Genomic DNA, 144,179 nt, shown 5'->3' on the forward strand with positions numbered 1-144,179 from the left:
TAAAAAAAAATTATAGCAAGTAAACACAATGAAGCTCTTGTTCCAAGTCGTCCCAAGCTATTACCTTGGCGGAGGCATATCATCAGCACCTGAAAATGGTTTTCCACATAGGGTGCGCTAGAGGCCAGTAGAAATACTCTAACACAGTTTATGATCTTAACAAAGATATACGGTGAATGTATATGCAATGCTCGTGCTGAAAAAAATTTATATCTCTTTCCAAAACTATGTAATGCCAAGTTTACAACACAATTCATGAAATCATTTCCTTTACAATAGAAAACAGGGCAATGAATACAACACTATGAATCCCTAGGACGTGTCTGCAAGTAGGCTACAAGCACTACAAAATTGTCATTTTTACTAGTATTAATCGGAAGGCTCGACACCTAACCGCGTAGCTTCTGGACTTTCACCAAGGACATTCAAGCCAACATAATACCACACTACACTCTTACCCTGATTCATCAAGCTATTCACCCATTTTTTCTCAGCACAACAACATTTTCAATTGTGTTAAATATGCAACAATGCTCAATGCAATGGATGAGAAAATAGTTTCAATTCTCCTAATTCTCGTGTAATTTCTACAACAATCATAGCTATCCTCCACCGATAACTCAAAACAGATATCTCTAAACAGATAAATAATTTCCATAAAGATAAACTTTTCAAAAATTTCAAGATGGGAGTGATAATACGTATCCAACTCCATCATCCTCATTAACATCAATCTAGTTCCACATTTCTAGCATCAATTCCATTTATCATTACAAAATCAACATTTGAAATCTTTAGGGCAAAACCCACTTTTCTTTATAAATCAATCCCAAGAATAAAAACACATCATTTTATCACAACCCATCCTCATTTACAATCCCATAACCATTTCTAAGAATCTATTTGAAAACCCCTCTTTTGATTCTTAACCCAAAACCCTAGATTTGTCTAAAAATTCCCAAATCACAATATCATTTTAGAAATAGCAAACAACTAAGTTAAAAATTATAAGAATGTGTGGAGAATCCCTACCTTAAAGCTAGAAGGCAAGAGAAAGAGTGATGGAACCTCAACAACACCGAAACCCAACTTTGTTCCAATCAAAAGAAAGCTCTCGGAGTGCTCTACCTTTTTGTCAAAGGGACTAGGGTGGATAAACCAATGAATCTAGGTGTATTTGTAGAGAGAAAGTGAGTTTGAGAGAGAGAAACTTTAGATCTAGGTTTTGTAGAATGTTTAGAGAGAGAAATGTTTTTATTTTTTGCGATGTCTAGAAATCATTGCAAAACTACAATCAATTAATAAAATATATAATTATTTTAGAAAAATATTTTTTATGTGACACTAATAAACCATCGCTAATGTAATCATCATTTCCTCCGTGGTTATTTCTTATGGTTTAAACTGTCGCATATACATATTTACCTCAATTCTTTAGCAACGGTTTAAGTTGTCTCAAATACATTAATGATTTAACTCTCTTTTTTTGATGGTGTAAATCGTTGCTAAAATTAGTGCTGAACACTACCATCTCTAAAATTTACTTTTGGTGACATTATCATAAACCATTGAATTGCCATTACTAAAAGTAAGAAATGGTTTGTAACCATTGCAAATACCTTTTGCCTTCCCTCTTTCTTGTCGCTACTCTATTGCAAAGTCTTTTGTGACGGTAAGTGTACCTTTTGCGACGGTTTGATTCTGCCACAAAAATTCTGATAACCTAGATGTTTTTGGAGAAATAAAAGAGAAAAAGAGATAGACATGAAGTTGAGAGAGAGAGAGAGAGAGAGAAAGAGAGAATAGTGTCACGCCCCGACAATTTATGTGACACAAGGAGCAGCGTGGGCGATATGCTGAAGGCGCTGGAAGGTTCCGGAATGTGGGAGACCAACCTAGAGTATGCTGGAAGACTCTAGAACGTGGTAGAAGGGTCCGGAGTGGCCTGGAAGATTCCGGAATGTGGAAGAACCTTGGAGTGTCCAGCAGAGTCTGGATGGGTCTGGAACATCCTAGATTGTCCTGGAGAAGCCTACCATGTACTACACTAGTGTGGAGAGTTCTAGATTGTAGTAGATAGGGTAGTTGTCCTAGATAGTTCTATGGAATGTTCTAGATGAGAGTTTGTAGCCCTTGGATCAAAGTGATCCTAGCCATCCATTGAGGAGGGGTATGGCTATATAAGGGTGAGGGATCTCATTTGTTAGGTACCTAGAGACCTGGAGATCCAAGAGAGCTCTAAGAGTGAAGCACTTGTGAGTGTGAGTGTGAGAGCCTTGTAAGCTTTGTGCACGACTATACTTGTAAAGTTAACTTGTATAGTGAAGGCATTCTTCCAACTAAACTGTGTGTGTTAGTGTGGTTGAGTGGCATTCTTCCACCTAAACTGCGTGTGTTAGTGTGGTTGAGTGGGTAAGGCTGACTTAGGTGCAACCAAGAGGGTTGAAAGGCATCTAAGGCCGTACGGTAGGCTTGCGAAGTCTAAGTCCGTGACAATAGGAAGGAGAGAGAATAGCGAGTTTTAAATTATTTTTTTTTCAAATTTTCTAACTTTTATTTATTAGTCGTTTAGAACCTAAATATATGATTTTTTGGATAGGTCAGGTCCTAATAGGTGGACTTATTGTCTAATAAATCTTGTGAAAATTAATGACATTTTTCATCAAGCACTAATAAAAAAATTCACTAATTGTTAATTTTTACCGACAATTTAAAATTTTTGTCACAAAAAATGTCACTAATTATAAGCTTTAGCGACAATTTAAATAAATCGCAACAAAAAATGTCACTAATTTTCAACTTTCAGTGACAGTTTGAAAATTGTCACAAAAAAATATCACTAATTGTAAGTTTTAGCGACAATTTATAAAAATCATGACCAAAAAAAAATCACTAATTGTCAATTTTTAGTGACATGCAAAAAATCATCAAACAAAATTATTCATAGCAACAATTTTAGGACTTTTTTTCAATAAGACTTGATGGGAATTAAGTCTAACTATTAGAACGTATTGCTTGTTTATCCTATTTTTTTTCAAAAAAAGTTATAAAAAAGATCACAAAAGATAAAAATAAAATAAATAAAATAAAATAATTAACAAAAAATTAATCGAAAAACAAAATGCAAACACCACCTAAAAAATAGGAGAATTTGGTTGACATTGTGCTTAAATGACATATCACCATTATGGTACTATGCCAATACATTTTGCTATTATAACATACCAAATTATAAATTTGACAATGCTAAAATAGCTAGCATCGTTAGAGATACTCTAAAAAAGACATTTTAGACATTTCACTGTTATTATTCTTTCTTCCAACCCAATTCACAGTAGACATCATTAAGTTAACTAACTTTAACCAAATCTATGTTTCAACACACCTTCTGTAATGCCCCCAACATATAACAATAAAATGATCTCACAGTATTCATTAAATAACAACACAGTTCTAAATATAATATCCTTCCATTCATATGATTTCTGTTGTACAAAAGATGGCACATGCAGTTATACATTCATAAGCCCTAACCCTAAATCTATAGCATGTGTCATAAGCAAAAGATATGAAATAAGAGTTAAACAGATAAATGAATCCCTTAATGGCTACAACTTTCCAAATCGATGCTTGGTTACAACAAAAGTGAGTTTGAAACTCAATACAAATAAAGCCATTGGCTTGTACCAAAATAATTGCAACAATAACAAATGAAACTCTTAACTCCAAGCTACGGCCTTGGCAGAAGCATATCATCAGTACCTGAAAATGGTTTTCCACATAGGGTGAGCTAAAGCCCAATAAATAAACTCTATCACAATGTATGAATCTTAACAAAGCTATAAGTTGAATGCATATGCAATGCTCGCGCCAAAACATTTTATATCTCTTTCCAAAAAAATCATACAATGCCAGGTTTATATCACAATTCATGAAATCATTTCCTTTACAATAGAAAATAGGGCAGTTGATACAACATTGGGAATCTCTAGGATGTGTCTGCAAGTAGGTTACAAGCACTACCAATTGCCATTTTTACCAATATTAATCGGAATAGGTTTCTAGACCTTCACCAACGACACACAGGCCAACATGATACCACAACCACACTCCTATCCAGATTCACCAAAGTATTCACCCATTTTTCTCAAAACAATAAACATTTACAATGTGTTAAATATGTTATAATGCTCGATGCAAATGGATGAGAAATTAGTTTCAATTCACCTAATTCTCATACAATTTCTACAACAATCATATCTATCATTCCCCGATAGCTCAAAACAGATATCTCTAAACAGATAGATAATTTCCAATAAAGATATATTTTTCCAAAATCTCAAGATGGGAGTGATAACGTATATCTAACTCCATCATCATCATCATCATCATTCCAATTCCATAAAACCCACATCATTTCCATTTCATCTTTACAAAATCAAATATTCATATTTTAGGGCAAAATCGCATTTTCTTTATAAATCAATTCCAATGATAGAAATACATCATTTTACCACAACTTAACCACAAATTACAATTCCACAACCATTTTCAAGAACCCATTCAAAAACCCCTCTTTTGATTTCAAACCTAATCCTAGATTTGTTCAAAAATCCCCAATATCAAAATTTTTTCAAAAAACAAATAATCAAGTTAAAAATCATACTAAAATGTGGAGAAGTCCCTACCTCAAAGGTAGAAGATGAGACAGAGAGTGGTGAAACCTTGACAAAGCCAAAAACTGACTCTATTCTGACTAAAATAAAGCTCTAGGTGAGCTCTACCGTTTTATCAAACGGACTAAGGTGTAGAGATCAATGAATGATAGTGTATTTGAAGGTAGGAGATGAGTTCTATAGAGAAAGGGTCTAGATTTATAGTTTTGAAATGTTTTAGAGGGAGAGAGATATGAAAAAGTGACTGAAAAAGTGACTTTTACGGACTGATATACAGGCAGACTGCTCGAGTGACCAGAAACAAAAAAGAGATCGCCCAAGCGAACAAAGTACCACTCGAGCGAAAAACACCACCCTCCTAGTACTTTTGTAGCCCTGTAAAACTATCGAGAGTTCCAAAAGACTGCTTAAGCGCAAGAAGGACCGCTTAAGCAAAAACTGCTCAAACGAAAGAAACACCACTTAAGCGAAGAATGCCATACTCCTACTACTTTTGCAAACCCGTAAAAGTATTAGATGTTCTTAAAGTTCGCTCGAGCACAAGAAAGTTCACTCAAGTGAACAAGCCAAAATCTGGGTAGCAACAGTTTTGAAAAACTAACTCTAAACCTATTTCAAACACAACCAAGACACTCCAATAACCAATCTCAACAAGGAATAAGAAAGAAGAAGACATGAACAACCATCAAGACTAGAAATCCCAGATCCAAAACAATGAACGGGTTGGGTTTAAAACCAAAATCATTACAACTTCTCCCTTTAAGAAATTTCGTCCTCGAAATTTTAAAATCAACACAATAACCACCATATTTAAATCAACCAAAGCAATGATCCAACCATCCTCATAGCCATGACCCATCCATCGGTCATTCATTCTCATAACAACAATAAACAAGGTTTTCAACATTGAATATACAATTCACTTTTTCCAAAACATATGCAATGTTTTACATTTAATCTACATAATAAGATTTTCAATACAAGTTTTCACCCATTAACAAAAAGGTCCAGATACTTTTCATAGACTTCCGCCTCACGTTCCCAAGTCGCCTCCTCAACCCCATGGTGTCGCCACAACACTTTCACTAATGGAATTGTCTTGCCTCGCAAGACTTGGTCCCGTGTATCTAGGACACTAATCGGTCTCTCCTCGTATGAGGCATTCTCATCTACCTCTAACTTGGTCTAATCCAACACATGTGATGGATTCGGCTCATACTTCTGAAGCATATAGATATGAAACACGTCATGAACCCTAAAGAGCTGTGGCGGCAAAGCCAAACGATAAGTTACCTCCTCAATGTGCTTTAAGATCTCAAAAGGTCCAATAAATCTAGGAGACAACTTCACACTCTTCCCAAATCTCATCAAATCCCGTCTAGGTGATATTTTCAAGAAGACGTGATCTCTTACTTCAAATCATAACGGTCTTCTCCTACGGTTGACATAGCTCTTTTGACAACTCTGAGCTGAAACCAACCTCTTACGGATGCGACCTTCTCCATCGTTTCCCGGACTAACTCAAGATCTAATATAAGTGAGTCACCCATCTCGGCCCAACACACGGGAGATCTACACAGTCATCCATACAAGGCCTCAAAATGTGCCATGCCAATACTCGCTTGAAAGCTATTGTTGTAGGCAAACTCCACTAAAGGTAAGCACCTCTCCTACGGCCCTTTAAAGTCAAGAACACAACCCTAAAGCATATCCTCTGATATCTGAATGGTACTCTCTGACTGCCTGTCAGCCTAAGGATGATAAGTGATGCTAAAATTCAACCTAGTGCCCAAGGCATTCTGTAGACTCGGTCACAACCAAGTCGTGAAACGCGAATCTCTATCTGAAACAATAGTCACAGGGACCCCATAAAGTTGAACTATGTCCCTAACATATAGGTCGGCAAGATAATTTACCAAGTCACTTGTGCTCATAGGTACAAAGTGTACTGACTTAGTTAACCGGTCGACTATCACCCACATGGTATCATTACCCCGTTGAGTCCTTGGACACTGCCACGGCCATAGGCAAGGGTTGTGACAAACCCGCTAGCCTCTAATGCTCGGCCTTCACTTGTTGACAAATAAGGCACCTTGATACGAACAAGGCTACGTCTCTCTTCATTTCCCTCTACTAAAATTGGCAGCTAAGGTCGTGATACATCTTTGTGATTCCCGGATGTACTACAAGGTGTGAATGATGGAACTCTTGGAGTACCTCATCCCTACAAGATTCTGATACAAAAAGACAGTCAAGGTATTTAACACTCAAGTCAGAATACATGTTCAAGCCATTCTCTACCTTCCCTCTAGATATCTTCTCTCGGATGGATGCTACATCATGATCACCTCACTGTGCTTCCATAACTTGGCTCACAAGTGTAGGTTGTACAACTATAGTAAACAAAGCTGCCAATTCAACGGACTCACCAAGATACAAGTCAAACTCATCAATAGCACCCAACATCTCCCATTCTTGAATGGTAATACTAGCTACACTACTAATGGACTTCCAACTCAAGGCATCGGCCACTATATTGGCCCATCCCCAGATGATAACGCAACTCAAAGACATAATCCTCCATGAACTACTTTGCCTTAAATTCAAGTCCTTCTTTGAAAGCAGATACTTCAAACTCCTATGATCGAAGAATACCTCGAACCTCTCACCATACAAGTAAGGTCTCCAAATCTTCAAGGCAAAGATCACTGCTACTATCTCTAAGTCATGAGTAGGATAGTTTCTCTTGTGTGTTTTCAACTGCCGTGAGCCATATGCTACTACCTTTTCCTCTTGCATCAAGACACAACCCAAACCCTCCTGAAACACATCAGAATACACTGAATAGCCCAAACCCCTATCCAAAATAATCAACACTAGAGCAGCGGTAAGTCTAACCTTAAGTTCTTGAAATGATTTCTCACAAGTCTCGCTCCACACAAATTTGATTGACTTCCTCGTCAGTCTAGTCAATGGCGAGGCTAATCTAGAGAAATCCTTCACAAAACGATGGTAATACCCAGCTAACCTCTAGAAACTCTGGATCTCAAAGGCATTCTTAGATTGTTCCCAATCTTGCACTACCTTAATCTTGAAAGAATCTACAGTCACCCATTCCCTGGATACCACATGGCCTAAGAATTTGACTTCTTTCAACCAAAACTCACACTTCCTGAACTTATCATACAATTTGTGGGCTCTAAGTAACTCAAGAGCAAGTTGCAAGTGTTCTTCGTGTTCCTCCTCAGAGGGTGAGTAGATCAAAATTTCATCAACGAAAACAACCAGAAAATGGTCTACGAACTCATGAAAGGTTAGATTCATCAAATCCATAAACAAAGTCGGTGAGTTGGTTAACCCAAATGGCATCACTAGGAACTCATAATGTCCATACCGCATACGGAATACCATTTTCTAGATATCCTCTTCCTTCACTCTCAACTGGTGATTATCCAATCTCAAGTCTATCTTAAAAAAGCAACAAAATCCTTCAACTGGTCAAACAAGTCATCAATACGAAGCAATGGGTACTTGTTCTTAACAGTTACCCGGGTCAACTTTCGGTAATCAATACAAAGTCGCAATGTGCCATCTTTCTTCTTAGCAAAGAGAGTTGGTCGTCCCCAAGGCAAAAAGTACTAGGATGGATAAAGTCTTTATCTAACAATTTTTGGAGTTGAATCTTTAACTCACTTAACTCGGCAGGTTCAAATCTACATGATGCCATGGAAATCGATGTCGTGTCAGGCTCTAAATCAATAGAGAACTCAATCTCATAGTGAGGTGGTAAACTAGTGAGATCCTCAGGAAAAACATCTGGGTATTCACAAACTACTCTCGACCACATCACTCTCAACACCCAAGAATGTGGCGAAAAGGAGACCAAGGTCGCCCCGACCAAGTGGATCACACACTGGCAACAAGGCTGTATCAACTTGGCTCCATCAAACTCGGCTCCCCAGGAAATAAAAACAATCACTACTCGAGGTGCACACCGTAACCCTCTAACGGTAACAATCTATAATGGCCCAATATGATGACAACCATTCCATGCCCAAAATAATGTCAAAACTCGACATGTCAATCAACACAAGTCGGCGATCGGCAACCTCTATCTCACAACCTCAACACCCCTAGTCTAACATAACCTCACCACCAACTGGTGACTCTACCTTAAGTGGAGACGGTAACTGAGCCACTTCTAACCCCAATGCTAATGCGAATGTAGATGAAATAAAAGAATGTGATGCACCAGTATCAATCAATACATTGACAATAGAATTACACAACAAGAAGTTACCTCTTACTACCGAAGGTGCTGGCAACAAATCTGGCGTAGTAACAGCATACACCCGCCCCGTAGGTGTTTGCTCCACCTGCTTACCCCTCGGAGCATAAGTCTAATACACGGATTGAGTCGAAGAGGCTCCCTGATCGGCCCTCAAGGCCTGTGCTGACGATGTAGAATGATGGCTCTATGTCTGCCTCAAACCAAACACACCAGGTGTGCCACCTGCCTGAGGAAAAAACCCCCTCAAGTGATCTGACCACCCACACTAATAACAGGTAGGCGGCTGCCCTCTGCCCTAACTCTAGCTTTGAGAACAAGCTGAAGACGGTGCAGATTGTTGCCCTCATCCTCTTTACGGGAAAACTACAGACTTGTAGCCCAGCTGACCGCACTTGAAACAAGTGATCCCTCCCTGGCCACCTCTCCCAGACCTAGAACTCGATACCGGGAAATTGGACCTAGATTGTGCTCTCTAGGATTGCTGTGGCGTGGAGCCCCTCTACCTCTTACTATCCCGAGTCTCCACTTAAACCTCCTAACTCCTCTACCTGGAGCCCCTCATCCTCTTCTCCTCAATTTGAATCAAGGTCTCTAAGTGAGTTGTCACCTCTACAAGACGACCATAATTCTTAATCATGGATGCGGTCATCTTTAAAAGGAGTTCGACCCTCAACCTCTTCTCAAACTCCAAACAACAGCATTCCTCTGTCGCCATGAGTTCCAGTGCAAGCCTCGACAAACTGGTAAAAGCAGCATCAAACTCGGCCACCGATGTGTTAAGCTACTTGAGCTTCAAAAACTGCTCCCTCAACTTCTCCCTAACAATGGAAGGTAAAAACTTGTCCTGGAAGGCATGGACAAAAGCCTCCGAAGTCACTCCAATGCGGCCATGTACATACTTCCACCACTGACCCACATCTCCCCTCAGCTGGAAGGATGCCAAGGTCACTCTTAGCCCATTGTCCTCGATGCCAAGCATCTTGAACGTCTGCACCATCTGTTCTAGCCATTCATCCACCTTTAGTGGTTCATTTAGATCTCCCAAAAACTCATCAAGATTCAACCGGGAGAATTCCCTCTTCAAAAGCGATGGCCTTGCTTCCACAACCTAGGCCTGGACTTGATTCTCAGCTATGAGAATGTCCATGGATTCCCGCAAAGCTCCAACCATCTCACGGCTAAAGCACCCATGGCCGGCTGACCATTTGGTTCGGCTATATTGGTTTGACCAACCCCTTTTTCCTGTGCCGAAATATCATCTGGTAATGGCACTTCCTGCTGTCTAGGCCTGCCATGCCTACCACCACCAAGTTCACGTCTTAACATCCTAATGAAAGTAACAGAAGATATTAGCACATTTACAAATGTGGCGAAGCTAACTCACTCGTGTCCTAATGCGATAGACAACAATTAATTCACTCCACATAAGCACGTAGGCACATAAACATATACGAATTTCCTTTCTATATAATGATTGTCCAGCAATGTTGCCAAAGTTCCAGTTAGAAATAGCAGTCATCAAGTGCTCTTCTAATGGGACTTCTAGAAACTCGTAGACCCAATTAATAACTTAGAAATTAAATCTCATACCAATCTAGTCACATAAGCATGTTATCATATAGCATACTAGGTTTATTTCTAATATCATCTAGCAAGAGAACCCATTGTGGTAACAACTACTTCCCACAATCCCAAAATATTCAAACCCAGTAGCTCTAATATCAAGTTGTAACGCCCCCAAAATATAACAATAAAATTATCTCACAGTATTCATTAAATAACAACATAGTTCTGAATATAATATCCTTCTATTCATATGATTTCTGTTGTACAAAAGATGGCACATGTTGTTATACATTCATAAGCCCAAACCCTGAATCTATAGCATGTGTCATAAGCAAAAGATATGAAATAAGAGTTAAACAGATAAATGAATGCCTTAATGGCTACAACTTTGCAAGTCGATACTTGGTTACAACAAAAGTGAGTTTGAAACTCAATACAAATAAAGCCCTTAACTTGTACAAAAATAATTACAACAATAACAAAAGAAGCTCTTGGCTTCAAGTCCTTTTAAGCTATGATCTTGACAAAGGTATATCATCAGTACCTAAAAATGGTTTTCCATATAAGGTGAGGCAAAACCCAGTAGAGAAACTCTATCATAGTGTATGAATCTTAACAAAGATATAAGATGAATGCATATGCAATGCTCGTGCCAAAACATTTTATATCTCTTTCCAAAAAAAAAAAAATATGCAATGCTAGGTTTATATCACAATTCATAAAAACATTAATTTTACAATAGAAAATAGGGCAGTTGATACAACACTGGGAATCTCTAGGATGTGTCTGCAAGTAGGCTACAAGCATAATCAAATGCTTGGTTCCTATTTACATGGTATGATGAATATATATATATAAACATGGCAAGAGCAAAACTTGGGAAAATTTATAGAGAGAATTCATGTGATTATGTAAATGCTCTTGTGAGGGGGGAAAAAAATAAGTACACCACGTTGCATAGTTATGGATTATCATGTGTATGGCAGTTGTAAAATCCTCATCAAATACTGCAATATTGTTTTATGTTATGCAAAATTCATCAGGAGGTGAAATCTTCACTGATATAGAAGTCTTAAACAGCCGTGATAGAACTTCTAGAACATTCAAACTACTTGTTAGGAAAATCACTATATATTATAAATAGGCAACACACTTATAGGATGAGGTACGCAATTTCTCTCTATGAATTTGTCCATTAAATATTTTGATAATATTGGAGGACTGACTTGCGCTTCACAAAGTCCCCAGCTACAGTTGGGGATGTTTTGTCTTGCATATGGCGATCGCATGGTGGTGCTAATCATCTTCTTCCTTGGATTTTTTTATCATCAAGTACGATATTTTTTTATATCCGTCCAGCTTTTATGCTTAGTTCTTTTTCGATGAATTTTTTTGTCTATTTTGTTTTGTTTGTTTCAAAATCTATATATCTTTTTTCTTATTTTTTTTTATTTTTCCAGCAATGCTACTCAAGAATATGAAGTTGAAATCCAAAATTGATGCTTCAAAAGTGTTTCGGTCCACCCTTTATAAACTACTTGTAATGTAGTTTCTATTATATTTATATCTTTTCTTGGTTCATTGTATTTTAAATTTTGGAATGAGACAGCCCCAAGAGCTTGGCTTGGTGGCAAGGCCTTGGTCTTGGGGATGTGCTCCCTCCAAGGTTCGAAGATCAAAACTTCTTAGATGCTAACAATTCCTTGTGGCCATTGAATTGGGGGAAAACCTTTGAATTAATTGTGGTGCACTTGTAGAACACTCTTTGTTGAGGGCCTGAGGATTAGTTGAGCTTTGATCTGGACACCCTGATGCCAATATATATATATATATATATATATATATTTGAAATGAGTCTATAAGTGTGAATATTTGGCTAGTAAGACTCTAGGCAAACTTGTTTGTGTCTAGCTTTTGGGGTGGAATTTTGGTGTTTGTATTTGTATTCGTGCGCATGTCGTGAAAGAGTTTTCACAGCATGTATCGCAAGCCATAAAAATCTAATTTTGTTGTAGTTCGCATTCTTCTTCGATAATGTATTTCTTCAATGCTTTGAAGTATGTTTTCTTGTTCACTAAAGGCCAATGAGAAGTGCATCACTGATTTAGGAATTCAATAATAGTATTCCCCAAATACTTCTATTATTCTACCTTTTGTTTTTAAGTTTTTCTTTCACCTATGAATATTTTTTTTTTGTTTGATTTATTTGTTTGTTTGCTTGGCGTTAAATGTTACATATGAATAAGCCATAATGATCAAGTGGATACTGTTGAGTATCCATACCAATGCTTTGGAAGTCAAGAATAGATGCTGCAAATTTGGGTTAGAGATCCTGTGGAGATTTTTAGCCAGGCTATCCTCTTGTAGGATGGCTATGTTGGTGACTTGTCATTAACTCTGGTGGTTGGTTATTGGTAGGCAACTGTTAATTTTTGACTCTCCCATTTGTGTATAAATAGGATGAACTATGAGTTGAGTTTAGACAGAGAGAGTGAAGGGAATAAGAGTTGTAAGAAGTATATGTGAGCTGTGAGTTGAGTTGAGTGAGTGAGAGACTCCTCGTCCTCTATTTAGTATTTGTTTTGTTCATAGTGAAACTTTCTCTCTTTCTCCCATGGACACATGCATTGGGCCGAACCGTGTAAATACTTGTGTTTCATTTGTGTGTGATTGTGTGTTGATTGATTTTTGGGTGTGTGTAATTCCAATAAGTGGTATCAGAGCCAAGATGAGTGATTTTTAGAAAAACAGAGTGTTTTTCTTCAAAATTGAAATTTCTAAGTTGCTCGAAATCACGTTTTGAGCACACCAAGAGGACCATCTCGACGTGAGTTGTCATGACCCGAACCCGCCCCTATGGGTTAAGGACATAACCGGTCTACTAAACAAGACAGATCTCATCAGAGTAAAGGGGCCAAACGGAAACAAATTTAAAACTTTGTCCATAGAGTTGTGCTTATATGCACATCATAACATTTCACATAAGTATTCGCTAATAACTCACATCAAAAGGGAGGCTAACATAATAACTTTACATAACAAGATCATTCAAGTCTTAGTCAGCCTAGCCAAAACTTATATACAAAGGTAGTCCAACATTTCACCAACACAACGAGATTACAACAAGAGATCAAAAGAGGTGAAAGTAAGTCTCATGCGTAAGACATTTAGGGCTGACTCTCCAAAATTTGACCTTTCTCACAGACTTCACCGGGGCTGGGTTTGGACATCTCTTTGCTCACCTACATACACATGAATGAGTGTGAGCGAAAGCCTAGTGAATAATATCAAATAAAGAAGGTACGCAAATGAGATTCACATATATCAAACGGCCTTGGGCCCATGTAGAATTCTATTTAGTGCATTATTTTGGTACATTACGTGATTCAAGCCCGAACATATCAAACGGCCTCTGGCCTACTTCGTTCCTTAGCGTATAGCCTCGAGCCCAATTCATTCATGTATATCAAACGACCTTTGGTCCAATCATTCATGTCAGACGGCCTTCGGCCCATTCATTCATGTCAGACGGCCTTCGGCCCATTCATTCATGTCCAACGGCCTTTGGCTCATTCATTCATCAAACGGCCTTCGGCCCATTCATTCATCTCCAACGGCCTTTGGCCCATTCATTCATATCCAACGACCTTTAGCCCATTCATTCATCAAACGGCCTTCGGCCCATTCATTCATTCATATCAAACGGCCTTCAGCCCAATCAACTGTATCCAATGGCCTTTGGCCCAACCATATGGCATAGCAAACATTTGTCCACAATTCAAATTAACAAGCTTATAGAACTTGTATGGAAATAAGTAATTGGACAAATAACATACTTCAAAATATCTTTATTAAAATATTACTCACAGTGATCGGCTGGATGATTTGCCCCCGTGCTTGACCCTACACATTTCATAAACATAACGGGTCACAACGATTTAATTCGTTCTTAATTCATACATCCTTCTTAGGCTTCTTTCTTATCCTTTTACCTCATTTATGATGTTCAATGCATGCCTAAAAGTGCTTAGAAATGAAAAAGAAGGAAAAATGAAACACAGAACACCTTTACAAATTTTCTAAAACAGGGGTCCCCGCTCGAGTGGACATCAATGTCTGCAAAAATTCTGGGAGCTCGCATTTCATGCTCGAGTGGCGCTTTCCCCGCTCAAGCAGACATGCCAAATTCTGGGTTTTCCAGAATTGTTCTTCAAGTTCAAACTCCATGTTCAAAGGCTCAAAACTCACATTTTTTATACAAAACATGGAGAGGCACTACATAATATAAAAATACAACCAATGTGAGGCTAATTATTCAAAATCATGATCTAATACTCAAATAGATCAACATTTCTCTTGCATGGTCCAAACTTATGCACTCAAGCTTCATACCAATGTCATAACTCCATCAATCATGCATGCATGTCAATTTTTGACTTCATTTCTATTTCATATGGTGCAAATGGTGTTCAAAATCATGAAGCTACACAAAATTACTCATGCATGTAAAGTTTAGTGCTCAATTCTTCATATTCAATATGCTTCATGCTTGAACATACAAAATTATAACAATCATGCACATGCATGTTCATACAAGCTCCAAATTCAACAAATTCAATTCAAGTTATGTTCTTGACCACAATTAAACCTTGAATTTACAAAATTACAAACTCAAACTTATGAATCCACTCACCTAGGAGCTTCAAACACCCAAATTCTAGCTAATTCTTTGAGTTTAACCTCCAATTCTCAAGCTTTTAGTTCAATCTTCAATTTGAGCTCCCTCTCTCTCTCTAAGTTCAGTTCTCTCTCTCTCTCTCTCTCTAGAGAGCAAAATCTTATTTGAGCTCAAAAACAAATGAATGAGAGTGTAAATTGGCCCTTTATATAAGCTCCTTTAATCACATTTGATTATAGCTAATTAATAGCACTTAATTAATCGTTCTGAATCTAATTATTTTGATTCAAATAAATTTGCAATTAAATTTCACCGTAGACTCTAAAAATTATGCCAATCATAATGGCGTAGTCAATTTTGGCTTCTGTGGCCGATAAGGCCTTCAATTAAATTCTAGAGCAGTTAAATCAAACAGATTTTCCTACGATGAACAAATAGAAATTCAAAACCACATATATTCATATAAATGGCACTCAAAATCATATCAAACACATAATCACAATCACAATTAAGATAAATTAGCATAATATGGACCAGGGTTATCACATGAGTAGTCCAGGCCCAGAAAAATCAATCCAAGAAGATTACCCATGCGCCCTTACACACGTCGCCGGAGACTCACCAGAAAGTTCAGTCTGACGAGGAAGTAGAGGTTGAAGAAGGTTACCTATCACCAAAACTGAAGTCTTTAAATATTTATTTGAAAAATTATACAATACAAGTCTTGCGTTGGTAGTGTGGTTAAGGTTCTGGTATTTCTCTTGGAAGTTAAAGTTCGAAACTGTTTGGCAACAATGTTTTTAAAAAGATTTCTCACTGCCATGTATCATTACCACATCATTTGTCTAGTCATCCCCACGTGTTACCACATCAGCAATTCTTCCATGCCATCAAAATGTTTTGGTAATTGCAAGTTTGTCCCTCAAATTTTGGTAATTTGTAATTCAATCCCTAAGTTTTTTAGATATTATGATTTGGCCCCTGTATTTTTGAAATTTTCATTTTCCCCATATTTTTTGGTGAAATTATATTTTTTGTCTCTGAAGTTTGTAGAAATTGTTGTTTGGCCTCTATTCTATTTGGCTTTTTTAGTGAGGCCCTTGGAAAATTTAAGAAGGAAAGTCTTTGGCTAATTAGACTGTTCTGGACTCAACCATGTAAACCATTTGCCTAGATTCAAATCTGAAAGTTGACTAAATCCTTTTGGTGCATTTTACAAGTTTGGTGTCAGTGATAGAGATGAAAGAATCTACATCAATAGCTGGATCCATGATAAAGTTGAATGCTTACAAAGGTGGTCTTGAGAGACAAACTCAAAGTATGCAGGGACATTGCTGGGATGGACTTCCAGTAAGGATCATACTCCCCATTGGTGTGGAGGGAGAGAATTGTTGAGTATCCACATCATGGCTTTGGAAGTCAAGAATGGTAGGTTCCAAATTTGGGCGAGAGATCTTGTAGAGATTTTTAGCCAGGCTATCCTCTTGTTAGGTGGTTGTGTTGATGACTTGCCATTAATTTTGGTGGTTGGTTGTTGGTAGGCAAGTGTTAATTTTTGGCTCTCCTGTTTGTGTATAAATAGAAAGAGCTATGAACTAAGTTTAATGAGTTGTGAGAAGTGTATGCAAGTTGTGAGTTGAGTTAAGAGAGTGAAAGACTCCTCCTCCGCTGTTTAGTATTTGTTTTGTTAATAGTGAAGCTTTCTCTCTTTATCCCGTGGACTTAGGCATTGGGCCCAAACCACGCAAATGTTTGTATCTCATTTGTGTGTGATTGTGTGTTGACTGATTTCTGGGTGTGTATAATCCCACAGATATCTCTAGCATTTCACCTTTCTGCAAGTAAGCCTCGCAATTTTTCTGCTTCCTATGTACAGAGTTACTGAACTAATTGTAGTTACAAAAAATATTCCAAAATGTTGCATTCTAATTTGATATGCCATGAATGCTATTAAGGCTAGGAAACTAAATATACCCAAGTGAAAGAAAGAAAAGAAAAAACTTGTGCCTTGTAAAAATAGAGTTAAAACAAAACTTTGCTTGTTTTTAGATGAAAATGATTTTTATTATAGATTAGCTTAATTCTTTCATACCTTAGTGATGAAACTGGGCACCAGCATTGCAATGGACAATATTTTGATTATTGATCTTGTGTTGACACAAGTGCAAGCCCCTTCTCTTTGTGATCATGGAGACTTTCAGTTAAGCTCCTTCTCCTTTTCAGGTGAGTTCTCTCTCTATCTGTGTTCCTCCTCTTCAAAATTCTAAGATTTAGGTCCAATATTCGGGTTTTGGAAACCAAGATGGTAAATATATCTGCCAAGTGCCAACTTTCAGTATCATGTAACATGATTGTAGTAAAGATTTTAAAGGGAAACTCTTACCAGCAAATGCCAAGTGAAGATTAATGATAATCCCACTTGAATGATATACTGTAAAATGTCATCATACAGAGATTATTATCCATCAAAATTGTCCTGGTTTGGGAATTAAATGAAACTGAACTCTTAAACTCTTTAAACAGGCTTCCCAAAAACTTCTTTATGATCTCATGTCTCTATTTGCTCATGGGATTGTGAAAGAGTTGGATTTTCAAGTTTTCACACTTAACAATTAAACAGTTCCTTGTATTTTTAGATATTAGAAATTGGGCGCCCATGTGGCATGACCCTTTGAACCTTTTGAACATGAACCTTTTGAACCTTATCCATGTAAGTTTGAATTTGAATTCAAAACTTATTTGGATAATCATTCAGGATATCTATATCTATCATATCAATAGATATAGATAGATGGATAGATAGGTATTGGTTATTATATTTGATTATATACATCTGATATGATGGGAATAATATATCGATATCAGATACGTTATGTGGTTTTTACCCATAACTTTTTTTCCCAGACTCTCTCTCTAACTCTCTCCCATATGAGAACGATCCAGCTTCTGCACTGTGACTTGTGTAGGTGATACTCATTTTGTAGTATCACTCCACTGCTGGGTTGGTTGTTCACATCCTACAAACACGTGATTTACCTACGAGATTCTTCGCTTCAGGCTCTACTAAAAGGTATGACTATGAAATTTTTCATCCGCTGCGTTTTATATTTTGATTTACATTCGTATCAGAGCCAATATGGGTATTTTCGTGCTTATTTTTATGCATTAAAATATGTGTATATTTTAATATAAATATATATACATGATATATGCATAAATATTAATATATGAGGAAGATGTCCACTCTCATTAGATGAATAGCGTAAAATACCTATTAAATGTCATTTTTAATGCCATAAATGTATTTATTTTGGAAAATGGAGTCTGGCAGTACCGAAATTGGACCAGAAAACACCTTGGAAGGCGGCGAGTGGGCCGCACGCGCCATCTGATGCCGTCAGCGGCTTCCATGCGCCTCCACGCGCTGAAACGCACTCTCACGCGCTGCCTAGCGCGCATTGTCCGCGTTTTCACGCGCGCGCCGAGCGCTGAGCCACGTGCTAAGCCACTCGCTGAGCCGCGTGCTGCGTTGTGCGCTGAGCCGTCTGCTGAGCCGCGCCGTTTTTTCTCCGCCGGCTTGGCTGCTGATGTTAAGGGTCTGTTTGTTTTTTTTTAAATTCAGAATTAGGTTGAGTGGTCATAAGTAATTCGTTATAGCTTTGTTTTAAGTGTGGTTAGTACTGTTAGACTCAGAATTAAATTTTCTATCTTCTGTAAAATTTTCAAAATTTTATGAAAATAAAAATATTTTTCCTAAAATAATAGTTCATTAGTTCTGCTTTAAATTGCATCTGGTGTTGCATGATTAAGTTTCTAGGGCTGAATTTTTTATTGTAGACTACTGTTGTAGTTTACTATTTACTGGTATGGTTATTTCCTTTTACCAGATTCTGGAATATTTATTTCTAATTTTATGTGTCTTTATTAGTTATTTAAAATTTCAGAAAATACCAGAAAATTCCATAAAATTTCAGAAGTGATATACTTTCTGTTATGGCATAATTTGAATATCAAATGCAGCATATTGTTGTTTTTTGCCTATAATTTCTAATATGTTGTAATTAGAATAGCATGATTAATTGTTTTTTATTTTTATTCTATTATTAAATGTAACATAGCATGTATTGATTGTGAATCTACATAATGATGCTATTGTATAGAATTAGAAAATTTTATCATATTTTTTAGACATGCCATAATCAGTGGAAGGTTGTTCGGTTGAGAGAAATCTTTGTAGATTTACTCCCGAAAACTAATATTTTGCGTGTATTGATTGTGAATCTACATTATGATGCTATTGTATGGAATTGGAATATTTTATCATGTTTTTTAGACATGCCATAATCAGTGGGAGGTTGTTCGGTTGAGAGAAATCTTTGTAGATTTACTCCCGAAAACTAATATTTTGCGCATGAATTAAATTAAATTTTGGATAATTGTCACCTGTGGCGCAAGAGATGATTACGAGCATAGCGGATTTTCGATCTTGCGACTTGTGTAATATTGTCACTATTTAATTTAGATTTTTGTGGCAAAATTATATCATGCGAATCAAATTAATCCCAATGCGAATTTCTCTCTAAATTGATTTAGCTTATGGAAGTTAATTTGGTTGACCTAGACTTAGCAAAGATGTTCAAATGTGAACAATGTAATCCTATTCTTTAGATGAGTAAAAGTCTTGGAGACTTTAGGTCAGACCTTAATTGAGCCAAAGTAAGGAAACATGACTCAAAATCGTCTTGGTTTTGTTGCCTTGTTTGGCACAATAAAAACTAATGTGTGCGCTATGGTTAGCGGCACGCTACGTAGTTTTGGTTGGCGAGTTTTGGAGTCATGAAATTAGTAAGCCCTCAATAGATCTCTATATGATCTTGACTATTGAGCTGCACGGATTGACTTTGTAATTTGACTTGTAATGATATTGCATCATTGGATGAAGTAACATTCAAGAGTCACGTCATCCAAGAAATGCGAGCTTTAATGAGTTAGTCATTAAGTGTAAGACGAGTAGCCAGTATGAGCAGTGTTTTTCTCTTTACCCAACTATTGGGAGTGGATGGAGAAAAATTTCGCACACTATAATAGTGTGTATTAAAGTATCACTTGAAGTTAAAAGATTAGCGCTTAGTAGCAGCAAAATCTACTAGCATTGCCAACTTGTCTAAGTCTGGACACTTACTGTTTCCACACTTGAGTGTGAGACATGTTGAGGTGCTTCTTTGTAGGATTCCTTAGCTATGCTAACATTTTTTTTAATAACGTTTACCACTAAGCACAAACGTTGCAGCATAGTAATGAAAAGGTCAAGGCCGACAAGGTTGTTATGACTCTAAGAATTTGACGCATCGCTTGTGAGAGCATTGTGTTGAATAAGACTCTTTAGCCTAATTCGCGCTTAAGTTACTTCAGAAGCTGGCATAAATTGATAGCTTATTCTCTCCTTCTTGTAGATAGTAGAATTAATTACAAGTAACTATGAAGCGAGAAATAGAAATGGCAAAAGGAGTATCGTCATCTTTCAACTAGATGTAGTAAAGTGTATGGAGAATAAAATTAACTTGAAGGTGCAGGAGATTAGCACTTATTAGTTAAATTTGTGACTTAGGCGCACTTGATATCTCCATGACATCCTTTATGATCTAGTGAATATGAATTAGTCGTGAGTCATTACCTAGTTGGGCCTAAATCTTTAAAACTTGTCTTCGAGAACTCACACATTGAGATGATTGGAATTAGTTTATGACATTGGTCATGAACCGGTGTCTTATTATACTTAATCACATTAATGAGATGATGACACGATGGTTTGAGTAAGCTTTCTCGGGCCCACTCGCTTATGACATCATGCTATCATGTGAATATATAACTTTGTTCGCAATGGGTGCGCACAAGTAAGTAGGAAAGCCATAGAAGGTCATTTGTTTTGCCGCATTTAGTCCACTATGATATTTGTGACTAGATATGTGTAAGGGTATGATAGCTAAGCCTCAATCTTGACACATTTATAGATTACGATACACATCTGAGTCAAGACTATTTGATCTCCCATAAGTCAAAAGTTTTGAGATGATTTTTGAGATTGCACATATGAGGTCGAGATCAATTAGATAAGAGCTTTTGTGCTTTTAGCTTTGACCAAGGTAGCGAGTATCTATTTGAGTTTTTTTTTTTTTTTTAGAAAGCTCTGTGAAGAGAAATTGTTGCTTAGAAAGTTGATTATTCCTAGTACTCAACAACACAATGGTGTAGTAGAGATAAGGAATTAAATATTGTTAATGTTAGGTGGATAATGGCGCAAAATGTTTCCCAATTGAGAATTGCACTAGTTTGTTGTCTATATCGCTAACTAAGTGCCCTCCATATCAGATTTTACACTCCACTTGAGTAACGGGTTAGCGGAGAGCCATCTATGGGCGATCTGTAACTGTTAAGTAGCTTATCTTTATTTTACTTATTCACCCAAAAAAAATCTTTATTTTACTTCTCATAAGGTTGCGAAGTTAAGACCTAGGGTTCTATAGCGCATTATTGTATGTTGTCTTATAAACACATAGGGTCATGTGGCGCATTATTGTATGCGGTCATGTAAACCCTTCGGGTCATGTGCATATAGGTAAGCAGCTTTGTGGAAGTGTAACTAAGTCACGTAAAGTTTTCTTAGTAAATGTGACGTGAATAGAGTTTTGGAACTCTATAAGATAGAGAATTCTAAGCATAGCGCTTTTATGTAACCTAGTTGAGAATGGAAAGAAATTTCCAATATCCTAGGGACAGTGGGAGTGATGTGCCTACTAATGGATTACTCCATTAGAGAAGAATACTCTACATTCTTAGTTGCGTGGTAGCGAATGTGAAAATTTTTCACGTCATCACTGGGTGATTGAGAAGGAAACATTCATGATTGCTTCACAAGATGATAAAGAGCCTAGGATAATGCCAAAGGCTCTAGTCCCCTGTTTTTAGAAAGTGGATCAATGTTGCGCAGTTTAAGACAAAGTCTTTGAGGATTAACCATTTCTATAATTTGGTTGACTTTCCATTATGACGCGAAATTGTTCTAAAGTTATGCGTAATTTAGATAGTCATTGTTGAGGCATAAGGCTCGCTAAATACTGAAAAGTCGCACCATTGAGGAAAGTGTAGACCATGAGAAGACTTCCTCCTAAGGAGTGAGGTTATTTTGACTTAGGCTATGATTGACATAAGTTCGGAATATTGATTTGTGGACATTGTGACCCAACTTTCTCATTAGAGAATTGGATAAGTAGATCCGTCGGGATTTACCTTCTGCTTTTATGGTGAAAAGTTAGAAGCGCAAAAAGGTTGCTAGTTCCAATAAATCTTTTACAGCCTAAAACAGTTATCCAAATAGTGGTTCTTAGATTTCATCAAACCATGATAGGCCAACGATGATCGATGAAGACCACTGAGGCATGATCAATGGTCCAAAAGAAGTTTTTCCTTACTTAGTCATTATGAGCCAGGAATTTATAAGGTTGTCGCCACCTAGGGTGGGCAATCCTCTATTTTAGATATGATGGACATGGGTGATGTAATTTATATGCTCGGATGTACGATCCTTAGGGATTGTTTTGGGAGAATTCCTGTTTTGTCTTCGATGACTTACATAAGGAATATCCTAGAACAATTCTAGATAGGTAAGTCAATTGCAAACCCATTGACTTACCTATCGGTAAAAGCCAGAGCCTTAGCTATTGAGTGAATCCTCAGATTGTCTTTAGGAGAAACAGATGACCTATATTCATTGATCTTTTCTTTGTTGTGGGAGCCTAAAGTACGCTATGTGGGCATATTCGGCATGATAAGTGTTATCTTTGGTAAATGGTCAACTGAGTTGTTTAGACATTGACCTTTCTCATTAGACTGTGGATAGAATGCTTTACTAGTAGTATATTAATTTGCTCCTTGTAAGATTCAATGCGCTAGTTGGGCGTATCTGCGCTAGTTGGGCGCATCAAGAATGAACTCAAATTGGTCGCCAAAATATCTTTAGAGAGGTTATTGCGCAAGAGGTGGTGATCTTGAATCACTTCATGTGAGGCGCACATGGACGATTCCGTTGTATATGCTTATCACAAGAGGTGCTGATAAGGCTTATGTTTGGAATCTAAAATTGCGCAAGCTGTGGTTATGTTTTTTTGATCGATCATTTATTTGTTGTGAGATGATGGGATGTTGACACTATTATGGTTTGTGTCATAATGGTTAGCAGATGATGATGTCAGCTGGCAAGACTGGCTCACTCACACGAGCAATCGCCCTTGGCGCTTGGGAGCGAGCAAGGATGAGACTAGTGGTTTATTTTTATTTGGAGCCAAGAGAGGCTTAAATTATCCACTATGCATGTCGCCTTGGTTACAACCAAGATGAGGTCATGTTAAGGACTAAACATGGATGTTAGTACCCACTTTCCATGTTGTGCCTATTATGATTAGCCAGATATGAGATCTCATTTGGCGGTTGGAAGGCGAGCAAATAGAGAATTTGGGTTAGGCGCTAGAAAGCGACTAGACTAATATCTGTACGGTGTATCGAGTATGACGTCACTCTTTTGGAAGAGTTACTCCACCGTAGCATGTATTCATACTATATGTGCTTGGCGACCGAGTAATGAGGTAAGAGAATGGATCCCTGTTTCCTCACCGTGTGAGTCTTACGTGTCATTATTGATATGACTTTCATTTATGTACCATTTTGTGACTTTTGACTATGTCATAAGGTAAGGGGTTAATAATCTGCTACTTTAGTATGTTGCCTGCGGTCATGTATGATTCGGCCTTAAGGGACATCACTGGAAAAGCGGTCAATCCTAAACTAAATGACATGATGGCAAAGGGAAGATCATCTAATATTACACCACTGTTGTATGTTCACTGTCGGCAACTCACATCGCTCCGTATGAGAGACGGATTGAGTGTGAATATATTGCAAGAATTGAGAGGGTCAAACATGCTCTTTTTGAGGGATTAGAGATGTTTTTTGGACCGGTGTAATTAGATGGGTCTGGGGTATATGAGACACTATTTCTGTTCTTTTTGGGTTGATGTCTCTATGCTGGCTCGTTTTGAGTTTCTAGTATAGAGCTCCCACATGCAGGTGTTCTCAGCAGTCGCACGGTGCATTGGCTAGTATGAGATTGTTCATTTTTTGGGAGATTGAGATAGAGATGTGGCAGTGTCATGCCAACTCATGTGCGAGTGGGAGATGTTAGAAATTGGGCGCCCATGTGGCATGACCCTTTGAACCTTTTGAACCTGAACCTTTTGAACCTTATCCATGTAAGTTTGAATTTGAATTTAAAACTTATTTGGATAACCATTCAGGATATCTATATCTATCATATCAATAGATATGGATAGATGGATAGATAGATATTGGTTATTATATTTGATTATATATATCTCCTATGATGGGAATAATATATCGATATCAGATACGTTATGTGGTTTTTACCCATAACCGTTTTCCCAGACTCTCTCTCTAACTCTCTCCTATATGAGAATGATTCAGCTTCTGCACTATGACTTGTGTGGGTGATACTCATTTTGTAGTATCACTCCACTGCTGGGTTGGTTGTTCACATCCTGGACGTACGTGATTTATCCATAAGATTCTTCGCTTCAAGCTCTACTAAAAAGTATGACTATAAAATTTTTCATCCGCTGCGTTTTATACTTTGATTTACATTTAGAATATGATAACCCAGCTTCACTTTTGGATTCACACAAACCGGAGGCTTTGCTTTATTGTACAGTTAAATAGTATTAATATAATAATATAATAGTGTGGGTACATATATATTATCATGCTATTGTTTTTTTGCTCTCTGTTTACTTCCACCGTCACAGGTGTATTGCAATGCTTATTTGGTTTTCGATCGAATTTCATAACGGAATAATGGCTATGAGAAAGCTCTTTTTTATTTTTTTTACCATCCATTGCTGCAATTTTTATGGTAGAGGCTTCTCTAGAGGATTGTTGTTACTGCATCATTCTCAAATATCAATGCCAGACTGCCTTTCTCTTTGCTGATGAGAGAGATGCTCTTAGCATGTTTCTGCTAGACCGACATTCTGTTATTTTTTAGATTAAATGCTCTTTTCTCCTTGGCTTTGTAAACACTTATTTTAATATTTTTATTTTGTATCTCACGTATTTTAATTACATGTTTATGATTTCTTCTTCTTCTTTTTTTTTTCTTTTTTTTTTCCTTCTCTTTTTTCTTTTATAGATATGTGATGGAGATGGATTCATGGAGCAGGATATTTTGATATACTCATTGAGTGTAATCAAATACTTGTATTTTGACATTTATATTTTGTATGAATAATTGGGTTAGACTGTTTTGAATATTTTTGGACATTTAGATATGTTTTGTTGAATGGATTAGAAACATGTTTTCGTTCAATGAATTTGCCTTGGATTAGTTGATGGATTTTTATTTGTTAATTAAATTTGAAGGTTGAATGAATGTGGTTTGAATTTTGCATAGGTGAATGATAAGTTTTCGCAACAAATGTTATTCTGTCGCTAAAAGTGATCATTTACAACAATTAGTGTGTCGCTAAAGTTCTGGAACAAAAGTTGACTTTTGGCAACAAATATGTGTCTCTGTTTGTATAACTTTTGGGGACAAATTTTAGAATTTGTTGCCAAAACTTTCCGTGACAATCCTTTGGCCACAACCTTGGCGACAACTGTGTGATTGTTGCGAAAAACTTGTAGTGACAATTTTATACGTTGCAAAAGGTGATTTTTCTTGTAGTGTCTTTTTTAGTCTCAATTAATGAACCCAGATGGACTTACCTCCTTAAGCACCCAGTCATAGCCCAAGCATTAGATGAAATTAGAGCCTCTGTTTTACCAAAGATGATAACGGTTTAGCTAAATCACCAAATTCCATTTACATTTTAAAATTTTCATTTGGTCAACCTTTGCTATATACATATATCAATTGAGGAGTGGGGCCATAGCTCAAGCTTTTCTTTTTACAGCCAACAATGTCATGTGGGTGAACTGCGATGGTGGTGGTGGTAAACTAAAATTGATGGGTTTAACTTTAGTATTTAGAGATTTTGCATGTTTAGGAGGATTTGTATGTACAAGTAATAAAGGAGCAAACTTCGCGGAAGAAGTGTTTAGGGTAAATGGGGTTCTAGTGTTGAGTATCAGTGGTTGGGTGGTGCGGTTCGGTTCGGTGGTGGCGAGGTCACTACAAGAAAATGCATGTTTGGCGACTAAAATTGGCGACCAAACCAATTTTAGTAGCCAAAAACACCACATTCATCGACTAAATATTAGCTTCAGTCGGCATTGATTGAAACCTTTTAGCTACTAAAGTATTTTAGTCGCCATATAGTATCATTGGCGACCAAATTTCCCTTTAGTCGCTGTTTGTTACCAGTTAGGCTACCAATATTTCATTTTGTTGCCGTATGGTTTAATTTGGCGACTAAACAGTTTTGTCGCCTAAAAAAGGGCATTTTTGTGATTAGTTTTTGACGACCAAATCTGGGTTAGTTGTTGTATATTCAGTATTGCTGACGAATTTTTGAATTTAGTAGCCAAAAAGGCATCTTTAGGCGACCAATTTTTTGTCGCCAAACATGCATTTTGGCGACAAATTGTCGTTTAGTCGCGAAATGTTCGAATTTTTTTTTAGAGGGAAAATAAGTAATTTTCGCGCCCAATACATATATATTACACACAGAGTCTTTTTTTCTCTTTTGTCTCACTCTCACACACCGACATCAACATACCAAACCCGTCCCTACCAAACCCGTTGCTCACCAACGGCGATCATCACCATCGCAGGCCACCGGCGCTCGCCACCAACACCACTGTAAATCGGTGATCATCACCATCGGAGGTATGTTTCTGTCGTCTCTCTCCCTCTCTGTCGATTTGGTTCTATCTGGTTGTCAATGTCTCTCCCATCCCCTTCTCTCACGATTAATTTTAGGGTTTGACATGTTTTTGTCCTTTCATTTTCCATTTATTTCGTACACAAATTTTTAGGGCTTTTCCTGACTTCGTGAATGGGTGTGGTTGACATTACGGATTGTCCATTTGGATTTTGGATTTGGATTCTTTTTGTATCGTTTAAATGTGCCTCTGTTTTGGAGAAATGTTCCAAATCGGTTCGAAAATGTTCGAAATGAGAGCAGCCCCCGAAACACTGTGGGGGGATGGCACGGGTAGCTTCCTCGTGTCAAATAGAACTTGTGGGGACAGACGGGACGTAATTAGCACGTGTACGTTGGGAGTTGGCGTGAAAAATGCATAAAGCTTATACAAATATATTAAAACTTAGCAATATATATATGTTCTATAACGATCTCTATATATGTACAGTTATGAATAAAATATATGTATGTTTACACATTAGAGTAAACTTGAGTTGGGGTTGACTTGGAAATTTGTTTGCACTTTAAATACAAGTTAACGTGTACAGAAACTATATTGAAATTCCTAAATTCAAACTATATTTACATACAATTTCAATTACAATTGACATCCGTGCAATTTGTGTTTTGTAGATGGCTATAACTTTTTGTTTACAATGGAACTAATGGGTGTAATTTTTGTTGTGTAGATGGCTTTTGGCATTGACATGTGGATCTTCTAATTTTTTCTCGGAAGATACACTTATGCAAAGTTGGGAAGTTTTTTGTCGTCCTATACTTTTTGCTGTGGACTGTGAATGCATCGAACATATAATTTTTGATGAGGTACAAAATATTTTTGGAGCTTGTATTAATTGCTCCGGTGGTATAGCATGAATGAACCGTGAAATTTGGATGCATCGTACATATAATTTATGGTGGGGTACATAATATTTTTGGAGCTTGTATTACCTTTTGTCGTGGGACTTATTACCATAGTAATTTGTACCTTGTCAAATGGTCATTACAATGCATAGTATAGTAAAAATGTTGTGTATAGAGGACATAATTTTGGTAACGTATTTGGAATGTATGATGTTATTATTTGTAATTGGAATATATATAGTTCGTTCATACATAAGTTTACATTATTATTTGTAGTTGGAATATATATAGCAGGTGTTCATTTTTGTTTTATGGTTCTACGTGAACCATGTAGATGATACATACAGGTTGTATACGAATTACAGGTTGCGGTAGATATATACAGGTTCGGACGAAATTTAGTAAAATTAAACAAACAAAACAAAAAAATAAAATGACGCTTTTGGTCACGAATCAATTTGTAGTTAAAAAGAAAAATCTTTTGACGACTAAATTTTTAGTAGTCAAAACGAATAAAAAAATAGTTATGGCGACTAATAATTTAGTAGCCAAAAAAACTGGAAAATAGTTATGGCGACTAAATGTGTAGTGGCTAAAGCTCAAAAGACTTTTGGTGACTAAAGATTTAGTCGCCAAAACATAATAAAATAATCATGGCCGACTAAACATTAGTAGCTGCAGTTGCACTGTTAGCAACTAATAATGTCGCCGCCGTAGATATTGTATTTTTTAGCGACAAAAACCTTAGTAGCTAAATAGTTGAGTTAAAATATTTAATGAACGGTTTGGGCGACTAACGTGTTAGTCGGCAATGTCACTTATCTGCGACTCCGACTGTTTTCGTCGCCAATGCCTGTTATTTTTGCCTACTAACATGTTAGTCGGTATTTTGTACTATTTATGGCGACTAAATGGATTTTAGTCGCTAATTTCTTCGGCGACTATGTGTGGCCGACAAATCCAACGACCAAATTATTCAGTCGGAAAATACTTTCGGCGACTAAAATATGTACTTTTGGCGACGAATTTTTTAGTCAGCAAAAGTGTATTTTCTTGTAGTGGGTACGGTGGTATTATATGGCAGAGAGCTTTTAGCAGTGGGGTTTGTGAATTCCATTCTAGTATGGGAGGAGAGGATGATAGGAAAGACGCCATTGTCAGCTTAGAGGGAGGGAGGGCGAGTGATTCAGTGTACTCAACTTCATGTATAGTTTGTGATGAATGGTCTTGATTTGTTTGAAGAAAAAGATGGGAGTTTTTGTCCATAAAAGTGAATCACATGTAGCACAGGGCTTTTTTTTGGTCGAAAATTACAATGTTGGTTAATTATTGGACTTATTTGACACATTCTAAGAAATTAGAGGATTAATGTGTTGCAACTGAAAATAGAGGGACCAAATCGGAGCACCAAGAAAACTACAAAGACCATTGGTGTAATTTGCCTATATTGTTTTTATGAAAATTTAAATAATGTTTAGAGGTATATGTAGGCAATGGCATATGATTATTATTTTAATGGAATTGACTATAGCCTTAATCTTACGCAAAGTAAAGATAGGCATCAGATTCAATCTCTATGAATTAACTATGTATAGCATTCATGCCATGCCATGCTAACAATAAAAATAAGGAAAAAAGCAAAACCATTAACTTGTTGGGCATCAGATTCATTCTCAAAGAATTGACTCAGCATGCAAAGCAAACCCTTTTAACATTCCAATGTTAAAAGGCAACAAGATGAGGGAAACCTTGGCTTGGCAACCATAGACAATTATGGAGACTCATCAAACCTATCTCGTCTTGGGTCTCCTACTTGTTCTTGGTAGCGCAGTGATGACAAGAAGTTCAAGAGATGAAATAGAGTGTAATTCCAGGACTCCCCTCGATCGTAGCAGTTTCGAAGAAGGTTTTATCTTTGGAGCAGCAACATCTGCTTATCAGGTACATGCTTAATGGGATATCATTTGTTATGTATTTTATTAGCTATTACGTAACGGAATTATATTGGCCCTTACTGTATTACTGGTATCAATTTTCCGATACCATTTTTTAAAATCATGTATACTCCAAATGTATGCCGTAATTGTTACAAATATGTAAAAATGTAGTGCTATACAGGTTGTATAGATCAGATCTAATATGAACTAAATTTATTTGTTGCTCGATTTATACATGAACTTAGAGTTTGTTGGAAGAATTCTTACTCGAATATATCAAAATATTATGATATTCTTTTGATGAAAGTTAGTGTACGGTGGGCCTATGGCAGAGGCTTAGATCTATGACCAGGTTGGGTTAGTTGATCGGATTTCAGGTCTTCCGTGAGTGACCTGCACACAAATCCTTAAGGGGGGTGTTTGGGAAGTTTGGTCTGTGGTTTTTTTTTTTTTAATTTTTTTCACTAAAAGACAAATTGGTTACAAAAAAATCAATCCAAACAAAATATCACATCAAACACTATAATCATTTTACTTTTTCTCTCACAAACATCATATTCGACCACAAAAAAACTCAACTATCTTCCTAAACACAAAAAAAAAATTTCTCCAATAATATCCTACAATTAAAAAACCCTACAAAAAAAATCCACTTCCCAAGCACCGACACCCACGAGAACTCACTTGTGAGCGTCCTTTTTAATGGCCTTTTAACGAACAAGTTTGTTCCTTAAAAGATTGAACTCTAATGGAAGAATGTAAGAGATGAGAATGAGATAGATATCAAGAATGTGTTGTGGTTATATATATATATATATATATATATGTATATCCTCACACCTGTGAAGGTGGAGAGTGCTCCTAAACCATCTCACTTTTGTCACCGGTCGCCATATGGCATGCCTCTCATGTAATAATAGACTAACTAGTAGTTAAACCGTGTGATGCAGGGCTAGACATATTTATTTTAAAATAATTTTTTAATAAAATTTAGTTAAATTATTTATATTTTTTAATATATAAAATATTTAGCATAATCATTAAATTAGAGAAAAAAAAATAAGTAATAATTTAAAATTTAAATAATGATTCTAATTATTTATTTTAATAATTTTAGTTGTATCGTTCCATAAAAGAGTTACATAAATCAACACATATCACTACAAGAATTCACACTTTTGCCGGCTAAAAATTTGGTCGGCAAAAGTCCATTTTTAGTCGGCAAAAGTTATCCGCGACTAATTTTTTTGGTCGCCACTTTGGTCGCCAATTGAGGGTCGCGGAAAGTAATTAGCGACTAAAAAAATTTTTAGTCGCGAAAAAGTTATATTTGCCGACTAAATTTTAGTCGCTAAATATATAATTACTGCGACTAATCCATTTAGTAGCTAAAACACTTTAGTCACGAAAAGTCATATTTTCCCTACCAAACATGTTAGTCGCCAATTCGCACATTCAACGACCAAATAGTTTGGTCGGCAATTGTCGCCCATTTCCACGACCAACTAATTTGGTCGCCAATTGTCACATTCCGCGACCAAAAAATTTGGTCGGCAACACATTCCACGACCAAAAAGATTGGTCGGCAATATTAATATTCACGAAATTACACTTTTGCCGACTAAATATTTTGTCGGCAAAAGTCTATTTTTAGTCGGCAAAACTCATTCGCAACTAATTTTTTTGGTCGCCACTTTGGTCGCCAATTGAGGGTCGACAAAGGTAATTGGCGACCAAAACTTTTGTTAGTCAGGAAAAAGTTAGATTTGCCGACTAAATTTTTGGTCGCTAAATATATCATTACCGCAACTAATTCATTTAGTCGCTAAAACACTTTGGTCGCGAAAAGTAATATTTTCCCCACCAAATATGTTTGTCGCCAAAAGCAAAAAATCAGCAACCAACTATTTTCGTCGCCAAAAGGTAAGGAATTGCCGACCAATTATTTTAGTCGCAAAAGTGTAGAATTTGGCAACCAATTATTTAGTTGCCAAAACTTTTCTCAACCAAATATTTTGTCGCCAAAAGACATTAAACAATCAACGACTAATTAGTTAGTCGCCAAATCTCTTCCTTTTTTTTTTTTTTTTTTTTTGAACAATCAATTTTTGTTTATAAACATTCAATCCAATATTGAACAAAATTCATTCAACCCAACCTAAATATAACATTAAAATTCATCACATTTTCTTGCTCAATCCCAAACTTTACAATCATTCCATTCAAAACATTAATTGAGACAAGTTTTAAACATCCATCCATTGAAAACCAATAAGTAATTGAACAAAAATTAAAAGGAAAATCAATGAAGGAATCCAAAAAAAATTCTAAACCAGGAAGGAATATATATGGTTTTGAAGCATCAGCCTTGTGCTTGATCGTTTTTGGAAGTCACCTACAAATAAAATAAGAAAAGTTAGAATTCATAAAAAACATTTAACCATATGGCAAAAAATTGGAAAACAAAAAATTGAGATTCTGAGGTGGCTCAGCCTGATTTGCTTTCTTTAAAAGATGCTATAGTTTACTAGAGTATATAGGCAACACTCAGAAGTACAATGGTTACAGTATTTTCATTTGTACTTCAGTTGAGACTTCGCTTTTCAGGTACAAGACAGCTTTCAAAACTTAGCTATTATAATGTAACAAAAGTAGAAAATGAACCAGGCATTTCACAGCAGGATCAGGTCTTCTGAAACTTTAGCAAGTAAGCATAAAAAAATAAAAAATCAAGTGAAATTTGTTGAAATTACACATTACCAACGAAAATGGATCTATTAAATTACAATTTTTACAAAATTACCAGTACTTGCGAGCTAGATCAATCTGAGTATGGAGATGATTGAGGTTTGTTCAAACATTTAATAACCATGAATTTTAGACTCAAGCGTGACCCATGAATACTACCAAGCTTTGCTCTAAGCAAACCAAGCTCGAGAAGTTGGACTCCTTTTTTATCTTAGCATACCATTTGAAAACATCACACCAACCCCGCAAAACAACAGATAATGTGTACATACCTTCAGAGATGATAAAGCGGCAAGAGTGGAAATCTCAAGTTCATGGTTTTTGACAGTCTCTGCAACTACATCGGTTCGGCAGAGTGCAAAAGCAGCTCGCCTGAAAAAAGAATAACATTTTGCCACTATTATTACGATATTCTAAAAAAGATTTCAGAACAATATTCTTAACCAGCTAGAAATTTTAAATATTGAGTTCTATTTGGGATCCTAATTCCTACCCATTCTCCCTGAATCACATGACGCAGTATTTGAATTTCAGAAAACCTGAACTAACTCTGCTATTTATATTTTAAACAAAATGAAGATACAGAACATATACAGCACTGACATAGCATCTATTATCAGAAATACAAAAGAGAATTATTAATATAAAACAAAGATACAACAAGAGAACAAGAAGTCCTCTACAATGAGACAAAACACCTAGAAAAGGCAAAGGCAAAATAAGCCCTTAAATCACAAATCGCCATTTAATTCTTGTTACGCCATCCCTCTTTAGAAAAAAGCAAAGACCAAAAACAAGAACAACAATAATTCTGCATTCCACTTTGCATGATTAATCATTTATTGTCTATCGAACACGTAATTAGAAATGAAACAAATATTAAAATCTCTATTTAAATAAACATGAATAAATAAAACAAGTTTGCACCATCATAACCAAAAGTTGATAAACAGATACAGTACAAATCAACACTATTTAGTTTATCCAATTAGTTCTTCACATAGAACAACCCAAACTGATGAATACTTGTATGTATTATGCATACCAGCTGCTGCCAATGCATAAAAATCGAGAAAGATTTTCTAGGAGAAAATTTAAAACCGTCCAAAAAGTATAAATCTCTTGCATGAAAGATTCATTTCCATAATTACAACATTAAATGCTTGTCATAACAATCCATGGAAAACAACTGTTGTATACAACTAGAAGCAGTATAATAATCATACCCAACGCAATATGCATAACCATAGGCATTTCATAAAATAATGATTGAAATATTTTGAATGAGGAATGAAAAAAAATAAAAATTAAAAAAAAAAACTTAGATGCTTTAACAAAATAACTTATAAAAAAATGGTTTTAAAAAAAATTAAAAGAAGAAAAAAAATCAAAAAAAAAAGGTAACAAAACAGTATCATTCAAAGCTCTACCTTTCATGCCTTTACTTTGCAGGCATCAATGACTTGAGTGATTTAACCGCAGACTCAACCATATCCATCTCATACTCTATCCTACCATTGGTCCAACACTGCAAACAGTAGAACAAAAGTCAAGCAGGAGCATTAATTGATGTTACTATTTAGTATTCAAAAAGCTTATTACCACCACTAATGATACACAATAAAAATAACAACAACAGACCCATCATCCAGCCAGTCTTTCGTTTATAGGCCCAAACAAAGAAAGAAAGTGCAAATTAACATGTCAGCTAACAATCAACATGATTTTTCCAAATCGTTAGGACCACCACTCAATCAAATGTGTAATGTAGAGTATATTTAGCAAATGAGTGAAAATGAACATTAACTAAGCACTTGTCCCCTTTTCACAATCAAAAAGTTAATTTATCAATAACTCATTCAACCGACCCACATAATATTTTGTAGTGCAAGAAGATCGAGCTAAAGATGCACCTTTAGGTTCTATCAAACGAAAAAGTAAATAAATTTCCAGTATTTTTATGGTTACTGGTATCTATAGACATAATTTGTGTATTGCCACTCTCGATGTCTTCCCAATTCAAAATGAAATCCCTTGTGCTTTGCATACTTGGAAAACAAAAAATGAAAATAGCTCAAGATAGATACAGTGTAAACACAGACCACAAATGAATGCTCAGTGTGTGGATCCCATGCTACAGTTTCAACATCTGCTGAAACTAACCACTTAAATCCTGTATGAGAAGGTATCCTTCCATCCTTCTGCAATCACATAAACATAAATTTAATCAAAATAATGTTGAGGCAAGGCAACTTAGCAAAGTGAATGCACAAGCGCGCACAAAAAAAAAGTAAAAAAAAGAAGCAAAATGCAGGAAAACAATAATTTTGAAGTTTATAATTAATAAACAGACCCGATAAAACATTTCCATTACCATGACTACTGTATGATCAAAGGATCCACTAAGTAGAACTTGTGGCACATGATGATTCCATGCGACGGCTTGAACCTGAAAACCAACTATAGCAAGGTCATAAAAATTATAAACAAATGAAGTTTTGCCACAGTAAAACAGATGACTTGAATCCTGAAAAAAAGAACTGTTAGCCTATAATTTGTGGATATAGATACAAGTGCCGAAATAGATACAAGGTGTTAGACTGTGAACACCTTCGAATTCCAAAACATATTTGTCTACATTCTCAATAGAAAGAATAAGGTAAAGCATTAAAAACTTAATCTTATTAAGAATGAAGGATGACATAACTTTTCTTTCAGTCACTCTTCAATTACAGATACAAGAGTTTTCCAAAACTAAGCACTACAATGCATTGAAATGCATAGTGGGGTTTAACATAATAACCAAAACAATTAAACTAATCTAAAAACAACAAAAACCAAAACAGAATTTAACTGCAGACTTGAGACTTAAGGTGGTTGCACGACTGTATTCTGAAAACAAGCAATTTAAATCAATAGATAACAGTCCAGATAGCTAACCTAACGCCACCCATTTGTTTAGAAATCCACCCTGCAACATTTAACTTTGCACCCATCCTTGCGGCTACAATATCATCACCACTGCCTCTTAATCGCTCCTGAAAATAAAACAACTCATGGAATAGATTAATTAATAATTAATAAAGTTCACTTTTGATGACAATTTGTTCAAAGACTACAAGACATATACCTCCGTTCTAGCCTTGCTTTGGGAAACAAACTGCTTAAACCACTTCTGGTCTTTAAATTGAACATCTTGAAGAATGCGGTTGACCTACAACCAACCAAAGGGATAACACAAATTTTTATCAAAAACATTAAAATGATTAGGCAATCAAAGTGATAGGCTAAATATAAGACACAAGTTGATACATTTATCACAATAAGGAAAAAAAATTCAGCATTTATATTTTCAACTGTACCTGGTTATTTTTCCCTTCAAGTTCCCAGCCTATACAAAGCTAATGAGGGAACCGACATTACCCTCAGATTCAATGTGCTCCACTTAAATAAATTTTCTTTTACTCCAGCTCTTGGAACATCCTACTTAATTAAAAGCTGCCCATGAATGAGAATTTTCTAACAGATCATATGATGAAAACCATTGGCCTAAGGTATAGTGACTCGAAACCTAACTATTTTTCTCTTCTCTCTCTTTTCTGTTATTTTCTTATTGGGTAATTTACAATTAAATTTTTGTTTTCTTACTCTACTCCATCTTCCCCTTTTGTCAATCTATATATAATAATCAACACTCCCATATTTTTATAAAATTTAATTTGAAATCCTTCCATTTGAAATGCATTAATCCAAGCAGAACCTTGGTTTCTCGTAGCATGCTACAATCACTCCACATAATGATTTGTGCCACATATACCGGGTTAGGGGGGACTTCAAACAATGTAAGCACAATATTTATCTTTCTCTTTTCTTTATAGATGACAAGTGCAGAAATAACTCCTTGTGCAACTATAAGATCTTTCTTGTAAACTTGGGAAACAAAGTCCAAATTCCTATAATGAAGGATATAGTATCTTCCATTGCATTTCACATCAAACAAATCAATTGAATGAACAAATTCAATTGAAAGTATCTTCCAAATATGAACAAAAATGCCTAATGAATGAACAAATTCTCCTAACCCCATTGCATTTCACATCAAACAAATCAATTGAAAGTATCTTCCAAATATCTTCCAGTACTAAGTGAAAATCAATTGAAAGTATCTTCCAAATATAGCGCACAAAGCTTGATTATTCATAAATTGAAACCCTATGGCCAGTCGGCTCTTCAATTTGACTGATTAGAAGAGGATTTAAGTGTTTTGGATCTGAGATCATTTGCATTGAGTTAGAGAGCCATGAATGAGAGTGCAAGGCTGTTCAAAAAAATAAAAATAAAAGAATAAAAGAATGAGAGCGCAGGGAAGATGGGTTTGTCTTTGGCCATAGTGGAGATGAACCGAATGGCCATAGGGTTTAAGATCTGTTCGGATTATAAAACTACATCATTGTTGTTCCAAGGATACACAGTCACATAGAGATATAGAGGAACCAATTCAACCCAGTCGATAGAGGGACCGACTGGAGTGAGAGAGTGGAAAGAAGAGTCAAAAGAATCGTACCATCTCGCCGCCGAACCAGTCTCGCCGAACTAGTCTCGCCGCTGCTGAACCAGTCTCGCCGCTGACTGAAACCCTTCCCCTTCAACCCCAGTCTCTCTTCAAACCCTCTATCTTCTCTCTCTCAGAATAAGGTTTGCACACTGTTTTGAAACAGTGTTGTGAAATTAAGGGCTCTACAAATCTGAAAGGAAATGAAAAAAAAAAAGGGGGGGGAAAGAAAAGGCAGATGGAAAAAAGGGGGGAAATAAGTTTGGCGGGCCGTCCGGTGAGTAAGTGAAACCGGGGGGGGGGGAAATTAGTTTTATTTTTATTTGAATGAATTTTTTTTTATTTGACAGAAATAGAGGTAATATTTTAATAAAAAATATTTTTCGTTAAAATAAAGTTAATTTTTTATGTTCGATGAATAATTTTTTTTGTGGCCCATTTTTTTTTTTTTGCTACTAAAAATCAAGAGATAATTTTTGTGGTAGAGGAGAGGGAGCGGCAGTAGTGGTGAAAATGGTGGATAAGAGGTGAGGTGGTGGTGGCGGTGGTAGTGGTGGTGGCGGCGAAGGAGATTAGTGGTGAATTTGTGGTAATGGTAGAGGAGATGGAGTGGCGGTGGTGAAGGAAAGGTAATAGTAGTGGTGGTAGTAATAGTGGTGGTGGTGGTGGTAGCAGTGATGGTGGTGGTAGTGGTAGCGATGGTGGTAGTAATGATAGTCGTAGAGTTGGAGTGGCAACAGTGGTAATAATGGTGGTAGTGGAATGACATTTGCAGTAGTGGTGAAGGTGGTAGAGGAGATGGGTGGTAAGAAAGAGATGAGTGAGAGACAGATAGAGAAGAGAGATAGAGAAAGAGATAGAGTGATGAGTGAGAGAGAAAGAAAGAGAGAAAAAATGGTCGCTAAAAGTGCATTTTCTTGTAGTGGAGAGCTCGGTAAATAGAGAAGAGGGGAGGGAGAGAGTGAGCAAGATGAACACAATGGGGGAGAGAGAAAGACAGACACGGAGAGAGAAAGAAAGAGAGAAGAGTGATGAGTGAGAGAGAGAAAGATATATAGAGAGAGAGAGATAGAGAGACAGACAGACAGAAAAAGAGAGAAAAATAAGAGATGAACGAGAGATAGACAGAGAGAGAGAGTAAGAGAGCAAGAGAGCAAAAACAGATGATCGAGAGAAAGACAGAAAAAGAGAGAGACAGAGAGAGAAGAAAGATAAGCGAGAGAGACAGAAACAGAGATAGAGAAAAGATAGATGAGCGAGAGAGATAGAGAAAGAAGAGAGATAAAGAGAGATAAAGAGAGATAAAGCGAAGAGAGATGAGCAAGAGACAAATAGAGAAAGAGACAAAGACAGATAGACAAACAGACAGACAGAGAAGAGTGATGAGTGAAAGAGAGAAAGAGAAGAGAGAGAGAAAGAGAGAGACAAAGAGAGAAAGAGATAGAGAGTGAGAGACAGAGAGAGAAAAGAGATGAACGAGAGAGACAGATAGAGAGATAGAGAGATAGAGAGATAGAGAGAGAAGAGATATGAGAGATAGAGAGATGAGAGATGAGCGAGAGAGATAGATAGAAAGAGAGGGATATTTATACCTCAAATTGTTTTTAGGGAGAGTTGAGCATGCTCTAGAAAATTATTTTAGTTGCCAAAACTATCTATACCGCGACTAAAATATTTTTTAGTCGCTGAAATTAAATTTTTGCCGACCAAAATTTTGGTCGTGCAAAGATAAAAAGTGAATTTTTATTTTTCATTAATTTAGTCGCCAAAACTATCTATACCGCGACTAACATATTTTTTAGTTGCTGAAATTAAATTTTTGCCGACCAAACTTTTGTGGTAGAGGAGAGAGAGCGGCAGTAGTGGTGAAGGTGGTGGATAAAAGGTGATGGTGGTGGCAAAGGAGATTAGTGGTGAAGTTGTGGTAGTGGTAGAAGAGATGGAGTGGCGCCGGTAGAAGAGAGGTAATAGTAGTAGTAGTGGTCGTACTAGTGGTGGTAGTGTTAGTGGAGTGATAACGACGGTGATAGTAATAGTAGTCGTAGAGGTGGAGTGGCAACAATGGTAATAATACTGGTAGTGGAATGACATTTGCAGTAGTAGTGAATATGGTAGAGGAGATGGGTGGTGAGAGAGAGATGAGTAAGAGACAAATAGAGAAGAGAGATAGAGAGAGAGACAGAGTGATGAGCGAGAGAGACTAAAAGTGCATTTTCTTGTAGTGAAGAGCTCGGTAAATAGAGAAGAGGGGAGGAAGAGAGTGAGCAAGGTGAACACAATGGGGGAGAGAGACAGACAAGCGGACAGACACACAGAGAGAAAGAGAGATAAAAGAGTGAGAGACAGCTAGACAGACATAGAGAGAGAAAGAGAGAGAGAAGAGTGATAAGTGAGAAAGAGACAAAAAGGGAAAGAGATAGAGAGAGAGAGAGAGGGACATAGAGAGAAAGAGATAGACACAGAGATAGAGAGAAACAAAAGATGAGTGAGAGATAGACAAAGACAGAAAGAAAGAGAGTGAAAAGAGATGATCGAGAGAAAAACATAGAAAAAGAGAGAGATAGAGAGAGAAGAAAGATGAGCGAGAGAGACAGAGAGAGAGATAGAGAGAAGAGAGATGAGTGGGAAAGATAGGGATAGAGAAAGAAAAAAGATGAAAGAGATAGAGAGAAGAGAGATGAGCGAGAGACAGAGATAAAGACAGACAGACAGACAGACAGAGAACAGTGATGAATGAGAGAGAGAAAAAGAGAGAGAGAGAGAGAGAGAGACAAAGAGAGAAAGAGATAGAGAGTGAGAGACAGAAAAAGAGACAAAGAGAGAGGAGAGATGAACAAGAGAGACAGGGAGAGAGATAGAGAGAAGAGAGATGAACGAGAGAGACATAGAGAGAAGAGAGATGAACGAGAGAGATAGAGAGAAAAGAGGTGAGCGAGAGAGACAGAGAGAAAAGAGATGAAAGAAGAGATAGATAAGTGAGAGACACACAGAGAGAGAGAGACAGACAGACAGAGAAGAGTGATGAGTAAGAGAGAGAAAGACAAAAGAGAGTGGAAAATGAAAAAATTGGTGAAAAGAGACAGACAGAGAGAGAGAGAGAGAGAGAGAAAAAAAAAAGAGCGAAAAGAGATAAACGAGAGAGAGACATGAAGAGATGAGCGAGAGAGGGAGAGAGATAAAGAGAAGAGAGAGAGAAGAGAGACAGAGAGAGAAGAGAGATAAGAGAGATAGAAAGAAGAGAGATGAGCGAGAGACACAGAGAGAGAGAGAGAGACAGACAGACAGACAGAGAAGAGTTATGAGTGAGAGAGAGAAAGAGAAAGAGAAGAGAGACAGAGAAAAAAAACAGAGACACGGAGAGAAAGAGAGTGAGAGACAGACAGACAGACAGATAGAGAAGAGTGATGAGTGAGAGAGAGAGAGAGAGAGAGAAAGAGAAGAGAGACAAAGACAGAGACACATAGAGAAAGAAAGAGACAGAAAGAGAGAGAAAGAGTGATGGGTGAAAGATAAAAAATAAATTTTTATTTTACATTCAGCGACTAAATTATTTTAGTTGCCAAAACTTATATACAGCGATCAAAATATTTTTTAATCGCTGAAATTAAATTTTTGCCGACCAAAATTTTGGTCGCCAAAGACAAAAAATAATTTTTTCTTTTTCATTCAGCTCCTAAATTATTTTAGTCGCCAAAACTATGTATACCGCGACCAAAATATTTTTTAGTCACTAAAATTAAAATTTTGCCGACCAAACTTTTGGTCGCTAAAGATAAAAAATAACTTTTTATTTTTCATTCAGCGACTAAATTATTTTAGTCGCCAAAACTACCTATACCACGACTAACATATTTTTTAGTCGCTAAAATTAAAATTTTGCCGACCAAACTTTTGGTCGCCAAAGATAAAAAATAACTTTTTATTTTTCATTCAGCGACTAAATTATTTTAGTTGCCAAAACTTATATACAGCGATCAAAATATTTTTTAATCGCTGAAATTAAATTTTTGCCGACCAAAATTTTGGTCGCCAAAGACAAAAAATAATTTTTTCTTTTTCATTCAGCTCCTAAATTATTTTAGTCGCCAAAACTATGTATACCGCGACCAAAATATTTTTTAGTCACTAAAATTAAAATTTTGCCGACCAAACTTTTGGTCGCTAAAGATAAAAAATAACTTTTTATTTTTCATTCAGCGACTAAATTATTTTAGTCGCCAAAACTACCTATACCACGACTAACATATTTTTTAGTCGCTAAAATTAAAATTTTGCCGACCAAACTTTTGGTCGCCAAAGATAAAAAATAACTTTTTATTTTTCATTCAGCGACTAAATTATTTTAGTCGCCAAAACTACCTATACCGCGACTAACATATTTTTTAGTCGCTGAAATTAAAATTTTGTCGACCAAACTTTTGGTCGCCAAAGATAAAAAATAAATTTTTATTTTTCATTCAGCGACTAAAATAATTTAGTCGCCAAAACTATATAACCGCGACTAACATATTTTTTAGTCACTGAAATTAAAATTTTGCCGACCAAACTTTTGGTCGCCAAAGATAAAAAATAAATTTTCATTTTTCATTCAGTGACTAAATTATTTTAGTCGCCAAAACTATTTATACCGCGACTAACATATTTTTTAGTCACTGAAATTAAAATTTTGCCGACCAAACTTTTGATCGCCAAAGATAAGAAATAAATTTTTATTTTTCATTCAGCGACTTAATTATTTTAGTCGCCAAAACTATGTATACCACAACTAACATATTTTTTAGTCGCTGAAATTAAAATTTTGCCGACCAAACTTTTGGTTTCCAAAGATCAAAAATAATTTTTTCTTTTTTCTTTCAGCTACTAAATTATTTTAGTCGCCAAAACTATATATACAGCGACCAAAATATTTTTTAGTCGCTGAAATTAAATTTTTGCCGACCAAACTTTTGGTCGCCAAAGATAAAAAATAAATTTTTATTTTTCATTCAGCGACTAAATTATTTTAGTCGCCAAAACTATCTATACCGCGACTAACGTATTTTTTAGTTGCTGAAATTAAATTTTTGCCGACCAAACTTTTGGTCACCCAAGATAAAAAATAAATTTTTTTTTTCATTCAGCGACTAAATTATTTTAGTCGCCAAAATTATCTATACGGCGACTAACATATTTTTTTAGTCGCCAATTGTGGAAAATTTAGCGACTAAATTTTTTTAGTCCCCAATTGTGAGATTTTTTGCGACTAAATTTTTTTTTAGTCGCCAAAAATTAATATACCCTGACTAAAAAAATTTAGTAGCTAAATATTGTACTTTTACCGACTAACATAATTTTTGGTCGCCAATTCCACAACTTTTGGCAACCAAAATATTTTTAGTCGGCAAAAGTGGTCGCCAAAACTGTATTTTCTTGTAGTGTATACTAATTTTAAATAAATTATTTATGTGTATTTTAATAATTTTAGCGCTATTGTGTTATAAAAATGTAACTTACATTAATATATATAATAAATTTCATAAAAATAAATATTTTTAATATTTAATTTTTAAAAGAAAAGTGAAAAAAAGTAGAATAAAATTAATTGGTAAAATATTTTTAGTATGTGTAATTCTATTAAATTTTGTTTATGGGTAATTTAGATTAAGTAGAAATCTTTTAAATATTAAATTTTAGAAAGAATTTTGATAAGGGTATATTGATATGAAATTTCAATAAAAAATAAAAAGGAAAAAAAAAGGAGATGTGCTATATAGGAAAGAGAGAGAAAAAGTTAAAGGTACACAGTATTTTTTTATTTATTTTGATAATCTTAGTCTTATCGTTTTGTAAAAGTCTTATTTAAATCAATACATATAATAATTTTAAGTAAATTATTTATATATATTTTAATAATTTTAACTCTATCGTTTAGGTGTGAGAATTTACGACACGACAAAATAACATAATTTGAACCGTACACGAAATTAGCAGGTTGGGACTAACCATTTCCTGATATGAACACAACTGGATAACACGAATATTAAACAGGTCACATTAGTGTTAAATCTATACAACACGAAATTGATACGGATAACCTGTATAATGAAAAATTAGTTACACATTTTACTATTATTTCCACTAAACAGTATCATTACATTTTTTAATCTCTTAAGTAATTACATAAAATTTATTAAAAAGTATGTAACATATGATTTTAAGTTTAATATAAATTTTTTTTTTCTTTTAATTGAGATTAATGTATTTTTTGTCTTTTATTTGAGTTAATCTAGTAATATATATATATATATATATATAATGATAAAATATAATTTTTATAAATTAAGAAAATAGAAGTAAGTTGAAATCAAACATTTTTTTATAAATAATTTCATTTAATAAAGATTAGTTCCATTGAATTTAACTTGTGAAGAAATTTTCAAATCTTTTTCATACCTTTGATATTTTTAGTTAATAGTAAAAATTTTTAACATGACACGTTAATGCGACACAAACCGGACACGGATTGAAAACGACACGACACTTTAACACAAAATAATAAATGGGTCAGGTTAGTATTGAGATAATTCTGACACGAACCTGAGATGATATAATACGAACACAACCCAGACCCAACACAACACGACGTCCACCCTTCATATTATAAAATTTTAAATTAAATAAATATATATAATGATTTTAAATTATATTAAATTATAACACAAAAAAACAAACATTCATTTGGTTATTCATTTGGTAATTCTAACATTTCATGCTATAAAAATGTAACTTAAATAAATAAATATATATATATATATATAATAAATTTATATGAAATTAAATTATAACTTGATAATAGAAATAATTGTTATAAAATTAAAAGTGATTCTAATTATTTAACAAATTCAATATAATTAATATTATAAATAAGATAGACATAAAAATAAGAAATAATTTTAATATTTTATTTAAAAAGTGAGAAAAGTATAATAAAATTAATTGGTATTTTTAGTAAGTATAATTCTATTAGGTTTTGTTTATGAGTAATTTAGATTAAGTATAAATTTTTTAACTATAAAATTTAAAAAAAAAATAGTAAAAGGATATATTGATGTGACATTTTAATAAAAAAAAAGGAAAAAAATAGAGATGCGCCACACAAGAGAGAGAGGGAGAAATTGAGAGTAAATACTACTTGTAATAATATATATATATATATATATATACATATTGTACATTTGCAAGTTCACATCCCTTTGTTTCGACGATAGATTCAAGTAGCTAGGGAGACATGCATGCGACATAACACGTCTTCTAAAACCATCTCTAATGGTTACTCAAACGTTTCATCAAATTTGAATTTGATAAAAAAAAAAATTGAGTTCTTTTCCTACTCCAACGATTGCATCAAATAGGTATCAAATTAAGAATTTCACTTTTTTTATCAAACTAAGGACAAATGTGCATTTCATCAAATCACTGTTCATTGATGTTGCCGGATGTCTCCCTGAATGTCTCCCCAAATATCCTCTCGGATAACCACCTCAAGGAAAAAATTTGTGAAAATATTGCAGTGGCCGGTCGAGGTCTAGTGCCTAATCGTCTGCCTGGTCGACCACCTCAAGCCAAAAAGGGAAGAAAAAAAAATTACACTGGTCAGTCAATCGGTCAGATATCCGCCCGATCAGTCGATCGGTGTTCTGATGAAACTCCAAAATCCTCTGTTGGAGCACTTGATATCAAAGGAAGCAATTATTCAAATTTATATTCAAATTTGATGAAAAAATTAATATACCGTGATATGTTCTAAGTGGCTGCGTTGTACTTGGTACGAAGAGTGGCAGTGGTTAGCCGCATGTCCTTTCTCCCTAGTTTATTCCAAGGAACCTTAGTTATGGTTGTCTTCGTTTTCTAACTTGGTTATTTGGTTTTTCTCTGCTTGTCAAGGATGGCGTACTCGGGCTGGCATATGTGAATTAGGCCCTAACTAAGGTGGTTCAATGGATTTGGGTTAGTCCGTATTTACCTATAGATGATTCTATTTACACCTAAAAAATAATTTAAAATGCCTAATTAAAATTTTTAATTTTTAATTCTTATAAATTTATTAATAAGGATAACACATATTAAATCATAAAATAAAATTTCTATTTACACTCTAATCACTTATATGTATTCTTCATATTCAAATTTCTTTATCTTCTTCCTTAAGTTTCAATTATTTTCTCTTATTCTTCTTCACTGAAAAATTCCAATCCACCCACCAAACTCACTATTATTATCAACATCATTGTTTTTTTATTATGTTGTTACTTACAAATAGAAAAAAACGTTTGAACAAAATTAAACAATTGATGAGAATAATAATCGAAACTATTTTTGAAGCAATCTATCAAAGAAGAGGTAAGTTCTTACATAAATATCAAAATACAATTCTTAATTTCTATGAATATTTAGCCTGTTTTACGTCAATATTGTTCGGATCTAAAAGTTCAAACAAAACAATCTTGTTCACCATTGGATAGCCGAACAAGCTGACTATGTTCGACTTTGTAAGTCCAAACTGTTGGACAATCTTCACTGTATTTAAAAAGATTAAATTCTGTTGTGTACAAAACAACAACAAGAATAAAAGAAATAGAGAAAATGAGAGAATTTGTTTGATTACAAAAATCAAACTCGAAATAAAAATAAATAAATAAAACCACAGATTTTATTTTGTTACAAAAACAAAAATAAAATCTGATTAAATAAACATAATAAAAAACAGAATAAAATTAAACAACTTACTTGGTTAATTTATTTGAATAACTTTTCTGATCAAGTCCAGTGTTTAACACTGTGTCCTTAAGACAGATTCGTCCTCTCCACGGTGCTTTCAGAATTTGGACGTCTATCTCCCAAGATGAAATGATCTTACCACAAACAATAGCAGCACTACAAATTATTTGCCTTACGAACACACTAAGTGTTTACACTCTTTCTTTCGGAAATAAAATGCAGCAAGATGAAGAATATAATTTGCAGAGGATGGAGTACGAAAAATTTGAGTAAAATCCAAATGGGAGGCTAGTCTATTTATAGATGTAAAGGTGGCTTTTGGTTTTGAATTGAACAGGTATGAAACCTGTTAGATTCAAATTTAAACAGATTTGAATCTGTTTATTCAAACAGATAGAAACGGGAAGGGCTCTGTTTGGATGAGCAATAAATCCAAAACAGTTTAATTCTGTTTGAAAACGGGAAGGGCTCTGTTTGGATGAGTAATAAATCCAAAACAGTTTAATTTGAATTCTGGATTTTATTTTAATAAAAAATAAAATTAAATTCAAATGTTTTTAGCCCAAAAAGATTAGAAGCCCAACCCAACCACGCACCCAAGCCCAGCCCGCCCGACCGGACAGCCGGCGGCGCGCACGTGTGGTGATTTTTTGGTCCAATGGGTCTAGCCCATTTTGCCCATAACCTCTCCCTCTAAAACACTTGGGTACCCCTTGGGGCACACCCCAAGTATCTCACCCTAAGCCTTATAAACTCTTTCAAAACTTCCCACCACATCAATGTGGGACAAGCCAATTTACAACTTTAAGGAATTTCCACCATAACTCCATTTCCATGGAGCACACTTTGGCTTCAATTTCCCATTCACTCGGTGATGGTTTTGAGCAACTAAATATACCACGTGAATCACAACGCGGCATAGAACGCGTTACCACTTTGACCCGAGTAAATCGATGCTCGGAGCCCACCTAAAAAATAGACCAAACTTGAGGAAAAATTCTGATTTTACCCAGAATTTTTCCACCATTTCCAACACAAACTAAACCATCGACGTTCGTTTTGTCTTTCTCCTTCTTCTTCAACGTGGACCCAATATGCTTCTTCTTCAATAATTAACAATGAAAAGATTGAGAAGATGATGACATGTCTGAGATGTGGTTGAGAATGGCTAAGAAGAATATGTTGTGGCTAAGAATGACTTCGAAGAGACGAGGGAAAAAAATTTTGAATTAATTTTTATATTAAAGTTATTATTTGAGTGTACCATAAAATTAAAATATTATATTATTCAAGGATAATTTGTAAAAAAAAAAAATATAGAATTTATTAAAAATAAATTGTATATTTAAATAACTTAATAAGAAGTACTGAAAAATTAAGCTTACTAATTGATTTTTTGAATATGAATAGAATCCCCCATTTACCACAATATTCTTCATTTATATGTATAAAATAAAATACACATTATATCAACCTCATACAACATTCTAGATGAAAGTTTTTTATTTTTTATTTCTTTGTCAAGATTTGTTTGTATAAATTGTTGAATTGTTAATCATCAATTCATCTCAAAACTTTAAGTTGTTATAAAAAATTAACTTTATTATTTATATTCCAAATAAAACTTCCTCACACGTGATTGGGTTTACCTCCATAAATGAGTCAATCACAGAAATATTTTAATTATCGAATAAGTAATGATGTTTGAAAACATGGTATATTTCATCTGCACGTTTGGATATGACCTTTGTGTATTTAGTTATGACTTATTATATTATTAATTATGACACATTATAATGTTAGTTATGATATTATTTTAATTATAATTCAAGAATTATTTGGTTATACCTCAAGTAATGTGTGGTTATAACTCAATTTTTTTTTTTTAATTTTTTTTTTTAGATATAACTCACATAGTATTGAGTTATATCATTTATGATAATCACACTCACAAATAACATAACTTCCATATACTACACACCTTTTTTAGAGTGTGTTACGTAACATTTTCCTTTAAAATATAACCTTTTTGTTTGTTCTAAAATCGTATCAAATTATCAACCATCAACTGATGGTTAATTTATTAAACTGATGGTTAATTTATTAATTATATATTCTTAACCTATGTCAAATGAATACAATATAGTACAATACAATGTATAAATGAAAAAAAAAAAAAAAAAAAAAAAAAAAAAAAAAAATTGATGGCCCTAGATAACCCATAACTCATGCCACGTACTAATCACAATATATCATACCTTCTAACATTTCTATCATTCGATACAAAATCATAACCCTATCACCAGAGGTGACTCAATGAAAGGGGTGATCGGATTCTATCCACCTACCCTACGAAGCACCTTGAATGGTTTTTTTTTTTTAATAATAAAAAAATATTTGATAACTAATTGATCCCATTATAAAAATTATAAAAAAATAAAATAAAATAAAAGACCTTGTCTATTAGAAACTAAAACTCATTAGTAACCTAATCATTTTCTATTACGTTTTCCTTCCCAACATTCAAACCAAATGAGAGGTGAGTGGTTAAATGCTTGTTTAATCACATATATTGTCACGCCCCAAACTCGTCCCTAAAAGTTTGGGTATGATTTACTCAGAAACGGACACTTAACCTGCCATATATAATATATAGGGCCTGAACGGAAGTATTAAATATTAGAAAATAACATAAAGTAAAAATAATTACATCCATTGAGCGACCACCATCATGCCAGGATCACAAACAGTGCATTCGATAATAAATATTTACGTACACATATACAAACCCCGCCCCGTATTCGGGCGGATAACAAAAACATTAGAAACCTCAACAAATTAAAGGCAATCAGAGTACAAGCCAAAACTTAACAAAACTCTACTAAGATGGGCAGGCTTCATTCGAATGCCTGGACATACAGAGGTTGACAAAAGAAAGTCGAGCATCGAGGGTTAAGGCTAACCTCTAGATTTATTACCTACAGAATCAGACAAAATACAGAGTGAGACAATCTCAGTGAATAATAGTACTTTAATAAACCGATGATTAACTTGAATTATAATCCAGATTAATGTGTATCTAAAGTAAAAGGACATGTAGTTAAACTAATGCTGTAATTATTTCCAGAACGGCCTTAGGCCTAGTTTTTATAATCAGAATGGCTTTGAGCCCTTGAACAGAGTGGCATTGAGCCCTTAAATAAAATGGCAATCAACCCTTTTTATGTATCTATGAACTCAAGAGGTGACTCGCACGGATTCTAGAGGTGACTCGCATGGCATCACTTAGTTCCGTGCAGCACTTTATTTCATACTAACAGATCATACAGAATGGCCATAGGCCCAGATGTCACAGATTGGCCATAGGCCTCACAACTTCCACAGAACGGCCATAGGCCTCATAACTTTCACAGAGTGGCCATAGGCCCCATAACTTTCACAGAACGGCCATAGGCCTCACAGATTTTAACAGATTGACTTTAAGCCAGTTCATATATGTATGGACTCAAGAGGTGGCTCGTACGGATTCTAGAGGTGACTCGCATCGCAGCACTTAGTTTCGTACAACACTTTGTTCCATACCAGAAATCATTAAGTCTTAAAGACCGGATAATCCATATCACGTCATAGCACACACGGAACGGATAAATAGAACAGACTAGTTTCAGAGCTATACGTATCCTTTCAATCATTCACATGAGTTAATATAGTTAGTTTGCGTTTAACAGAGTGTAGACAATAATTGTTAGCAATAAGTAAAGCGTATTTTACCGATCGGCCTTAGGCCAAAGTGATTCCAGAACCGTATCAATGTACACCGATTTTCCAGGCATTTATAGCTATTAACATAATTAACTTGCGAAGAACAGAACGTTAATAATAATAACTATTAACGATAGGTAATTGTGCAAATACAGTACCATTACTCAATAGTGCACAAAGACTTTCCCATGGTTTAAACCTAGATTGACATAATTGTCTTGCATATAACAGAATAATAATAACAGCTATTAACCGAAAGCACATGCATCATTACAGTACACTTAATAGGGACAAAACAGTTCACATTCTAACGTGGGTTATATAACGATGTCAGACCTTTGTATTCATATCATACATCCTGGATGACCTCCGGACCATGTAACACGACAGAATATCCTTAGAAGCACACAGTTAACATCGTTCAAGGATGAACATAAATTCCATTCGTTTGTTAAGAAATGGCGTAGTTTACTTACGGATAACAGAGGGTTAACGTTAGCTATTAACAGTAATCAAACGTACTATACAGTACTATTACTCACAGTGCCGTGGTCGAGCGTTAGTCCTTCTCGGAGTGTGCCCTGCACACATACATAACTCACCCATTAGTTCCTTTTTCTTTGTTGAATAATTTCTTGACTCACTTTGCTTCAAATGCATTTTACAAATATCAGAAGGCAGAAATTATAGATTTCAAAAATATCGGAGGGTCAAGCACATAAAACGGAGCGGTTCAATTTTTCCGGCATGGGCCGCACGTGCGGCTGTAAGCCCCGCACATGCGGCGGTTAGTCCAGCACGTGCGGCTGGAAGGTCCCGCACGTGCCTTTTTAGCAGAATGCAAAGTCGAATTTTCCCCTGTTTTCCGCACGTGCAGCTGTGAGCCCCGCACATGCGGCGATTCAGCTTCAATTTCCAGTCTGAAATTCAGATAAAATCCCATCTTTGGTGAGTATTTACAAGGTTCCAAATAGACTTATAAATTGCTAAACATGGTTCGAAAATCATATATTTGGAAGGTACAAACATATAACAATCTAGATATGAACTAGATCCTTAATTCTTAACCCATAAACATCACTCAAGAATTCAATTCTCTTTAGCATGCAACATCACAAGTCATTTCCTTCAAGATCTTAATACATCCTTATATACATTTTCACACATAATTGGGTGCAAGCATGGAGAATCAAGAATATGATGTAATCTCCTTTACATGGTTCAAATTAATCACAACAACAACATGATGAAAACACTTATTCAATTCTTTTTTTTTTTTTTGGGTGAATAAGAATAAATTAAAACAAAACAAAAATTACATGATTACAAGGGGCATACCCCAGGCCCTACCACTACTACAACAAAACACCAAAAGGAGCAGCAACCAAGCTACAAAGCTACAGGCTACAACCTAGCTACAACACAAGAACCCAACCGAACAGACTTACAAACAAGACAGACCGCATAAAACCTGTTCAGGCGCCATGTCCATGATAAACAGGGGGCCTGCACAAGGCCACCATGAAATGCAAGCGAAAACATGTCCAAAACAACATAAAAAACATAAAAAAAAATAATAACAAACAGCCCAAAATGGGCCCCACACACTAGCTAAATGGACTACAAACATCCAGGAAGTGTACAAATTACAACCAAGAATAAAACACCAAGAGGACACAAAATAACTAATACAGCCATAAGTAGACCTATCCTTTGACTTATTGAGGATTTTAGACAAGGCGCCTTTAGCTGCCTTTGCCGAAACGGGTTTCCAATCGTCACGAAGCCACCAAGAAGGGCGCAAAATGGTGCCACCTCTCCACCACCAGTAAAACATTTTGGGAACAAAACTGCATCTTCCAGATTTGCACAGCTTGATGTCACATAAACTCCCCCTGTACATGGAACTGTAAACATGAACAAAAAACAGCCACATATAGAAGTTGAAACTGTTTTTGTGATCAAATAGGAGCAGAAAAAGAACATAAATTATATTAATTCTCACTACACTCGGCCCACAATAATATATGTCTCTCCTCTCCATATAGTGTCTCACTTCACTCAACCCACAAATCACAGATATAGACTCCGTCTGGAATAGTAGCTGAGTTGAAAGAGCATCCCTGTCCTGCAAAATAGAAAATATACAGCATATATACAAACTCATTAGAATGCCAGCTTTGGTACTACTCACATCTCTCAACCCACATTTAGAGTGTATAATGTACTGGCTCACTTCACTCAACCCACATTGAGTCTTGACCTGTCCATTCCTTAGATTAAACAGCATAAAGCATCTGATTGTCAAGTGTACCTGCAAAATAATAACCATTTAAGAAACACTCAGTATATGCTACTTTCACTCAACCCTCAAAATATAGGTGAACTCACATCCCTCGTGCCTCTTCCAGCAATAGGCAAACTCATGATTGTTGTTGGCAGATTCCATTGTGACAAATACCAGCTATCACCTGTAGACAACATCACATTACTCAAAGAAATAATCCTACCCCTCACCATTTGGATAATTTGTTTGGTGACAATCTCAGCAGGAATACTAGTTTGACTAAAAACTCTATTATTCCTCTCCCTCCAGATGTGATACACCGTACACATAAAAGACAACTTAGTAATAGCAGACTTCAGAGATCTACCTTTAGTAGAAATCACAGCCAGCTCAACATTGTCAGCCTAGTTGAGGTTAGGCCAACTCACATTACATTTACCCTGGATAGCAGCCCAAATCTATGATGAATAGGCACACCTAAAGAAGAGATGTGAATGACTCTCCGTAGGATCATTACAGAGGGGACAACTAGGGTGAGTAATAAGCCCAAAGACCTGCAATCTATCCCTGGTGTTCAATCTCTCATGAATAGCCAACCAAACAATAAAGCTAACCCTAGGAATATAGGGATGCCCCCAAAGCAATTTACTCCAAGAGACTTTAGGACCCTTATCCCTCCAGCAGTCCCAAGTAGACTGAATAGTGAAAAGACCATCACCAGTAATACTCCACCAAGGACAGTCCTGAGTGTTCACAGAGGGTTTAAAAGTGGTGGGAGTAGATGCAATCCACTCTCGGATCTCCCAAGAATTAGGGAAAGGCCACTTCCAAGCACCACTAGAGATGATGGAGCTAACTTTAGAGTTGCAGTCAAGACCTGAATCATAGGCAATTCTGGGTCCAAACCTGCTCCACAAGGGTCCAAGGGGGTGCCAGTTATCAAACCATAGAAAAGCTTGCTCCCCATTACCAATTTTAAGTTTAATAAGGGGGAGAAGGAGATGTCTAAGCTTCAGGATTTTCCTCCAGACCCATGAGGGGTCACTAGGGACTTTAACATACCAGAAACTCCTACCTTTGAGTAAGTAGGACTTGACCCATTGGCACCACATAGAGCCCTCTCCACCAGAGAAGAGGAACCAAACATGTTTAGCTACAGCAGCCTTATTCCAAATACCCATGTCTTTGAAACCCAAACCCCCCTCATTCTTGGGTTTACAAATGGAGCTCCAAGCAATCTTAGCACTATGCTTCTTCAAATCAGACCCAGACCAAAGAAAGGCTCTAAGCAGGCTCTCAATATCTCTAATAACCTTTCTAGGAAGGATGAACATAGAAGACCAATACACTTGCATCGAAAAGAGGATGGTTTGAATGAGTTGAGCTCTACCCGCATAGGATAGAAGTTTATTAGTCCAACTCCTAATACGCTTCGTTATCCTATCAATCAAAATTTGGCAATCAAAAGCCTTGAGCTTAGTTGTAATCAAAGGAACTCCCAAGTATTTAACCGGGAGAGTCCCCTCATTAAACTTAGCAATATGAAGAATCTCCTCTCTGAGGTGCCTGTTACACCCAGAGAAGAAAATATTACTCTTGTTAGGACTCGGAGTAAGGCCTGATAGCCTTTTGAATTCATCCAATCCTTGCATAATAAGGTTCACAGTCCCAGGATCACCTTTACTGAAAATCATCAGATCATCAGCGAAACAAAGGTTCACAATTTTGGTCTTATCGCACCTCCAATGGAACTTAAACATAGGACTCTTGGCTTTTTCAGCAAGGATTCTAGCAAGAATTTCCATAGCTAGCACAAACAGGTAAGGAGACATAGGGTCTCCCTGTCTAAGCCCTCTGGCACCTTTGAAGTACCCATGAAGACTCCCATTAATGCAAATAGAGAAAGAGGGACTGGTCATACACGCCTTGATCCAATTAATCATATTTAGAGGGAAATCCATTGCTTTGAGGATATCAAGAATAAACTCCCATCTAACATTGTCATAGGCTTTCATGATGTCCACTTTCATAGCACACCTAGGGACCTTGGAGTCTCTATGGTAACCTCTCATGATCTCTTGGGACAGAAATATATTATCCGATATCCTTCTACCAGGATTATTCAATTCTTTAGGCGATATATACATACACAAACCTTCATTTGCATGAATATCCAAGAAATTCCTCATCCATACACAAGAGAGAAGTCAATTAAAGCAAAACCTCCATACCTTGAGCTTTAAATCTCTAAAACCCTTTCACTTCCCAAATTTCTCCCTTGAAGAACTCTTCTTCCACCCTAGCTTCCTTCTCTCAGGATAGTTTTTGAGTTCCAAGTTCATAAGTCAACATTTAAGGGATAACTATATATATAAAAAGTGAATAAAACAAAAATCAACCAGTTTAATCATCCCCAAATCAAATTTCTACAAACATGCTTATTATTACTTAAAAATTATGCTGATTCCAAATATAAAATCAATTCCGGATTACCAAGTCCCTGAGGCCCTCAATTTCTGATTTACACATTCTAATTATGACAGATACTTTCCTTACCAAACAGATATAGGTTCAAATCATAAGATCCATGTGCTTAAACTTAATTTTACATACTTTTTTACATTAAGCATTTGAATGTACAGAATTGGGGACCAAAAATATGCCAAAAACAGATATGAGGGTCGAGCTATTACATATATATATAAAAAGAGATGTGTTATTGACAATGAGATTATCATGTAACAATTCATAAAAAAAATGACACCTCGTTGAATAGGATAAGGAAAATGTCATGGATTCTAAATAATTTATCAATTTTTTTATCAAACCTCTCATATAGGTGTAGGACCCACACAAATCTACATGTGTGTGGGTCCCACACCTATGTGAAATGTTTGATAGAAAATTTAGTAGATTATTTGGGACCCCTAGCATAACTCATAAGATAAAAGTTTATGTATATATTTTTTTTTATTGAGACAATAACATTTTATTAAAAGTTTATCTTACTTAAATGTGAAGAAGTTCAAATGTTAATTAACTTAAAAAAAAATTTAAAATAAAAAGTTATTTTTCAAAAAGTTTATTCCTAAATGTTATGTTCAATTTAACCTGTCTTTTATATATATATACATATATATTTCATTAGGTCATATTTAGGGTAATATGACCAAAACATCCTTCCAAACTTTTTGCATCCCATTTTGAAATCAATACACAATAAAATAACAACAGTTCCATATTCCATAGAAAAAAAATCTCTTCCTTATTATAAGGAGAAAATCTATCCATTATTCTATGAAAAAAATCTCTCACATTCTCAAAACCCTAAATTGTCTACCTTCTAAATCGTCAATCTCTCAAATAAATGTTGATGTAAACTTTCACATTACAAATGTTTGCTGGTAAATAACATCCCCTCATGGAACCATGCACACTCAATGTTGCGTGAGTGTGTGACCATTAATATTGAGTGCAACTAACTATTTGTATTACAGAATTAATGTGAACATCCACATCTTTATGTACACACTATGTTTGTGGTCAAAATAGCACATTATTGTTTGTGCTAGTATGACTATTTTTGAATGTTTTGAATATGAATATTAACATCGACTGTGATTTGTGAGTAATTCATTGTTGATGTTGCCATGTTATTTTGGTATTATAGAAACACTATGACTATTCACATTGTTGGTACTTGCTTGTTATTGTATACACATAACCATTGACTTAGTGTGCATTATGATAAATGCAATCTTGATGTGAACATTCACATTTCTATGTTGTACTGTTAAGATGCACAATATGTTGTGACCAAAATAACACATTGTTGTTTGCGTTTGTATGACTATTCTTGAATGTGAATATTAACATTGATTAATGATGTAATGATCACAACACCAATTGCAACAAATTAAAATTTGCTAATCTATAACAACAATGACTTTAGTGGATGTAAACGTTCACATTCACTGAAATACCAAACCAATAAGCATACACACACTAATACATAATACCATATCAATTCATCTCGAAACAAAAAGTCGAATCTAATTTTAATCAATTATTGAACAATTCTAAACATACATCCCTACCAAACATTATTGAATATTAATCCTTTCCAAATGTATACCTACATGATGTTGCAAAACAAAAACGGGACTAACCTTGCTCCTACGATCTCTGAATAGAAGAAAATAGAGTTACAAACTACAACAATTGAAGAACATAGAGCTTTGAACTACAACAATTGAAGAACATAATGTTCTCTCACCACCAACATATAAAACAAAGCTTCAAAACCCTACCAAAACATATAAAAAAAAAAGTATCCCACTAATTTCTCTAGAATCAGTGATCACCAAAACAGAAAAAAGAAACATGAAGATTACAATTGTGTGTAATACGTACAATTAAAAATAAAAACATAGGGTATACTAGTCCCAAAAATATTATAAATAAGAAAAAAAGGAGGAAACTTCTATTTACACACCACTAATTATCTCATCCCATATCCATTTTTTAACTTTTTTAATTACCATTTTACCCCTGAATAAAATTACCAAAGAGGACAATTATACAACCATTCAAACCCTCTGGCAGCCATGTCGCTATAAACCCTAGTTGACGCCGGCGACACCATTCCCAACTTGGCAAGCACCTCCGATGACCCCCTTTAACCATCATTCCCTTCCATCTCCCTCAACAAACCACTGCCAACCTCCTTTACCATTGCCAAACTCCAACCACCACCATAACCCTCATCCCCAACCACGTCGCGAACAATTGCGCCTCTACCCTCGCCGTCACAATCAACCTTGTCATCCAGATCTACCATTGCCCTTCCATCACAAGCTCTCACCATCACAGAGATTAAGAGAGAAATCGCAATTTTGAGAGAGAGAGGGGGGGTTGCGATCGAGAGTAAGCAAAAGAGATTGCAATTGAGCGATCGCGAAGAGAAAGGGAGTAAATGGGGGTGGGACGACTGCTAAGGAAGAAGGGCGCCGTAGCAACAATAGATAGATTTTAAGGTTATTAGGGTTAGTGGAGAAACAATGAAGACAAGGGAATTTGAAGTATTTTGAGGTGTGAATTGAGAAAATGATAAAAATATAAAAATTGTGGGTGGTGTGAACTAAGTAATGGTGTGGGACGAGATAAATCTTGGTGTGTAAAATAGAGGCTTCCAATCTGAGATACAAGTCTAAATATATGGGACTAGGTGAAACATAAGAAAACTTTATGGACTTATTGAGCTATAAGTCCTCTAAATGGGATTTATGAATAAATATGTCTTTAATAAAATTTATAGAACTTAAATTTTTTGGATGACCCTATCTATAAAATTTTCTGTAGTCGCTATTGCCTATCACCTCTATCAATCACAAAAATTATGATACACCATTTGACCATGTCCTTGGGGCATAGTGATTATTTGGTGATCTTTGAGTATTATTTCATATCACTTGACACTTGTTGTCTCTCAAAATCCTAACAAAACATATTGAGTTCCACAATTTTAACCAATAAATAACAGACTGAAGCATCATGTGAATTTGTTATTACATACATATAAATGTATGTCACACCTCATATTACTTACATATTTCCATGAAAATCTATTAAATAATTAAATTAAATTATATATATATATAGATATATATAACACCCCTGATTCATCTCTTAGCAATTTGTGAATTACTATTTTCAAAACAATTTAATTTCTTCCCATGCTTTATTCCAGGTTGAAGGTGCAAAAAGTGAAGGAGGCCCAAGTATATGGCGTCAATTCACACGGATCCCTGGTCTCTCTCTCTCTCTCTACCATGTTTTCTTCACCCAATAACAGTAGTGAAATTCAGTTAAAATAAAAAATTTAAAACATGCCAAAGGATGCCATATGGAGTCATTTTTCTTGTTCATGTATAAATATTGTTATATGGGTTTGGCTTCTCTTATTTTCTTATCTCAATTTCAAAGAGCATTTTGATTTGATAGACTTATTCTGGGACTGATTTTAGTAATTTGAATTATTTATTTTTTAAGACTCGTTGACTAAAATATTTATTCAAAAAATTAAGATGATTGTATATCAATAGCCATATGTTTGAATTATATTTGTTTTAAAAAAAATAGATGAAAAATATAATTTCAGGAATAGCCATCCGTTTTTTATAATACAAATTTTATTCAAACATATAGCTACTGATATCTAGGGGTGTTCAAAAAAACCGGTGGAACCGATAAACCAATCCAATCCAGTCCAAATTGCCGATTTGGTTTGGTTTTTTAAACTTCGATTACGGTTCTGAAAAATAGTGGAACCGTTCAAATCGATCTGATTCTCGATTCTAAAGCTTTGGTTACAGTTCTGAACCAAACTGAATCGTGACATATTTGTTTATTATTATTTTTTATTTTTATATACTAGTTGTCGTGCACGTGCGTTGCATGTGATTTTTCATCTCAATGAATTTTACAATTTTATATTGACTTTTAAGGGTAAAATTTCTGTATATAGTAGATTTTTCTCATTCGAACTTAGGTCCTATAAATTTCTATATTGACTTTTAATTCTGCTTTGATAATGACTTTTAAGGGTAATATTTCTAATGGGTTATACTACTTTGGGGATCCACCGGACAATAAACACAATGTCATGACCCGAACCCGCCCCTATGAATTAGGATCATAACCGGCCAGTAATCATGAGATTACCTACGGCCTCTGTCAAAAATCAAATCATATTTAATAATAGGGGGGCCAAAATGCAGAAACAGAACTTGCAAAGATTGTTCAATGAGCTATGCATACATGGCATAATAAAAACTTTTCTCATTCATATAATAACTCACACCATACCGTTAATATAGATGTACATATATCCAGGATCATTCATACAGTCTTATCAAAAACCAAGGTTATACATATAGATTTGGCCACATAAGACCACAAAAAAGAAACAAAAGGAAAATAAAAAACAAACCCTCATCCGTGATGAAGCGACCTTGGTTAACTTCAAAAACTCAGTACTCTTTTCACATTTCCACTAAGGTTGGGGCTGGACATTCCGCTGCTCACCTATATACATATAGATACAGGGTGAGCTAAAGCCCATTGAATAATACCAAATTAAAGAGGCTACATGAATGAGATTCTCAAATAAGTTGTCCAAACTCATGTATAATGCATATAAATCATTATCTAAGCAAAATGACCTCGGGTCCATTCCATTATGCTCAAAGCATATCAAAGGAGCAAAATGACCTTGGGTCCAATTAATTCCTTATTCAAAATGACATTAGGTCCATTTAACAATCATGCAAAATGACCCTGGATCCAACATTCTTATATTCACATTTATGCACATATTTATATCCATGATCATGATCACATCCGTATTCATATTCAAAACGATCTTTGGTCCATTTAACAATCATACAAAACGACCTTCAGTCCAATTCATATATAAGACGACCTTTAGTCTATCTTATTAAACATTCCGAACAACCTTACGCCCAATCTGTATCCTTGTCAACCAAACGGCCTTGGGCCCATTTTGTATTCATACATCAATCACCTTACATATTCTATTATGAATCAAATAGATAAAATACTCATTCATAGTACAAATTCATAACTTCAAAAACTTACCATTTCAATAATAATACATACACAAAAATATATTTATTAAGATATTACTCACAGTGTTAAGATGCTTGATTCATCCTTGCAATTGACCCTACATAATTCACAACACATTGGGTCATAATACAATTCAATCCGTTCTTTAGTTCGCTAAATTTTCTTAGGCTTCTTTCTTGTTCTTTAATTCATTTAGGATGCTCAGTGCGTACCTAAGAATGCTTAGAAATGAAAGAGAACGAAAATTGAAGCATAAAACAACTTTTCAAAAGTTCCTGAAACTGGGCCTTTTGCTTGAGCACAACATTGGTCGCTCAAGTGAACCCCTTGGTCTGCAAAAGTACTGGATGCCTCATTTTTATGCTCGAGCTCAATTTTGGTCGCTCGAGCCAATGCTCAAAAATGTGAGTGGTCGCTCGAGCGGTACTTTTGTCGCTCAAGCCAACCTCCAATGTCTGCAAAAATACTAGGAGCTTTCATTTTACGCCCGAGCAACATTTTCTTCGCTCAAGCGAACTGCACGAATTCTAGAATTTCCAGAATTCTGTTTGAGCTTCAAACACAACTCCAAAGCTCCAAATTCATGTGTGACTCACCCAAACATGCAAGAACACTCCCAACTACATACATTTGAAGATAGTTTCAACCCTTTTTCCAAAATTCCATGAATTCATCAAAATTCAAACCACAAACTTCATGTATGTAAAATCCATGTTTTATATCTTGCATTAGAAGCTTCAAGATTTGGAATTGGGCTTCAAAACATAACAATTCATGCATGCACATGCCAAACAACTCTTAATTCAACATGATCATTATGGTTTATACTCAAATATGAGAAGTCATAACAAATCCATGCATGTGATCTCAAATTCAACACAATCTTTGGTCAATTCACACCTTTACTCTCATTATCTTCTTAAATCCACAATTTAAGTGACTTAACTCACAAATTGAGGTTCAAACTCTTGCCTACTATCTTCAATGAGGCTAGGTTTAGCAATTTCTTGAGCCTAGCTTCCAAATTCTTCAATCATCCAAGCCAATTTCTCAAGATTGAGCTCTTATCTCTCTAAGATGAAGATTTCTCTCCCTATATAGCTTAATCTCAGCAAAATGTCGAAGATGAGCTCAAGTTATGAGCCTAGGCACTAACTCAACATATATGTAGTGGATGATTAGCTTAAGCTAATTAAGCATGATTAACACTAATCAACCTTATTTAATTTAATTCAATTAATCTAATTAATTTGTTTTGAATCAATTTTTAATTAAATTTCAATATAGGCTTTAAAATTTATGCTAATCACAATGGTATAATCAATTTTGGTTTATGTCGTCTCTACGGCCTTCAATTTCAAATTATACCCGATAGAAGAACAGATTTCTCTACGATGACCGGATATAAATTCAAAAAGATAATTAATCACACAACTAGCATCCAAAATATGCCAAAATCATATTAAGCACATAATCATAAGTATAATTAAGATTAACATTATAACACATAATGGGGTCACCATACGGTTTTTATGTTTAGCAACACCATTTTGTTCAGGGGTCCAATGACAAGTAAGTTGTTGACGAATACCGATTTGATTAAGATGGGAACAAAATGCATTAGAAATATATTTCCCACCATTATCATAATGGATAGTCCTAACAACTGCATAAAATTGAGTTTTAACCATCTGTAAAAATTACACAAAAATAGGAAAGACGTTAGACTTACGACAAATTAGATAAATCCAAGTGCACCTAGTGTGATTATCAATAAAAGTCACATAATATCTATGACTAGAAAAATCAATAACAGGGAAAGGAACCCAGATATCAGAATGTATAAGATCAAAAACACTAGGAGCAAGAGCAAATCACCTAAAACCCGAATTATAAATATATATAGATATATAAAAATATTAAATATACATATAAATTACTAATCATTACATAATATTAAAGTAATTTAGATTATTAAATCATATTGAATATATATTAGAGGGGCATTTACACGCAAGTACTAATTTATGAACTTATATTCGATTAAGTCCTAGTTAAGATTTCTCGAACCTTCAAGTCCCATTAAATTTTTAATAGTTGAAATTGTCTTTCTAACAATGATTGTTCATCATTTATGATTATCTATAAAGGAACATTTATTTTGATTTTCAAAACTTTAAAACATCAACTTTGAAATTGAAAAAAAAAAAAATTATGTGCAAAAAAATAATTAATATCTTTTTTTTAAAAAAAATTGAAAAAACTGAATTATTTCTTTGTGCAAAATTGAAAATTTTGTGTCTATAAAGGAACATGATGATGGAACATTGATGTGCAAAACTGGGGAAAAAAAAAGGATAATGTTCTCAGTTTTATTGAATAACTGAATCAAACCAATAAATAAAAGGGTAAAAACATTTAATCTCATACTCTATTTTTTTATCAGTTAGTGAAATAATTATCTATAATATTATTATGCAAAATTAATAATATTCTTAGTTTTAAAAATTAGAAAAACTGATAATATTATCAGTTTACTAAATAGGACTTATTGGTTCAAAAAATCTTAAATAGAACATGCGCTACCATAACATTTGAAACTACGACTTTTAGATAATTAAATCTATATTATATATACAAGTAACACAAAATCTTACTTTTTTATTATCACTCATAAATTGTAGAGATTACCATAGTGACATCTCTCTTACATTATATAAATTATTTGTTTTGATATTATTAATGATTTTCTAAAAAGAAATGTAAATATTTTGATAAATTAATAATTTAGCTAGAAATAAAAATTGAAATTCATGCACAATTCGGACGATTTGGTCAATTTGGGTTTAACTTGGGTCAGATTTGGGTAGACAATCTCGAGATACAATTCAGGCCTAGTGCGGGCTTAGGCAGGTCTCAACACAACTTGGTTGGCCTTGGATAACCTCCCAACGCAATCGAACATGCTCGAGTTGCACCCCTAATTTTAGGATAAATTACCAATAGGTCCTTCTTTTGGGACTTATTACCTATTAAGTCTTATTGAAAAATTTAGGGTGAAGCACCAATAAATTCCAAATAGTGATTTTATGAACTGTTTGATCCTCCTTTTTTTTAAGGACCCAAAGGTCCAATTCAAGTATGAATTACATAAAGGGCCAAGCATAAACATGCATGTGTTATGTGTTGAAGGACAAATATGAATTTTCTCATAATGTTGAAATTACTAAATGTAACACTTTAAAAAAAATTCCTTAGCGTACTTTTTTCAAACGTGTTACTCCAATGTAACACTCTAAAAATGTAACACTCCAATGTAATATATTAAAAAACTTTTTAGTGTACTTTTATCAAATGTAACAACGTAACATTTTATAAAAACTTCTTAGTGTACTTTCCTAAAAGTAACACTCTAATCAATGTAACATTAAAAAATTTCTTAGTGTACTTTTTCCACACGTAACACTCCAACGTAATATACTAAAAAACTCATTGATGTATTTTTCTCAAACGTAACAACGTAATATTCTAAAAGAACTCTTTAGTGTACTTTTTCAAAACGTAACAATCTAATGTAACACACTAAAAAATCCATTCGTATACTTTTCTCAAACGTAACAATGTAACATTCTAGAAAAAACTCCTTAGTATACATTTCTCAAACATAACACTCCAATCAATGTAACACACAAAAACTTTTTACACTGTGTTTAGTTGGAGGATTTGGGAAGGGATTTGGAAAGGGAATGAGAAAAAGTGTATAGAATTAGGTGAAATTTAGGTATATTTTATTCATATTTTACATACATTTTTCATTTCTCTTTCCAAATTCCTTCTCAAATTCCCCAATCAAACACAGCATTAATGTACTTTTTTCAAACGTAGTACTCTAATGTAACATTCCAATATAACACTAGAAAATCGCAATAATAGAAAATGTAGATTTTCACGTTCGACAACCAACACTTTAGCCACCAATCCCCCCCTGCCAAAAAAAAAAAAAGAATCTTCCACACCTCATATTTTCATTTCTATCCTAAAAATAAATCAAAAAATTGAAAAAATGAATGACAAAATGGCATTCACTTAAACTCAAATGGCACCAAATCAAATAAATACAACTTTGCAAAACAAAATGACTAATTAGTTCATAAGAAAACTCTTAGAACTAAATGGATCAACATTTCCCCATATGGGATCTATGGATAAATTTTCAATAAATTTATCAATCTCTTATTTTTATGAATAAATTTATGATGATAAATTTATTAATAAAACATGTAAGTAAATAAGTCTAAATAATATGACTGATTGGTAAGTGTCCTTAATTTTTATTGAGCTCTAACTCAAACTTCTTAAAATTTTAATAAATAAATTGAAACGTACTAAATCCAGTTCAACTCGACTCGACTAATTTACAATCTTAGTTATTACTGAAATTACACTGCCCTCCCTTATTTTACCTAACAATATGCACACACCTCTTCTCCGTTAATGGATTGTTAATGACTTCACGAAAAATATTTATATCAGCATTCTATATGATTAAAATGCCAATTTTACCTGTGAAAGGCAATTTTCAATCATTCAGTTCAAAAAAAATTTAAATAAAAATAATTCATTTACTGTAGTTTTTTACCTACAACCAATCGTATCACACCTTATTAGTCTTCTATTTAATTAAAAAAAAAAGTTATATTTGAAATGACAGATATGATAAAAGATGGAAGTAATGGAGATGCGGCTGATGATTCTTACCATAGATACAAGGTGACTACAATATATAAGAGTTTTAAGATCAAATATTATGGTTTTTAAAAGTGAAAATTTTGTTACAAAAGATATTTAAGGACCAATTTCTATCGTCATGAGGATAGTCACTAAAAGGTCGTCCCGAAAAGTCAAAAACAAGGTTTTTAGCGACAAAATTGTTGGACAATCTTCACTGTATTTAAATAGATTAAATTCTGTTGTGTACTAAACAACAAAAAGAATATAAAGAAATAAAGGAAATGAGAGAATTTGTTTGATTACAAAAATCAAACTAGAAATAGAATAAATAAATAAAAACAGATTTTATTTTGTTACAAAAACAAAATTAAAATCTGATTTAATAAACAAATAAAACAGAATAATAAATTAAACAACTTACTTGATTAATTTCTTCTAATAAATATATGATCAAGTTCGGTGTTTGACACTGTGTCCTTAAGACAGATTTGTCTTCTCCACGGTGCTTTCAGAATGTGGACGTCTATCTCCCAGGATGAAATGATCTACTACAAACAATATCAGCACTACAAATTGTTTGCCTAACGAACACACTAAGTGTTTATACTCTTTCTCACACAAATAAAATGCAACAAAATGAAGAATAAATTTACAGAGGTGAAGTACGAATTCTGCAAGTTTTGAATTAAACAGATGCAAACCTATTTGAACAGGTATGATTGGTTTTGAATTTAAACAGATTTGAATCTGTTCAAAAATTCAAATAGATAAAAAACGGGAAGGGCCCTGTTTGGGTGTACAGTAAAACCAGACCAGTTTATTTCCGGAATTAATTTGAATTCTGGATTTTATTTCTTCCAAAAAATAAAATTCAATTCAAATGTTTTTGACCAAAAAAGAAAGGTATTGTGCCGAACAAGCCCAACGCGCGCGTGTGTGGTGATTTTTGGGTCCAATGGGTCTAGCCCATTTTGTCCATAACCTCCTTCTCTAAAACACTTGGGTACCCCTTGGGGCACACCCTAAGTTCTAATCCCATGCATTATAAACCCATCCAAAACTTCCCACCAAATCAATGTGGGACAAGTCTTATTCAAACCTAAGGATTTTTCACCAAAACTCCATTTCCATAGAGCATACTTTGGCTTCAATTTTCCATTCATCCGGTAATGGTTTTGAGCAACCAAATGTACTACGTGAATCACAACGCGGCATAGAACGCGTTACCACTTTGACTGGCGAAAATCGACGCACGGGGCCCACCTAAAAAATAGACCAAACTTAGGAAAAAATTATGGTTTTACCCCGAATTTTCCAACTATTTCCAATAATCCCCCACATGAATAGAATTTGATGACAACGGAAATGCAACAATATGCAGACTTTATTGAAAGAGTATAAGTCGAAAATATCTTGCATCAGGATAAGTAACTTTCGGCCTTGAACCTTCTCTAGTGATAACCTATCGAACTTACTGGTTAACTAATGGACGCGAAGTCTTGAATTGTTCAGTCGTTTGTTTAAGCCAAGACAATAGATTTCACACAAAATATCTTCTAACACATCGTGGTTCTCACTGTTGTGTTCATTTTGGCCTTGAACGCTCCTGGTTTTCATGAGTGTTTCTAGAGAATTTAGCCTCTTCATTCTCATAGAACTGACCCCAGTTCGACACTCATATAGGTGATTCTTATTGTAAGTATCTCTTTATACTTGTCTTGATTTTTATACCTAAATCAAGATATAAGTAATCAATAAAAGCAAGCTTATCCTTATATCCCTGCATACAATATATGTTGCAGATATCACTCTCACCATAGGAATGGGTAGGGAATTTAAATCCCTTGGTGATTTCTGGCGAGCCATACATAACTTAGTTGTCCCTTTGAACTTAGTTCTTGGGATCTCCAGTCATATAAGTAGAGTTACCATTATGACGACTCTTATGTAATAGGCTTTAATCCCATCCCCTTCAATGAACTATACACTAGCTCTTTTGTCAAACCTTTTGTTAACGGATCCACAATATTCTCTTTAGATTTTATATAATCTATTGAGATTATTTCATTTGACAACAATTGCCTTACGGTATTATGTCGACGACGAATATGTCGTGACTTACCGTTATACATATGATTCTGTGTCCTGCCTATTGCAGATTGACTATCACAATGAATACAAATTACTGGCACAGGTTTTGGCCACATTGAAATGTCTTCTAAGAAGTAATGAAGCCATTCTGCTTCTTCTCCTGCTTTGTCTAAAGCAATGAACTCGGATTCCATTGTGGATCGTGCGATGCAAGTTTATTTTGTGAATTTCCAAGAAACAACAGCGCCTCCCAGAGTAAAGACATATCCACTTGTGGATTTTGAATCTTTAGTATCCGATATCCAATTGGCATCACAATAACCTTCGAGTACTGCTAGATATCGAGTAAAGTTCAAACCATGATCACGAGTAAATCTTAGATATCTAAGAACCCGAATGATCGCTTTCTAATGGTCTTCTCCGGGATTACTAGTGTATGTAATAACCCGACCCTCGTACATGTTCTTTGTTATATTTTCGGATCCTATTTGGTGATTTTGAATGCTTACTGTGGAATCCTATGGGAAATTTAAATTAAGTAAGTAAACCATATGATTCAAGATGTCTATCTGTTCAATAAGGAAAGTATCTGTTACATGAGAACGCTTAGATCAGAAATTTGAAGCCTTAGAGGCTTAATTATCTGAAATTGATTTCACATATGTGATCAGCATGATTTTTAAGTAATATTAAGTATGTTTATGCAATTTCAATTTAGGATGATTAAACTGAATGATTTTCGTTTTATTCACCTATGATATGCTTATATAGAAGGATATATTCATGTTCATATCATATAACTTAGAAGAGTTTCTTCAAGCTATTTCCTAAGAGAGAAAGGATGAGAGAGAGAGTGAAGGTTTGAGAGGAATTCAACAAGGAGAAGGTAGAGAATCTAAGGAGCTCAAGCTTAAGGTAAATCTAATTATTTCCTACAACCTTTCTCTTAGCTTTGAGTAAGATTTTCCCTTGGTTATGGTATTTGAAGATAGTAATTGTAACCTTATGTATGTGTAGAAGTTAGTGAGTAGAATACTCTTACTTGGTTGCTTGATTCACTTTGAATTAACCATGGAGAAGTTGTATTTGAGCTTTTACTTTGAATTCAAATATGTGGATATATGTTTATGGATGTGTAAAGTTAGAATTCTCATGGATATGTGTATGTTGTGAGCTCAAGAATGATGAACTAAATTAAATTGATGTAATTGCCATCATCTTGACATGATTTTGGACCATGTATTATCAAGTAAGAATGTTAATTTGAGCCTTGTAAATATGTACCAAAAGATGGGATTTTGTAAGAAATTTTCGGACAATTTGAGCAGAATCGCCGCACGTGCGGGGGTCATGGCCGCACGTGCGGGAGGTGCTGCCGCACGTGCGGGAGTCATGGCCGCACGTGCGGGAAATGGTGAAAAACAGGGGCTTGGACACTGTCAAAAAGTCACGTGCGGGACATTTTTGCCACACGTGCGGGAGAGTTTGCCGCACGTGCGGGGCTCACAGCCGCACGTGCGGCCCATGCTGAAAAACATAAATCGCTCCATTTTGCGTGTAGAACCCTCTAATGTTTTCGGAATATGTATTTGATGCCTTTTAATATGTATAAATTCCTTCGAAGTAAAACGAAACAGAAAGTGATCTAATATGGAAAGGAAACTAAATTGTGTAAGGTTGAATGTGTGCAGGGCACACTCCGGGAAAAACAAGCACATCATCGCAACACTGTGAGTAGTACTATCATTATCTTCTTTACATATGGTTAATGATTTTCATTAGCATTTCGTTTACACGACTATGTTAATGTCTCAAGTACGCAACTATGATTAATGTTTCAAGTATGTATGACTCATGTATGTATGTTAATGTTCAAGCATGTTCCAAGTATGTAAAGAACAGAATAGGAAAGATAAAATACCTTTATTCTATAAGACGCTGGGCCTATGGCCACTCATTATAAGCTATTGTGATATGAAGCAAAGTGCTACACGGAACTAAGTGCTACGACGTGAGCCACCTCTAGAGTCCGTGTGAGACACCTCTTGAGTTCGTATAAGTATACTTTCAAAGGCTTCAAAGCCAACAAGTTACAAGGGCCTTGTGCCACACGTTTCAAGGGCCTTAGCGCCATATGTTACAAGGGCTTTGTGCCACCATGTTTAAGGGCCTTGTGCCACTATGTTCAAGGGCATTATGCCACCATGTTTAAGGGCTTCAAGCCGTTATGAATTAAGAATGTGATATATCAAGCTTTTATGTTCAAGATTGGGCCTAAGGCCGTTATAAGATGAATACAGAATCAGGTTAACTTTGTAACCTCTGCATTTACACATATACTGATATATGTCATGTTTCAAGTTGAGCATTGCTTCATTATGTATTACTATTCACTGAGCCCGGCTCACTCTCTGGTATGTCTGTTTCTGTAGGCAACCAACCAGGTGGTCAATCCTAACCTATGATGCCCGGTTCCTTTTGACAACCTTCGTGTATCCAAGCACTTACAAGGCCACCCATTTTGTGAAGTCTACTAAGATAATTGGCTTATTTCTTGGCTACCCTTCCAAGGTTGATTGTGTATAACTCCAATAGTTTTTGTTACATGCCCGACTACAGGGCTGGGTCTGTATATGTGTTTGTATATATATACTGTCAAAGAAATATTTTTGGATTCTATCAACCTCTTATGGTGCATGTAATGTATGAGATCCTGGCATGTTAGAAATAGCTCAATGGGATTTGCTTAATTTTGTGTTCTTGTATGTTTTGTGCTTCCGTCAAGGCCCCATATGATATATATATATATACCAGGTTATATGTCTGTTTCTGAATGGGTCATGCCCGAACTTTTAGGGGCAAGTTGGGGGTGTGACAATGTACCTACTCAATTTACTGATAGCATAAGCTATATCAGGACGAGTACAATTCATTAGGTACATTAGACTTCTAATAATTTGGAAGTATTTTAACTGAGACACTGCATCACCTTTATTTTTTGATAAATAAAGATTGACGTCTACAAGTGTTCTAGCTCAATTCATATCATCCTTGATAAATTTACCAAGAATTTTCTCAATATAATGTGATTGAGATAATGCATATCCGTCAGACGTTTTAGTAATTTTCATTTCTAATATAACATCTGCAACCCCCATATCTTTGATATCAAATCTTTTGTTAAGTATTTGCTTAGTTGATTTGATCATGTTTTGACTACTTCCAATGATAAGCATGTCATCCACATAACGACAAACTATGACATATCCTTGGTCAGTGTTTTTAACATAGACACATTCGTCACATTCGTTTATCTTAAACCCATTAGTAAGCATTGCATGACTAAATTTTTCATGCCATTGCTTAGGTGCTTGTTTTAATCCATAAAGAGACTTTACAAGCCGACAAACTTTCTTTTCTTGCCCCGACACTACAAACCCTTCGGGTTGCTCCATATAGATCTCTTCATTTAGATCACCGTTTAAGAAAGCTGTCTTAACATCCATTTGATGTATTTCTAAATTAAACAATGCTGCTATAGAAATAAGCATGCGAATGGATATTATTCTTGTCACAGGGGAATATGTGTCAAAATAGTCCAGACCTTCTTTTTGTCTGTAACCTTTTACTACAAGTCTTGCTTTATACTTGTCAATTGAACCATCTGCTTTCATTTTTCTCTTAAATATCCATTTATATCCAAAAGGTTTAGAACCTGATGGAAGATCCACCAATTCCCAAGTATGATTTTGCATAATAGATTCAATTTCATTATTAACAGCCTCTTTCCACAAAGATGCTTCAGGACCTGTCATTGCTGCCTTAAAGCTTTGAGGTTCATTTTCTAACAGGTATGTCAGAAAATCTGGACCAAAGGATTTTGATGTTCTTGCTCTCTTACTTCGTCTTGGTTTATCATCAGTTAAATCCTGTTGGTCGAGACCATTACTAGCCTCTTGTGTTTGATTGTCATTAGCCTCTTGACTTTTGTATAATCATAAGTTCTTTTCTGTGAACTTAATTCCTGTCCTTTCTTTTAAGCAAAGACATGTTCAAAAAACACAGCATTCCTTGACTCTATAATAGTGTTCACATTTATATCAGGTATTTCTGATTTATAAGTCAGAAACCGATATGCACTACTATTCTAAGCATAACCAATTGATGATACTGTTTGTTCCAGTGAATGAATCAGACTGGTCCAAGCTCCTCAAGCCCACGTCCAAATGATCAAGCCCACCGGATAACCTGCAAACAAGTTCAATGGGGAACTGGGTAGTCCTCCAGTGAACCCTCTGACGAGCAAGTTAGGGAGAGAAGTGGAGTGTAGAGAGAGAGAGATTATAGATAGAAAAGCTTAACATTCTTCTTGTCTTCAACGTTTGCTTATATCCTTTGGTAATCATTTCGCTGTCCCTTCCGACCTGCCCTCCTCACCGAAAGTCTATGCTGTAGCTTACCTTGTTCAGGGTAAGGGGGTCCTGTTCCGACGGAGAGGTGTTGTCGTAATAAATGCTGTGATGGGCTGCATTAATGGTGATGTGCAGTGGCAATATCTTTGCAGATCTTTGTCTACTGATGTGGCTCGTCCTTCACCTACCGTGTGTCTGAATGTCATTGGCTCTTTATGCCATGTTGGACTCCAGCTGTCCTGGACCTCACCAGCTAGGTTATGCATTGGGCTCCAAGTGATGGGCTTGGATTGTTCATAGTGATTCGTGGCCTTTATGGGCTTATACACGTCAGTAGTCCCCCATTCCCGAGTGCAGCTTTAGTCCAACGAAGGGAATATTAATGAAGTAGATGAGGGTGTTAGGGATTGGCAGGATGGAGGTCGACCGGCAGGGGTGACTGAGAGGGTGAACCGACCGGGAGGTGGTCCGACTATGCAGGGCGACCGAGCGAAAGAGCCAATCACGGGGAGGACCGACCGCAAAGGTTGGCCAAATGAGAGGGTCGACCACGAGGAGGGCCGACCGCGAAAGGGGCCAACTGCGGAGGTTGGCTGAGTGGGAGGGTCAACCACGAGGAGGGCCGACCGCGAAGGGGGCCGACAGCGGAGGTTGGCCGAGTGGAAGGGTCAACCGCAAGGAGGGCCGACCGCGAAGGGTGAGGTAGAGGGGCGTGGGGCTCGAGAGGCGGCGTGTCACGTGGTGATTTGAAATGAAAAAGGCAGGATAAGGGGAGCAGATAGTGGATCATGGTCATACACATGGCAACATCCCGCCGGGGGGGGAGATTAGGCGCTAGATCAGAAATGAAACGATAGGTCATTATGGGTGTTGAAAAGATAGTTTTGGCGGATGATTTGAAAAGTTTTCAAACTGGCGAAAATTAATTGGGATCCTTGGAAAACAGGCAAACCGTGGGCTTTTGGCATTATTCGATTCACCTACTTGTTTACGAAAAATCAAAATATTCCAAGTGTGAATTCCTTTGTTGCTCGCGATACACCTCTGTAACACTTTTTTAACTTCCTTGCACCTGCATTCGAAGCGATTCGCAGGCATACCACAGAAATGGCCCAAGAAGGAACTGCGAATGTCAGGGTGGATCCACTTGGTGATGATGATGCAGTGGAGTTAGCACAGCAATATAGGATGGAGAGGGTGGGGGAGTCGGTGGTACGATCCCATGGTTCCACTATGACAGCAGTGGTTCCACTGCTGAATAAGAGTTGTTGTTGCCGATGTCGACGGAGAGGCCATCCGACGCCAGGCCAGGGGAGTTTGCCCTTTATGATGAAGCATTGAAGGGAGGACTGAGGCTGCCCCTGCCGCAAGTGGTGGTAGATGTCCTGAATCGTTTGGAGGTAGCGCCGGGCCAACTAATGCCCAATGCGTGGAAGATCTTACTGGCTTGTGCAAGTGCGTGGCCAAAGGCGAACGAAGGGGCGGCCATGACAGTAGACGAATTCTTCGCATGTTACAAGGCCTCAGGGCAGCAAGAGACTTGGGTCACTTTGCAGGCAGCGGCAGGGAAAGGGCTGGTGGCAGGGCTACCGTCATCGATCAAGGGGTGGAGACCACGGTGGTTCTATGCATCTGCTAGTGGGGGGGTTGGAGTGCGCACCATTTGGAAAGTGCCAACCAAGTCTGTGGAGCCAAGGCTGGGAACAGCAGCAGAGGAGAGGGTGAAGAGGGTAAAGGAATGGAGGGAGAAGGAAGGGGCCAGGTGGGACGAACTTGTTTAGCCATTGGCTTTGTTTGAGGCAGGGTTGGGTCCACAGTCGAGTGGTAGGGACCTCGACCGAACGGAGTTGGAGGCAAGGAGGAAGGCTCAAGAGGCGGAGGATCAGACCATCCTTGCCAAAGCCCAAAAATTTAAAGAGTCTCAGGCAAACCGACCGCCAAAGCCGGTTGTAAGGGAGAGGATCCGACCGCGACCCAAACCCTTGGGGGAAAAAAACTTAGGTGAATTTGTGCCGCAACCGCCCCTAATAGATCCTTTGAATGAGAGGTCGTTGAAGGAGATGGAGGTGTTGGGAGTAGTGAAGAAGAAGAGGAGAGTGAGGAGAAGTGAAGAGGAAAAGCCTGCCTAGAAGAGGAAGAGGGAAGTGAGGGCAGAAGAGACCAGTATGGCGAAGGGGGCAGAGGGGGGGGGAAGTGAAGGAGACCCCAGGAAGAGTAATTGCCCCAGAAGTGGTGGACATTGCCTCAGAGGGTATGGAAGTCGTTCTAGTAGTGGCGGCGATCGCCGCGGGGGTCGCGAGGGTCGTCCCTAAAGTGCAAGTAGAAGGTGGGGCGACTGGCCCTGAGCCAAGGGGGGAAGAATAGCCCCAGGGGGCTCCTGCACCCCAAGGAGGGGGAGTCAGTCTGACTACTGTGATCTACTATGCTCATGCGGTGGTTGGGCAGCTGGAGGGAGAAGAAGGCCCAGCCAGGGTAGGGGGAGACCGCCTTGTGGGGATCGTAGAAGAGGCAGCCTTGCGCTCAGCAGCCAGATTCAATGAGGCTAAACTGCTGAGGGGGTTATGCTCCGCTCGAATGGAGGTAACCACCTTAGCAGGGGCTCTGCTGAGGAAGGCTTGGGCTGCAAAGCTCAAGGCAGATGAGGCCAAGGCTCAACTTGCAAGGTTGAAGCAGGAGAGCGCAAACTGGGAGAGTACCCACGCTGAGCTGCAAACGGTCAAGGTGGAGCTGGAGAACACACGCCGCCAGGTTGTGTCGCTCGAGTTCCAACTGGCTGGCGAGCAGAAGAGGTTGGATGAGGCCCAAAAAGCTTGCGCGGTCGCGGTCGAACGACATGAAGAAGCGATGAGCAGTAATGAAGAGCTGGTCAGGCAAAAGAATGAGGCAGACGTGAAGATTAGCAATCTGCAGAAGGAGCTGGAGGGCGAGCGTGCAAAGGCACTGGAAGAGAGGGAGAGCCTTCGAAGGAGTTGGAGGCAGAAAGGGCCAAGGCAACTGCTGAAAGGGCGTCCCTGAAGAAGGAGTGGGAAGAAGAGAGGGCTAAGGCAGCCTCTGAAACGGCGACCCTGCAGAAGGAACTGGACGAAGAGAGGGCGAAGGCAGCCTCTAAAACGGCCGCTTACCCCAATCTGTATTTGGCAGCAATGGATTAATTCAAGGGGTCTGCTGAGTTTCAGATGACAGTGGATGCCGCAGTCGCCAGCAGCTTGGCGAGGGAGGAGTCTGGGGGGGCAGGCCCATCGAGACGACCGCTGGGGGCAGAACTGAAGCGGAAGTGATTGAGAGCTTCCAACAGTTAGACTTCTATAAACACAAAATGGCTGAGTTCTGGGACAGTGGCTGGAAAATGTTCAAACGTAGGGCTGAAGAACTGTTCCCAGACTTAGACCTCAGTAGTGTAACAATTGGTGAAGATGATGTGGCCCAGACCCCCCTGGATGAGGGTATTGAAGAAGAAGACCTTGTCTCCAGTGAGGAGGAATGAGTGAAGTGAAGAAAGTTTGTACTTAATTGTTTTTTTTTTTTTGTGTTTGTTTTTGTTTTGAATGGCTGTAATGAACTCATGTACAAATTTCTAAATAAATAAAATTGCAATTATGTTTTCATTTGATTGTCTGTGCTTGTGCAGTTGAAATGAATGAGGCGTGGGTGAAGCGGGTGTATAACTCATTGTGAAGTGCAAAGTGAAGTTAAACTTGTAATAAGAACTAAATTTAAGAACTCCTCAGTGTAGAGTGAAGTTGAAGTTGTAATAAAAACTCAATGCAAAGTGAAGTTAAGAACTCCTCAATCCAGAGTGAAATTGAACTTGTAATAAAGACTCAATGCAGAGTAAAGTTAAGAACTCCTCAATGCAGAGTGAAATTTAAAATCTAATAAAATTATAAGTTTGTGTTTGCCACACTGCTGAAGTAGATTAGTAGTTTATTGGAGTGAGGCTTGGCTTGTAAGGAAACAGGCTGATTTGTAAGAGTTTGATTGAGAAGAAAATAACCTGACTTGTAAAGAAAACGTGTAAGAACATCTTTGGAATTTGACTAAGCAAAGAGTGGTGTAAAGACTTGGACCTGGAATTGTGACTAAGTGTGTCTACTAATTCCACAAGCATGAAGTGTGCATAGATGGCTTTGACCGAGCCCTGCACGCGTGCTCAGTTGGGGCTAAGCTATGATTCACTGACGTCGTAAGGAATTCAGTCTGAACTTGAAATTGTGGTGCTCGGTCCGGCTGAGACTTGTTATGCTTAGGCTGGCTGAGGCTTGGTCTGGCCGAGTGCTTCATGCTCAATCTGGCTGAGGCTTTATGATGCTCATTCTGGCTGAGGCTTTTTTATGCTCAGTCTGGCTGAGGCTTCATGATGCTCAGTCTGGCTGAGGCTTTATGATGCTCAGTCTGGCTGAGACTTTTCATGAGTGCTGCAATCAAAACGTCATTGAGACACCATACAGATAACTGAGATATATAATTGATGGCAGGGGAAGTGTAACCCAGTTAATTAAAAAGTTACATTGCGTAAGGAGATATCAAGAATGTGTAAATTTGCCGAAAAGAAAATACAATAACTGAGCGATACAAAAGTAGGAGCTTATTGAAAGTCACGTTTTAGGTGTTCGGCATTCCATGGGTGGAGGAGGTCTCGACCTTCCATGTCCTGAAGTCGGTAGGTGCCCGGACGTGGTCTAGCTTTCACAACGTAAGGTCCCTCTCATTTGGCTGCCAGTTTACCCTCAATCGGATTTTTGGTGGCAAGAGTTGCTTCTCTCAAGACAAGGTCCCCTACAGTGAACTCCCTTGGTCGGACTTTCCAGTTGTGGTGTGTTCTCATTTTCTATTGATATGAGGCCAGTCTAACAGTGGTGATCTCTCTAAGTTCTTCGATTAGGTCCAGGTCTGCCCGACGGAGCTCTTCGGTTTGTGCTGGATCCGGATGTAAAACCCTGGGAGTAGGCAGACCGACTTCTACTGGAATAATCGCCTCAGCGCCGTATGTTAAGCGGAAATGGGTTTCCCCAGTGGGAGTCCGAGCTGTAGTTCGGTAAGCCCAGAGTACATTCGGCAGTTCCTCAGCACAAAGTCCCTTAGCAGCTTCGAGCTTAGTTTTGATGATCTTCAGGAGAGAACGGTTGGTGACCTCGACTTGGCCATTGGCTTGGGGATGACCGGGGGAAGAGAAACATGGTTGAATGTGGAGGTCGGCACAGAACTTCCTGTACTTGGCGTTGTCAAATTGTTTATCGTTGTCAGAGACGATGGCCTGAGAGATGCCAAATCTGCAAACGATCGACTGCTAAATGAACTTAGTTGTGTTTCGCTCGGTAATGGTGGCAAGGGGTTCTGCCTCTACCCACTTGGTGAAGTAATCAATGGCGACGATCGCGAACTTGGTCTGACCTCCGCCGGTGGGAAGTGGACCGACCAAGTCGATCCCCCATTTGGCGAACAGATAAGGGCTACAAAGTGTGATCAACTCTGTAGGAGGAGCATGGGGGATGTTGGCAAAACGTTGACACTTATCACATTTGAGCACGAAATCAGTCGCATCTTGATTGAGAGTTGGCCAGAAATAACCAGTACGGAGTATTTTGTGGGCCAGAGACCTGCCGCTCGAATGATTACCACAAATTCCCTCATGGATTTCCCGCATTACATAGGTTGTTTGAGCCGAATTGAGGCATCGCAGGTATGGGCGTGAAAAACCACGTTTGTACAAGACCCCGGTGACCAGCATGTAATTGGACGACCGGGCCCTAACTTTGGCGGCCTGCTGTTGGTCATCTAGGAGTTCCCCCGTTGGCAAAAATAGGAAAATGTCGGAGGCCCAAGGGATGGGTTCGTTTTGGAGGAACTGCACTTCTTGTAAGTCGGGTGAGATGGCCGGGTGGGCTAGGTATTCGAGGCGGACACCATGGCTGAGTTCGGACTGGTCTGCAGAGGCCAACTGAGCCATCTCATCTGCCTTGGAGTTTTCCGCCCGAGGTATGTGCTTGATGTGGAAGGTATTGAAGAGGCGAACAAGGGGGAGGGCCATATCCCTGTAAGCCCGCATTGTGTCCTCCTTGGCATCGAATTCCCCGATAATCTGGTCGACGATGAGCTGGGAGTCGCTGAACACCCGGATGTGGCTGACTCCAATGTCCTTGGCGAGGCGGAGTCCTGCTATCAATGCCTCATATTCGGCCTCATTGTTACTGGCATTAAACAAGAAATGGAGAGCACATTTGAAATAGCCGCCCTCAAGGGCGGTGAGAATGAGGCCAGCCCCACTACCTTCCCTGCGGGATGATCCGTTCACGTTGAGAGTCCATGAATGTGGGTCTTCTAGCTCGGTAGGGGTTGGTGGGGGTGGGGGCGCAGCGGTTCGGGTAGGATTAGTGAATTCCAAGATGAAATCCGCAACAGCCTATCCCTTAATTGCTATTCGAGGCCGGTAGGAGATGTCAAACTGACTGAGTTTCACTGACCACTGCATGAGTCTGCCAGAAAGTTCTGGTTGTTGCATGACCTTCATCAAGGGTTGGTCGGTGAGAACCACTATGGAATGGGCCTGGAAATAAGGACGGAGCCATCTGGAGGCGGTGACCAAGGCCAAGGACAATTTTTCTAACAACGGGTAATTCTGCTCTGCTCCCCTGAGAGCTCGACTGATGTAGTAGACCAGCCGTTGGACAGAGTCGTCTTCCCTGATAAGAGCTGCACTGACTGCTGTGCTTGAGACGGCTAAATAGAGGAAGAGGGGCTCGCCCGTAATTGCTTGTGAAATGAAGGGGGGATTTGCCATGAACTGCTTCAACTGCTGAAAAGCTTCTTCAGATTCAGTTGTCTATTCAAAAGTTTGCCGAAGAACTTTGAAGAATGGTAGGCACTTATCTGTTGCGCGGGAAATGAAGCGGTTGAGGGCCGCAACTCGGCCAGTGGGCCTTTGAACCTCCTTAACCGTTCTGGGTGACTGCATCTCAATCAAGGCCTTGATCTTTTCAAGGTTAGCTTCAATGCCCCGCTGACTGACCATAAAACCCAGAAACTTCCCAGATCTTATACCGAAGGCGCACTTCTCTGGGTTGAGCTTCATTTGGTACTTGCGTAGGGTGGCGAAGGTCTCTCGCAGGTCGGACAGATGATCAATAGAGAGTTTGCTCTTGACTAGCATGTCGTCGACATAGACTTCCATATTTCGACCTATCTGATGATGGAAAACGGCATTGACCAACCGTTGGTAGGTGGCCCCAGCATTCTTCAGTCCGAATGGCATCACACGGTAGTGGTAGGTACCTCGGTCGGTAATGAAGGATGTATGTTCCCGATCGGACGGGTGCATCAGGATTTGGTTATACCTAGAGAAAGCATCCATGAAGCTGAGCATTTGATGACCGGTCGTGGCGTCGACCAGCAGATCTATGCGGGGAAGAGGATAGCTGTCTTTGGGACAAGCTCGGTTTAGGTCAGAGTAATCGACACAGAGTCGCCATTTGCCATTGTTCTTGCGGACTAGAACCACGTTTGACAACCATTTAGGGTAATCCAAGTTTTTGATGAATTGGGCCTTAAGGAGCTTGTCAACCTCTGCGGCTATAAGTGTATTGCGCTCTGGATGGAAGATGCGCTGCTTCTGGCAGTAAGGTCGGAAATGGGGTTCGATACTGAGGCGGTGAGTTATGAAAAAGGGGTCAATGCCCGGCATGTCTGAATGGGTCCAGGCAAATACATCATTGTGCTCGATCAGAAGGGCGGTAAGGTCGGCCTTGGCTTGGGGGGATAGTTGGCTGCCGATCTTGCAGTCTTCATAGGGTTGGTGGGATCGATGAGAACCTCAACGAGCTCCTCCACCGGTTCTCCTAGAACCAACTCGTCCTCATCTCGGACGTCAAGTCCTTCAATGATCATGGCCTCTTTCAGCTTGACTTCCTTGAGTGAGGTGACATAACATTCCCTGGCTACAGTCTGCTCTCCCCTTACTGTCCCTACGCCCAAGTTGGTAGGGAACTTTATGGCAAGGTGGTAGGTTGAAGTGATAGCTTGGAAAGCGTTGAGGGCGGTGCGGCCAAGGATGATGTTGTAGGCAGACGAACAGTCGACCACAAGGAAAGTGACCAACTTGGTAGTCTGCCGTGGGTATTCGCCGATGGTAAGGGGGAGATCGATGGAGCCGATGGAGATCACTCGGTTGCTAGAGAAACCGACCAAAGGGGTTTGGAGGGGAGACAGGCTTTCCTCCCCAATCTTGAGCTGGCGGAAGCAGTTGAGAAATATGATGTCTGAAGAACTGCCGTTGTCGATGAGAACCCGTCTGACCTTATAGTTGGAGAGGAGGGCAGAAATGACGAAAGGGTCATCATGAGGATAACGGATGCCTGTACAGTCGGTGTCCGTGAAGGTGATTGGCTCTGTCTACTGCTTGGGCTGTTTGGAGGGTCGGTCTACCGTGGCAACTGCTCTGTCTGAGCCTTGCCCTATCTTCTTGAGTTCTGCCCTCTAAGCGGAGCGGGATGGTCCACCACAAGCAAGGCCATCTAAAATGACTCAGATTTCACCAACTGGCGGAGGGGGATTACCTGGCGACCGAGGCTGTTATGGGGGGCGATCACGGCCTTGGTTAGGTTGGGCTGGCTGCCGGGGTGGGGTACGCCGGCGGTTGTTTCTAAGGGGCTCGGTTCTTTGCCTCTGCTGTGGGCGGGTGTCTGTGAACTAGCTGAGACGCCCTTGACGAATGAGGGTCTCGATCTGATCCTTGAGGTTGATGCAGTCATCAGTGTTATGGCCATGGTCCTAGTGGAAACGATAATATTTGGACTAGTCTTTCTGATTGGAAGGGATCCGTGAGGGTAGGGGCCATTTGAGGGTGTAGTCCCATTGGATCTGGTGGAGGACTTGTTCCATGGGAGAATTAAGGAGCGTGTACCGCTCGAACCAACCGGGCGGTCGGGCTGGTGCTGACCGGTCAGCGCGAGGAGGTCGGTCGGTATAGTGGGGTGTTTGGCTGCTATATTGGGTGTTTCTGGGTTCTGAGTCTTTTCTCTTTTCTCTAGGGGTCGGGTTTTTAGATATTGGATCCTGCCGAGCGGCTAGTGAATCTTCAGCATTCATGTATTTCTGGGCTTTGGAGAGTAGGGCTGCCATGGAGGTCGGGGGGTTTTTGGAGAGGGAGAAAAGGAAATCGAACGATCGTAGCCCGGCCATGAAAGCCGTGAGGATGACCTTGTCATCGTTTTCCGCTACTTGTAGGGCTTCGGTGTTGAAGCGGGTAACGAAACTGCGCAGCGACTCCCCCTCGGTCTGACGGATGTTGAGAAGTTGGGTTGCAGGGCGGCGTTGGCACTGGGCTCCAATGAAATGGCTAAGGAAGGAGTCGCTGAGATGCTGGAAAGTGGAGATAGAGTCTGCTGGTAACTGGCTGAACCACAGTCGAGCTGATCCCTTCAGTGTCACGGGGAAAGGCCGACACATGATCTCGTCAGGGAAGGCATGGAGGATCATGAGAGTACGGTAGGTCTCCAGATGGCCGACTGGGTCCGTCGTACCGTCAAAAGAGTCAATGGTGGGCATCTTGAACTTGGCGGGCAGAGGTTTGTCCCGGATGGAGGCAACAAATGATGAGCTTGCCGTGGTAGAGGGTTTATGCTGAATGTTCTGCATGACCCCTTGGAGCTGGAGCTTCATTGCTCGGAGTTAAGCGTCCCAGAGGGGAATGTGGTCACCATGGTCAGTCAATGGGGGCTGGACGCTGCTGGCTTCCCCTTCAGGGGCTGGTGCTACGACCGAAGGGTGTGGGGGTGGAGGTGGTAGATTTATATGCGGGGGAGGAGGTTGCAAACCTTCCAAGTTGGGTGGATAGGGTTGCGGAACAGTATGGCTCGGGGCTCTTTCTTGGTTGGGTGGAATATCTGGAGGTGGTAGAGGAGGCATCGGAAGGTTTCTTTGGAGTAAAGCATTTATCAGGGCCTGGTTTTGTTCGGCCATGCAGTTAATGCTGTTGGTAAGCTCAATGATATACTGTGGTGGGTTGTTTGGATTGGGAGGGTCGGTTTGATGGTCGGTAGCATTATGGTGAGAAGCCATGTATCTAGTCGTGACCATACACTTGGATGGGTAGGAGGAAAAGGTTGTTAGGACAGGGTCTCCAGCGACAATGAGCACAACTGGTGTCCGGATAAGAACCACCTTCCCACAGACGGCGCCAACTGATGATACTGTTTGTTCCAGTGAATGGATCAGACTGGTCCAAGCTCCTCAAGCCCACGTCCAAATGATCAAGCCCACCGGATAACCTGCAAACAAGTTCAACGGGGAACTGGGTAGTCCCCCAGTGAACCCTCCGACGAGCAAGTTAGGGAGAGAAGTGGAGTGTAGAGAGAGAGATTAGAGATAGAAAAGCTTAACCTTCTTCTTGTCTTCAACGTTTGCTTATATCCTTTGGTTATCATTTCGCTGTCCCTTCCGACCTGTCCTCCTCGCCGAAAGTCTATGTTGTAGCTTACCTTGTTCAGGGTAAAGGGGTCCTGTTCCGACGGAGAGGTGTTGTCGTAATAAATACTGTGATGGGCTGCATTAATGGTGATGTGCAGTGGCAATAACTTTGCAGATCTTTGTCTACTGATGTGGCTCGTCCTTCACCTGCCGTGTGTCTGAATGTCATTGGCTCTTTATGCCATGTTGGACTCCAGCTATCCTGGACCTCACCAACTGGGTTATGCATTGGGCTCCAAGTGATGGGCTTGGATTGTTCATAGTGATTTGTGGCCTTTATGGGCTTATACACGTCACCAATAAACACACAATCTACTGTTTTTGATCCAATCTTAGTCTTTTTAGGAACAGGAACTTCAACTTTTGCCAAACGCCCCCACACTTTCAAGTATTTGTAGGAAGGCGGTCGACCTTTCCACAATTCATAAGGAGTGTTGTTGGTTTTCTTGTGGGGTATTCTGTTAAGAACATAATTAGCAGACAATATTGCTTCCCCCCACAAGTTATGTGGTAAGCCTAAACTTAGTAACATGGCATTCATCATTTCTTTAAGGGTCCTATGCTTTCTTACAGCAATTCCATTTTGCTGAGGAGAGGGTGTTGTAGTTTGGTAAATAATGCCATGTTGTGCACAAAATTCATTTAATGGTGCATCATATTCACCACCCTTATCATTTCTAACCATTTTAATGGTTTTACCAAGTTGATTTTTAACTTCTGTTTTGTAGAGTTTAAACATTTCTAAGGCTTCATCTTTACTTCTAAGTAAATAAACATAACAATATCTTGTGCAATCATTGATAAATGTAATGAAATACTTTTTGCCTCCTCTAGTTTGAATAAATTTTAGATCACATACATCAGTATGAATTAATTCTAGAGGTTCGGTTTTTCCTTCAACCGATTTAAATGGAGCCTTAGTTAGTTTCGCTTCTACACAAACTTCACATTTATGATTAGGATTAATTTCAAACTTTGGTATATAATCCAAGCCAATTAATCTACGCAAAGCGTCATAATTTACATGTCCTAATCTACCATGCCATAAATTCGACTCAAGAATATAAACAAAAGATGTGTTATTTTTATTCATAGCAACTTTCGGTACAACTGTCATTACATTCAACTTAAAGAGACCATCACTCATGTATCCCTTACCAACATACATACCACTCTTTGTTAATACAAATTTATCAGACTTGAAAACAAGCCTAAAACCATTTTTACTTAACAAAGAACCAGAAATTAAATTCTTTCGGATGTCAGGTACATGCAGTACGTTGTTGAGGGTCAGTTCTTTCCCTGATGTCATCTTCAAGATCACTTTCCCTTGTCCAGCCATAGTAGAAGTAGAAGTAGAAGAATTTCCCATGAAAAGTTGTTCACCATTTGCAGTCTCATTGTAGGTAGTGAATATCTTCTTATCCGCACAAATGTGACGAGTTGCCCTAGTGTCAACCCACCATTCTTTGGGATTTCCAACCAGATTAGCCTCAGACACCACAGCAGAGAGGTTGATGTCATTCACTCTGTCAGAGATGTAATCTAATTCAGTTACATTGGCCTGATTAGTAGTCTTCTTGCTTGTACTTCCATGATCCTTCTTAGGGCGGCGGCAGTCAGAAGCTCGATGTCCAGTCTTGCCACAGTTATAGCATTTTCCTTTAAACTTCTTGTTGCTATCGCCTTGTTTAGGACCATCGCCAGTAAACTTCCTTTTTTTATTATATGGTTTATGAACTTGTTCAACCACATTAGCCTTGGAATCAATGGGATTTTTCCCATTCCTCTTTTCAGCCTTTTGGTTATCTTTCTCAATTCTCAGTCTTACAATAAGTTCATCCATGGTCATCTCTTTGCGTTTATGTTTTAAATAATTTTTGAAATATTTCTAAGCCGGTGGTAACTTTTTCACTAGAGCAGCGACTTGGAAAGACTCGCTTAGAAACATACCCTCAGAATGAATATCATGTAAAATTAATTGAAAACTTTGAACTTGAGAAATTACCGTTTGGAAGTCTACCATAACAAAGTCCAGAAATTTACTGACAACAAATTTCTTTGTGTCGGCATCCTCTGTCTTGTATTTCTTCTCCAAGAATCCCACAATTCTTTTGCTGGCTTCAAAGGACTGTAAACATTATACAGCATGTTGTCAAGGCCATTGAGGACGTAGTTTATGCATAGGAAATCTGAATGTTTCCAAGCATCTACAGTGGCAACAACTTGCCAATCACTTTCACCCTCTTTAAGTGCTGGAGCCTCTTCATGGAGAAACCGGGTCAAATTAAGAGTTGTAAGATAGAACAACATCTTCTGCTACCATCTCTTAAACTCGGTACCGTTAAATTTTTTCGATTTTTCTCCATGATTTATTGGTACATGAACATGGTTCTGGATAGGGACCGGTGTTGGTGTAACAATTGAAGTACCACTTCCAGTTGCAGTTTCAGTAGCAGTAGCCATAATCTCTGATTACAAAAATTAGGAAAAAAAATTAAAACACAAATTAATTTTCTAGTTACTAAAACCAGAAAATAAATTATAACACAAAATAATTTATTTTCCTTGTTACTAAAACTTAGAAAAATAAAATATCACAATAATTTTCTGTAACACAAAATTAATATTCTGCAATTGTTAATGACACCAGTATATTACTACTATCTGTCAAAGAAAAGAGACAGTATATTACTACTGTCTATCAAATAGCATAAATCACTATTTGTTTTTCCAACCAGAATATGTCTTTTGAAATCACAAAAAATTAAATACAATGAAGATACCAAAAATATGTTTGTCTTAAGATTGTTAGACAATCTTCACTGTATTCAAATAGATTAAATTCTGTTGTGTACTAAACAACAACAAGAATATAAAGAAATAAAAGAAATGAGAGAATATGTTTAATTACAAAAATCAAACTAGAAATAGAAATAAATAAATAAAAACAGATTTTATTTTGTTACAAAAATAAAATTAAAATATGATTTAATAAACAAATAAAACAGAATAATAAATTAAACAACTTACTTGATTAATTTCTTATAATAAATATCTGATCATGTCCAGTGTTTGACACTGTGTCCTTAAGACAGATTCGTCCTCTCCACGGTGCTTTCAGAATGTGGACGTCTATCTCCCAGGATGAAATGATCTACTACAAACAATAGCAGCACTACAAATTGTTTGCCTAACGAACACACTAGGTGTTTATACTCTTTCTCACAAAAATTAAATGCAGCAAAATGAATAATAAACTTACAGAGGTGAAGTACGAATTTTTTGAATGTAAACATCAAATGAAGGATGTCCTATTTATAGATGTAGTGGTGGCTGCAGGTTTTGAATTAAACAGGTGCAAACCTGTTTGAACAGGTATGATTGGTTTTGAATTTAAACAGATTTGAATCTGTTCAAAAATTCAAACAGATAAAAAATGGGAAGGGCCCTATTTAGGTGTACAATAAAACCGGACTAGTTTATTTTCGGAATTAATTTGAATTCTGGATTTTAATTTTTCCAAAAAATAAAATTCAATTCAAATATTTTTGACCCAAAAAGAAAGGTATTAGGCTAGACAAGCCCAACCCAACTTCACACCACACACCCGCGCCCAAGTCCAGGCCCAGCCCAGCCTGAACGGTGGTGCGTGCGCGTGTGGTGATTTTTGGGTCCAATGGGTCTAGCCCATTTTGCCCATAACCTCCCTCTCTAAAACACTTGGGTACCCCTTGGGGCACACCCCAAGTTCCAATCCCATGCCTTATAAACCCTCCAAAACTTCCCACCAAATCAATGTAGGACAAGCTTTATTCAAACCTTTAAGGATTTTTCACCAAAACTCCATTTTCATGGAGCATACTTTGGCTTCAATTTCCTATTCATCCGATAATGGTTTTGAGTAATCAAATATACCACGTGAATCACAACGCGGCATAGAATGCGTTACCATTTTGACCGGCGAAAATCGACGCACGGGGCCCACTTAAAAAATAGACTAAACTTAGGAAAAAATTCTGGTTTTGCCAGAATTTTCCAACCATTTCCAACAAAAATTTTGAAAATGTCACTAATAAATGGATTTTTAAGGATAAAATAATTTGATATCAAAATGGTTTATTTTTTTAGACAAAAAATTTGGTCCCCAAAAGATAAGAATTCATCACTAATGTCTAATTTTTGTTACTAAAAATATAATAATGATAGTTTTCATAGTAAAAATATTTAGCTCCTAAAAAATAATTTTATCTCTAAATTTTAACTTCTAAAACTTTAATTTTTTGTTGTGGATACACGGCATCACAAGGTCTGTGTTTGGCCATGTTTCTAGGAGGGAGGCTAGTGGTTATTGAGATTATTTTGCTCCCTTTTATGGCACTTCAATGGGTTTAATTTCTTGCCCAATTATTTATCTATTTATTTATTATTTTTTACCTAAGGCCTAGGTGCTGTTTTTGTTCAGTTAGATTGATCTGTGATTTTTCAGCATTATTTTGCTGCTCTCTTTGTTTTTATTATTTATTATTATTCATGTATGTATTGACATGTACCTGTGTAGTGCTCTTTATTTTACATCAATATATTTCTTTTTTGCCAGTTTAAAAATAATAATTATAGTGCTAACTTTATTTAAGCATGCCACAGGAAGATATAATGATTTTGAAGGAAATGGGTCTAGATGCTTACAGATTCTCAATCTCCTGGTCAAGAACATTGCCAAGTATTACATTTCTTCTTCTTATTTCATGTGTATATCTAAGTGATTAGAAATATGAAATGTTTTTTTATTTTAAATAGAAGATAAAAAAAAAACAATATAAAAACAACCCTTGACGTTTGATAAAAAACAAAAAATATTTGTGATTTAAAAAATAACAAATCTTCCTGAAATTTGGGATCAAATCACAATCAATCATATATTGGAGTCACTAGGATTAAAGACAACTAGGTTTCAACTTTTATGCATGTCAAATTTTAAAATTATCTTCATCAGTAGATAATGTAGTTTTCCATGAATTCAACACATATTTAACTTTTAGACTTTTTAATCTTGGTTATGAAGGCAATTTTAGTGTTTAGTCACATTGAAATGGGAGTTTTTTTAGTAAATCCCATTCTTAAGATCTATGTTTCATCTAATCCATATTCCTTTTGAGTATTATATCAAGTCTTTTTTATTTATTTATTTATTTATTTTGGATTAAAAGAAAATCCATTGAAGGAAACCAAATCGACACTTACAGAGACCATCTAAAAATAGAACTTACACCAAACAAAGTAGAGATATTACAATAAGCATATAGGAGGGGAAAAAATATGAATATATTCAGACGCATATTTCGTGCTATTGCTCGTACTGCAAAGTAGAACCAATCCTAAGGTATGTCTGAGATAAAACATATGTTTCACCACAGAGTCCTATTTTTAAGTCCTATTTGGTTTAATATGACCAAATATTCTATTAAGTTCTGTTCGGCAATAGATACAAGTATTTTATTAAGTCATATTTGATTTAATATGACCAAATCATTATTATAACTTTCTGTGCTTGTTTCTATTTTAAAATTAATACACAATAAAAATAATAATAATTCCTTATTCGATGAAGAAAATCTCTTCCTTATTCCATGAAAAAAAATTCTCATCATTCTAGAAAAAATCTCATCATTCCAAGAATATAATCTCTCCCTTATTCCATGGAGAAAAACTATTCTAGGGGAAAAAAATCTCTCCCTTATTGAAAAAATCTCTTACATTCTCAAAATCCTAAATCGTCTCACTAAATATTGATGTGAACTTTCACATTACAAATGCAAGCTAATAAATAACACATTCTCATGGAACCATACATACACTCAATATTACATGAGTGTGTGAACATTAACATTGTGTACAACTACCTATTTATATTACAGAATTAATATGAACATCTACATATCTATTTACATACTATGTTCATGCTAGTATATACAACTAATCTTCGAAGAAATAAAACATATACCAAAGTACAATGTGAATGTTTACAATAAATAACAAACATACAATTAACCTTCAAAAAAAATAAAACTCATATCAAAATACAATGTGAATATTCATAATTTAAAATTAACATACAATTACCCTTAAAAAATTACATTCATACTAATGTGGACATTCACACTATAACATGAAAACATAAAACAAAATTAAAAAGAGTAAAAATCGACTACTTTGATTGTTTAATGATAACAAAGATGATTGTTCAACCAATAAGTATAGTAACAAAAACAACAAACATACAATTAACTTTCAAAAAAATAAAATTCATACTAAAATACAATATGAATGTTCACAGTTTACAATTAGCATACAATTAGCCTTGAAAAACACTAAACTCATACCAACGTGAACATTACACTACAACGTGAAAACACGAAACAAAATTTTAAAAAGTGAAAATCGAATATTTCGATTGTTCAATAGCAATACAAATGATTGCTCAAGCAAAAATCATATATAGTAACAATCAATATATTAAAAACCATCAAACAATATAAAAAAAAATCATCAAATAGTTCATTATTGAAGCAGCTTTTTAGAAACAATATGTATATAATCAACTCCGGCATAATACCAATGAATAAACTATACAATATCAGTGACTACACAAATTGACGAAGAGACTACGGTTTATTTATAACAATGGCAAAAAAAATGATTGTTAATCACCGATTTACCATCATCTCTATTGTGAGTCCATATCTCCATCATTGGTCTACATGTACAACTAACCTTCTTTTCCAAATATTTTTCCATGACAGGACCTTATTGTAAAATAATGGTGAAGATCTTTGATCAAGTGAATTCCCCCGCATTGAGGCAAAGAAAATATTAAGAATAATAATCTTCTATATTTATATACAGTATTTTGTATGTATCATAAATGAAATATATCTAATAATAATTTTCTCTCTCTAGATATGTGGTATAATATATATATTACAATAAAAGCTTATAAGGGTAAAATATTCCACATAGTACTTCTAGTGTGAGAAAAAAGACTTATTGGAATATAAGTTCAAATGTGTGGGACTAGATGGAACACAAGAATACTTTGTGGACTTATTGGCCTATAAGTCCTCTAAATGAGATTTATAAATAAATCTCTCAAGCTCAATACCCCTTCCCGTCCCCCCCTTCCCCTCATTCAATTCTTTTTGTTACAACTATTAAATTTTATATCTGTAACTTATGGCTCACTTAATCCCATAGATATTTTTATAATTCAATAAGTCCTATGCAACATCAAAATTTTCCAAATGAAAAGTACCCACATTTGGAAACGTAAAATGTGTATGTGAATATGATATTTCAAATTGCAAAATCATAGTTGTTGAAAAATCTAGAAATCCCCTAGATATTGATCCTTTGTTCCAAAGACCAATAGTAACCATAGCACACTTGAGCTCTTCCTCCTTTTTGATCATTAGTTCTTCCAAAGCAACTTGTGACATCTCGAGAGATTCAATCTTTTCTTCATACATGGCATGGGTTTGCAGTAGCTCATTCCTCTCTGTCTCACAAGTCAACAGTTTTGCACAAAGAACTTGTCGATCATCAGCTACCTTGATGGCATTAATTCTGGCCTCGGAAATCTCCTCCTTAAGTTTGGCAATGCCGTAATCTTGGAATCTATATCACAATCCTCATCAGAATCCTCTCTAACTTTATGAGCACTACTAAAAGCAATATCTTTTTGTTTCGTTTTGAAATTCCTGTGTGCCTCATAAGTTTGGAGATTTCCAACCAACTGATCCAGCTGGAGATTTCGTTTTAAATCCCCTAGATGTTGATTTGTGATTATGTATCAATTTTAAGCAGAATATAACAATCCCAATCAAACAATCAAGACAAAGAGACACAACGATTTAACGTGGAAAAAACCACAATTGGACACCTCCAACTGTGATAAAAAAACCACGGGCAACAGCCACAAGAACAATCCACTAAGAAGATTTAAAGGAATTACACAGGTATACTCTCAATTACCTAGCGAATCCACAACGCCTAATTGAACCAACCTCTATGTGCCTCTTCCAACCCCATCTTCACCTCGGAATTGTCTTTACGATGAGCCACCCCGGAATCCACCAAAGCTTCAGGCTCGAATTCTTCAGAATCCACCGAAGAACAACTCTCTCTTTTGTATAGCAAACAAAAACCTTTGATGTACTCTCTTTTAAACCATGAGTTGAATACTCAATAAAACATCAAAGAAAACTCACAAAGTATCCCCAGATATAAACCCTAGAAACCAAAAAGAAGATCTGGAGTCGTAATCCTAAAATCTGACCCAACACGCGAATTTATAGAATCTGTCCCGCGATCTCCGCTCGAGCGCCCAACAGCCCGCTCGAGCGTCTTCAGTAAAATCTGCGCGTGATATAACAGAGGTCCGCTCGAGCGCCAGAAAGCCCGCTCGAGCGTGAAATCACACATCTCAGTACTTTTGCAGGCGACCAAAAACTGCTGGAACCAGGGATTATACGCTCGAGCGCGGGTATGTCCGCTCGAGCGGACAGGCAATTTTGAATGCATTTTTGCATTTTGCTTCGGGGGCGCTGCCCCTCGACCCCGCCGTGGCGCTGCCCCGGACCCGTCAAGGGGCGCTGCCCTAGACCCGCCAAGGGGCGCTGCCCCCTGGACCCCCGCGAGCTGACCGGGCAGCTCGATCCCCGTCATAATCAGCGAAGTGGCAATCTTGAAAGCTTTATCATCACAAACTTCTCTGAAATGCTTGATTCGGGTTGGATTCGCATCTAACAACTCATAGCCTCACTGAAATAAAAATGCGAATAAAATTACAACTCAAAGGAGTTTTGTCAAACGGGAATGCCAAGAAATAAAACCTAACAGTTGTCATACTAGGTCCCATTGTCATATTTTAAGAATGACACATTTGACAAAAGTTTAATAAGACAATAATGCACACATTAAAGTGATTATCCCATTATCACATTTTAAGAATGACACAATTGGCATTTTAAGAATGATGTCCAATTGTCACATTAATTTTAAGAATGACACATTTGACAAAAGTTTATACCCACATTTGGAAACCAAACGTAGTATAACCCAAGAATCTCTAGGAAATATAGTGAAATGATCTCACGGTGTACATTTTCAAATTCAATGGGATTGTGATTGTCCACAAAAAAATTCATAGGACTTTTCAAAACACACTTTTATGGGATGGGATTTCTAGGTAAATTACCCTTAATAAAACTACCTTTAAAAACAAAAACTCTAAATGTAAAACAAGAAAACTTATCTACTGACTCATTCTACTTGCTACCAACTCACTTGTTAGTGCCCACTGCCATCAACCCTCCCAACCCATCAACCATTGACACCACCCTCTTCCCCATCTATTGCTTCCATTTGTTACGATACCATTCATCTTCCATCACACCCACTACTAGCTTATTGACTCCCTCAAACCCTATCCCTGCCACCTCCTTCCTAGTCAACTCCTATCTCACCATCTCGACACCCTAACCTCTTCCCACCACTTCTAATCCCATTTTTCCTTTGCCAACACCCTCTCTTCTATGAAACCCTACAACCACCAAACACTACCACCCTCCACCCACAAACCTTTAGATTTGAATACCCTAGGCCTCTCCCTTAAAAGTCTCTCCCTATGTCTCTCTCATACATGATTTGCAAAGGTAAGTCAATTGGGGTTTCGTGATTATAAGAGGAATGGATTGAGGCTAGCAAGAAAGCTAGTAGGTATCATTGTGGTAGAGAAGTGGGTAACATATAAGAGAGGGACTAGGGTGGTGGTTGGAAGTGGTGCTAGTTGTGGGTTAAGTTTTGCAGGGTTAGAGACGTCAAGATAATATGCAAGGTTAGATATGAGAGTATTTTGGAATATGGGGCGAAAAAAGGGGAAAACAAAAATCCAAATTTTAAATGAGTTTGAAAATGTGGGTGTGAGAAGAAGAATTTGTGGTGTAAACATAGACTCCCTTTTGGAACACGGCACTAAAAAATGTTAACATCAAACAATTTTCTTCCAAATTTTCCTTAAGTGTATCAAGAGTAAAGATTCTAAGGTATTGGTGAAGGATGAAGAGATTAAGGATAGATGGAGAAACTATTAAATGAGAAACATGGAGATACGTCAATAGGAGAAGAAATATCCAGTAATACGATAAAGCAAGACTACAGGTTCTATTGCAGGATTATGAACTTGAAGTAGAGATTGCACTTAAGAAGATGAAATCAAATAAGGCTTTAGAACCCAATGATATCCCTATTGAAGCTTGGAAGCGTTTGGGTAAAAAGGGGTTGCTTGGTTGACTAGGTTGTTCAGCAAAATTTTGTTGACTAGGAACATGCCAGATGAGTGGAGGAAGAGTATTTTAGTGTCAATCTATAAGAATAAAGGAGATGTTCAGAATTGCAACAACTATAGAGAAATCAAGCTAATGTGTCATATAATGAAAGTGTGGGAGAAGGTGACGGAACACCGATTGCGAGATATAACAGAGGTGTCAGAGAATCAATTTGAGTTTATGCCTAGTAGGTAAACAATGGAAGTTATCTATCTTTTGAGGAGAGTAGTAGAAAGTAAAGAGAAAATAAAAGAGACATTCATATGGTGTTTATCGACTTTGAGAAAGCATATAATAGAGTGTCTTGGGATATAATATAGTGGGTGTTAGAGAAGAAATGAGTGACAAAAGGTTACATTGATGTGATTAGGGACATATATGAAGGGGTGACGACCACTATTAGATTGCTTGCTGGAGAGACAAATGAATTCTCTATCACTGTAGGGTTACACCAAGGATCTACCTTGAGTCCTTATCTTTTTGCTTTAGTTATGGATGAGTTGACGAGAAATATTCAGGATGACGTGCCATGGTGTATGCTTTTTGCAAACGATATCATGCTAGTGGATGAAACTAGAGAAGGAATTAACACAAAGTTGGAGATTTTGAGAAAAGCACTTGAATTTAAAGGATTCCGGATAAGCAAAACTAAAATAAAGTACATGGAGTGTAAATTTAATAACAGTAACAATGAAAGCATGAGAGAGGTGAAGATTGAAAACCAAGAACTGCTTAAGAGTGAACATTTTCGTTATTTAAGGTCGATTATCACAACAGCGGGGAGATTGATACGGATGTGACCCATAAGATTAAGGTGGGATGGTGTAAGTGTAGAAGTGTGTCTGGGGTACTGTGCGATAAACAAATGCCCACTAGACTAAAAATTAAGTTCTATAGAACAACTATTAGACCAGCGATATTGTATAGGACGGAGTGTTGGGCAACCAAGAAACAACATGTAAATAAGATGAGTGTGGTTGAGATGAGGATGCTAAGGTGGATGTGTGGCAAGACTAAACAAGATAGAATTAGGAATGAGTGTATGCGGGAATGGGTAGGAGTAACACCAATAGAAAATAAGTTGAGAGAGAATCAATTGAGATGGTTTGATCATATTTAACAGAGACCAACAAAGACAGTAGTAAAGAAAGGTGATGCAATGACAGTAGATGGAAGTGTTAGGGGATCAGGTAGGCCTAGATTAACGTTGGCTAGCATTCTAAATAGAGATATGGATATACGTAATTTGACTAACGAAATGGCCTTTGATAGAGCCGCATTGAGAAGAAGGATTCATATAGTAGATCCTATTTGATGGGACTTAAGGCTTGGTTTGGTTTGTAAACTTCAAACCTCATGATTTTTTCTTTTTTAATTTTTTGAAAGGGAAATGCTAACCACCTTGTAATGTTCATATATCAAAATATGTGAAAATATTTAAAAACATATAGTAAAAAAATGTGTGGAATTATATCAAATATGTATTGAAATTTTAAACTTTTTGACATTATTTGGTTTGTAACGAATTGCCAATGGACAGTTATTCACAAGACTACTTTTCAAATCACAGGATTTATTATTATTTTTTTCTACTTTTTTTTTCCATTTTTTTTTTTTTTGGTATGTTCACCTTTTGCTCTTAAACATATGATAGAAGAATATCGGGCCGCAAAAACGAAACATAAACATAATGAAAGAAAATAAAGAAAAAAAGAAAAGAAAAGATGTGCAAATGAAAAAAAAAATGCTAGTTTTAGGAATCCCAAATATCATGTGTTTCCATCGTTTAATCAAAATATCTTAAAATATGTGATATCTCAATGGAATGTTATAATCCTTTCAATCAATCGATCCCATTTTATTTATTTGGTTTCTATTTTTTTTTTTTTTTTTCTTTTCAAAATTTGGAATTATTAGATGGAAAGTTTAGTGGAGGTGTAATGAAGAAGGAATCAAATACTACAACAACCTCATAGATGAGCTTCTTGCCAATGGTTATTGATTCAACCTCAACTCTTTCATAATCTATTTAACAAGTCAAAATGCATATATATATATATAGATATTCTTATGTGAAGACATATGTTTATGCTAAATTATATATGCAGGTATAAAGCCCTTTGTGACTCTCCTTCATTTTGATGTTCCCCAAGCTTTGGAAGATGAGTATGGAGGCTTCTTAAGTTCTCGAATTGTGTAAGTCAATCATGTTACTTTCATCATATGATCCGTCTGTATAACTGCCTATAAAAGACATTTAAAAGTTGTTTTTGAATTTTTAAAGAACTATTTTTACATAAATGAAAACTACATGTGTGTTTTCAAAGTATTCATTGTTTTATTTTTAAAAATACAATTATGAAAACACTATCAGACAGACCATTATCTAAGATGTGTTTACACTGCTAAGAGTACTTGTATAATCTAGACATTGCTACTACATTTCTACCATATCATCCAAATCGAAGTGTTGTTGAGCCTTTAAGCTCATAAGGCTAGGCTTAAATGAAGCCATGTCAACCTGTGTTAACAGGAACGATTTTTACGACTATGTGGATATATGCTTTGGGAAATTCGGGGATAGGGTGAAGCATTGGGTCACTCTGAATGAGCCGTGGAGCTTTAGCTATGGTGGATATGCAATGGGTTTCCTTGCACCGGGTCGATGCTCTTCTTGGCAACAACTACGTTGCACTGGTGGTGACTCTGCCACTGAACCTTATTTGGTGGCACATTACCAACTTCTTGCCCATGCAGCTGCTGTAAAATTGTATAGAAGCAAATATGAGGTAAAATTCAGTATACATATATATGCTATATTGCTACAATGTGTGTTTGATACTTTGCAGTAAATGCATTATTGGTGATTTTTGTGTAGATTAAGTGGGCTATTATGACTTCTTTTCTTCTTCTTTTTTGGAATTATGTCCCACACCATTTTTTATTTTTTTTTATAGCTCTGGTTACAACTTACTAGTTAAAAATAATTTTAATTTGCTGAAAATGCTTATCATCTAAAGGTAGGAGAAGAGTATTTTTAGATTCTGCTTAGAGATTCTATGTTGTCAACCAAACCAAAAAAAAAAGGCTAAAACACACAAAACCATACTTAAAATTAAGTTTTCTGCAAGAAAACTGTTGGGTATACCTCCTTATTGGAGTGTGGGACCCAATTGATTTATTAAAAGAGTTTTAATTTGGCTTGGTTTAGTATAATATATTTTTATATATTATATTTGAGGAGACCCAATTCAATTTGGATACAATTAGGATTTAATTATAAAAATCCAAGATTCACAACATATATAATATATATATATTGTCTTCGTTTTTGCTGGGGAAAAAAAAGAGACGCAGCGGCTGCCTTACTTGATTTGTTTTTCCCGAAGTTGAGAAACACAGCAACAAACATTGATTTGTGTGGGTGCACAGTGGGTTTGTTTCAGTTTTGTGTGGAAGTTGATTTGGTTCGTTATTTTGGGTCTTCTACAACTTTGGTTCTGAAGATTTTGGTTCATCTATTTGGTGAGGTCTTTCCTCTTTGTTTATTTGTGATTATTTGGAATTCACCTAAGGGTGGTTTTGTGAGACCATTAGTGTCTCGTTTGTAATCGTTTGGAACTTATTTGGTTGATAGTGGAATCGGATTTCGATCCCGTGGACGTACCTCACATTGAGGGAACCACGTAAAATTCTTGTGTTGCTTTTGATTTAATTTTTCCGCATTAGTTTTTATTCCCATTGATTGATTTACTTGTGGGGAATCACATCGATTTTCCCTAACAACTGGTATCAGAGCTTACGGTTTATTTGGGTCTATTTATTTGTGTAAATCAATGGAGGGGAATGTGGGTCGTATGTCTAGCTTCAATGGAAGCAATTGGGTAACTTGGAAAACTAAAATGGAGGACCTATTATTTTGTAAAGATTTATATGGACCCATTGAGGGTGATTCTGGCAAACCCGAGGGTATGAAAGATGATGAATGGAATAGGCTTAATCGAAAAGCCGTTGGTGTTATCCGTCAATGGATTGATGACAGTGTGTTTCATCATGTTGCTACTGAAACTTCAGCACATGATTTATGGAAAAAATTAGAGGGCCTTTATGATAGGAAATCAGCCACAAATAAAGCCTTTCTGTTTCGTAAGTTGGTTAATTTAAAATATAAAGAGGGCAGCCCTATTCCGGAACATCTGAATGAAATAAAGAGTATTGTTAACCAACTTGCTTCTATGAAAATTGTTTTTGATGATGAGTTGCAGGCTTTGATGCTACTTAGTTCTTTGCCCGAAAGTTGGGAGACTTTGGTTGTGACCGTCAGTAATTCAGCGCCCGATGGAGTTGTCACAATGGGCCAAGTCACTAGTAGCCTGTTGAATGAAGAAACTAGAAGAAAATCAGCAGGTTCCTCTCATTCGGAAGCATTCGTTGTGAGAGGTCGAAGCAAAACAAGGGGGAGGAGTAAGACTCCTCATGGTCGTGATCAAAGCCGTGACAAATCGAAAGATGGTTCTTTTTCAAAGAAAGACATTGAGTGTTATTATTGCCATGAGAAAGGGCACATGAAGCGGGAATGCCGAAAGCTCAAGAATAAGGAGAAAAGGCGTGACAAAAGTGTGGACAAGAAGCAAGAAGACACAACGGCAGTTACTACCAATGCTGATCTCATGGTTGTTTGTGAAGATGAATGTATCAATTTTGTGGGCCAAGAGAGCAATTGGGTGATTGATTCCGGTGCTTCTTTTCATGTGACTTCTCGAGTTGATTTCTTCACTACCTATACCGAAGGAGATTATGGCTCTGTTCGAATGGGTAATGAAGGTTTGTCCAAGATTATCGGCATGGGTGATGTTTGCTTGGAAACAAATCTGGGCTGCAAGTTGTTGCTTAAAGATGTGAGGCATGTTCCCGACATTCGCCTCAATTTGATCTCTACCGGGAAGCTAGATGATGAAGGCTACAACAACAAATTTGGTGATGGAATATGGAAGCTCACAAAAGGTTCCTTGGTGGTGGCTAAGTGTAAGAAGACTCATACACTTTATTCGATGCAAGGAAAAATTTGTAAAGGTGTTGTCAATGCACTTGAAGAAGATACTTCTACTGAATTATGGCACAAGCGGCTTGGCCATATGAGTGAAAAGGGGCTGCAAGTATTGTTCAAGAAAGAGCTTCTACCCGGTTTGAAAGGTACACATCTTAAAACTTGTGTTCATTGTTTGGCGGGTAAACAACATAGAGTTTCTTTTCATAAAAATGTTGCTTCTAGAAAAGAAAATGTTTTGGAGTTGATTCACTCGGATGTTTGTGGTCCTTTAAAAGTTAGAACACATAGTGGTGCACTTTATTTTGTTACTTTCATTGATGATTATTCAAGGAAAGTTTGGGCTTTTCTACTAAAAACTAAAGATCAAGTTTTAGAAGTATTTAAGCATTTTCAGGCCATGGTTGAAAGAGAAACAGGGCAAAAATTGAAGTGCATCCGATCAGACAATGGTGGTGAATACATTGGGCCATTTGATGAGTATTGTCGCAGCCAAGGTATTCGACACCAAAAGACAGTTAAGAAGACTCCTCAACAAAATGGCGTTGCCGAGAGGATGAACCGCACAATTGTGGAAAGAACAAGGTGTTTGCTTTCACAAGCTAAATTGCCAAGATCCTTTTGGGGTGAGGCGTTGAAGACAGCGGTTGACGTGATCAATTTGTCTCCTTCCTATCCTTTGAATGGTGATGTTCCAGAAAGAGTTTGGACCGGCAAAGATGTGTCTTATGAGCACTTGAGAGTGTTTGGTTGCCGAGCCTTTGTTCACATTCCAAAAGATGAAAGGTCCAAGCTTGATAGCAAGTCAAAACAATGTATTTTTCTTGGCTATGGGCGTGATGAATTCGGGTATAGATTGTGGGATCCGGTCGACAAGAAAGTCATTCGAAGCCGTGATGTTGTGTTTCTTGAAGACCAAACAATTGAAGACTTTGGCAAAGGTGATCAACCGGAACCAAAAACAAGTGATCCCATTGACATAGATCCATCTCCTTCATCTTCAGTTGATAATGAAAATGGGGGAGATGTGCAGCCACCTATTGAAGATGTAGAGGATGATGCTAATTCTAATGAAGTTGAGCCAGAAATTGAGGAAGAGCATCCAACTCAAGTACCGTCACCACAACTTGAGTTGAGGAAATCTACAAGGGACCGACAACCTTCAAGAAAGTATCCTCCCAATGAATTTGTGTTGATTTCTGATCAAGGGGAGCCTGAGAGCTACCAAGAAGCAATTGAGCATGCAAAGAAAGGTGATTGGAAAAAGGCCATGGAAGAGGAGATGAATTCCTTAGTTGAAAATCACACTTATGATTTAGTGAAGTTGCCTAAAGGGAGGAAAATTCTGAAAAATAAGTGGGTCTTCAAATTGAAGAATGATGGCAAGAATCTGAGGTACAAGGCACGTCTTGTTGTGAAAGGCTTTGGGCAAAAGAAAGGTATTGATTTTGACGAGATTTTCTCACCAGTTGTAAAGATGTCTTCTATTCGGGTTGTACTTGGCATGGCTGCAAGTATGAACCTTGAAGTTGAGCAACTTGATGTGAAGACCGCGTTTCTGCATGGTGATCTTGAAGAAGAAATTTACATGGAGCAACCGGAAGGCTTTGTGGAAAAAGGGAAAGAGAAATTTGTTTGCAAATTGAAGAAAAGTTTGTATGGTCTCAAGCAAGCCCCGCGGCAATGGTACAAAAAATTTGACTCTTTCATGATGAATAATGGTTTTTCTAAAACCACTTCGGATCATTGTGTGTTTGTGAAAAATTTTCCAGATGGTAAATTTATTATTCTTTTGCTTTATGTTGATGACATGTTAATTGTGGGTCAAGATTCTACCATGATAAACAGGTTGAAATTGGAGTTAAGCAAGTCTTTTGCTATGAAAGATTTGGGACCGGCAAAGCAAATTCTTGGTATGAAAATTGTTCGTGATCGCAAAGAGGGACTGATTTGGTTGTCTCAAGAAAGCTACATCGAGAAAGTTCTTGAGAGGTTTAATATGGATAAAGCAAAGCCGGTTGGTTGTCCACTTGCGGGTCACTTCAAGCTTAGTTCGAATCAATGTCCTACAAGTGAGAAAGACAAAGAAGAGATGTTGAAAGTTCCTTATGCTTCAGCAGTTGGTTCTTTGATGTACGCCATGGTTTGTACAAGGCCGGATATTGCTCACGCAGTTGGTGTAGTGAGTCGGTTTCTCTCTAATTCGGGTAAAGAACATTGGGCAGCGGTAAAATGGATTCTAAGGTATCTTCGAGGGACTTCGAAGGTGTGTTTGTGTTTTGGGGATGGTAAGCCGATGCTTGATGGGTTCACAGATTCTGACATGGCCGGTGATGTTGATTCTCGGAAATCTACTTCGGGGTATTTGATGACTTTTGCAGGGGGAGCTGTGGCATGGCAATCTAAATTACAAAAATGTGTTGCTCTCTCAACTACCGAAGCTGAATTTATTGCCATTACGGAAGCTTGCAAAGAAGAGTTATGGTTGAAGAAATTTTTGCAAGAGTTGGGTTTGAAGCAAGAAAAGTATGTGCTTTATTGTGATAGTCAAAGTGCTATTCACTTGAGTAAAAATTCTACTTTTCATTCGAGATCGAAACACATTGATGTGAGATACCATTGGATTCGTGATGTGTTAGATTCGAAATTGTTACAACTCGAAAAGGTTCACACAGATGATAATATTTCAGATATGTTGACGAAGACTTTGTCGAGGGACAAACATTTAAAGCGTCGAACTTTGGCGGGTATGGTTGATGTCTCCACCTAAGTCGGTAGGGGGAGAATTGTTGGGTATACCTCCTTATTGGAGTGTGGGACCCAATTGATTTATTAAAAGAGTTTTAATTTGGCTTGGTTTAGTATAATATATTTTTATATATTATATTTGAGGAGACCCAATTCAATTTGGATACAATTAGGATTTAATTATAAAAATCCAAGATTCACAACATATATAATATATATATATTGTCTTCGTTTTTGCTGGGGAAAAAAAAGAGGCGCAGCGGCTGCCTTACTTGATTTGTTTTTCCCGAAGTTGAGAAACACAGCAACAAACATTGATTTGTGTGGGTGCACAGTGGGTTTGTTTCAGTTTTGTGTGGAAGTTGATTTGGTTCGTTATTTTGGGTCTTCTACAACTTTGGTTCTGAAGATTTTGGTTCATCTATTTGGTGAGGTCTTTCCTCTTTGTTTATTTGTGATTATTTGGAATTCACCTAAGGGTGGTTTTGTGAGACCATTAGTGTCTCGTTTGTAATCGTTTGGAACTTATTTGGTTGATAGTGGAATCGGATTTCGATCCCGTGGACGTACCTCACATTGAGGGAACCACGTAAAATTCTTGTGTTGCTTTTGATTTAATTTTTCCACATTAGTTTTTATTCCCATTGATTGATTTACTTGTGGGGAATCACATCGATTTTCCCTAACAAAAACAGGGGAATTTTTTCTGGTCCTTGCTTGTCTACTACTGAGTGTGGTGGTTTTGTTTTGGGTATCTATGTTTCTTTTCTTTGTTTTTGTTGGCATCTTGTCACGTGGGATATCTTTTTAAAATACGTTGAGCTGTTTTCTATTGGTGGACTTTCTAAAATAGAATAAGTGCCTTCAACAAACGTGAACTACACAAATGGAAGTAATGCGAGGGATACTTATAATCTTACTAACAATCTTACTAACACATTCACAAAGACTCACAAGTTTTGACAAAATCAACTATCACTTGGTATGGGATCCACATCAACTTGTTAGTGTGTTGGTAAGATTGTAAGTATTCCTAGCATTATTCTTATACTTGTAGGCTGGTACTTTTTTATGAAAAATGTTTGGAATCACCTTTGGAGATAATCCCCACACTCTTAAAGTGATCTTAACTCTCTATGTATATGTGGGGTCCACTCATGTATATGTGAGGTCCACATTATGAGTCGTCCAGATTTGTGAAGATCTTGTTGGAGTCTTGTAGGGATGGGGTTTCAATCATTATTCCTTTTTTATTTCCTTTTTGGTTGTGTGGAGGCTTTTTTCAAAGAGGCTTTCTAAAAAAATAAAAATTTGTATTACGACTTTGTTTGGAGAGTTTAAAATCTACTTTAAAGTGGAGCCTTTTGCAAGATGAGAGTTTGGAATTTTCTCTAAAATGGGGCCTTTTGCAAAATGAGGCCTAAACCACAAGCTTTAAAGGCTTCAAGAATAATGATGAAGTTTCTTCCATAGTGCTTATAACCTGAATGTACTATTTGTTTCAAGCTTAATAAAATTCTTCTTCCCAAATTTTTCCATTGACCCTTTCAACTGCTCTTGCTTGTATAAATACATGATCTTACCACTTACCACCACATAACACTAGGTCTAATTGTTTTCCAAATGAACCAACCGTAATTAGCGCAATACACAACATAAACCCAGCTCTAGTTAAATTACATAAGTCAAGTAGGTTGTTAAAGACAAACACAATACATCAACAATACAAATTTCCATGATGGGACAAATTATTACCATGTATGATTTAATGATTATTCTTGTGAACCATATTAAACCAAATGGGAAGAACTATTTGTTTGTATAGGATGCAAATACAAAATAATTTCATTAAAAATTTGTTTGCATGCTTGTAATTAATTTGATTTTGGAAGTGTAGAGAAGACAAATGGGGAAGATTGGAATTGCACTTATATCAGAATGGTTTGAGCCGTGCTCCAGTACAAGAGAAGACTATGAAGCTGCATTACGAGGCCTTGATTTCATGTTTGGTTGGTGAGTACTACTTGATGCTTTCTCTTTTTCTTCACTATGCATATCTCATATTCCAATCGGTGTTTCTTGATGCTTATTGAAAGGATTGTTCTTTGTCGAATTTTTTCTTCTTTTTGTCATAGGCCTAACATTAGACTTAAATGCCTTTTCACTGTTAAGTCCTAATTTTGTTTATACATGTATCTTAGGTTTATGGACCCATTGACAACCGGGGATTATCCACAAATAATGCGATCTCTTGTAGGAAGCCGCCTTCCTACATTCTCAAAAGAACAATCCAATTTGCTAATTGAGTCGTTTGATTTTCTAGGATTGAACTATTATTCTGCTGTATATGCAGCCAATGCACCTAATTCATTTACCTTGATTCCAAGTTACATAACTGACTCTCGGGTCAATCAATTAAGTTCGTTCAAATGGAACTTTGATCCTAATAAGTTAAGAAGTTTTAATTAAGTTGACAAAAATACAAATTGACCATTATATTATGTTTTTGTAGGTGAACGTGATGGTGTCCCAATTGGCCCCCAGGCAAGAACATTAAGTTCTATTTGCCCTCTTCTTTAGGGTTTGTTTTAAGTGTATAGTAAAATAAGTGAACTGTATAGGAACAAAAAATGGAACATAAAAGATACACGGACTATTCAAAAGTTTGTATTCGCCCTCTTCCTTTTGTTTCCATAGAACTGGTCAGATACAAAATATGTATTTTGACCAAGTGTAACTTAATATTGCTATCCATTTTGATGAAAAGGAAGTATGAAACCTACATTGCAATCCAAGTGGCTCTACATTGCTATCCATTTTTTTTATGTATCAGAATAAAAAATAAAAAAAAGAAAGAAAACTACAATATTTAACAGCTCTCTTTGTATGTTGAATTTTTGAACCTTAATTTTGCAGACTAGTTCACCATGGCTCCATGTTTATCCAAGTGGCATTCGCGATCTTCTGCTCTACATTAATGCTGTGTTTGGTTGGAGGATTTGGAAAGGGATTTAGAAAGGGAAAGGGAAAAGGTGTGTGAAACTATGTGAAATATAGGCATGATTTATTCATATTTCACCTATCTTTTCCATTTTCCTTTCTAAATCCCTCCCCAAATTCCCCAACCAAACACAGTATAAGGAAAAGTACAATGATCCAATTATTTATATTACAGAAAATGGCATGTAATAATAATATATTTTTGGGTGAGTTTCTCCCTTCCTCATATTTTTGGCATATATAAAAGGGTTAAACTTTTAAGAGAGCATTGTTTGGTCGACCAAATAATTTTTTCTAGCAAGGTACATAGAAAAATCACAAAACTACACACAATAAATAATTATTGTGTTACCTAGATGCTGACTGAAATAAATTTGGGTGACACATTTATTTTTATATATACTTTTTGTTGCACTTTTTTGTGAAGGGAGTGGAAAGTTGTATATATATATGTATTTAGAAATTGATAAATGTGAAGTATAGAAGGATTTGATTTTTTGTGTAGAGGTGGAGTGAAGGTAGGTGGCTACTTCATATGGTCATTGCTGGACAATTTCGAATGGTCTGATGGTTACAGCGTTCGGTTTGGAATAAACTACATAGACTACAAGAATGGGTTGAAGAGATACCCAAAACATTCAGCTGTATGGTTCACCGATTTTCTACGAAAACATAATCAAAACTCTCAGCCAACAATTTCTGATCATTAAGCAGAAGAGAATTCTTCTTGGCCTTCTTACGTCTCCCTCTTTTTCTTTTCCCTTTCCATTTGCTGTATTCTCTACTTTCTTGAATAATGTTTATGTTGCTATGTTCTTAGCCATTAAATTGGTCATGTTGTTTCACGTAGCAGCTATTCTAATCACACAGAATTAAAGCATAAAAAAATCAGTAAAGATACGTGCACAAAATATATGTAGAAAAGTATATCCAGAAAAAAAATAATGTTCAGTTCATATTTAACTTTTGTATAGTAAAATCCACATCTGGAATGAATTTAAACAACACATTAAATTTTCTGAATATTTTTCTGTGTATGAATCTTGGGCAGTAGCATTACTTATCCCCATTCTGTAGCTGATACCCAAATGTTCCTTTCAGACCAATAAAATTGAGCAGAAAATTGACAGTTATTCGCACCATCCATACCTATGAAGCACAGGTACGGGTACGAGTACTGGTACTGGTACGATACGGGTACGTCGATACGGTAAAATTCAAAAAAAAATAGGGTATAGGTACGGCTTGGTACGCTTGTAACAAAATATTTATTTTTAATTTAGAGTAATACAAAAATTAATTAAATGATTTAATTTGTTAAGGTCCAACCTATAATTAACATTTAATGCCAAAAATAAAAGTATAAATCAAAATTAAATGTCAATATATTAAATAACTTACAATCTATAGCTTAATTTTAAAATCATGCTATGCATGAAACAAAAAATAAAAAAGAAGTCTAGTGAAATAAATTTCATCTGTGCAGTAGAAGGAAAATATTATTTTAACTGAGATACAATACGGTTTGAATATATACTAGGTACGTCTGGGTACGTCAAAAGTTAAAAAAAAAAAAACTTGGATACGTATTTCGTGTACCCGGTAAGTATGCAGAAGTACCATACGAGGTACGGTACGCCGGTAAGTCCCCAGTACGGGTACGGCAAGTTTTCCAGAGTACCCATGCTTCATAGATCCATACTAACTTCAAATGTCCTGAATAAAATATATTTATGGTCCTTAAAATATATTTCCAATTACTTTGATCCTCTAAATTTTAGTTTTGTCAATTTTATGCTTCGTACTTGATTTGACTCGACTCGTTTATCCCTTACCAATCAAATTACAAGAGTCAGCTCCACTTAACAAAAACCCCATGTTCACTAAGGGCCCGTTTGTTTTGGGAGATAGAATAGAGGAGATTGATAATGAGGGGATTAATAGTGAGGGGATTATTAATGAAGAGATTGATAGTGAGGGGATTAGTAGTGAGGGGATTGATAGTGAGGGGATTAGTAGTGAGGAATTGTTAAATTATTTTTATATAAAATAATAAAACAAATAAAAAAATATAAAAAATTAAAAATTATATTTTTAAAAAAAATTTCCATATATAAAAAATAAAAAAAATAAAAAAATTTCTAATCCCCTCACTATTTTTCTAATACCATCTCTACCTCCTCCGTACCAATCCCCACTCCAAGGGTATTAGTAATACCAAGGGACTAATAATCCCAAGGCCTTCTCCCAAAACAAATAAGGCTATTACTAATATATTGGTATTAGCAATCCTAATACCCTCTTTTTCACCCAAAACAAACAGGGCCTAAGGGTGTTCAAAAAAATTGGTCAAACCCGTAAATTGATCCGAACTATTCCAAATCATATGGTCTGGTCTGGTTTTTTGAGGGTACCATTTAGTTCTGGTTCCAAAAAAATTAAGAACCACTGCGTATGGTTCGGTTCACAGATTAAAGGTCAAAAGAACTGGAAAAGTCAAACCTAAATGAATCTATAAAATGAGAAACAACTGTACAAAGGAGCACAACACAGGACATAAAAGAGCAACAACTCTAAATAACAAAAGAGAAAAATATAAAAGAACAGAGAAAATTGGGAAAAAAAAAACTACTTCATTACAATAGAGAAAATTGGTTAACAAACTCTATTTCTCATAATAGACTAAATAATTTGACTACTTTACCAACCAACTTACTGACAGCTCAACTAGACTCACTCAGCCCGGACTCTCAAACTGTTCTCTCAGTTTATTGTCTCTCTTATTCTTTTTTCTTTTGTAAATTTTTCTACCAAACCTCAAATTTATATAACCTACAAATGTCCCTAATCATACCAATATTATGCCAAGATTTTGTTGTCTTTGTTTCACCGAACTCAATTGAAAATAAAAATCCAATATATCAAGATAACTTTGTAATGTTTGGTTCAAGTGTTACTGCTGCGAATTCAACTTATTTTTCCCTATTCTCCAATTGTAATAATAATAATAACCTATAAAATAAGAGAGCTCCATTCTATGACTAATTAGGATTTCAAGTTCCAGTAACGAGTGGCTGAAAGAGGGATTGGTGAAGAACCAATATGTTAGAGTAGCCTATCTGTATATCCATTTTTTGAATATAAAAAAAAAATGCTGTTACATTGTCAACATTATAGCATTATGATCCCAAAAGGCCATTTAGATTAGGCATATTACAAATACAAAATGAAAAAATGAACCCGAAGCATTTAATTGACAGTCTCTTCCTTCATGGCCAGTGAGAGAGCACCAAGACTAGCTCCACACTCCACTGTGACACCAGGCATGGCTACAGCTCTACTCCCAACAAACCCACCTTTCCCAATCCTAATACTCCCATACTTCACTTTCCCTCCTTCACCTTCATATATGTGTCCAAACAGCAATGCTTCTCTTCCCACACACCCTCCTTTCTCAATCCTCACCAATTCTGGATTCAACACTGCCCCCATGCTGTCAACATACACCCCTTCTTGGTCCCACCCAATCTCTGAACCCATGAGTTTCATCCAAACCCCAAACAAAACAGACCCACTTGTCATTTCCATGAAGTATTCCCCAACCACTGTCCTAATTGCCTGCCATATGGTGTCCATAAAGATCCTTCTACTCCAAATCAACTCACTCTCACCTTCTTTCTTCTTCCCCACTAGTACCCATTTGGCCCAAGAACAAGCTAGTCCTGCTAATATTCCTGAGTGAACCCAAAACACAGGCAACAACCAATGCAAAGGCAGACTCTTCACCTCCTTCAAGTTAAAAAGCCAGTTTAGAGGAGCAGAGAGTACTAAGCCCATGAGAAAGTAAGGCACAAGTGTTTGTAGTAATGGCTGAGCTGAAACGGTCCACAAGGACTGATACCATGTTCTTGCCAGTGTTACTTTTCTGGCATCTTTGTTCTCCAATGACACTGTTGATGCCATTGGACAGCCTGAGAGGTCAATTTTCACATCAGATTGATCCAAGAAAATCCTCCACGCCTCTGGAAGTGGTCTCTTGTTTCGCAAATGCTGGCATATTGCGTAGACAAGTGAGCGGCCATGATCCATCGATGCACTCTGAGAGCATGATGTAGCCCGGATGACATCTAATTCGTGGCATCGGAAAAATGGGTTGAATTCCAGCTTTTCTGATTCTTCTTCATTGAGCACTTGATCAATGGTTATCTCTCCAATCTCTATGTATGGAAATTGAGTTTCATCCCATGACTTGGTGCAATCAAGTGCAGTTTCACGAGTGCCTTCGTCTGATGGCACTGATCGGATTTGCAGTTGAAGGACATAACGCACCTTGTCAGGTGAATTCACGCGACTTTGGAAATCATCAGCAAGGAAAAGCAGTGGGCGGGTATCATTCTCATCTCGCGGGATTGCACCTGTTTCTGGTGGAAGTATACCTGTCGGCTCCACTTTACCCGAATCCTCACCGATGTTTTCATCAAAAGGCCTTAACTTGAACTTAACATACATTTCTTGTCCATCTTTGAACCGAAATAACCGGCAAATATTTGAGTAGTAATGCAACTCTGCATATGAGTCAGATTGTCGAAGGGAGTCCCACATTGCTTCTCTCACATGTGGCACATGCTTTACATGCTCTTCTCGTGCTGCAACCCCACATACTAGCCATGTTGCAAAGTCACCAATCGTGCGAGCATGGAATGCCCTACCTGTCTTCAGTGTGAGATCTAGAAGTGGAGTATCATCACCATTTTCATCTGAAAATATCCTTAACGCTGCTCCACGTGGATCCTTTCTTGCATCATCATCCGAACTTAAGCAATTACTGTGCCTTATAATGACAGAGTAATTTTTCCCGCGACTAAAGATTTTGTGCTCTGGTAAGCCTTCTATATCCTCATAGATCCTTAAGAATCCTTTTCCAGCAGCGCCAATTCGATGGAAGTATCTTGATTTGACTTTGAGGGTTGTTGCAGCTAAATTTGCAGCAAGGTTGCCAAGTACCTTCTTGTATTTCATGTCCATTTCCTCTATTCGATCATCCAAAGAATGCATGTTGTTCTTAACCATTACCGGAGTTTGAGAACCAACAAAGACACCACCTCTTTGAAGAAATGAATTTGTTGGAGCAACTGAAAGTGCGCCAAGTATGACATCCTTCTGAATGACAGAACCTGGGAGAATTACTCCTTGACTCCCAACTACCGAGTTATCATCCACCTCAATCTTTCCGGATATAAACAACCCATCGGAGGAATAAAATCCGGTAATGATTCGGCTGAAGTCACCTAGATGAACACCGTTGCCAATTGAAATCAATGCCGGGTTTGAGATTGGATTGATAGCTCTGATAGAACAGTGTTGGCCAATTTTTGCACCCAAAAGGCGGAGATAAATGCAGAAAGCCTCTGTTCCAGAAAGGAACTTCCCAAATCTCAGGTGGCAGGAAATAATAATTCGATGTCGAAGCCAAGTCCTAACGTCTATTTTCCTTGTAATTTGTGGTTTGGCAAGAACAGAGTTCAAGGTGCAAGTGAGGAAGCTGAGGATGAGACCGTGAGCTAGGTAAGCAATGGCTACAGAGAGGGCAAAGTTAATTGCACTTGAAGGGGCGGTATTAAACATAGTTCCATATGCAACAATGGCAAATGGAAACCAGTGAAATGCTCCAGATATGCAGAAAAAGCTGAAGTTTTGAACAGAACAAGGCTTCTGTAATAGCCAAACATAGATGACGTAAATTATTGCTGCAGATAGAGTGCTGAGGAAAGCAACCATGTAGATCCCAAAAAAATGGTAAACAGCTTCATTATTTTCATGAGTTCTGTTTGTTTTCTTTTGTAGCATTTCAACCTGCAACCATCAAAAGACAGAAGGTTGTCATCTGCTTGTCAATTAAACCTTAAATAATAATATTCAAATGTGTTTAAAAACCTCAGTATCATCTTATGTTATTTAAAAGGTCTGAGTATGTTAAGAAGTACTAACACCAAGGTGAACCAAAGAAACATCATAAACTTCAATGAAAACTTTTGTGAAGAGTAAATCTTAAATACGAGGGGCAATCAAAGGACAAACAGGTCCCAATTAAGATTAATAATGTTAAACTTGGTTTATGTTAAACCATATGGTTATGAAGAATTCATAAAATAATACACCTTGAGTAGTTTGTTTGATGAGGCTTTGTTTCCTATCTTTTCCCTATTTCAGCCAACGAAAACTAGGAACAGAAAATTCAGCGAAAATGTAGAGTACTTAATTGGATACAAGATCAATTTGATTATGTTTCCATTGAGAATATGAGAGGTGGAACATCATTTGTGGGTCCTGGAAGACCAAAGAAAAATTCCACATCCGACGAGGAGTTTGACGAGCAAAAAATTGAGTTCGATGACCAAGTACATGTTTTGGTACCTCGTTCTGAGAAAAGAGTGCTCATGTAAAAATGGAGTGGAGAAGCAGAAATACGGTGCATTTTATATCTATTTGTAAGAGCTTTCTCGTCAAAGCATAAATATTCATCAAATACAAAAAGCAAGGATTGTGTAAACAATTCTATAGAGGTGGAAAAATCTAAAGCACTTACCAAAAAAAATGGTTAAAAATATGTTTTTAGTTAAACCAACTCTAGCATGTTTTACTTAACATTCTAAAGTAAGCAATAATAATGGTGAATTGAGAAGTATTAAAATCGATTACCTTTTGAACACTATCGGCCTTAACAGTTTTAGACATAGTCTTTCCTGCACTCATCTGCAGGGCCAATACCTCAGCTCCATCTCCCACAATGCTTGCTTTCTGAATCATAGCATAAGGGCCAACTGAAGAATTTTGGCCGATTCTAGTGGGGTAGAAATTCAAGATTCCATTCTTCACCTCGTGGCTTTGAATTAATGCTCCTTCTGCAATTACAGCTCCATCCCCAATTGAAACCATATATGGATCTGTAATGTCAACAGTGTCGAGCAAAACAAACGATCCAATTTTAGCTCCAAGCATCTCAAACCAGTATTTCAGAAACACTGTTCCTCTCAAATGCACTGCTAAAACTTTTGAGGAAACTTCTTGAACCTTGTAGAGTGCCCACCATTTAACGAATGCTATCGACCAAATGGAAATTCGAGGGTTCAAGGCATAATTTGGTTGCAGGAATGAGTTCCCAAAAAAAACAATACAAATGCATGTAGAGAATATGCAAAAGATCCAAGCAACAGGAGCACAAGCTAATGAAATCAAGTAACCAAACAAGGGAATTCTGTCTATCAGGATATCGCTGGCAGAGATCAAATTTGTGAAAGTACAGACTGATAGATATGCAGGAAATATCAGTATGATGGAAATATAAGTTAGAGCTAGCAATTGAAGAAACCAAATTTTTAACTTCTGAGGTAATGAAACTTCAACTACTAATTCGGAAGGGTTTGTCTCAATTTCAGGATGATGGGACAAACGGGTGATGAATTCAGGTTGAGATTTCTGTACAAGATCCTCTGCAAAATTTGCCAAGTCTTCAATGCAGGTTGCTGTGAAAATATCAATTGCTCCTACTGGAACTCCAAGAAAAGAAGAAAGTTTTTGAGCTGCTCTAACCACGCCAATGGAATCAACCCCGTACGACATTAGGCTTTCAGTGATTGAGATTTTTGCAATTGGAATACCAGTTTGTTCCGAAAGAAGCCCCTTCTAGAAATATATTATTTCTCTCTTACATGTATCAGGATTAGTGGAAAGAGGAGTTCTTGGGACATGATTTTGGGATGCTTTTCTCATGCTCTGAATTGACGACCTTTCTTGGTGAACTAGCTCCTCTATCACATTCAATGTCCCATCAGTAAACTGTTTGAGACATTCAAATCTCTTGATTTTCCCTGAACTTGTTTTGCTGATAGTTCTTGGTTTGATCAGCACAATAGAAGAAACTATGATGCCGTGTTCTTCTACAACTCGGGTTTGAATCTGTTCAATAACTTCCTTCAAAAAAGTTTTGATTTCTCGAACTTCTGCAATCACAACCAAGCCAACATGGTCAGTGCTTTCAGGAACAGATAACCCTTTTGCCAACAGAATATCTTCTGGAACTCCAATAACAGAACAGCAGCCCGGACGCAGAAGTTCAGATGAACTCTCGACAGTCTTTTCTATATCCGATGGGTATATATTTCGTCCACCAACAATGATAAGGTCTTTTATTCTTCCAGTGACAAACAGTTTGTTGTTGATAATGCGTCCTAAGTCTCCAGTTCTAGTATACTTTTTCCCGTGGTGGTTTTGAAGCTCATTCCTGAAAGTTTTCTGGCTTAGCTCTTCCCTGCCCCAATACCCAATTCCCGCGCTCAGACTACTAATCCAAATTTCTCCTTCTTTTCCAGATTCTTGATGCTCTTTACCAATCTCTGGATCCACTACTCTAATATCAACATCTAGATCATTTGGATCCACATACCCACAACAAACCCTTCCTTGCCAATCTACAAAGATGGGTTTGCCCCCTCCAAAAGCACTACTTACATACACACAATTTTCTGCCAAGCCATAACCAGGAGCAATCACCTCTTGAGAAAGGCCATAGGGTTGTGTCAATTCAATAAATCTTTTTAGAGTTTTAGGCCTCACTGGCTCGGCAGCAACCATAAGGAAAACTATTGAGGACAGATTAAAATTGTGTGCTTTGTCCTTTGTTGACTCGAGTCTTCTCACAATGAGTTCAAAAGAAAAGTTGGGCCCAGCACTATGAGTAGCCCGGTATGTGCTCATGGTCTGAAGCCATAGCAAGGGTTTCTTGATAAATGTTACAGGAGAAAATAAAATTGCAGATCCACCACTCACCAGTGTTGTAAAAAGTCCCCCAATTAAACCCATGTCATGGTAGTGAGGCAGCCAGCTAATGGACACTGTCCTTGATGTGCTCTTGTATCTCTTTCTCATTAACTTCACATTATGAATAAGACCACCATGACTGATCATGACTCCTTTAGCATCACTGGTTGAACCTGAGGTGAATTGGAGAAAGCATAAGTCATCTGGATGAGGTTCAGATCTTTCGGCTATGTCTTCTTGATGCAAGATATTTTCGGAGTTCCTGATCCAAGAGTCGGTGTATAACCAAGGCAAGTCAGGCCATTGAGGGGAACATTTTCCTTTCCTGGCCATCAATATCATGTTCTTTACAGAAGCTGCACGAACAGAGGTGTGGTAGCCAAAAGTCGATAGAATTCCTACTGCATCGCATGTTTTGGCAATGTTCTGAATTTGGAGAAGAGCTTGCCCACCTCTTTGCATTGGATCATGAGGAATAACTGGTACTGGTATGACTTGTGCTCTCAGACACCCAAAAAAGGCTTCAATGAAGTCAAGACCGGGGGTGTAGACCAAGAGAACTCTGTCACCATTCTTGATAATTGGTTTTTGGCTTGTCAAGAGCTTATGAGCAATATGAGATGCATTTGCATGAAGCTCCCCGTATGTCCTCCCACCTACCGCTTCTCCTCTGTCATTAATCCAAGTATAAAGGGTCTTCTTTCGTGTGACACTATTAGTTCCCCAGTGTCTCAAATAACCATTGAGGGAAGAAAGATCAGGAAACTCCACTCTGGGTGATTCATCTAATTGCTTCGATATCCAGGCTTGGGAATTTGATTTCAATGGAAACAACCTCTGCACAATCACATCCTTCTGATTAACAAACTGCTTAATAAAGTTGTTCAAAATTTCAAACGTTAACACTCTTTTCTCGGACTTAACATTATGGCATTTCATACCTTAACATAAGGAAACTCCGGCACAGGACTGTCATTTGAGAAGTGCTTGCACACTAAGGCCAATGCATAGGATGAATTCCTCTCTGTCAACTCAAACGCCATGAGCCCGCCTACGAAGTAAGTGTTTTGCTGACCTTGCAGTTGAAACTCCAGCTTATCATAAAATCCATTCTTCATGTCTGCATTATAGTTACATATTAATTTATGATACATAAATAATTAAAAACTATTTTCATAGTTCATAATCCCAAAGCATGACTAGAAGTAGTTTATTGAGCATACCTTGACTGTTGACATGAGGAAAGTACTTGAAACGTCGCTGCAAAACGACTTTCTCAACTTCGCCTCCCATACTAGTAACTGTATTCACTGCAAGCTCAGTGACTTTTGGTCCCTTAATGTCTACAGAGTTACCATAAGACCAAAACAGGAAAACATTGGTGTCTGCATGGAATCTCTGCATTGCAACAGGGTGCCCAATAGATGCAGGATCATCCATGAACTCTCCAAAGTAATAAAAACCCATTGGAATATGTTCTAGTCCGGTTATCTTCAACACAGTTGTATAGTAATCAATAGTTTGTACTTTACTGAACATCTCTCTTTCTAGTTCACTCGTATCGATATGCTCAGGTGAAAATTCTACAAAAAACCAAAAACAAAAACTGAGTCATTTTAGAGGGAGGAAATTTTTTTTATTTTTTATTGTTTGATAAAGTTTTTCAACAAACCTGCAATGTTTGGGGATGGTGATCTGTATGTCTTTCCACTGCCAAAAGGAAAAGCACCAGAGATAATGATTTTGTCAAACTCCATGCCTTGTTTTTCTCCATTTTCATCTCTGACATCAATACTGATGATCCCAGCAGGTTTTCGTCTGACTGCCAATACTTCAGCTTTGCAGTGGACTTGTATGGGTAAGCCTTCACTGATCTTCTGCCAAACACTCGCGTAACCTCCTTTAAAACGTCGAATCTTTCCAGCCATGGAAGTCCTAGTGAATTCGTGAACGTAAGCATAAGGCATGTCTTGAACAAATCCATACCCAGAAGCAGTGAATCCATAAACCACAGATTTAGGAACTGATCTTAAACCATGACCCTTGAGAAATTCAGGACTTAGATCCGAAGCAATGTTGCTCACAGAATGGACTCCCATACGGCCTGAAGACTTAGCTTCGTCCTGTTGGCAGATGACATTTGAGGTTAAAATATAATACTGGGATTTAAAATGAAAAAAATCAAATTAAAATTTTTTTTTTCTTTTTTTTTGGGAGCAGTTATAAGAAATTAAATTAACCTGGAGTTTCAAGGTTAATGAGATAATGGATACATAATCATCTACCACTTTCATGTCCTCATACTTTCCAGTGGAGCTATCAATGATAGCAAATTTATGGAAGTCCATGTCCTCTGTTTCAGCTCCGATTTCTTTTGCCAAGTGAAAGATGAAAGGAGCACTGTTTGCTGCAAGAACTTGACCTCCCAGGTCATATATTCTACCTGCCATAATCACACATCATTAATTAATACAAAATTTGTTCAAAATTTCCATTTCAGTTATTAATATTCTTCATCTTAGGATTTACAATATGTATCCGACAACTATGTTGTATAATATGTTCCTCAACTTTTGTGGCAAAGTTGTGATCATTATAGCTTCATGGCTTTTGCAATATCTTTCTCTGAATAATCTCAATTCTCATGGTTTGTGTATATCAATATTAGACTTTACTATAACAATATTTTCAGTAGGAAAGAGTACAAGTTTAAACAATGACTTCAATTTTAACTGATTAATTTAGACATGCCTCCAACAGGTTGATTGTTCTCTATGACAGTGGCATTGGTGTAACAAAGCTGAAACTGCATACTAAAAAGAGTTCAATATATATATTTCATCAAGCCTGGTTATAAAACACTTTCATATCAATTAAATTTGACTATTCATAAATTTTTCGATCAATATGACAACTTTGTGATGACTTCTACAACTTGAAAATATGTGTGATGTCCTCATAAATTACTTATCTACACTTGAAATTATGTTAGTGAACTTCTCTAGCAGGTTGTGATCACTAGCTTCATGGCATTTATAGAATGAATTCATAAACATTCTCAGATTCCTCATTTTCCATAATGAGATTGATTATACCTCATAACAAAAATATATTCCAAAGGAGCAGCATACAAATCTTATTATTAGATACGGAAAATACCTTCAATTTCAACTGATTCACACATGCCTCCAACAGATTGATTTTTTTCTACAATGGTCACATTGGAGTAACCGAGCTTGCATAGAGCATAGGCAGCTGATAAGCCACTTGGTCCACCTCCTACTATACCGATCCTCGTGTTTACTGGAAAACAAGGATGAAGCTTTGAAAATTGATCTTCTATTGGTTTTTCAGGGTCCATTATTCAAATCTCAGGCCTTTTAGCAGCAATAACCTCTTGAATAGATGGTTCAATGATCCTATGAAGAACAAAAGATGCAAAACTAATATCATATTTTTGTACCAAGCCAATATAAGTATAGACTTTTGAATCTGAGTTAGTGCAAACAAAGATGCAAGTGAAGAGTATAACACGAAAAAAAAAAAAAAAAATGCGAGTGAAGGAAAACAGTTATGGAAGTGCAACCAGCAACAGATTCACCATTCTTGTGGAAAAAAGCACCTGCAACTCTTAACTGAGAATTTTTTTTTTATAAAAATGTGTAAAATCTAACAGCAGTTTATACCAACACAAGAAAGTTAATAATATTTATCATCATCAGCTAGGCATTCTTTTGTGAACGTAGTTGAATACAAAAATATATCATACAATTGAATATATTCTCTTGTCCGCATTAACTCATAAAAAATAGGAACTATTGTTAAATGTTCCTATCTATTAAAATTAGTCATATGAAGGCTTTTCTTTTCTTCATCATAGAAAAAACATTTATTAATGGTTCAATCTTAAAACTTTGAATAATGTTTTTCTTATATATGTAATCAAGTAACTAGTTAAAAAATCATATTTCTATTATAATTTGACCTATGTCACCGTATACACAGAATCATACAAATGACGCACACAAAAAAAACAATGTACAGAGATATACGTAGTTCGACCCGATTATAAACTAGTGGAGATAACAAATATGAAATACAAAACTCAAGTCCTGAAGTTGCACACAATTCTCTTTCTCACTGATAATTTTTCTCTCCCCTCTGTTGCTCTCACTGATAATTTTTCACACTTTTCAACTGAACAACCATCTTCAATTATTGATAGTCTTACCTCACCATCTTACACCAAGAAAACCCATGCCATTGGTACCTCCTTTCATGCTTTTCCCTAGCTGAATAGCCGCATAATTTATGAAATAATCATCCATTTAATTAATGTTATGCCAACATTGCTTTTTATTTTCTTGCTTGACTTGACAAACAAATGCATCTCCTTTTGTTTGGTTGTAATTGTTGTCTTTTTTAAAACACAAAAATAAAAAAAGACATAAAAATGTTAGATTATTTTAGCCAATAAAAATTTACAGCACGACTATAAATTCAGATTTTTTAATCAAAATTTAATTAAAAAAATCAATTTATGGTTCTAATTTATTTTATATGTGAGCCCACACTATACAAATCTAATCTTCACTCTACAATCTTAATTCTCGGATAGTGACAAATTAAAACATATAATGTTTTAAACTTGGAAACTACACATTACAATGCTTTGTTAAAACATATAAAATTAATGCACAACAAATCAATCTATCTTAAAGAATAACTTATTTCAATAAACAGCATCAAATTTGATGAACTCATCTTAAAAAATGTCATGTCAATGCAATATTCACATTGTCAAATTATGAATAAAAATACATCATAAAACAAGGGATATTAACAAATTAAATTGTAATGTACAAAACAACATAAATGAAATTACACATATTGGACAAAAAATAAAAATATGTATCATGACTTTACCATCTATTGGGGAACAATAAAAATAAGAAATTAAGAACGAAAAAACAACCAAACATATATATTCATAAAGGCATTCTTGTGAGAGTGGTGATTCATCCCACTAATTTTTGGACCACTAATAGCTCTAATGAGCTTAAAAAAAAAAAAAAAAAAAAAAAAAAAAAAAAAAAAACTCAAGCCAAAACATCACATCACTTTGGTAGGGGCCACTGTGCCACATCATTAGTGATACTCTAGAGCTCCCAATTTAGTGCTCTAAAGCATTATTCTTCTTGTGACGATTCAGTGTGTTATTTAAGAGATTTTTTTTTGGAAATGTTGACTTCAAAGAAGAACTTTAGAGGTTGACTAATAGTTTACTTACCAATCTATACTATTATATTTAGCAAAACATATTTTTTTAGACTCCAAAGTCTTAATCCGATTTTTTTTTAGATGAAGAATTTTTTAAAATTTTAAAACTTACAAAATGTAAAACGATATATGTCATGTAATAATTAGTTTCCATATTTTTCAATATAGTAATGAGTATATGTCTTTTTGTTTGTTTGTTTTTTTTTTTAATAAATAGATATACGAATAATTACAAAATTAAAAGAATTACATATAAACAATCATAGTCAAACAACTATAAATACTTTGGGAACAGGCTAATTTAGTAATTTTTTGGCTATTTGGCTAAAAAAGTAGGTAAAAAAAACTTATATGTTTGAGATGACTTTTTGACTAATTACGAAAAAATGTGCAAAAAGTAGAGAGAAAAGAGAATTTTTGACTTTTTTATATAAGTTGTTGGCTTTTTGACTAAAAAGATAACTTTTTGACTTTTTGGCTAAAAAAGTAAATCCCCAAACGAGGCCTTAACAACCAACTTCACGACCAACTTCACAACACAACTCAACAAAAACAAACCCCTATAATAGAAGAAAATTAACTTTTGGCAATGGTTGACCCCCTAATAGGTTAAAAGTTTTGAGTAATTAATTTTTAAAACTACAAATTTAGAGTTGACTCAAAAAATAAATTCATTAAAGTTTTAACTCAAAAAATTTATTGTTATGACTTTACTACTGTGATCATCACCATATTTATTGCCATCTCACAACTATTATCACCAACTCCACCACCATTAGCATAATTACTATAGGTACCACTATCATTTCACTGCCACTACCACATCACTATTACAGTCGTCTCCGGCATTACCACCTTCTCCCCACTGCTACCTTTCCACCACCATTATCACAACTCTCCACCTGTATCACTGTTACTGACTCTGCCGCTGTCACCACCACCTTACCATCACAACATAAAAATTTAAAAACCATAATTTTTAAATTTAATTTTTGTGCATATCAAATAATTTATTTTAATTTAATATTTAAAGAGTTTTTAACTTGAATTTTTTTAAAACTTTACCAATAAATCCTATCTGAGAAATGGTGATTCGTTTAATTTTAAGGTTTTTCTAATAGACCAATTAGTGTATTGATTTTGGAAAGGTGAATTTAATATATTCTTTAAAAATTGAGTTAACGGTCAAGCCATTATTCCATTACGTTTCCTTATTTTTTTCTTTCATGCTAGAAAGGTAAAATACACAACCTATTATTTTGTTGAATTCAATTGAGTGAATCAAATGGCACAAATGTCTTGCACAACCAAAAAAAAAAAAAAAACTATACAAGTTCACATTGTTTCACATTAAAAATGTTGTAAATTAAATATATATATATATATGGATAATGTTTGAGAGCTCGAAACATTGCCCCCCCGAATCCCCCTAATGCTCAAAACAACGTCGTTTTGGGCATTAGGCTTTTTTTTTTCTTTTTTTTCTTCCATTTTCGACCATTTTCGATCTGAAACGCAGGGGGGAAGAGGGAGAGGGAGAGAGAGAGAGTAAGAGCGGAGAGGAGAGAGAGAAAGAGAGGGAGAGAAGAGAGAAGAGGAAATGGAGACACACACACACACAGAGGCCCCTACATTCCGGCCGATCGTCGCAGCTCCGCCGATCGTCGGTCCGCCGTCCGCCGTCTGCCTCCGCCGCCGCCGTCTGCCTCTGCTTCTTCTTCTTCCCTTCTTCTTCCCGATCTTCTTCCCTTCGTCTGCTTCTTCTTCTCTGATTGAACCAAAAACGGCGTCGTTTTTGGTTTTGGGAGATTAGAGGGGGCAATGTTTCGAGCTACGTAGCACGGTCCATATATATATATATAACATTGTACGTCCACATTGACTTCCATTAAATATAAAATTTTTGATATGAAAATCTTTTTGGGGTGGGATGCGTGTATTCGAATTTGGAGAGGATTTTGATATGAAAATCTTTTTTATTTTGAATGGCTTGAAATGTGGGATTTCTCAAGTATTTTAAAAGGAGTACATAAACCCCTTAGCATGCTTTGGGTATATGTATAATTTCAAACTGTGAGGATTTAAGTAATTTATTTTGTGAAATTCAATTAAGTAAATCTAGTGGCACAAATGCCTTGCACGGGAGAGGGCACACACAAAAAAAAAAAAAAAAAAAAAAAAAAAAAAAAAAAAAATCACACTATACATGTCCACATTGTTTCACATTAAATATGCTAAAAAATATGTAACATTGTGCATGTCCACATAGATTTCCATTGAGCATAAAATCTCCTGATATGGAAATCATTTTGGAGGGTGTGGAGTGGGTATTCAAATTTGGGGTGGATTTTAATGGAAGCCAAAAACGACATTTACAAGGGCCATCAAACAACAAAACTTACACCAAACAAAGTGTAAGCTTGAAATGTAAAATTCAAGCTTGAAATGTAAAATTCTTGAAACATTTCAAAAAAAAAGTATAAAAACCCTTAATAAATTTTGGATAAATGTGTAATTTTTGACAGTGAGAATTTCAGTTATTTATAAGTATTAACTAGCATTCACGCGTATAAACTATAGAGTTATACTGTCATTTTCAGACAAATATGACTATTAGATTCATTAAATTATTTAAAAGACTTATTGATTACCAGATATGAAAATAGGATCTATTGATACTTTTCTCAAAAATTTAACATTTATTTTGAATTTTAAATTTTTTAGTTATTAATTTTATAAAACACCACCGAAGCGACCGTTATGATTTCATATATAACTCACAAAGTCGCCATCATTAGTGGGGCGCACCAGCTGCGGATCTCACACAATCAATCAGGTCGCACTAATAATAAGGGTAAATTACAAATACTATCCTAAAATTTAATTAAAATATGAATCGTCTTCTATAATTTTAAAAATTACATTTTGTATCTTGAGATTTGTAATTTCATAATAAATCACCTCTTTTATTAATAAATTATCAAGTCATTTAACAGTTTTTAATAATGTTAAAAATATATTTCAATTAATAATTTAGGTAATTTTATTATTATATAAGAAAGTAATTATGAATTTTATTTTTTTATTAATTCTGTAAAATAAAAAATTATGACAAAGGAATATTCGTAATTTTTTAAATCACATGAGACAATCTGTATTTTAAGAAAATCTTCAAAAATGCATTTGTAATTTAGCCTAATAATAAATTGTGGATTGTCACGGTCTCAAATAGAGTTGCATACTATTCGACTTGTTCAAGAGTTCAATTGGATTCCTTTGGAGCTACTTTAGCTCAATTCGATAAATAAATAAATGAATTTGAACAAATTTTTAGTCTCATTTAATAAATGTTAAATGAGCTGAAATCAAATTTGAATAAATTCGTCTCGTTTATTTTTATTTAAAATTGCTATATTATTAATATATTAAATAATATAAATAATATCAAAAGAAAATTTATTATTAAGGTTTCGTTTGGAAACATATTATTTTAATAATTTTTTTATGAAAAAATATATAGGAAAATAAAAAAGTATTGTGATAATTTATAATGATTTTTTTAACTTTTTAACCTGAGTTTTAAATTTAATTTAAACTTGATTAATATTAACAAGTCAAAATAAACTCGAACGACGTAATTGTACTTGATAAATAAATGAATTAAGCTCAAACATTGCCAGCTCGGCTTGACTCAATTGATTTAGAATCAAATCTTAAACAACTGATTACGAACAGAAAGAGACCAGTTTTATTTGGTGCTAAACAGAAACGTGTGTAAATCGAATGTTGACTTCTGTAAAATTTATTAGTACCACCTTCTGGGTTCAATTGCTGTAAAAAAATCAGTCAAACATTCTAAGGCGACTATCTAGACTTTTTAAAGATTTTTTTTATTATTATTTTTAGTTTCCTAGTAGTTCATTTGTTGTAAAAAAAAATATTAGTCAAACATGATGAATGATTTTCTGGCTCGTCTCCCATGAAACCTTCCACAAACAGAGGTTTTATGAAAAGCAAAAACTCACCGAGAATGATAGCCCTCATATTTTTATAAATCATGGCTCACAATATTACATATTTTAATTTACAATAAATAAATTATAAAATTACGTACCATACCATATTAAAACGAATTATGCCAAAATTTACATTTGTAATAATATTAATATTCTACACAGCTCAGACGCATGTACTGACAAAAAGACGTATATGATACTTTTGAATTTGAATACATTGATTATAAATAATTTGACATCATTTTGGAACAACATTTTAAGGTTTAATTAGGGGAGCTTCTATTTGTACATCCCTATTTCCCTCTTTACACACACCAAATAAAAATTATTTTTATTATAATTTTATTTTCAGGTGAAATTACTATTATGGACATTAAATAAACACATTCGGAAATTGAATGTCGAAAAAATAAAAAAAATTCGGAACTCTACTTCCGAACAAGTTATTTATTTTCGGAATTCTACTTTCGAACCAATTGTTTATTTTCGGAAATCTACTTCCGAACCAATTATTTATTGAAAAAGATGTATAAAAAGAGGAATGAGTGTGTGCAAATAGAAGCTCCCGTTAATTACATATAGACTTCCATTTTAATTTATGATATGACACTAATCTCCCTCATCGTCGTTGATAATATCCTCATACCTCCACTCCATTAACTTGCCATTAGGTTATTAACAAAAATTTATGATGCCATCATTTTTAACATTTAAATGCCAAGAATCTTGTAGCCAAACACCTTTTTTAAAACCAAACACCGCTATCCATTCTTCTATTAATTCCCATAGCCAAATATATTCTTCTCTCTCTCTCTAATCTTTGCCAATATCCACTCTCTCCACTGGCCCATTCATCACCCTAAGATCCCAACCGATTTGGCCAATTCACCCTTGCAGTAACATATAGTTTTGACAAGGATTCAACAATGACAATTTGAAGGCCACAATCATGACCACAACCTTGCTAGAATTAGTTCACTTATGTGGTAGATGTGGATCCCATATAATTTGGGTTAGTTTATACATGGATTTGAATGAGAATAGTAGAGTTTAGAATCTATTGAAAAATTAAATACGTACGGAATTTGGTTAACTAATTGTATGAAATTACGTTTCTTATAGGTAGAATACCATAAATAGTTATGGAGACTATAGATTTTGGGGAGTTTGAGAGGATGAATAAATAGAAATGTCATAGGTAAAGGAAAAAACTCAACTACCCCTGATTATGGATTTAGATAGTAGTGTGGGTTTTGAGTGTTTTGGTAACATTACTGTAATTAAATATAGAGCACTCATGGCATAAGTCCATTTTGTAATATTTTGGGCCATTAGGCCCAAGCTTTGATATCTTTAGGTCAAAAGGAGATAATTTGTCCAAAAGGACAAATATATGTTGAAATTAACTTATTTGTCTCTTGAAATCACGAAAAATTATTAAATATTCTGAGAGTACCACATGTTTATGCTCATTTACCAATCATCATTTATCATGTCCCCTCATGTTCTTCAATTATCCAACACAAAATCATAATACCTTACCTTCTCCACCAATTATAATACCATAGAACACCACGTGGCTGTATTCCGGGAGTACCCAATAGCCACTTAATTTGTCTATCTGTTGATATTTACTAAGCCTATTTTCCAATCTACTAAAATCTACCAAATTACATATCTATTGAAATGTGACACATGTTACTCATTACACACTTTATCTGTTGAATATCACATATTTCTCTACCTCACCATCACCACATGCTGCCATCGACTGTCAATCATTACTGACTGCGACCGTAAAGTCACCGACGAAATTTCTCGTGCCATTGACTTTTTTGATATATCTTTATTACCAAATAAGATTTTATCTTGGATCTAATACCTTATACACTCTTTAAATTAGACTTTTCACCAATTTCCTTTTAAATATATTAGTACTAAATAGCACAACATAACATGAAATATTCATTCTAGCAGTGTAATATATCATGTGTTAAGATAGTACAATGTTATTTTATGTACCAAATTTGAAACTGGATATGTCATTTCATTTTGCACGTCTAACCAGTTAAATTTTTAAATAAAAATTACATCTATGCCATTGTAATTAAAATTTAACTTGCCATTAGCCATTATGAATTCAACAACAATGGAATTTAAATCTTTGCCTCTTTGCACTAATTATTAATAACAATTGAAATCTTTGCTAAAAGTATTTTTTACATTAATAATAATTTCACTTGGGAAGATTTTAAAAAGTCAATAAATCATCCAACCCCTAACTCTACCCCAATCCTCTCTCTTTTATTTTGATATTTTTATTTCTCTAGACTTCAATTAAGATGTATTTAAAGTTAGTGTTGGTTCTCCAAGAACTAAAAGATCTAATGGAAGAAAGGTCAAGTGATAATCAATCAGATGATTTGAGATTTGATGAAGAATTTTAACAAGCAAATATATAATAGATTAGAAGAAATAAAAATGTGATAATATGATTATGGCTTTGGATATCTCCAGCATAAAATGTCAAGCAAAAGTATATCATCAACGTTATGAAAATGAGATTTATACTAAAATAATAAGGGAGACTTGCGCATAAGTTTTAATAGGTAGTCTTATTGTTCAATAGATCATGTGAGAATTAATGGCGTTTTCCATCAAATATTATTAAACAATGTCACTAATTGTTATTTTTCAATGACAATTTAAAAATTGTCACTAATTAAAAATTTTAACGACAATTTAAAAAAAATCGTCATAAAAAAATCACTAATTTTTAACTTTTAGCAATAGTTTAAAAAATTCGTAGCAGAAAAACGTCACTAATTGTAAATTTTAGCGACAATTGATAAACCGTAACAAAAGAAAAATCACAAATTATCAATTTTTAGCGACATGTGCAAAAAATAATCACAAAAAATTATTTGTTGAGACAATCTTATTAGGACTAATTTTTAATAGGACTTGATAATAATTAAGTCAAACTATTAAGACCTATTGATAGTTTGCCCAAATAATACACTCAACACACCCGATTTTAATGAGTCTTTTTTTATAAATTTTCATTATTTTGTATTGTATTTGTTTTGTTTAATGAAAATTTCATTTGTTTTGTATCTTTGACTTAAATTATACTTTAGTGAATGGCTGTGGTTCATACAAAAAAAATTTCATGACAAATCAAAGTTAAATAATGCCAAATTGTTAAAACTTGACAATTTTCTTGTATAATCGCGCTTCTCATATTATGCTATTTAAGAGTCCCATTATAAGAGAGATAGAAAGAAAAAAAAAAAAATTTGGCAAACTTAAAAAATAGTTAATAATTGTTCCCTGATTGCATTAATACAATAATTTGATAATAATTTGACAAAGAAGAATAGGACTATTGAAAGTGACTTTTTTACATGTGTTACCCAATTTAGATTTTGATCAGTGGTTTTGACACGCTAGTGGAGATGTTTGTTAACTATTACCTATGTGTCACCCAATTTAAAGTCATTTTTATGTTATATTCTCAATTGTGGTTAATAGTAATAATAAAATAAAATAAAAATTGAACGAAAACATACCTGCGGAGACAAAAATTGTGTATATTATAATTATGAATGAGTGGTTACGGCCAAAATAAGCTCTGGACTGGAGAGATGTATACTGTAAGAGAAGATAGAAAGTACTGAAGGTGACACATGTATATATAGGGAAATTCTCTCTCCATATGTATACAAGTTATAGGTTTGTTGTGTTTTTTCAACGGAGATGAGATGAGAGACACAAACAAAACAAAACAAAACAAAATAAAACAAAACAAAGGTATGCATTCTTTACGGCCTACGAAATATTTTTGAAGGATTTAAATTTGTTAAGGCGAGTTTGAAAACTTGACTATTTTAATTTATTTTTTGGTTATTTAGGCCTCGTTTGGGGAGTGACTATTTTAGCCAAAAAATCAAAAAGCCAACTAAAACTAGTCACATCACCTCTCTACTTTTTTGCACATCTTTCCGTAAAAAGTCAAAAAGTTACTAAAATAGTCTGTTCCCAAACGATTTAGTCTAGCTAAAATAGTTGTATTTGAGATAATAGTTAACTTTTTTTTAATGTTGATTTGATAGTTGTGAGAGAAAAAATAAAATGATTATCGTTTGACTAATGTTATATGTACCAATTAATGCACTAACTAATATACCAATTGATGATATGACATAATTTAAGATGCTTTTTGGTATTTGTAATTTGTATAATGAGTGGGGTCAATAGTGTTGGTACACTAGTTAGTACACTAATTGGTGCATGTAGCACCACTATTATGGTTTAGATGTGACATTCTATCTTATTGACTATTTTAACATATTTTATCTTTATTGACTATTTTAACTAAAAAAAAAGTCATCCCAAACAGGGCCTAAATTAACTTATATTTACCTTTATGTTCATTGTCTATTTTGACAAGTTGCTTAAAGTCAGTTTTTTGATTTTTTTAAATTTTTTTGGGTATGTTTTTTCCAACAAAAATAAAAATAAAAATAAAAAATTGACTATTAAAATGATCTATACAATTAGACCAAATCAATCTTTAGAGTTCTAGAAAAATTAAAATCACACCTAACCGTTAACTTTATATAACTAGACCAAAATCATAGAAAAAGATTTGGTTTGACTCCATTCAAGTGTACGGTTCTAAAAATTTTATAATACAAAAAATATGATAGTGAAAATAATAAGCGATTATATTCTTATTGTTGTTAGACTAGTTGGTTTAGAATTTGTCAATTTTCATAATCGAGACTACTCTACAAATTTTACAAATAATTTCTATATTCTTACTTTTATATATAAAAATATTAGAAGTAATAAACAATTATATCACGGTCCAGTTCATAATTATAATTAAAATATTAAAATTTAAAATCAGACCGATTTAAATCGTTCAACTATTTTTTAAATTCGAACCAAAACCAAAATTAAATAACGTATCAAACTGATAATTTAGACCAAATTAAATTGATTTACTGATCAATCAATTTTTTTAATACCCCTTTCATTATATACCTTGTAAACTTGTATTTCAGAAATTAATGTGTACATATACCCCATAGAAAAGTCCAGAAGTATATTTAAAGCCTCCCATAGTTTTTCAAGAGACTAGGCCGACAAGTTTGACCATTGATCAAGTGTAGTTTGTCATGCCACTGTTCTTCAGAGATTTTAAACAATGGAATAGGACAATAATTTTTCTAATATTTGGAGCAGAAAAAATACACATGGAGATCAAGGGAATCAAAGTCTTGGATCTTTCAATATGCAATAATGCATGTTACGACCAAAACCAACCACCATAACAAATTAAGATTTAAGATGCAAAAAATTTGGTATAAAATTATTTTTAAGAATGGAATATTTTTTTAATAGTGTCATTTTTATATTTTTAGTGATAGAATTGGTCATTTAATAATAAATTATTATATTAGTATTTGGGACAAGAAATTATGATTCCTAAAACCCTTATACGGTTTAGTCACATTTTCTTCTTCTTTTTCTTATTTTTTTTATTTTTTTATTTTTACAATTTTAAGTGTATAGAGTGGCAAAAATCCTAAGTATTGATCTAACCTCTGAGGTCTCCTTAATTAGAGGAGTAAATATGATTAAAGGAATTAGAGCAACACCCTAAGGAAAATGGGTCAACTAGAAAGCCGAACCAGGTCTAACCTACTAGATTCAAAAAGACCTTTCGTGACAAAGTACCTAAGGGAACCTGCAGAGGTACTACCTGCTGCGGTCTAGCTGAGGTAACCCACCTCAGCTTCGCCATTCCACTAGAAGGTCATTGCAGTGCTACCTTTGAGATAGTACTTGAAGCACACTTGTCAAAGGAAGAGTAGCCGAGGTGACTGCAACCTTTGCAACCACGTTCTGAAGTAAGGCTCCTTAAGGTGATAGCAACCTTCGAAGGAGGCCTCCCCTCTGCAAACAGAGACTAAAGCAGACTCCAAAGCTTACTGGTTGGAGCTGATAGCAGGCCGTCGAGATACCAGTATATCACAATAACCCCGCGAAGATGGAAGTAAGGCAACTTGAAAGCAAGGGACTCCCTTTCTATTACCTAGGTCATGGACCTACCTTGGTTGTACTTGTAGGACCAACGAAGCCCCCTAGGCTTGGTACTAAGGCATAACATGGCTGAAAACAAGCTTAGTTGTGGCCTTCACCCTGGAAAGCTATGGAGTTTGTGGTTTGGCGGTTAAGAGTAGAGGAGTTGCTAAGATAAACACAAGTATGGCTAATAACAGGTCATGAGTCCTGAGAATGCATGCTTTGGGAAATTGAATTGAGAAGGCGGGTGCTACAACAAGTACCATCTCATAGAGTGCCACTGAAGCCAGTGCACCTCTTGCAGTCCGTACCAAAATGACACTCGCTACGGTTCGCACCAAAAGCGTACTTGTTGAGGTTTTGTGCCAGATAGATAATACAGTGGTAGTTACTGAGGTTCATACCAAAACAACACATGCAAAAGGACACGTGTCTACCAAAGCCTGGTGGTTCAGGAAATAGAATATTCCATTTGTCCTCTAGGATATATGTCATCACCATATTTGGCCACTTGGAACTCTTAGTACTAAGGAAAAGCCTCTAAATAGACCCACTTTCCCAAGATTTAAAAACTTAAAAAGAGAACCAAGAAGAGAGCACTCTTAGGAGAATTCTTGAAGAGAACTTTGAGGGATTTAAGGAGGTACTGCCCATTTCTTTATTGCCATATTCTTCTCTTGAACCACTTGCTCTACCTTCACTCGGCTACTCATTCTCCAACCTTCTTAGATTATTGACCTATTAACACGATTTTGCCTCTCTAAGTAATATTATTATTGCTATTCATTTTGGACCCCCTATATTCTGGTGACTTCACTGCAGAGGCAGCTACTCATAGTGGTTTACACACTATACCTAAAAGAATGGCAGAAAATGAGGTTCACCAGTAGCCTTAGCAGCAAGGAATTAGTAGAGCTGCACATATTGAGGGCCATAAGAGCAGTGTTGTAGTCGAGGCGTTACAATCTCTTCAGGATACTCAAAGGGAGATCTTCTGCCTTGTAGACTCTTACCTAAACTATTCTGATCTTGGCACCCAGACTAGTTCTTACGCAAGTTCCTTTACCTTTAGTAGTTCCAAATGTTGAGGTCAACTAGTTCCCTAGAAACTAGGCTCTGATCCTGATGCCTAACGTTTCGGTGATTCCTCAGGTGAACGGTATGGTTGTAGGTTTCGTTAATCAAGGATAGACTGGTCCCTTCCAATTGAACCACTTTGTCACCATAGTCGATGTCCAGGCTATGCTCGTGCAAGAGCGTAGCAAGAAGCAACTACCATTACTTTCAGATTTAGATATTAAACCCTCGTACCCTCATGAGATACTAGCTATGCCTTATCTAGTTAGGTACACATTGCCTAAATTTATGAAGTTTGACCGGAAGCAAGGCAACACACGAGAGCATGTTGTGCGGTTCATTGAACCCCTCGGTATTCATGGTACCAACCACCCTCTATGCCTTCGAGAATTTTCCAAATCACTTGCAGAAAGAGCCTATAGTGGGTACGTGAACTTGGCACCTAACTAGATCAAGAGTTGGGAAAAGATGGTGAATAAGTTCGACACTAAGTTTTTCTAAGTCCCAGAGAAAGTCATTACTCTCACGCTTGGTTGAGATACTCAGAGGAAAGGTAAAAACATGAGGACAAAGCTATTGATTGTCACAAGCCAATGGATGAGCCTCACCTAGTTAGCATATGTGCGCAGAGCGGCTCGTGAGATTACAAACTCTTTCTAGTAAATCATGGTTCGCTTACCTTTTTAGCTCTGATTGAGGCAATTCGCAACCTTAGTATGATTGGTCCACTGCCCATGCCTCACGAAACTAAAGAAACCTTGAAGGCTGATAAAGTTGTCGAGGTAAAGTTGCTACTGTGGGACGACATTCAAGATAAAGTGCCAATAAGCAGTAGGCACAAGAGAAAAATTCATCAGGCCCTTCACCAAAGATTATCAAAGTTGGCGAGGAAGGCAAGACATTCTATTACCTTTGATAGTCTTGGGGGCCATATTTCATATCTTGGGAGGATGGCCCCGAGGCAAGTAAGTGCAAGGAAGATGCATTTGAAAAAGAGCTAGTTAAGGCACGCAAAGTAACTACAGAATACATACAGAGCAGACCAAAACCTCAACAAGAGGTACTAAGCGAGGTCAACCTCATCAACTTGTCATGTGTAACAACCCCGATCCCTAATTAACGTTAATCTATGGTTAATTATGCTTAATTGGTAATTAAGGTGAAATTCTGAATTAAATTGCATGTATGTGTTGCATAAATTATGTCTATATCTGTTTAACGTAGGAAATTTATTCATGTATTTCTTTCGGTTTGCGAATTGAAGACCTTGCCGGCATCCAAATTAGAAATTGGCTTAATTTACGTGTTAATTAGGATTTTTAGAATTTTATGGTAAGCTTAATTAAAATTCAATTCAAAACGATTAAATTAGATTAAATTAATGTCCACTAAGTAACCTTAATTAAATATATTTTAATTAATTTTCTTTCTCAAGCCTAATTAAGGCATTAGTGGCTTCATTGAACACATATACATTCTCCACTCACCCTTTTCTTCATCATACATACATCTTTGAGCTCCCTATGACCTAAAAACATGAGAAGGAGAGAGAGAGTTCTAGATTTGAGAATTTGGTGAGACTTGAGCTCAATTAAGAGGAATTGTTGGCATTTGAAGAAGATTTGAAGATCTCAACCTCAACCATTGTAGATTCAAGCCTCTAGGTAAGGGGCTAAACTCTTAATTGAGTAATTGAATTAGATTCTACAAGATCACTAGTGAGTTAAGTGAATACATGAGGGAATTGCATTAGAATTGAGAAGAATTGGGCCATACCATGCATACATGTGTATTTCCTCACAAATTGAGCATGATTTCAAAGAATTCTCTCATGCATGTGTTTATCTCATCTATGTTTTGAGAATTCATCATGTTTTCTACCGAGTTATCAAGTTTGATCTTGTTTTGAAGAGGTTGGATTCATGAAAAATTCATGCATGTTGTGTTCTTGAGGCATTCATAAGGTCTATGTTGGAATTTTGTACAATTGGCATACTTTTGGGTCTTGATTTCATGAAATGATCTTTAAACTGTGATGTTTTATAAGTTTCTAAATGTTTTCCAAAATTTTGGCTCAAGAGGATGAGTTTTGGTGTGTTGAATTCATGTTTTGAAGCTTGGAAGCAAATCTGGGAAACCCAGAATTTTGCTTCCACGCTCGAGCGAAGGATCCTACGCTCGAGCGACTGTCCTTATTTTCATGTTTCTGCTCGAGCGACAAAAGGCTGGCTCGAGCGTAAATTGCAAGCTCTTAGAAATTTGCGTGTGTAGAAGCACGCTCGAGCGACAGAACTTGCGCTCGAGCGAGGACCTGTGTCTCATGCTCAAGCGGGCATCGAGCGAGCGTCGAGTGGGGATTTCATACAACCATAACTTTTTTACATTTTACAGACCGCTCAAGCGAAAAATTCTACGCTCGAGCAACCACTCACATTTGGCATGTCCGCTCGAGTGAAGAAAGTCACGCAGCAAAAGAGTCTACGCTCGAGCAACCACTCACATTTGGCATGTCTGCTCGAGTGAAGAAAGCCACGCTTGAGCGAGACCCCTGTTTCAGCAAAATTTTGGCTAAGTGTTTCGAGTACATTTTTGCATCCTCATTTCATTATAAGCATTCCTAGGCCATGATTAAGACTCCATTATGAGGTTAAACACTAGAAACACACTAAGAACAAACAAAATAAGTTTTGTACAATTGAGCGTGTGTTTCCAATGTATAAATCTACCTTGTTATATAGGTTACGCGCCTTAGGATAAGTGAAGTGCCATTTTGCCATCTAATTGGAGCTACCAATTATTTGTGAGTAATAACTCTGTAAAGTTATGTTCAATGTTAAGTATTTTCTGAACATTATGATATGAAATGATTAGTTTCTGATATACTACGCTGTGTTTGAAATGAATGAATGATTGTCCAAGATTCTGAAAGTTATTTGTGGCATCTTTAGCACCATATGATATGCATCCGTTTATGGGTCATCAGGTCCCTGTATGGGTCATTAGGTTCCTTTGTGGGTCATCAGGTCCCTTTATGGATCATTGGAAACGTCTTTGTGCACATGAGTCATCAGAAAGCCTTCATGGCAGTCTCTCGTGGGTCATCGGATTTGTTAATGCTAATGGATATGTCACGTGCTATGACATGATACATGTGCAAGTTTTGAATACGAATGTAACTATATCTATGAATCTGCTCTGTTATGACAATTGATTATGTACAAGGCTTTGTTTCTATATGGACATCATTTTGTAAACTCTTTACTCTGTTATTATTCACTGGGCTTTAGCTCATTATTTATATTATGTATATAGGTGAGTAGGCACGTGACCAGGCCCAGAGTTGATGGCCTATACTTCAGTTTTGTCAGCTAACCTTTGTGCCTCAAGAGAAGGTTCCAGATCAAGTCATGCATTGTGGTTGTGTCCATATGAATGTATAAGACTGTTTCTTTTGCTTTATGAACAAGTTCGCCTTTCTGTATGTACTTGATAGTGACGTGTAAACATTGTACCTATGACGTCACTTATGTGTATATAAAGTTTTAAGATTTTCAGTTCCATGGACGTCTTCACAGCTCAATGGACTGTATATATTCTGTATGTTTGCTTCCGCAGCCCCTAGTTATACGCTATTATGTCATGAGGTCTTTGGTAATCCAAGGATTACTGGCCGGTTACGACGCTAAACCTATGGGGGCGGGTTTGGGTCGTGACATCATGGCAGAACAGGCCTGTGTTCATCAATAGTACAATGGAGCTAGCTGCGAAGGCAAACTTGATAGCACTCTTGAAACAATATATTGATGTCTTTTCTTGGACATATGATGAGATGCTTGGCCCTAACCCATTCTTTGTCACCTATCACCTCAACATCTTCCCTAACACCATGCTAGTAAAGTAGTATGATAGGACGTATCATCCTAACCTAGAGGCACTGAAGAAATTCTTAGACAAAGTGCCTTATCTTGGTAAGTTCATTCCAGCCCTTGTTGCAATAACTTTCTTCTTTGGTACATAGCCAAAAGAGAATCACAAGTTGAGAAGGCTCTGAAGACATTCCTAGGTAAAGTGTCTTACCTCAGGAAGTTCATTCTAGTGCTTGCTAAAATAGCCTTATATTTTTTTACACTGCCAAAAGGGAATCATTAGTTCAAGAAGCTCTAAGAAAATTCCTAGGCAAACTGTCTTGCTTCCGAAAGTTCATTCCAGCCATTATGGAAATAGCATTCTCCCTTGGTACACTGCTGAAAGTGAATCACGAGTTTGAATGGTTACAAGACCACCAGCAGACCTTTGATATAGTAAAGAGAGCACTTACCATGATTGCCTTGCAACCTAGGAAACCTCTGCGACAGTACTTTACTTCTATATCTCAGTCTATTGGAACCTTAGTTGTTTAAGATTGAGAAGCACTACCTAGAAGCTGTGGTATTATTTTAGTACATCCGATCCAAGTTGTGACCATGAGTGATCTACAGCATAGTACTTGTTGACCCTGAAAACTATCAAGAATCAAGTTGTTTGCGAAATTTTTTCCTTCTTGATGCGTTGGTTACACTGGGGACAAAGGTGGATCTTTGAAAATAGTATAGCCATTGCCATCGAGAAAAGAACAACACCGGCGACTATAACCAATGAATGAATGCAATGATGGAGAGGCAATCAACTCCCAAGTTTTTACCAAAGTGGGAAGACCCTTATGAAGTTGTTGAGGCAAGTAGCAGCAGGTATTACAAGTTAGCGAGGGTTGTGGATGAGTTCAGAACTGGCTATAAATGCTAATGTTTTTTTTAAAATTATATATATATATATATATATCTTTTCTTAAATTATGTAAAGCATTGTAAAAAACATAGTGGAATGAAACTCAAAAATACAACCAAAACATTCATACTTTTCATATAAGTCAAACTTCTAGAACATGATTGCTGTGTTTGAAAAGAAGTTACAACGAAGAAAAGAAAAGAAGAAACTACATCACATCAAACCCTTCAACAAATGAGTCTATCAAACCAACATTCTGAGGCAGTTGAGCGACAAGGACGGTGTCTTTCTCCTTGAACCGAGCTAGGTTCATGCTGTGCTGCTCCATTGTGCACTTGTAGCCCTTAATGGACTTTTCCAAAGAGGCAATGACAACAATGTTGCCAGCTTGATCAAGCAACCCATCGACCTCCTCAAGCCTAGTCTTTATCCATGCTAAGTTCAAGCCATCCACCTTGAACCTGCTAAGGTTTAGCTCAGAAGTCTTCACAAACTTCCCTAAAGTTGTCAATACTCTCTTAGCAGCGAGGTCATGAATGAAGTCAGCAAGAGACTCCAACAACACTGTTTGCACCATAGTATCTGGGACATTGAAGGCATTGAGATTCAACAGAATGCGATAAAGCCCCAAAGACAACACTCCATTTGGGAAGGGGCTCAAGACCAAGTGTTGCATTTACGCCATGGTCATCTCTAGGAGTCTCAGAAACGAAGTCATCACTATCAATAGAGGAACAATTAGAGTGTACAGATGAATGTGGCACAAGGACAAGGCTAATAGTGTCTGGAACCTCTATGTTTAGAACACCTTCAATAGCTATCTCATCACCCACAACTTAGGTGTCAATTATAACTTAACACCTATCACCCTCAACAAAGAAGTTGCCATGGTCTACCTTGATAACTTGGCCCTCGCCAACAAGTTCATTCGTAATGTCTGAAAACACTAGCCTGTGAGTCATCGGCTGAGGGATCAGTAAGGCAATAGGGTCCTTATCATCCTTAGAATCTGAAGAAAGCCCAACAATTGTCGATGGGCCACCTAGGCTTGAAGAAGGAATTGCAGAGACATTGCTCCCTCTAAAACAAAGAAACCTATCACTGGGCTCCTCCTAGTGCAAGACAAGGTCATCAGCAAGATCATCCACATTTAGACCAACAAAAAGGTCTTGATACACAAGTTTAGAGGGTACCTTCAGAAAGTAAGTAGGGTACAAGTCAACAAGTTGTTCAAAAGTTGCAGAGCCAACGAGGTCAAAAGTTTTAGCGACAGCAGTGACAGCCTCTAAATTCATAACTAACTCCGCCAGGCGAGCCAAGCCTAGAGGGGAAATATTGAGGTCAACCATGATGTTTTCAACTTCCGCAACAACTTGGGTTCCAACAACCTTAGCATGGGGAACCAGTAGAGATTAGGCAGGAGAAGAACCTCTAGAAGCAACCTCCACATTGAGCGGTTCCAGTTCCAAGAGATACGTTCACCTAATGATCAGCTCTAGGGGTCTCAAGGATGGAGTTTTCACCACCACCTTCTACTACACCAACATCTTCATTAGGGAGCTCCTAATGACCACAACTTTCACCGCCTTCGATGCTAGAAGTCACTATTCTTTGAGTTTTGAGTCGATGAAACAGCGATCCAGTGGGTACATCATTGAAGTCTGAAAAAAGCCCCAGAATATTAGATGGGCCACCTGAACCTGAGGGAGGAATAAAAGACACATTGTCCCTCTCTGAGATGAACAGGCCTTTCCTAGATAACAAGGCGTGAGCCTCAGAAGGTGCATTAGCCACCGCTACTTGAACCGCTCTTATACAAGAACTAGTTATACAGGAAAATTGAACTTGAAATGATTAAACTGCCAAGGCTTTTCACTGGTGAGGTTCACTTGAAGCCTAACATTACGCATGCGTAGAAAACACATGTTTTCCATGCGTGCTAGGGGCAAATGTAAAAGGATAGAAACCCTAAGTAATGATCTAACTTCTGAGATCACCTTAATCAAAAGAGTAATTATGATTAAAGGAATTGGAGTAAAACCCTAAGGAAAATAGGCCAACCAGAAGGCCAAACCAGGTCTGACCCACTAGATCCAAATAGACCTTCTGCGACAAAGTACCTAAGGGAACTACAGAGGTGATACTTGCTATAGTCTAGTAGCTAAGGTAAGCCACCTTAGCATTGCCATTCCACTGGAAGGTCATTGCGGCGCTGCCTTTGAGATAGTACTTGAAGTACACTTGTCGAGGGAAAAGTAAATGTGGTGACTATAACCTTCGCAACCACGTTCTGAAGCAAGACTCTATAAGGTGATAGTAGCCTTTGATAGAGGCCTCCCCTCTACAAACAGAGACTAATGCTTAGTGCTGATAGCAGACCCCAATGCATTACTAACTTGATGCTGATAGCAAGCTCCAAAGCTCACTAGTTTGTCGCTGATAGTAGGCCCTAAAGCTTACTGGTTGGAGCTAATAACAGGCTCTTGAGATACTAATATACCGTAACGACCCCGCAAAGATAGAAGTAGGGCAGTTTGAAAGCAAGAGACTCCATTTCCACTACCTAGGTCATGGACTTGCCTTGGTTGCATTAGCAGGACCAATGAAGTCTCCTTAGGCTTGGTACTAAAGCACAACATGCCTGATAACAGGGTTAGTTGTGCCCTTCACTCTGGGAAGTTGGGGAGTTTGTGGTTAGCTTGCTAATAGTAGATGAGTCACTAGGGTAAACACAACCATGGCTGACAGCAGGTCATGAGTCCTAAGAATGTATGCTTTGGAAAATCGAACTAAGAAGGTGGGTGTCGTAGCAAGTACCATAGCATAGAGCACCACTGAAGTAGGTGCACCTCCTATAGTCTATACCAAAACGACACTCGCTGAGGTTTGCACCAAAAAAGTACTTGCTGAGGTTTTGTGCCAAACAAATAGTAAAGTGGTAGTTACTGAGGTTCGTACCAAAAAGGTACATACAAAGGGACACGTGTCTACCAAAGGCTTGTGGTTCAGGAAATAGAATATTTCATATGTCCTCTTGGACACATATCATCACCCTATTTGGCCACTTGAACTCTTAGTAATAAGGAAAAGCTTATAAATAGAGACCACTTTCCCAAGATTTAAAAAACTCAAGAAGAGAACCAAGAAGAGAGCACTCTTAGGAGAATTCTTGAGGAGAACTTTGAAGGATTTGGGGAGGTGTTGCCCATTTCTCCACTACCACATTCTTCTCTTGAACCGTTTGATCTACCCTCACCACTCATTCTCCAACCTTCCCAGATTATTGACCCATTAATATAGTTTTGCCTTTCTAAGTAATATTATTATTACTATTAATTTTGGAACGCTTACAAAATGTAATTGTGTTTACACTACATGGGTGATAAACACGAAATGTGAGATTTATTAAACTATACGGTATAAACCCATAAGATAAAAACAAATTATAATTGAGAAATATGATCATCTTAATATTATTATTATGGGATGACCTTTTTGTCATCATTTAAACTGGATAGGTGATATTTGGACTCATAGAGCCTATCATGGGCCGTATTTTTGATAATTTGAGTTGTTCATTTTTTTAACGATTTTTTTTTTTTTTTGGTATCACTCGGAAAAAAGATCAGGTCGATTAAATAATTTTAGTATCTTCATTTCATAACATTTGTCTTAAAAAAAAGAATGTTTTATTTTCAAAAACAACTTTGCCGTTCATTTTTTTAAAAACAAATAGTTCACTTTTTTTAGAAACAAATACAATAAAATGCAAACATTATAATTATCGGATCGACCCAATTTTTTAATTAATGATATACATGAAATCCTAAAATATGAATAGACAAAAAATCATCGAATTAGGGCCTATGGTAGATTCCACTAGCAGAAATCATTGAATTAGGGCCCATGATGGACTCCACTAGCGTGAAAATGCCTCGCTAGTCAAGAAGAGAACTGGAGAGAATCCGATACGACGCATCGTAAAATGTGAACGAAAGCAAAATGGCACAGTAAAGAAAGCTGCAACTCTTCTACAATCTATTGAATTTGAAATTATCATGAATATATATAAAAAATATATATATATATATTCTCTCAACAAAGTATATATAATATATCAAGAAGTGTTTTTCCCTAAAACTTATAACTTTTATTTATAATAGAATGAAATACTAATTAAATTAAGAAATAAATGGAAAAAGTTACACCTGTTAATCAAGCCTAAATCAAAGAAATTATGAAAATTACCAAAAATAAAAAAATAAAAATTGAGTTAAGGTTAAATCTGGAAACTATAATAAAAAATACATATTCTGAAGAAAAAAAAAACTTAGCCCCAGTTGGATTCATCTAATCCAAGTTATAGACGAATCAATTGTTTCAAAAAATGACAAAATCGAGAAATTGAAAACATAAACATTGGAATTTGACTAAAATCTATTGTAAGTCATGGCAACACGATGGGTATTAACTGTCATGTCATTTTTCATGTCCCGATCAAATTTTACGTCAATCTAAACATGTGTAGTCTTGCATCTACTAGTACCATTTTGCATTTGCCTTACTCGTCCATAATTTTCAAAAACTCTATGACCAAATACTCTGCATCACAATTCCTATTATTTTTAGAGTTAATTACCTAAAAGTCCTATCAACAAATGTTATGATAGCTTATGTCATATCTAAAATTTTTTGAACCAATATGTCCTATTTAGTAAAACTGAAAATATTATCAGTTTTTTTTTTTCAATTTTTAAAACTAAGAATATTATTAATTTTTCATAGTAATGTTCCAAATAATTATTTTACTAACTGATAAAAAAATAAACAGAGTATGAGATTAAACGTTTTTGCCAGGCCTGGTCCTGAGATTTTCGGGGCCCAAAGCCAATAATCAACTATTAAATTTCTAGGGCCCTTCACATTTTTTTTTTTATTGAATGAAAAAAAAATTAAGGTAAAGGACAAAAGATTTATATTAAAATCACAAAAAATACTTAGCATTACAGTATAACAACTAATATGTATCACTTGATCCTCGCTCTTCTTGCATTTTTAGAAGCAAATAAATCAATCATACTTGCATAATCTAGTTTTTTTGCAAAATCATTTTCAATGGATAACAATGCTAATCCATTCAATCTTTCTTGTGACATGGTTGATCGAAGGTAATTTTTGATGATTTTTAACTTTGAAAAGCTTCTTTCCCCCGATGCAACTGTAACCGGAATAGTCAAAAGTATCCTGTAAGCAACCCATGAATTTGGGAAACAATTTGCCATCAACTACAGATGATTGAGCACTTCAATTGGCTTACTGACTTCTTTTGGCAATCTCTCTTTCAAGACTTTAGCTCCATCAATAAATCTCTTCCATCAATATCGAAAATCTCACCGTGTTTTAAAAATTCTTCAAGGTTCACACACCCCGCCTTCAACGATTCATCGCTGTACTTTTTCAAGTCAAACAAAAAGCCAAAGTTTGCCTCATATACTTTGAATTGTTCGAACCTATTTTTGAGTGAACAAAGGGCTTGATCAACAAAATAAAGGAAGTAACCAACTCTAAATGATTCTTCAGCTGACTGGGTCACCTCTCCACTAACATTCTCATCAAATTGTTTCTTTCTAGAAATGATGCGCTTTTCAACAAATGTAGGTTCAATTCCTAATTCACTTGCCATTTCTTTAGCTTCAACCATAGCCTCCGTGAAACCAACTTCTCTATACATTGAAACATACTTAACAAGCCCATCTAGCTGCTTTACAGTAACTGCTATATCCATATCTTCACTTTGAAGAAGCTTGCTAACAGAGTTCACATGAAACAACAAATTGTACCAAATTACAATACTAAACAAGAACTCAAAAGTCTCAAGTTCATGAGTTACCAGGGATTTAGCTTCACTTTTTGCAATTGAATCTGTGGTAGGATTGTTGTACAAGTCAACTAAAGCATCTCTTATTTTTGAAGCATGGTATCTTAGTGGTTTAACACTTTCAATGCGACTTTCCCAACGCGTTTGCGACAACGACTTAACCGTGAGGCCTTCCTTTAGATTATCTTTTAAAATTTCCCAACGTTGAAAGGAAGATGAAAACAATACATATATGCGTTGTACCACACCAAAAAAAGTTTTTGCTCTGGAGCAAGAGTTGGCCATATCACAAAGCACAAGGTTAAGACTATGACAACCACACAGCGTATAGAATGCTATAGGATTTACTTGAAGTACTCTTGTTTGAACACCTTTGTTTTTGCCTTTCATGTTAGAGCCATTGTTATATCCTTGCCCTCTTAAGTCACCAATACCAAGTTGAAGGTTAACTAATGCTTCTTGAAGTTTATCAAAAAGTCTCATCCCCAATGTATCATCCACATTCAAGAATTCCAAGAAAAACTCTTTCACTTTAATTGGACTTGTTGAAACATCCACGCATCGTATGACAAGAGACATTTGTTCTTGATGGCTTATATCCGGTGTACAATCAAGTATGACCGAAAATGTCACGACCCAAACTCGCCCCTATGGGTTTAGCACCGTAACCAGCCAGTAATCTGTGATTACCAAAGGCCTGCTTAATAGTAAAGACAGTAACACAGAGTAAGGGGCCGGCGGAAGCCAAAACAGTAAATAAAAGGTTCCAATAAGCTATGACATTCTGAATGCAAAACGACTTTCCTGAACATATTCACATTCAAAACCAAAATAGTATATACATACATCATATATAGGCATTCAGATTAGGGACCAAATCCCTAACATAACAGTACAGTGCAAGTCCCAACATTTATTACAGAACAGAAGCAAAAGAGGAAATCTAAAACACCCCAAACTAGCCTTGGCTTTGACGTACTCGGAACCTCGAAGTGAGGCACAATGGTTGGCTTTGACAAAACGGGAGCTTAGCCTGACACTCCTAGCATCGGTCCGGTGCCTGGACACCTACATATATATATAAACAGTGAGCTGAAGCCCAGTGAATAACAGTTATGTAAAGAGGTTAAGAATGAATGTCCTTCCAGTAATTAACCAGTCATATCAGTCGTTTAGAAACCATAGCAGTCATATGTGGTACATCCTATAGCAAAACAGTACAGCAGGTCTTAACAGACCGAACAGTCAGTTGATGGCCATCATAACAGTGATAGTAGTGGTTCCAAACTTGGGAACCGAAAGAGATCTCTGTGACAGTAGCAGTAATAGTACAGTAACAGTAAGTTGCTAAGGATGCCACAAATACAGTTTACAAATAGGACAAACATTCATTCATTAAACAATAATGTTTCAGTAAACAGAACAGTTGATCATTCAGAAAATATTCATAATTGAACATATCTTTACAACATTGTTACTCACAGAGCACTGGGGTATAAGCAGCTAATGAGCGTCCTCGGATGCCAACCCTACACAGTTACAAAACGAACACACAGTAAGTTACACACTTGGGAATCAACAACTTAGTCCCTATCTTGACTCGGTGTGGTTCTACATCAATATCCTCATTAAGATGCCTTAAACATGGCCTAGGAATGCCTAGGATGGAAAAAGGATGCAAAGATGCACTTTAAAACACTTTTCAAAATTTTCAGAAAACAGGGGTCTCGCTCGAGCGTGGCTTTCTACGCTCGAGCGGACATGCAGACAAAGGATCTCCGCTCGAGCGTGACTTCCTTCGCTCGAGTGGACTGTAAACTTCAGGAAAAGTACTGGATGCATGCAATTCACGCTCGATGGACGCTCGACCTCCGCTCGGGCGTGAGACTCAGGTTCTCGCTCGAGCGGACTGTAAAACACAAGAACTTCCGGGTACATGCATTTCATGCTCGAGCGCAACTTTCCACGCTCAAGCGGAAGTGCACGACTCAAAGGGTACGCTTGAGCGTGAAGTCCTACGCTCGAGCATGGGTCCAAAATCTGAAATTTCCAAATTCATCCTCAAGTACAAAACTCAAGCATTTAAGCCTCAAACTCGATCCTTTTGGGCTAATTTTCTGGAAAACACCTAAAAACCCATAATACAACATGTTTCAAAGATCAATTTTGTAAAATCAAGCCCAAAGGTAAACCAATTGATGAATCTGGTCCACAGTTTGTTCTACAGTCTGAGTAAGGGCATCACACATGTCGCTTTCGAGGCCAGGCGTATCAGCAGCAACTTCGGAGAGACCACCAGTTTGACGTAAAACTACACCTTGGATGTAGAGCCCTAACAGCTTCAATTTTCAGGATAGTCGTTCATCCCTTTCAGTACCAACCTCCGGCAAATCGAAATGGAAAAAATGAGGCTCATCATACGAGAGAAAATCGTCAATCCTCCAGATGGAATCACACAACGATTTAGACGTGAATCGTTTCTTTTTGTAATAACTATGTTTCCGTAGTTTAAAATAACTTCGACCGGAAACACCAGATCTGCTGGATGTTGTCCAACGATGACTAAACTTTAATTTAGTTCTGGCGGTATATGGACGCCGTTGCGAAAAACGGAAAGTAGTCACCATAATCAACGGTCAGGAACCCCACCATTAAATGCATCACATTGATTTTATTTTATAGGCATAATATGTTGACTCTGACATGGGTCAACATGAACAGTTGCTATTTTAAAAACTAGGTTCCTGTATAACGTATGGCACAGAATAATAACAGATCACAAACGATGCAGAAAAACCAAATCGTGGGCCATACGTAGGTTAACTATTTAAACTTGCAGCCTGCGCTTCCCTTTAAATTTAAATTTCGTGAGAGGAGCACATCGCCAATGTTTCAAAAATTGTGGGGCCACATCATTGGTTATGTTGTAGAAAGCGTCGTCCTTGTGGTCCCTCAGGTCGATGTGGCCAGAATAATAATTATGTGGTCCCAAAAACCGGGCCCAACATGTTTTCCCAATTCTAGATAGGCCTTCAATTATAATGCTCTTGGGCCTGTGCGGTCTTTGGGTTTCGTCTCTTATATTGTCTGCAACCCATTGTTGTATGGCTGTTGAAACGATCCATACTGTGTCCGTAAATGGATGAACATACAGCAATGGTGGATTAAATGAAATCTAGTCATAATTGGATGACAACTTGTCATAATTTAACCAGAAACATTTTGGATCGCCATTTCGTACCAGTGCTAGTGCTTCGTCCTTGGTGCCGGCGGCAAGTGCATCGCGATATATATTTTCTTTGTTACTCTGGTTAGCGCAGCGGCTCCTCTCATGGAATTCACCCCATTCCGTGTAATCCCCGTGTTTGGAGATGTATTCCAGTACATTCTGTTGGTTGTAGGCCCCTTGTACATTCGGATGGAAATGGCGACTAGTTCGATCGTGAGTAACGTCGAAGAATTGTTCGTTCTGCGTCTGAAAACGGTATGGAAATTGGACAAGGGCATGGAGATGTGGTTACCCATCCTCGTGTAATTCATGTGTAACCCTCACTTAATTTGGTGGCCTGGTTGTGAACAGCGCTCTAATTTGCTCTAACAATCTTTCTTTAGGTATAGAACATTGGGCATATGTGAGGAAAATGTTCTTGCTTTGAACTCTAAAACGATGTCGCATTGAGGCCATAACTCACTCTCAATGGCGTCACTTACTCTCTCGGATGTCGCAAGTCACTCTTTGAAAACTTTACTGGTGGAAGGGAGTTAAGGAGTGAGTTATATAGGTGCCCAGGAGCATCCCACTAATATTACCTATGACGCTCCCCCCGTGCCACGTGTCATCCCCCGATTAGTGCTCCCTTCCGCAATTCGTGGCGTGTTGTCGTCTAGGGGCTCCGCTTCGCGCCCAGATCTGCGGCCAGGATTAAAAATCTAAAAAGGCAAGCGCAAGCGGGAATTTGTTATATAAGCCAAAATAATGGGGGAGTTTGAATTATTTTGGAAATGGATCGCGGAGATCTAGGCCAATTTAGGCGGTTGATTTTAAAATACGAGCTGGATCTATTATTGGTGCACTGGTCCTTGTTGGTCATCGGCGAAAACAACGCCGAAAAGTTAATCCAGCTCATCAATGCCTGTCAGCGGCAACAAGATGCTCTATTCGCCGGTATGAAAGTGGTTTCTGAACTATAAACCCAAGCGACATCAGACACATATTCCGTCGCTGATTATTATTACGTCACGGCGCTTGAACCAGATGTGCCTGTGTGGTCTAGCACTGGATTTGGGTGTAATAAAAAAAAATTGTAAATTATTATTTTTTTTCATAATTTGTGTTGCTTTGGAATATGTAATAAAATTATTTTATAAAACGGTATTTCATTACTGGGCCGCGCCTCAATTACTGATGGGCCTATGTCTAATGGGCCTCTGGGCCGCGCCTCAATTAATGATGGTTTATGTCTAATGGGCCTCGAGTATCCACTTCTTTCATAGTTTAATGGGCCTATTTGAACTGTTCATGTAAAACATTATATAGGCCTTATTATTGTAATTGGTCCATTGGTCTATCTACCAATTACAGCCCATTAAACATTAAACATTAAACCTGCTCAGAAATCGAATTTATGAAGACAATATAAATTCCATAAACTTGCATTTTATTTAATCATAAAAATGTACATAAATATTTTCCCATCGCCAGTCTTTTACATAGTATGAAATTTCGTCGAGTACAATGGTCAGTGCGAGACAATAATTAACTACACTAATAATCCCAAAGCTGGATAATTTGTTCGTCATCCTGCGTGCAATAAGCTGGGTAAATACAGTCTCCGTGAGGCTTCTGCGACCATGGGATGTCAGCCATGTATACATTGTCGCTGTAAACGTCCGGATTCCCAATGCTTTCTGGAGGTTGTAGTTGAACAGGCATTCTATCTTGTACACCCCCTGATTGCCCAGTCTGGAGAGGTCTACAGCTTTGAACCACATTGGGTTCTTCAAATCAACCTCCTAAAGCCTCACAGAAAGCATTGGGATTATTAGTTGAACAGGCTTACCACCAAATTATGTAGCATGTGTTTAATCTGAGTGTACACCGGTTACAATTACTCAGAAAATTCTCTTTCCTGAACATATTCACATTCAAAACCAAAACAGTATATACATACATCATATATAGGCATTCAGATTAGGGACCAAATCCATAATATAACAGTACAGCGCAAGTCTCAACATTTATTACAGAACAGAGGCAAAAGGGGAAATCTAAAACACCTCAAACCAGCCTTGGCTTTGACGCACTCGAAACCTCGAAGTGAGACACAATGGTTGGCTTTGACAAAACGGGAGCTTAGCCTGATGCTCCTAGCATCGGTCCGGTGCCTAGACACCTACATATATATATAAACAGTGAGCTGAAGCCCAGTGAATAATAGTTACGTAAAGAGGTTAAGAATGAATGTCCTTTCAGTAATTAACCAGTCATATCAGTCGTTTAGAAACCATAGCAGTTATGTGTGGTACATCCTATAGCAAAACAGTACAGTAGGTCTTAACAGACCAAACAGTCAGTTGATGGCCATCATAACAGTAACAATAGTGGTTCCAAACTTGGGAACCAATAGAGATCTCTGTGACAGTAGTAGTAACAGTACAGTAATAGTAAGTTGCTAAGG

At 36.6% G+C, this 144,179-nt stretch overlaps 2 protein-coding genes, 1 long non-coding RNA gene and 1 pseudogene across 4 annotated transcripts; 1 reads left to right on the top strand and 3 right to left on the bottom strand.

Annotated features, from left to right (window-relative positions):
* Window positions 1-29,630: 29,630 nt before the first annotated feature.
* Window positions 29,631-103,283, top strand: LOC145807207 (beta-glucosidase 12-like; annotated as a pseudogene). Its single transcript, XR_014350305.1, has 13 exons — window positions 29,631-29,946; window positions 57,798-57,858; window positions 64,410-64,468; window positions 86,041-86,116; window positions 93,696-93,772; window positions 93,887-93,974; window positions 94,312-94,567; window positions 101,471-101,586; window positions 101,775-101,992; window positions 102,086-102,117; window positions 102,490-102,555; window positions 102,715-102,758; window positions 103,052-103,283. The product of XR_014350305.1 is annotated as a beta-glucosidase 12-like (transcript).
* Window positions 34,302-36,196, bottom strand: LOC114300671 (uncharacterized). Its single transcript, XR_003642748.2, has 3 exons — window positions 35,821-36,196; window positions 35,065-35,728; window positions 34,302-34,891 (listed from the first exon to the last, which is right to left on the bottom strand). It is a non-coding gene; the product is annotated as an uncharacterized LOC114300671 (long non-coding RNA).
* Window positions 103,284-105,767: 2,484 nt separating the features above from the next.
* Window positions 105,768-107,650, bottom strand: LOC114300395 (uncharacterized). Its single transcript, XM_082906760.1, has one exon. The coding sequence runs from the start codon at window positions 107,641-107,643 to the stop codon at window positions 105,823-105,825; it is 1,821 nt and encodes a 606-aa protein (XP_082762886.1). The 5' UTR covers window positions 107,644-107,650; the 3' UTR covers window positions 105,768-105,822.
* A 30,314-nt stretch (window positions 107,651-137,964) lies between these two features.
* Window positions 137,965-139,080, bottom strand: LOC145807208 (uncharacterized). Its single transcript, XM_082905151.1, has one exon. The coding sequence runs from the start codon at window positions 139,078-139,080 to the stop codon at window positions 137,965-137,967; it is 1,116 nt and encodes a 371-aa protein (XP_082761277.1).
* Window positions 139,081-144,179: the final 5,099 nt, after the last annotated feature.

The sequence above is a fragment of the Camellia sinensis genome, chromosome 14 (assembly GCF_055761805.1).
Source record: "Camellia sinensis isolate YWXY chromosome 14, ASM5576180v1, whole genome shotgun sequence".
Classification (NCBI taxonomy): domain Eukaryota; kingdom Viridiplantae; phylum Streptophyta; class Magnoliopsida; order Ericales; family Theaceae; genus Camellia; species Camellia sinensis.

Excerpts from the sequence above, each read along its gene's own strand:
- LOC114300395 (XM_082906760.1), bottom strand. The coding sequence starts at position 107,643 with ATGGTTAAGAACAACATGCATTCTTTGGATGATCGAATAGAGGAAATG.
- LOC145807208 (XM_082905151.1), bottom strand. The coding sequence starts at position 139,080 with ATGTCTCTTGTCATACGATGCGTGGATGTTTCAACAAGTCCAATTAAA.